Raw genomic sequence first — 139287 nt, forward strand, 5'->3', positions numbered from 1 at the left:
ATTTCATTACCTGGTAGGTCATCAATGTTCCAGAGAAAAGTAAATAATGTTCTCCCATTGTGTTCTATAAAACTTCTTCCTTCCCTGTCTCCACTCCAGAGACAATTTGGCTTTTCCTAAATCTGATTAGACTTAAATCCCCTGTTGGCTCAGTTATGTCTTTCTTTTATCACATATGTTTTCCAGCTGTCAAAAACTGTGGAAGGAAATTTTCTAAAGGAAAATATTCCTTTTCCTTTATCAAACCACTAGGTAGTTTTATTTTCCCCAGGTAGCTTAGCCTCTCACCACTTTATTTTTGTTTTCTTAGTTCAAAATATATTTTGGAAACAAAAATATTTCAAATGAACTTCATGTTCATATATCTTTCTCTACGTGTGCCTTTTATTTTTTTTTCTTTCCTATTTTTGAGTGACAATTGAGGTGTTTGGGGTCTATAAAGAATCGGAAGATTTCTTTGGTACTGCTACTTACCATGCTTTACTCAGCAAGTCTGCTCCTTTGCTCACAGATAGCTAGTATCATTTTGTTATTAATCAATAGATAGAACAGTGGAAATTGATGAGCTTTCTGGTCAATTAAATCAGATCATGTTTTTCATGATTCAAGTCCTTTTTCAGAAGTTCTCACCATAACTCCAGGATGGATTTTCAGTGATAAAAGTCCAAAGAGCAAAACGAGAAACCATCTAACTACCCATCACCCATTAGCATGTATTCAGTAAAGCAGGATATGCGCATATTCACGCTTGCACACATGAGCATATATGCATGCATACACCACTGGTAAGATGTATGCAAACCTACCCAGATCAGCTTTTTTATAACTGGTAAGTGGGACATTATAGAAAATTCAGAGATCAAGTTCTTGCATCTTTACCTTTACCCCCAAAACAAGTCCTTTAAATATAAACATGTTTAAGATAGAGATCATCTCAAAAGGCATTGAGCAATTCATAAAATTTATCCTAGGCATTTTCCACTTTAAATATGGAAATAATATTATTTCCATCTTTGAGTAATACCAAAATATTAAAAAGACCCTTGGATAATGACCTTCTTCTAGGTTGTAATAACCAGCACAATTCTTTATAAGTCATAAGCCAAGATTAGAGCTGCCCAAGCTGTGGGCTGCACTGGGGCATGAAGATGCTTGGCAGGACCTGGGTGTTTGTTCAACCACTTGCTTTGTCTGTGATCTGGAAGGCAGTATCAGCAAATGGCATTTCATTTGTGTAGTCCTTGAAAGTTATATCCCAGCAGGGCTGAACTTGGAATCATGTGAGATAGCCAAGTAAGAGAGGCAAGGGGAAACCCAAATGAGGTACAAAGCCTATGGGTGAACCAGAAAGAACAGGTATCATGGATAGAAAGAAAAAAGATCAGGCCCAGCACAATGCAGAGGAGTCTGCAGAATGGTTTGTTACTCTTTCAACCAAATTTACTGGCCCAGCCATGAGGACAAGGAGATCTCACCCACTGTGGTGCCTCTAAGGCCCTGTCTCATGTGCTACCGCAAAATAAGATAAGCAATTCTTTTATATGGGAGTTACCTTTATGGGAGTTTGAATATCTCCAAAAGCATGATTAACTTATTCATAAACACTTTGAATCTGCAGCTATTTCAGTGACTAAATGGATGCACTGTTAGCTGAAATTTATACTTCTTATCTATACAGCCAAGTCAAGACTGGAGTGCTTGGTATAAAACACTAGAATGGTACAGATACCAGAGCAACCATGAACACTATCTCAAAGTGGTGTGAGTATTGTGGCAGGGTGTTATGTTATTGAGAATAGAACCAGGCTCATTATTGGCCTTGGCCCCCACCTGCCTTCACACTTTTCCCTGTGTGCCTGAAAGAAGTCAGATATGCACGATAAATGGGAGTTGTTTAAGTGGAGGCTTAGCTTGGGAAAGAGTTGGGCCTTCCACAAAGTGACCCAAGCAAAATCAGGCAGGTAGATGTTGAGACCGAACCACTGGACCTAGGCAACTAGGCTTAGGGACAGATGTGGTCTTGATCTGATGTAGGGCAGGGAGTTTGCAGAATGGTGGCAGGAATGGTATGGGAGATGAGAAGCCAGTGTGCACAGTGGCACACAGGTGTGGCCATGAAGCTGGGGTCAGGACTAGGAAACTGTGAGTGGAGGTAGGGCACACTCAGTCCCTCCACTTGCAAGGTGTGGGAACTTCTCTATGTAGGACCTTTAGAGGTCTTCAGGCAACATCTGCTCATGACATAAGGCTTAACCATTTCATGCCCAACAATGTGAATTCATGGGAAATGTTTAAAAACCAACACAAGCCAGATTATAATCAGGGGCTAGCGCATCCCATCAATAGACAAATCTATAAGTTTTTTTTTTTTTCTTGGCAGAAATGCTTTGGATGGCTGCTCACCTTCTTTCCAAAATGCTTCCTTTTCTCAGTTCACTTTACTACAGTAGGGAGAATGTCTCATTTTTTTCTTTAGCACTTGCTAAATCTCTTACATTAGAGAAGTTATGATCCAGGCAAAGCTGGAGTAAGGGAGGGTCAGCCAGAGGACTTTCCTTTGGTGTCCATTTATAAAGGGACATGAAAACACCATAGAAATAAATCAGAAATGTGGCATGGCCTCTTTTATCCAGGACTCCATACGTGACTCCTTACAGAACAGGCAAAATATAAATCAGGCCAATTCCTTCCAATGTAGGCAAAACTTCAAATGAAAAACAAAAAAGGTATCCTTGAGAGCACTGACCCTTCTCTGATGCAAACACACAAATGTATACGAGATAAAAATCATGTGTTTTTTATTCCTCATTCTCATCTGTCTCATTCCCTGGGAGCCAGGAATAGTCTTAGAAAAAGTGGGACAGAAGACTCTACCTTGGAAAGGAACAGGATATAATGTAGAGAAAGTTCTGATTTGAAAGAAAGAGGGTATAGAAATCCTAATTTGTTCAACTTTCAGTTGATTGTCAACAGGAAAACAGAATGTCACTAAACCAAACTTACAAGAAATGTTAAAGATACTTTTTTAAGTGGAAAAGGAAAGGCCATAATTAGACATAAGAAAAATTATGAATAAAAATATGTAAATTATGACAGCATTATTAAGATGTGGAGGAGGGAGTAAAAAAAAGAGTTGTTTTTTGTTTTGTTTTGTTTTAGAATACATTTGAACTTAAATGACCATCAACTTGAAATAGACTGCTATGTGCTTAGGATTTTATATATGAAATTCATGGTGATCAAACCCAAAACCTATAGTAGATACACAAAAAATAAAAAGAAAGCCAAACATAACACTACAGAAACTCATCAATCACAAAGAAAGAGAGAAAGAGAAGAAGAAAGGAACAGAGAACCACAAAAATGACCAGAAAACAAATAACAAAATGACAATAAGTACATACCTATAAATAATTACTTTAAATGTAAATGGTCTAAATGCTCTAATCAAAAGAAATGGGGTGGCAGAATGGATAAAGAAACAAGACCCATCTACATGCTGCCTACAAGAGATTCAGCTCAGACTTACAGACACAAACAGACTGAAGTGAAGGGATGGAAAAACATTTACCAAGCAAAAAAAAAAAAAAAAAAAAAAGGCCAGGGTAGCAATACTTAAATCAAACAAAATAGACTTTAAAACAAACACTGTAACAAGTGACAAAAGTAAGCATAACATAATGATAAAGGGATCAATCCTAAATTGTAAAAATCTTTGCACCCAATACTGGAGCACCTAAATACATAAAGTAAATATTAACAGAGAGAAAATTATGGTAATACAATCATAGTGGGGAACTTTAACAATGTACTTATATCAATGGAAGATCATCTAAGCAGAAAATCAATAAGGAAACTGTGTTGGGACGCCTGGGTGGCTCAGTCGGTTAAGCATCTGCCTTTGGCTCAGTCATGAACCCAGGGGCCTGGGATGGAGTCCCACATTGGGTTCCTTGCTCAGCGGGGAGCCTGTTTGTCCCTCTACCTTCTACAACCCCTGCTTATGCACTCGCTCTTGCTCTCTGACAAATAAAGAAAGAAAGAAAGGAAACGGTGTCTTTGAATCACATATTAGACCAGATGGACATAACATATATACAGAACATTTCATCTGGAAACAACAGAATACACATTCTTTTCAAGGGCACATGGAACATTCTCCAAGATAGATCACATGATAGGCCACAAAACATGGCTCAGTCGTTGGGCATCTGCCTTTGGCTTGGGTCATGATCCCAGGGTCCTGGAATCAAGCCCCGCATCAGGCTCCCTGCTTGGCGGGAAGCCTGCATCTCCCTCTCCCACTCCCCCTGCTTGTGTTCCCTCTCTCGCTGTGTCTCTCTCTGTCAAATAAATAAATAAAAATCTTAAAAAAAATGCCTCATTAAATTTAAGAAGATTGAAATCATACCATGCATCTTTTTACCAGAACTCCATTAAACTAGAAACGAATCTAGAAAAACAACTCTAGAAAAAATCTAGAAAAAACACAAGCACATGGAAGCTAAACAACATGATATTAAACACCAATAGGCCAATGAAATAATCAAAGAAAAAATAAAAGAAAAAAATTAATGGAGACTAATGAAAATGAAAACACAATGTCTAAAATCTTTGGGATTCAGTTAAAGCAGTTCTAAGAGGGAAATATATAGTGATACAGGTCCTACCTCAAGAAACAAACAAAAAATATTTAAATAAACAATCTAACCTTATGCCTAAAAGAACTAGAAAACGAACAACCAAAGCCCAAGGTGAATAGAAGGAAATAATAAAGATCAGAGCAGAAATAAATGACATAGAGACTAAAAAGAGAAAAAAAAAAAGAAAAAAATTAATGAAACCAAGAGCTGGTTCTTTGAAAAGGTAAACAAAATTGATAAACCCTCAGCCAGACTCATCAAGACAAAAGGAGAAAGGACCCAAATAAATAAAATCAGAAACAAGACAGGGGGAAGTAACAACTTACACTTCAGAAATACAAAGGATTAAGGGAATACTACAAAAAATTATATGCCAACAAACTGGACAATGTAGAAGAAATGGAAAAATCCTAGAAACATACTATCTTCCAAGACTGAATCAGGAAGAAATAGAAAATCTGAACAGACCAATTACTACTAACAAAATTTAATCAGTAATCAAAAAATTACCCAAAAATTAAAGTCCAGAACCGATGGATTCACAGGTGAATTCTACCATTTACCTTCAAACTATTCCAAAAAATAGAAGAGAAAAGAAAGCTTCTAAATACATTTTATGAAGTCAGCATTACTCTAATATCAAAACTAGACAAAGATAACACAAAAAATAAAACTAGCCCAGTATCCTTGATGCACATAGATGCAACATTCTCAATAAAATATTAGCAAACCATTCAACAATACATTGAAAGGACCATTCACCATGATCAAGTGGGTTTATTCTGAGGATGTAAGGATGGTTCATATTTGCAAATCAATCAACACAATACACCACATCAACAAAACAAAGGATAAAAATCATATGATCATCTCAATAGATGTAGAAAAAGCATTTGACAAAATGTAACATCGTTCATGATAAAAACTCTCAACAAAGTGGGTTTAGAGAGAACATACCTCAACATAACAAAGGCTATATATGAAAAATCCACAGCTAACATCATACTGAATGGTGAAAACCTGAGAGCTTTCCTTCTAAGATCAGGAACAAGACAAGGATGTCCACTCTCACCATTTTTATTCTACATAGTACTGGAAAACCTAGCCACAGCAATCAGAAAAGAAGAAATAAGAGGCATCCATATTGGTAAAGAAGTTAAACTTAATATTTGCAGATGATGTAATACTATACATAGAAAACCCTACAGACTCCACTAAAAAACTACTAGAAGCAACATATAAATTCACTAAAGTTGCAGGATACAAAATTAATACCCAGAAATTGGTAGTGTTTCTGTACACTAAGTAGCAGAAAGAGAAATTAAGAAAACAATTCCATTTACAATTGCACCAAAAAGAATAAAATACCTGGGAATAAACTAAAACAAGGAGGTGAAAGACCTGTACTCTGAAAACTGTACAAAACTGATAAAAGAAATTGAAGATGACATAAACAAATGAAAAATATTTCATGCTCATGGACTGGAAGAATTAATGTTGTTAAAATGTCCATACTACTCAAAGCAGGCTATAGATTCAATGCAATCCCTATCAAAATGCCAACATCATTTTTCACAAAACTAGAACAAATAATCCCCAAATTTGTATGGAACCACAAAAGACCCTGAAGAGCCAAAGCAATTTAGACAAAGAAAAAGCTGGAGGTATCACAATTCCAGATTTCAAGATATACAACAAAGCTGCAGTAATCAAAACAGTATGGTACTGGCACAGAAATAAACATGTAGATCAATGGAAAGCCCAGAAATAAACCCATGCCTATATAGTCAATTAACCTATGACAAAAGAGGCAATAATATACAATGTGGAAAAGACAGTCTCTTCAATAAATGGTGTTGGGAAAACTGGACAGCTACATGCAAAAGGATGAAATTGGATCACCATCTAACACCATACACAAAAATAAACTCAAAATGGATTAAAGACCTGAAACTATTAAAATCCTAGTAGAGAACACTGGCAGTGATTTCTCTGACATCGGCTATAACACTGTTTTTCTAGATATGCCTTCTAAGGCAAGGGAAACAAAAGCAAAAAATAAACTTGAGACTATGCCAAAATAAAATCTTCTGCACAGCAAAGAAAGCCATCAACAAAACAAAAAGGTAACCTACTGAATGGGAGAAAATATTTGCAAATGATATATCTGATAAGGGGTTAATATCCAAAATATATAAAGAACTTATAAAATTCAATACCAAAAAACCCCAAACAATCCAATTAAAAAAATGGGCAGTAGACTCCAGGAGACCTTTTTTTCCAAAGAAAACATAGAGATGGCAATAGCCACATGAAAACATTGAAAAGATACTCAACATCATTAATCATCAGGGAAATGCAAATCAAAACCACAATGAGATATCACATTACACGTGTCAGAAAAAAGACAAGAAATAAGTGTTGGTGAGGATGTGGAGGAAAAGGAACGCTTGTGCACTCTGGTGGGAATGTGACTTGGTACAACCACTGCAGAAAACAGTATGGAGATTCCCCCAAAAATTAAAAATAGAAATACCATATGATCCAATAATTTTATTACTGGGTATTTACCCAAAGAAAACAAACACTAATTCAAAAAGATACATGTACCCCTAGGTTTATTGCCACATTATTTACAGTAGCCAAGATATGGAAGAAGCCTCTTTCTATATGTACCACATCTTCTTTATCCATTTGTCCATCCATATATATATGTGTATATATATACATACATATATACATGTATATATTCCAATATATATATATTCAAATATATACATGGATATATACACAGAATTCCATGTATATATCCATGTATATATACAATGGAATATTATGCTGCCATAAAATGGAGGAGATCATGCCATTTGCGACAATATAGATGGGCCTAGAGGGTATTATGCTAATGAAATAAATCAGACTGAGAAAGACAAATACCATATGATATCATTCATATGTGGGCTGTAAAAACCCAAACGAATAAACAAACGAATAAACATGAACTGGTCCTCAGTAAAACAGAAAACTGGGAAGTTTGCCATTGATAGATCCCACCGCCCTCATTCCGATACTTCATTTGGGTCCCCATTTGCTCTCAAGAGACTTTTAGTCACTTCTTTCAGCTGTTAATTTGTATGTTAGCCAAACATGTAACACAGAACACAGAAAGTTTTATCTTGGGGATAAGGGGACCATCTTCTTTTATCTCTCATAGACCTATGGGATGTCAAACTCTCAGCCTCACAGTGAGTGGAGTAGTGATGTGGGTGAGGAGGCCCTAGCCAAGTCAAGACTGGGTAGTGAGTGCAAGAAGGGAGGCCCTTCCTTCCCTATCCCATTGCTCAGTGGTCTAGAGGAATAAGCAAGCTGGTTAGAGAGCTATCTTGTTTTTCTATTTAGTCCACTGAGGTTCCTTACTTTATCCACTGCTTCTTCTCTTTCTTACAGCTATCTTCTCTTGATTTGCTATCTTCTGTTTCTTACAGCTTGTTCAGAGATTTTTTTTTTTTTTTTTTTGGGGGAGGGGGATAGAGAAAGCATGAGCGGCGGGGTGGGGGGAGGGAGAGAGTATCTTAAGTAGGCTCCATGTTCAGTGCAGAGCCCCACATGGGGCTCCATCTCACGACCCTGAGATCATGACCTGAGCTAAAATCAAGAGTCAGATGCTTAACCAACTGAGCCACCCAGGCACCCCAGAGATTTTTAATTATAAGGCAAGTAGGAGTAGAGGAATTAGTTTCTTTCTTGAAGTGATCGTTGGTGATCCAGACACTGCTTGACTGCTGCGGTGGGCATCTGTAGTTTTTACCATCCAGTACTTCCTGGTAACAGAATGATTCTCCCTCAGAAAACACTCTGACCCTACTCTCTTCCATGTTTCAGATGGAGTGACTCCTATTGGCTCAGGGTGAGCATGCAACACAGACTAGGTCAATCAGAATATCATAATCTCCTGGCCAGGGTGATTGACTGAAGACTGGTCACATGACCCAGTCAGTGCTAGGCTTGTGCTAGGACCCCTGGGAAAGTTGCATACTTTTTTTTTTCTCCCCTTCTGGGACTTTTTGGCAATAAGGAGGAGTTTGGCCTAGATATCTAGTAATCACCTTGTGGAGCCTGAAGATGAAGCCAATGACCTGGAAAGACAGAGCTGAGAGATAAAAAGAAGCCAAGCCTCGATGACATCTTTTGAGATCTTGCATCCAGTTGTGTCTGAGAGCCTCCTCTACTAGATTTTAGTCATATAAATCAATAGGTGATTTTCATGCTTCAGCCACTTAAAAAAAAATTTCTTTGACTGAGTCCTTACTATCATTTCACCATCTCTCTGTGACTTTGGGAAAACTGTGCAATCTCTCCAGGCCTCAATTTTTTTTATCCATTTATTCAATATATAAAACTTTAGTACACACCAACAAACATCACTCATTCACTATGCTCAGAACATTTATGAACAGAAAAGGGCAGGATGTGTGATTCCCTCCCAGCTTCAGTTTCTATGTGTCACACTGATTTGGGTCATGTGCCCATCCTTGGATCAATCACTATGGCCAGGAGAATCTGATGCTCTGATTGGCCAAGTCAGATTGTGTGATTTCTTTGGGTCTTTTTAATTCTACCCTTTTAAGTTTGTAAATAAACTGACTTTCAAGTTTAACAAGAATCCATTTTAACATCACAAGGAAAGTCTATACAATCTAAAGTGGCCAGGCACTCTCGAGGACTCACATTTCTTTGACACCCTGAAAATACAGATGCCTATGGACAAGGTCTTATTCTGATGAAGTTATTCAATCTTTTGTTGACACTTAGAAAATGTTAAGTAATCATTCACTAACTTTTAGGGACTCTATTGTGGGTGGTGCGGTAATTTTATTGATAACTATCTCCTGTTCCTCATTTCTCCCATAACTTGTTACTTGCAAAAAAAGGAGGCACACAATGTCCTAGTCATATTAAATGTCCTTTTAAAAAATAATATTTTAGTGAGCAGAAGGAGAGAAGTGAGGGGCTTCTTAATTGAAAGCAATTTTACGTTGCTAAATTTCACCAGATAATGGAATATTCTAAATTGGCTACAGTGGTGAAAAGTAGAACAACTCTATGAAAACTTGCATACTGTTTCCAAGCAGATCAGAAATATCTTGGGTGCCTGGGTGGCTCAGTTGGTTAAGCGACTGCCTTCGGCTCAGGTCATGATCCTGGAGTCCCGGGATCGAGTCCCGCATCGGGCTCCCTGCTCGGCGGGGAGTCTGCTTCTCCCTCTGACCCTCCCCCCTCTCATGTGCTTGCTCTCTCTCATTCTCTCTCTCTCAAATAAATAAATAAAATCTTTTAAAAATATAAAAAAAAAAAAAAAGAAATATCTTGAACCTCATAAGACCTTGAAAAGATTTATTTTTTATATAAGAAGTAAAAAAATGTTGAAAGTCATTCCTAATGAAAATCAATCTTTTTTTTCTATTATGCATTGATGAAAGAAGTTCATGATTATTAAAACAACTGAACTCTGAATTCTTTTTAATGAATATTACATTTCTACCCATTAATAGGAGGCACTGCAGCCAGCCAGACTTGAACCCAGTTTTCACTCCCTGTAGGGTTTCCATCAGGGGTTCTAGAAGTCAAGTCCTCTGAGCCTGTCTGTAGTGTTGTAGAATGAGTGCTTCACTAGTCAAATGGAATGCCAGGCAAAATAAAAGCAAGAAATGGGCTTCAGATCCAAATAGACATGCTAAAAGTGAGCAAATAGAGTGATTATTCTAACACAGGGATGATCATGGCTTTAACTAATTGGAAGAAGAGTCATCCTGTGATGGCATTTTCTGCCTCCTTATCTGTTCTCCACATGCAGCATTTGGGCATTCAATTATTGTCTTCATTTTCTCAATTGCTTCCTTACTCATGGTGCTCCCCACCTCAATGAGCAACACGACCTCCTTATTAACTCTTAAACCAGAAGCCAGTTGCCATTTTTGCTTCCTCTTCTCTCTTCTCTTCAACCATCCCCTTCTGCTCTATCTCCAAGACTTGTCTAACTTTCTTCTCAAGTATCTCTTGAATCCTCCCATTTTGAATCCAACCACTTTGCTACTTCCTTGGCTCAGGGAATTAGCCATAGAATACTTCCATAGTTTTGTATACTGTTTTGAGTGATTTTTATTTTTTCATTTTATTACAGAGCAAAGAAAACCCATTAAACACACACACACACAAAAATACACAGAGGAAAAGAAAATTATAATAGCTACAATCTCAACCACATTTCAGTTTCTTATTAAAAAGGAATTAGAAATGAGACTATAAAAAGCAACAAAATTGCATAAAGTTACATCAACTTTGCAATACCATCTCATAGTGTTCCAAAATTTGAAATATTGGGGTATTTATTTTTAACTAAAGAGTAATTTCAGTAATTATCATGCACCACCTTTTAGAGTATTCAGTACATGGCAAGTGCTAAGTCAAAACTTGTTCAACTGAAACTCAAATGATGAAAATATTATCATCAGAAGTGAGCATGTGATGGGAAAGAATACATTGATGGGCCCTTAGGGGTCAGTGGACTCTAATTTAGAGGGTTAAGAGCTACTTCTAACATTTGTGGAGCCCTGGAGAAGAGTACAATGGGGGCCAGGACAACACAAGTCTAAATATTTTAGTTTTAAGTCAAATTAACAAACGTAAAATTTTTTCTTCTTATCCTGAAAAATATTCCTTCATTATAACTTGGAAGGCCAGATTTGAATTTAGAATTCTTGAACTCTTCAGACGTCTGCTCTAGAATATGATGGTGCTGGGAACACCCATGGGTTGCCAGCTTTGTCTCCCCACAGTGGCTGTGGGGCACTTAGTTGCCTAGGGCCGGGCACACTGGCACCGTGGTCTGTCCATGGGGGGATGGGCCCAAAGAAGCTCACACATGCCCTGGAAGTGGATTTACTCTTTTGTTGTGGTGTGGTTTACACATATAATTTTATTAATCACCTCTTCCTCTCAAAAACTAACATATCTGAGATTTTTATCAACTTGTATAGGATTCTTTCACATTTTGTTTCTTTGTTTACTTCTAGGAGAAAACTTTCATGTTCTATTGTTTCCTGCATCTGCACTGGACGATAAAACTGAAATCAGTCAGTGGTTCAGAGACATATCCTCTTATGAGATCTGCATCTATTAACCATTGCTGAGAAACAGTCTGCTACAGACTCTAGTGGCTCAAACAACGATTGATTTTTTTCTCACAATTCTGTGGGTTGGCTGTGTGGTTCCACTGCTGGTTTTGCCTGAGCTTGTTCACATGGCTATATTCACCTGGAGGGCTGACTGAGCTGGATGGTCCAACATGGTGTCACTCTCATGCCTGGCTATTGGTGCTGGCTGCAGACAAAGGCACCCAGTTCTCCTTCCACATGGCCTCTTATCCTCCACTAGGCTGGATGGACTTTCTTCTGTGGCTAGGTCAGGGCAGTAGTCCAAGAGGGCAAAAGCAGAAGCTGCAAAGTATCCTAAACCCAGGCTCTAGAATTCTCATACCATCACTTCTGATGCATTTAATTTATTGATCAAAGTAAGACACAAGGCCAGCCCAGATTTAAGGGGTAGGGAAATATGCTTCACCTTCATATGGGAGTAGTTAGAAAATACCGTGGCCATGTTTTTCCAGTCTGCCATAGGATCTTAGTTTCTTTCTTGTTTACCTGAAGAGTAGGTTATTAAAAATTATCATTTCGATGGTTTTAGCAAATCACCTTCCCATCTTCATTCTATTCTGTCTTCCTAAATTTAAGATAATTCATTCCAGATGTCAATGGTGGATGATGCAGCCAAATTATGATTTTATACTTATAAAACAATAAAGAATTCTAAGTTTCTAAGATTTTTAAATTGGAATTTCACCTATAAAGTTATGCCATGAAAAAAAAGGTAGAAAATAATTTGCAGCAATAAAACAAATATACCTAAAATAAAGAGAGGTTAAGCTGACAACAGAACATCTTATTTCAAGTAATTTCTTGTAAATGATTCCTTGCAGAAGGGGAAACAGAAAAAGGCAGGAACTTGGTTCTCTACAGAAGAAATAGTGGAATTGATAACATATTTAATATTACTACTAATAAAAGAAATGTAAATTAAAATAGGATAGATTTTTTCTTCACTGATTGAAATGGCAAAATTAAATATATAGAAATGCCTAGTATTGGTGGAGTTTGTACTAAAACGGGCACTCTTATGTACTTGCTGGAGGAGAATCTGGCATACGTACCAAGAACTTTAGATTCTATAATCCATTAATTCCAACTCTAGGCGTTTATAAGATCACTATGAGATAAATGCAAAAATACTGATATATGAGGATATTTGGAAGAGAAAAAAAGAAATAATTTATATGCCTCCAATAAATTGTAATATATCCTGTTGATAAAATGTTATGAGGTCATAAAATGTCATGCCACAGGAAAAACTTTAATATGGAAAAATGGTCATTGATAAAATGCTAACTGGAAGTTTAATATAAAAAACTATATATAACTATTTTCCATTTTAATATACATGCTAATTGTTCTCTGCTTGCCAGCTTCCCATGAGATTGATTCTCCATTCTTGACTGTGTGCCCTGAGAGGCTAACTCTTAGGGATAGTATTTGGGGAGCTTCTTCATCAGAGGGCTTAGAATTAGTTTTGGCCAATGGAAGGCACTAGGTATAATACTGGAGGGTTGGCAAAGAAAGTGATCTGGTGTTTGATTTCTTCCCCCTTTGGTACCAAATCTATGGCTCTCCATGACCATAGCTCCTGCCAGGTAGCTGTATTTTTCTCCCGTGGCCTTTGGCTAAGGGATGGTAATAGTTTCCCATTCTTGCTATTCTCTGTGTGCCTCACAATGCCCTGTCTAATCCCTTAACTGTGCCCACACTTCTGAAAGCAGTCTTTTCCTTAAGTCTCTTTATTTCAATCCTCCTTCTTAGAATTCAATTTTCTACCTAGTCTCTGCCTGACACACCATTCATATATAACCATAAAAAATACATAGGTCTTGAAAAAATTAACAGGAGTTTCCGCCCCACCCCGGATGATCATACTTATGGTTGACTTTCATTTTCTTCTATACAATTTTTGTGTTTTTGCATTTTTAAAGATAAGAATACATTATAGTACATTATTAAAAAAACAAGGCAAAGATTATTAAAAAGTGACTCTTTTAGATGAAACTGAGCTAATGTACATTTTAGTATTGTTTATACCACACTAACACTTTGCAGATGTCACCGGAGTTGGAAATACATTGTATCATTTGTTCTTCCTACTCTGTGAGCCGACTGGGGAGCCATTAGCATCCTGATTTTATCTGAGGAAGTGGAGGTTTAGAGAAGGAAAAGGATTTGCCCAAACTTCACAGCTAGTATCAGAAACCCAATCTTCTAACTCATGTTCAGTTCTTTCTACAATGTAGATGTTGTGTAGGTCTAAGTTGTGGGGTGTACCATTATTACAGATGCTGCTGATGTTTGAGCTTATATCTGTTTGATTTCACTTAGAAAGTCATCATGCCTATTTAAATTAAGGCATTTGCCTATCATAAAAATAAACATGCTTGTTTGGAAAATGCAGACATAGTTAATGCATTAAAAGAAGTCTATCCCAAATGATACTATTAGAATATGATTATTCTTATTTCTTTTTGTGTTTTGTAGAGAGAATATTTCTTCCTTATTACCTAGTATATATTTAATAAGGATAGATTTACCAGATCACCACAAAAAGATTGTCCAATTGTTTATGTTCTTTACTTATTTCAAGTCTTTTTTCTGACTCTTTCACAATGCCCTACTCTTCCCTGAAGTTTTATTTCATTTTCTGTCATCACCTACCTTTGATTTTATTTTCCTCATTCATTCCCAGTTGTTTTATGGACCCATCTATATGGGTGCTTTGTCAGTATCTACACTAAAGGAACATAAATAGGGAAGTCCAAATGAGAATATATTAATAAGCCAATAGCAATCTACCCCCACCAAAGAAAAATTACTCAAATCCCAAATCCTACTTTTCCAAGGCTTATAGGGGTCCTCTGATCCATTCTTGAAATTAGCAATTCAAATCTTCATTTCATGTATCCAAACTCCAGGGTCTTTGTGCATGTAAAATTCCAATTAAATTTAATGCTATCTTTGTGTATAAAATATATGGTGTTTGACATTTATGTGCGATTGAGAGTAGTGTCGTGTCTGGAGCTTTATTTCAGTGGCTGAGATTGCTTTATTTCTTTGGATTTCTGGATCATTTTGCTGCATTTCAATAGCCACTATTGTGGCTCTACTTGAAAAATGTTCATTTTGTACTTTTTAAAGTCGATGCAATTCTGCATGGCTGAATGCACACTATTTCCAAGACTAGTGCTTTTTGTGAGTAGCATGGCTTTTGTTTCCTTCTTGGAGTCCTTCACCACTTTCTTCTACTCCACAAATAGTTCTTGCTGCTTGCCTTTAAGTAGGCTATGTTCTTTAAAAAATCTTTTCTGAAATTTTGTTCATCCCATTCAATACCATTTCACTTCAAATATTCAAAACTTTTTCCTTCTGGAAAATAAATAACCTCTAACTTAGGAGTTTTAACCAGTTTCTCCATAAAAGATATATTTTAGGTTAGAGAACATTCTGATCTGAGTACCTTGGATTGTCAAGTACAATGACACAGTGGATGACATTGTTCTGTGATTTTGTGCCCACTTAAGTTCCCTATCAACCGTCTGTGAAGAGTCCATAAGAATGACATGTTGGATCCAACAGTTTGCTCCTTCTGTCCTCTCTATGTGTTTATGAATTAAGGTAAATGGCATAGGACAACTAAATTCTTCTTGCCACAGGACAGCAAGCAGAGGGCCATGTAACACATGATTAATTCAGGGTATCCTTTTCCCCCCATGACAGGAGGTGGGAAACTTCCAAAAGTACATGAAAGAGGCAGATCCCAACTATGGGAGGAAGGTAATAACTAACTACCTGCAGTATTTTCAGAATGAAGCATGTTAAGTTTGTGTGTGCTTAAGTTGTTACAATTTTAGTGCAATGGAGAATTTGAAATTTGTTTCTGAATGATTAGGTTTACCCAAGTAGGAAAGCACAGTATTTAGCGCCACAGTCCTTTCCACAGATTTGCACACGGTGGTTTCATGGAGTCCATATGGAACAATAGAAAGAACACTGATACTGGAATTAGAGGATCTGCACTCTAGGGTGGACTTGTGAATTTGGGCAAGTGTTAACCTCTCTGGTCTTTAGTGTATTCACCTGCAAAATGGGAATAACTGCCTTTGAACTACCTACCTAGATGAGATATTATATGGTAAGTGTGCTTAAAAAATTGCCACATGCTGTACAAATGTAAAGGATAATTATTTCAGTGGGCATCAATGTCATTGCTATTGCTGTAACTAATACACTGTTAATCCTCAAATCTTTATTGCCAACCCCAGCATTTCTCCTAAGCTCAGATCCATATTTTCAAGTATCTGCTGAATATGTTTTTGAATGTAACTAAAGGCACATTCAATTTGATATACTTTAAATGATACTTACCTTTGAAGTTGCTCTTTCTCCTGCATTTTGACACTGCTATATTCCTCATCACTTAAGACAGAAATCTGGGAAGTATCCCCCACTCTTTCATCATTCATTATCTTATAAAGAGTAGGACCCATTTATCTGCCTCTGCAACATCACTTAACTCCACCTGTTCTTCTCCATAACCATCTGAGTCCAAGCTTAGCCCTTTTGTCATTGTGGAAGAAACAGACTTGGTTTAGAATGGAATTATGCATTAAAGTTTTTTTTCTCAAAATATGTCTATAGAGAAAAGCCAACAACAAAGATCAACACTTTAGAATTCACGGCTCTTACGTAGGAGGAGTTTCAGAAAGAAGTCAGTGTACATTACAATTTCAATGAGAAAACTCAGTTTTCTACAACATAATGTAGCAAGTGCAAATTGCTATAAACAAACATATAGTGAGTAAGATACATCTAATCACAAACATGCAAAACCAACTTGTAGTAACAGAATTAAGGATTATATTAAGGAGAAAACTATGAATCTTAGTGACTAGAAAGAAAAATATTAAAGGAAACCCTTGCCCCCTTTTAGCAAACTGGCCAGAATCTCAATTTTATAACAATATATGGAGTACTATAGGTTTAATTTTGTTCACTGCAGCTGACTAATTCTCTTTATTTATTATACTTTTGTGGTAATGGATTTACAAATATTTTTCAACTTTCTTCTATATTTTTAATAACAAATCATGACTAGCTCAGTGCTTTGCAGTCTCAAGGGCTCTTATGCCAAAAATGTTCCTTCCTGTTGAGATTTCTCATAAAATGCCATGATGATATGTGCTCTGTGGTTTCAACTGCAATTTTAATTATGTTTGAATCAAAATTTGGGTTGTCTTATGATTTTCTAATTTCATATGATCTTTCACTGGACTATTTATTTATTTATTTAAAGATTTAATTTATTTATTTGACAGAAAGAGACACAGCAAGAGAAGGAACACAAGCAGGGGGAGTGGGAGAGGGAGAAGCAGGCCTCCTGCAGAGCGGGAAGCCTAATGCGGGGCTCGATCCCAGGACCCTGGGACCATGAAACAAGCCAAAGGCAGATGCTTAACAACTGAGCCACCCAGGCGCCCCTCACTGGTCTATTTAAATAGCCTTCTTACTGGTTTCCTCATCCTTAGCTTCATCTTCCTCCAATTAATTTGCCATATTGACACCAATGATCTTTTAAAAATGCAAATGTAGGGCACCTGGGTGGCTCAGCTGGTTAAGCTTCAGACTCTTGATTTCAGCTCAGGTTATGATCTCAGGGTCGTGAGATGGAGCCCTGTGTTGGGCTCTGCGCTCAGTGTGGAGTCTGCTTGGGATTCTCTCTGCCCCTCCCCCTGCTCATGCACTCTCTCTCTCTCTCTTAAATAAATAAATAAATAAATAAATAAATAAATAAATAAATAAATAAATAAATAAATAAAATCTTTAAAAATGAAAATGTAAGCAAGTACCTTTCCTGTTCCAAAAACTTTATTGGGATTCGGAATCCTACAAAATGCAAATAAAAAACCTCAGCATGGTATACAAGTTCCTTTATGATCTTGCCTCTCTTGTGTCATATTTGTTCATGTTCTTTCCTATCACTTTATGCCTTGGATATCTCATATTCCAGCCTTTAAGCTACATATCTGGATACACCATGTGGATTCATATCTGTACCCTCACCTTGAATTCCCTCTCTCACAACCTTTTCTTCTCTTTCCCATCCTGGAGAAATCCTGCTGCATTCTATTTTCTTTGTTTCCTTTTTTGTATCTTTTTAAACTTCCAATTTGAAATCATTTAAGGTAAATGGCCTAGGCCATTTAAAATAAAAAGTTACAAAATAAAATACTACAAAAAAATCTCCGTACGCTTTTCACCCAGATTCTGCTGGCTTCTAAGTGCTATTCAATTATACTAGGATAAGTATGCTAATAAAGCTTATCCCAACCATTTCCTATCAAAGCATCCAGGTGACACCAATTTCCAAACATCTCTGGTTAAATAAGTACCTCAAGAAGAGGAGTAGGTCTGTTTTTCTGTATTTACTGAAATGGAAGAGCTACTGTTTTGGTTTTGTTTTTTTCCTTTGGGAAGGCAAAAAACCACAAAGGTAATCAGATATGAAACTGGTTCCTCCTGCCTTTTCTTGGTACTTCAAAAAATTGAACTACAGTGAATTCTGAGAATACAGTTACTCATCAAGAGGAGTGAAGAAAATTGCAAAGCTGTGTGCCACAGCTATCATACCAACTGTCTTGTACTCTGACTACCTAAGAAAAAGGGAAAAATAGACTGGGCATTTCCAGGGAGAACCAGGCTGTAATTAACCATAGTGAGTCTTCTCTCCATCAAGACAGACCTATTCCGGTTCTTAAGTTTGGGTTCAGTTACTTCTTTGCCTCTTCTGCTCTTTATATCAAACTACACATCATACTCTCTTCCTATCATTATTTGTCTCCACTAGACTCTGATCTCTTCAGAAAGGAGGGGCAAGTTTTGGTCATTTTTCTTTTTGGCAGCACTTATTATAGTGCCTGGCAAAGAATAGGAATGTGAAGGTATTTGTTGACTGATTGACTGACTGATGAACTAAATTAATGAAGTGCAGCAGAAATTAATAAAGGCGACCTTGAGGTTTGTGAAGTATCTTTAGAAGGGACATCTTGGCATTAAAAAAAAGTACTATTCTTGTGACAACTCTTGGTAGGATACGTTTTATTGTTCTAAATCATCTTAGCTGCCATAACTAATTATAAGACTTTTAAAGAACTACTGAGATGTTTTTGAACTCAGCAAAGTTATGAGAAGAGGTAGCATTCAAGAGACCACCTGCTATCCCTCATGTATCCTGAAATGTTGGTGCTTGTATCTCAAAGACACTGGCAGCATCCTACCCTATGAACTTCAAGACTTGACCTACAGGTGTGTTTTTTCTATGATTCCTAAAGGAGTCTTTCCATTTAAGAGACTGTATTTGTAACTAATCCCAATTTTTTTACCAAAGAAGCAGCCCTAAAACTTTTCATTAAAATAACAACCAGTAAGTCAGAAAGGAGGTGTTTTTGTTTTTGTTTTTTAACAGAGTAAGCTTTAAAAGATGAATGTGAGAAGCAATGTCTTTCCTTCTCCATCAACTCCTTAGGAATCTAAACATCAAGGCAGACATCCTTCTTTTTTTTTTTTTTTTGAAGAATTTTTTATTTATTCATTTGAAACAGAGAGATACAGAGAGAGAGAGCATGATCAGGGAGAGAGGCAGAGGAAGAGGGAGAAGCAGAATCCCCGCTGAGCAGGGAGCCCAATGTGAGGCTTGATCCCAGGACCTGGAGATCATGACCCGAACAGAAGGCAGATGCTCAACCATCTAAGCCACCCAGGCACCCTAGGCAGACACCCTTCTTACTAGGTTGTCCTTTTAAGTGGCTCTTGTCTGAGTCCTCTTAAGTTGCCTAGCTATGTATTGGCCACTGGTGATTTATTCACTCTCCACAGGTTAAGCCTCAGTGTCTCCTGAGGAGCTTGTTAAAAATACAGATGTCAAGGCTCTTGCTTACGATGACAAAGGGATGCCCTGAGATGGACATTTCAATGTTTCTGCACTTCAAACAGAGTTTCTGATTCTTTCCACTATTCTAAAAAGAAAAAGAAAAAAAGTATCTTAGGATGGCTTGCCAAACTAAATCTCTGTGCTTATTATTTCTAATCAATAAAATAAGCTACTTTTCTAATTGAACTTTCTTTTGGCATCTCTTTCCTTTAACTTACTTTCTCAGTAAGAGTGACTCAACTTGTGTTCAGTAAGTGTAACTCAATTTGTGTTGTTTTTGTTTATTTGATTAACACTATGTTGTTATTGACATCTGATTTTTGGTTTTACTATAAGGCCTATGGTCTTTGGAGATAGATAAAACAAAAGAAGAAATAAACTATTGGGACTACACCATACTAAAAAGCTTTTGCATAGCAAAGGAAACCATCAATAAAGTTAAAAGGCAACATATTGAATGGGAGAAGATATTTGCAAATGATATATTCCATAAGGAGTTAATATCCAAAATATACAAAGAACTCAGACAACTCAACACTAAAAATCAAATAATCCAATTAAAAAATGGGCAGAGGGGTGCTTGGGTGGCTCAGTCAGTTAAGCATCTGCCATTGGCTCAGGTCATGATCCTAGAGTCCTGGGATCAAGCCCCAGGTCAGGCTCTAAGCTCAGCGAGGAGCCTGCTTCTCCCACTCCCTCTGTCCCTCCCAACTCATGCTCTCTCTCTCCCACTCTATCTCAAATAAATAAATAAAATCTTTAAAAAACATAAAAATACTAAAAAATTAAAAATGGGCAGAAAGCCTGAATATTTTTCTAAAGAAGAAATACAGATGGCCAACAGAAACATGAAAAGATGCTCAACATCAATAATCATCAGGGAAATGCAAATCAAAACCACAATGAGATATCACCTTATACATGTCAGAATCACTAAAATAAAAAACACAAGAAATAACAAGTGTTGATGAGGATGAAGAGAAAAAGGAACCCTGGTGCACTGTTGGTGGGAATGCAAATTGGTGCAGCCATTCTGGAAAACAGTATGGAGGTTCTTCAAAAAATTAAAAATAGAAATACCATACAATCCAGTAATTCTACTTCCGGTTATTTATCTGAAGAAAATGGAAACACTAGTTCAAAAAGATATGTGCATCCCTATGTTTATTGCAGCAATATTTACAATAGCCAAGATATAGAAGCAACCCAGTGTCCACTGATAGATGAATGGATAAAGAAGATATGGTAGACACACACACTCACAGGATTATTATTCAGCCTTGAAACAGAATGAAATCTTGGCATTCAGGATGGCATGGATGGAACTAGAGGGTATTATGCCAAATAAAATAAGTCAGACAGAGAAAGACAAATACCGTATTATTTCACTTATATGTGGAATCTAAAAGCAAAACAAACAGTAACAACAACAACAGCAAAAACAGAAACAGACTCATAAATACAGAGAACTGGTGACTGCCAGAGAGGAGAGGGATGGAGTGATGGGTGAAAAAGGAATTAAAATGTATAAGCTTTCAGTTATAAAATAAATAAGTCATGGGAATGAAAAGCACAGCATAGGGAATATGGTCAGCAATATTGTAACAATGTATGGTGATTAGCACAGCATAGTATATGGAATTGTCAAATCACTAGGTTGTACACTTGGAAACTAGTATAATATTGTATGTCAACTATACTTCAATAATAAATAGAGTAAGAATAAAACTAATAATGAGGATAACAGTATTTTATTTCATCAACTGCAAGAGTCACAACTCTCATATTTTAAGGTGCCTGAAACTGAGATGCATCTTTCAGCTGATGGCATTTTATAATCTCTCTTAGAGAGACAGCAGCTGTGACATGGTTAGAATTACCTATACATGCTTTCATAGCATCAGGATCAAAACTTGCCGAATGGGTGGCAACAACATGGAAGGAAATCCTGGAGACAGAAGAGAAGTTAACTACGAGAAACCAATTGTTATTCTGAGTATTGGCAATATTTCTAGAGCCAGAGTCAAAGAAAACTAACTACATAATTACAAAGCCATGTTAGTGTGATGCTCGGTAAAGGCTTTTCATGATATTATGGGTTATTTTAGGAAAGGCTTCACCACCAGCACTCTTCCCGGCATGGAGGCTATTATGTGGAGTAACTTGGGTATTGATTGATGACTCTAAGTTGAAAAGTGATGAAGAGTAGGACTTTGGGTTTTGAAGTAGTTGTAGGAATACCTTAACCAATTTATTTCACTTACATTTTCCTTTCTATGTATGCACAGAGTTGATTTATGATAAAAGAATCTATGTTTAATTAAGCCAAAAGCATTCTTCCAATAAATAAAATATAAAATTGTAAGTGATAAGAATGCCTTAGGTTATAGTTTAATCAGAAGCATTTCTTTCTTTCTCTCTTAGTGGTAATAATGGAAAATAATGGAGTTTCTTACCACTGATGGACTCTTAGATTCTATGAAATGAATTTACAACAATGTGAGAGCTTACTGCTTGCTTACTACGTGTCAGGCGCTCTTCCATGCATGTCACATATATGAACTCAAATTAATTCTCACAAAACCCAATGAGATAGGTGTTATAGCTATTCTCATTGTACAGAAAAGGAACGAGTCACAGAGGTGTAGCTCTGACTCTTAACGAGTTTCTCGATATGTGACCCAGGACACTTTTTTCTCTGACACTCAGTTCCTCATGTGCAAAATGGGCATCATAAAGCCCACCTCATGGGGTTGTTGTGAAGATTAAATTAGTTGATTATATTATGATTTTATGTTATATTATGCTACTTAGAGCTTAGGAAGGTCTAAGTAAGACCTCAAGTCCACAAATTATGAATTCCCTTTCTTGGTCATTGTTGGTCACCTCCACAACTTCTATTATCCACTTCCTTCATAACAGAACCCTGATTTTGTCCAGATTATCTACCATCTCCCCCAAGTAGCCCTTATGTCTCAGTGGAACCTAACTTATGTGAACTGTAGTAGCAACATTTGGTTATTTTAAGCTACTCATGGTAGGTACCATTCTCCTTGCTAATGATGGGTTTAGCTAGAACACAGAGCTAAGCCAATCAGATCAGGACATTACCCTAGCAGCAAGGAAATGGCATAGGCATTTGACCCAATGGGGCATGAAGAAAAGTTTATGGGTTCTGAGAAAGGTCTTAGAAAAATACATATCTTTTCTTCTGAACATTGTGGGGCCCACAACTGGGCAGCCATTTAGCTACCAGCTGGAGGATGAAGTTGGCACATGGCAAGGGACAGAATTAAGATATATGCAGAAAAACAGCTGGAGTTACTGGATTAAGTCAACTCTGCGACTCACCTCAATTTTGGATTCCAGTTATTGAGTCAATTCAATTCCTTATTATTTAGACTACCTTGAGTTGAAATTTCTGTTATTTATAGCTAAAAGCATCCTGACAGAATGAATAGCTCCAATTACTTTGCTCTTATTTGTTCCAGGTCCTGTGCTAGGCACTTTGTATACATTATATGCATCCCTGCATCATTATCTTTATTTTAAAGATGACAGAATGGAAGTCAAGGGAACATAAGCAGAAGGTGGCACAGACAAGATGCAAACGCAGCATTCCTTTATCCTTTTGCTTCAAAATCGATGATCTTAACTGCCATATTCTCCTTAAACTTACATCTGATAGAATTTTACAAACTCCGTTAAAATTTTGTTCATGGTACTCTGTTTTGTGTGAGAAATATTTGCCTTTGCAGAAACTGTTTTTAGTTAAATATTTAACCCAGCTTCATTATATCTGCCTTTATATCTTTCCCCAAAGTCACTGTTTTGTTTTTGTTTTTTTTTTAACTGCAGAGCCATCTGCATTTTTTTGTTGGTTGAAGTGATTATATTATGGGCGACAGACTCAAATTCCTCCTGGACCCAGAGAAGTAATGAGTGAAATGATCAGGGATGGCTTGTTTCATTAGCTTCTCCTGCTTTTCACATGCTCTCCCCCCGGCCCCTAGGTACTATTTCAGTGGAAATTCTCATGGAGTGTTTGAGTTGGACTCAAGCAGTTGTCCAGCCCCAGTCATCCATGGGGTTAGAGGTCATTTAGTTGTCATTCACTATTTCTCAACTCCCCGAGACAGAGAGTGGAGTTTCGAGAAGTCAGCTCTTCCTCAACAGGCTTATAAACTATAATTGGTTCCACTAAGATAGAAACATATAGCTATATTTAAAGAATCAATAGTCTCAGTCAATTATTAAAGTAGGTTAATAGCTACCTAGTGTCCAAGGACTAATGCCATGTATGCAGTGATCCTTACCCTGCTTTAATTATAATTGGTCTAGGTCCTTAAAGCACAGAGCACTGTCTAGATGAAGTATGTAATAACTCCATAAGGCTGAAAAGTAATGTGTATATACAAGGAGAGTGAGGAAAAAAATCAAGTGATTAAAAGAGAAAAAAATAGCTGATCACAGAAAATATGCTTTCATAGAATTTTAAGGTTGAGAAAGTATCTATTTCTTTTTGTCCCAGTTTAGTGGTACTGGCTGTGTCCCAAGGTTTCAGGATTTCAGGTACCAGAAATTCAGTCAGGTGGGTGGTTAAGGAGACCAGTCTGAAAGGCCCAACAAGAGGCAATTGGTAGGTGTCCAGGCACAGATGTTTATTATGATGATGTGAAGTATGAGAATATGCAATTTGAAGAGAACCGAATGCCACAGTATAAGACATACTAGAAGAGAGTAGAGTCTAGGAATCTGAATTAATGGAGAAGATTGGTGTGGGGTAATAAAGGCCTAGACCCCTTGCCTTAAGGTGAGACAACTCTAAACAACCATTCCAGCTCCAGAACTCCCATGGGGTTGGCCAACATCTTTGTTGTTACTCCATCATAGTTCAACAGTTCTCTGCCCAACCGACTTCTGCTCCTCTTGTAGATTTCAATTACAAGTTTACTCCCTGATAAGCTTTCTGCACAGAAATCATCTTGATCTGTTTTCCAGGTAGCCCAACCCAAGACACCTCTCTTCTACCATTTAGAGAGACAACTGTTCCAGATTTGGTAGCTACAAAATGGCAAAGCCTGCAGCGATATGTGGTGTGAATGACAAATAAACCTTTATTGTATTAAGCCATTGACATTTGGGGTTAATCTGCCATCATAGCCTATCTTTTTTTTTTTTTTAAAGATTTTATTTATTTATTCATGAGAGACAGAGAGAGAGAGAGACAGAGGCAGAGGGAGAAGCAGGCTCCCCGTGGAGCGGGGAGCCCGATGCGGGACTCGATCCCAGGACTCTGGGATCATGACCTGAGCCGAAGGCAGTCGCTTAACCGACTGAGCCACCCAGGCGTCCCCATCATAGCCTATCTTTGCATATCTTAACTAATAAATACACTCACAGTGTCATCCATGTCCTTGGTGTTCCTGGTGGGCTCCTGCTAGCTTCATCCAAGTCCCTATCTTCAGGACACTTCCAAGATGGCCCCACTGAGCTTTGCCAGTCCCAGAACAAGAACACAAAGATTAAGTAATAGAGCCTTTAAATATGTAACTCTGCCCTGAGACTTAAAATATTTTTGGATGTAAATTTCTCTGAGAGTAAAATCGTTAATCTATTTAATAGATGAGACCACTTCAGGGCAGTGAAATATAGCTGGACTCTCTTTTCCTGTTCTACACCGTGGGGTTCTCCCAAATCTACTGGGGTAGGGGGACAAGTGGGGAAGTGGGGGAAAATAAAGCAATTGGCCTCCTAATGTCTCATTCTTATGGAGTCTGGCAGTCAGAATTTCTTCCCAAGTCATCGACAAGGAGAACTCTGGTGGTCCATTTGCCTGGGTGTGGCAGAAGACTGTGTAACTCTTTCCCAAGTTTTGCAGTAGGGATGAATTATTGAATTTCTGAGCAGTACAGGTGGGACATTATGACTTTATATATCTAATGTGACCCTTGTATCACATAAAAGACAAATGGAGAAGCACCTATAATTTCATTAGGGTGGTCCAAGGGGATGTACCTTCTCTCCTTTGCCCCAATAAGTACATCCTCACACACAGTCTCCCTTGGCCTTGGTCAAGCCAAGATGCATTCTCTAGAATTCCATTCTTCTCCACTTAAGAAGCACTACTTTTTCCAGTGGAAGTTTTGGCTCTTTGATCCTTCTTATGTTTTGTAAATCCCTGCATTTTAGTCTTTTTCTAGGTGTGAATGATTGCTCCAAAGTGGGCATATTGGGAAGTTCAAGCTAATGAGATTCTCTGATTCTCATACAGTCTCTCCACCAGATATATAGCTGGCTTCTATGTGAGTTATTTAAAATCAAGCACATCTTGCCACATGGAGTCATGAAGAAGAGAGTTTTCACATGAATCTGACTTGATTCCTCTCCTTGTGAAATAATAACCAATAAATTATTGGATTATGGGTATTTGACTCCTTCCTGATAACACAGTGAAGGCTCATATTAGGCAAAATGGCCCTGAGTTATGTAAAACAACTGATATAAACCCCAAAGAGATTTGTTATTATTTTTTAATGTTCAAATCTTTCCTTTGATGATATTTTGAGAATTCATTCTGTTTTGAAGCAAATATGTATGCCTGAAAGGAAGAAATGGTATTTAGGCTACAAAATCTTCATTTTTCCTTTGTCTTTTTAGTAAATTTAAAAAATAATTATAACTTCTATTTATTGAGCAGCTGTTATGTGCCAGGAAGTTTGTATACACTCTATTATTAAGAACTCACAACAATTCTGTTTTTACAGATGAGAAACACCAGAGGTTAGTTAAATTTCTTAAGATCACTCTATTATTCATAGTACTCAGCAGAGAGAGGATTTAAACCTATGTCTTTCTGATCCACTAACCAATTCTTCTCGCCATTATACCTACTCACTCTCTGTAATGAATAAAAATTCATAGAAATCACTCATCCTCCAGAGATTTCATTATTGATGTCAACATTAAATGGAATGTGAGAAGTACAATTAGAGTTATTCAAACCTGGAGCAACTTATTTTAAAACTATCTTTGGGATGTCATGAGACTGATGTATATGTACAAAAAGGGGTACAGACAAAAATCTGAGAGTCCTATCTGGACAAATAGCATCAATAGCATAATAATTTTCACTTATTGAGCTCTTCTTATGTGCCCGGCACTGTTTTAAAGGGTCCTTATGAATTGTCTAATTCTCAGGATAACCCTAGCAGATAAAAATTATTATTATCCCCATTTTACAGATGAGAGAACAGAGAGTCAGAGGTTGAATTATTTTGTCCCAAAGTCATATTTTAATAAGTGTTAGATCCAGGAATTGAATTTGAGTGGTCTAACTCCAAGAGTGTACCCTTAGTTAGAAGGAGCTTCTGTATAATAACTGTACAAAGGTGTCAAAGACAATTTAAAAGTTGTTGTGGATACACAAGAAAGAAGATTAAGATATTTGTTGGGCAAGCATAAAGAACAAGTAACACCAAGAGAGTCTGAGGATTTTGGATAAGGGTTGACCAGGGATAAATTCCTGGCCAATCTGGAACTGCTTTCTCTTCCTTATACATGAACTGAGTCAAGTCATAGCTCTTTTGAGAATGTTCCTCATATTTGATGTAAAAAAAATACAGGATTAACTATAATCAGACACTCCATTTCCCAAACCAAGATTTTTTTGGAAGGATACATCTGTTATACTTGGTTCCTGATGGTCTGGCAACCCCAGAGGCCCCAGGATCACCCTTATAAAGCTGTTTTATATCTTCCTGGGAACTCACAACTGTGAGTCAGGAGTCAGGAGGTTTAATCCTGCTAAAAAAGATGAGTGCTCCTACTAGGGCTTCCCTCCAGAAAAGAGCACTCTAGGTCTTGGGAGGAGGGTTAGGGGAAGGAAATAGGAGGGCTGTATCACTTGTAACATTTTGGCCAATACACTCCAATGGTGGGCTCCTGCTTTTAAAGTCCATACTCAGTGCTGCAGCCAGAGTGTTCCCTAAAATACAATTAGGATCACATTCCTTTCCTGTTTCCAACCTCTCAGCAGCTCACATTTCCCTCTGTACAGAGTCCAATACCTGAGATGAAATATAAAGCTCCATCTTACCTGATTCTTGCTGACTTCTGCAGGCACATCTCTCACCTCTCCCCTTCTCACACTCAGCAGTCTGGCCACAGTTCTCTCCCTGGACTTTCCTGGACATGCCTTGCTGCCTTTTGCATCTGGGATTTTGCACTTGTACTTCCTGCATGGAACAATCTTGATAACTCCTAATACATTTTTAAAAGACTAACTTTACCTATGAACTCCTCTGAGAAGCTTTGTCTTCACTTATTCACTCATGCATTCACCAAATATTTATTAAGCACCAACCCCGTGCTAGGAGCTACTGAATGCGGGGGCATGGATTTTGTGCCAGCACCTAAGATGTCTCATAACACCCATACTTAGCTCTATATACTTGTCACATTGTATTGTATTTGCTTTTTATGTAAAATTTCTCCCAATAGGCTGAGAGTAGCATCCGGGAACAATCAATGTCTTATTTATAATTTTGTTTTAATACCCAGCTCAATGCTTGACATATAGAGTAGCTGCTACTCAGAAATATTCTAGGATGAATAGATGAATGAACTATTTCTTTTCAAATCCTTTCTTTACTCCTAGAACACAAAACAGTTAAATTTAGTTCACAATTAATCTGAAAATGTCCTTTCTTTCTTTCTTCTTTTTTTTACTTTTTCTCTTTTTTTTCTTTTTTTTTTTTTTGCAGCTAGGTTGACAGAATCCCTTCACCTCAGCAGAAGCCTGACAAACTGCCCTGAAGGTAAACCATGGCAGTCTGTCCAGAATCTGTAGCCAGCAATTCCTGAGGTAACCTCTCTAGCTTCAATTGGTTCAAGAGAGAGAAAGCCAAAGCTCCTTACCATGTCCTTAGTCCCTTTTCTTACTGTATCTTGAAAGGGTACTGACAAAGCTAATTTCAGGGTGAGGAAGTATGCAATCGTGCACACACTGAACATAGGGACATGGTTTTCTGTATAGAATCTTTTACGTTTCAGAAGCCTTTTACTCCATTTTGCTAAATATCCATGTGGTTCCCAGGGAGAAAATCTTGATTTACAGCTGGCTTTCAGCTTCTGCCCTGCCTCCTTAGCTGGTCTTGGCATTGACACAGCAAGCATATGGTAAAATTCAATAAATATATGTTGAATTGAATTATCTTAGTGGTAGGGGAAATGAACCCCAGAGAACCCTACAAAGCCACAGTAGTTAGGAGGTTTATTTGTGTTTAATCAGTTTAGAACCCTTGGGACTAGAAACATGATGGATAAAAATTGACCACAGAAATATCTTGTTGTGTTATTTCCCTCATTGTCTTTCTCCTCTTTACCTCTAGCCACACAGACAAATTTTACAAGGTAATAAAATAAAGGTATTTCTATAGGCTACGTGAAAACAATTCGGTTGACCTAGATGTGGGTGGTAGTTTGGGGGCTGATCCAATCGCTAATATATTGCGTACATTGTAGAACCTTAGAATGAATGCTCACAGGATCTTCACTCTGATTCTTAGGGACAGGCAATGGTGTTCAAAGAAACATAAAGGACCAAGGAATCCTATTATAGCTTTTCTTGCTTATTTATCTCCCTGTATTAGCCAATCACTTATGCTGAAAATGATAACCTAGAAGGAAAAGGAAAAACAGGACAACCGACTGTTCCTTTTCTTTTCAGTTTCCTTACTCATCCTTAATCATCTATGAGCCTAAAGTAGAGAGTACTGGAAGAATTATAACAAGAAGTGAGATGAAAACAGTTGAGTTAGTTTTGTGCGGCATTTGCACTGTCCTGGTAAGAAAAAATACAATTGCTTGTATGAGCTACGAAGTACAAATTGTGCAATTTCAGTGACTCCATATATGAACTAAATGCTCTTATATTTGCATTTAAAGCTCACTCAATACAGACAGAAAAGTTCATGTTAATAATTTAAATTTTTAATTTTTCTTGCTGAGAACAAATGAAGCACCAAATAAAAACACATCATGACAAGTAGAGAGAGAAGATATAGAAAAAAGGGAAAGCTTTGTACTTGAGTACTTTTAACTACACGTTTTTGCCTGATTTTTTTTTAAAGATCTTATTTATTTCTTTGAGAGAGAGAAGAGAGTGAGAGAGAGAGCGCAAGAGGGGGTAGGGTTAGAGGTAGAAGCAGACTCCCCGCCGAGCAGGGAGCCCGATGTGGGACTCGATCCCGGGACTCCGGGATCATGACCTGAGCCGAAGGCAGTCGCTTAACCAACTGAGCCACCCAGGCGCCCTTTGCCTGATTTTTTTAAAAAATATTTATTTTTATTTATTTTTTTTGAGATGGAGAGAGAGTGTGTGAGCATGGGGGGAGGGGCAGAGGGAGAAGGAGAGAGAGTCTCAAGCACACTCTGCACTGAGCGCAGAGCCCGATGTGGGGCTCGATCCCACAACCCTGAGATCCTGACCTGAGCCGAAGTCAAGAGTTGGACGTTCAATGGACTGAGCCACTCAGGCGCCCCTGCCTGATTTTTAAATAAGACCCCACATTTTCATTTTGCAAATATGTAGTTGGCCCAGATAACTAGAATGACCATTCAACAAATATTTTCTGAGTGCCCGTTTGTGCCTAGACTTAATAAACAGAGAGGCAGAGCTGAGCCTCTGGAGAGGGTAAGAAGCTGAGCCTGGGATGCACAGGTGACTGTGTTTCAGGTGAAACTCTGGTACAAGTTAGAGAGGGTCCTCATGTTGCCCCTAGGAGACAACGAGGTGAGGCCCCCATGGATACAGCCTGAGCTCCATTGTGTTGGTGGAATCTGTGCTGTGTCTCCTAATCTGGGACTGGAATGAAAAACAACTTAGTTGAATAACCAGTGCCTTTCACAGGTTGCCTGGCTTATTATGGGTTCACTCTGCTCCTAGTATTGCTTGCATTCTGCTGGAAGATGTGTCAGATGTCCCTATGTTAGTTAAAGGTATCAAGGACTGGGCTATTAGCTCAGCTCAGTCCTCCCTAACGTATCCTTAACAAGGAGCTGATAGAATTAAGCTCTTAATATCAGGCTCTTAAAAAGGATGGAACTCTGCCTCCTTGAGTTCTTTCTCCTTTAATCTCCCACCCTTGGTCATGAGGTAAAACAGGCCTAGCTATCTTCCTTCTCTTGGAAAGAAAGTAGCTGGTGATGACTATATCTAGAACTCCTTTTAGATCATGGCTTGACAACTTCTAGACCCCCAACTTCAGCAGCTTTAATTTTAAAACAAAATTAAAGGAGTTGAGATGGGGTTTGAATCTTCAACCAAATAAGGTGAATGTGTCCCCATTCTTATCAGTCTGGTCTTGAGACAGCTTTCTTCTAGGCTATTTCTCTCCTATTGCTCCTTGATGGCCCATATCCCTCCAAGTTGTTGTATCAGATGCAGGAACTTACATTATTTTGGCTTATACACTTTTGAAGTTTGGTCATTGATAGTGTGGAGGGGGGGCTACTTTTCATTTGCTCAACTGTTTTGTCCTATTAAAATAACTTTTAGTAACATTAGGGGGTATAACTTTCTTGAGGGCAGGAATTCTTGTTAGAAAAATGCGCCTATGGGGTACCTGGCTGGCTCAGTCGGTTGAGCATCTGACTCTTGATTTCTGCTCAGGTCTTGACCTCAAGGTCGTAAGTTCAAGCTCCGCATTGGGCTCCATCCTGGGCACAGAGCCTACTTAAAAAAAAAAAAAAAGAAAGAAAGAAAAGAAAGAAAAAAAAAGAAAAATGTGCTTATTTTTTCTTAGAATGGTACTTGCCTGATATAAACAAACTTGGCATTCGTTTTTGCTTTCCTCATCTCCCAAACTGAGTTAATTGCAAAATGCACTTAAAAACAATAACAACATTGTACAAATGATGTCCCATGGGAGAGTAAGACAGTCAAAGCCTGTCAATAAGCTTTTCCAAAATTCTATTGCTACATTCATTCATTTAGTCATATATTCAATATTTATTGAGGGCTTGCTGCTTGCTGGAAAGTGAGGTGGATACTGGACTTGAATGATGCAAAACAGAATTTCAGTCCTCATGGAGCTCAGCTCATTGTCCAGTGAGAGGCATGTAAAATTTTCAACTGATCATAAATTTAAGTAATTACAAGATGTGCTTAGTATTACAAAGTAAATATATAAAAACCTGCAGTATCATAGAACAGGAGGTCAGGCCTAGTTGGGAGAAGATTGTTCAAGGAAATTTCTCCTAAGGGTGTGATGAAATGAAACGCTAAGCTGTTACAGAGATAGCAACAGCTCTCAACTCTTTCTTTGCACATTTTTGGGCTCATTCTTTCATCATTTTGTTTTCTTACACCAGTTCTTATGGTTGGAGTTGTGGCCAAGGATTCTGGAAAGGAGAAGGTGCAGTGTTGATATTATAGCCTCTCTTCTATACTGATGGGGTTTGAATTTTGCCCTTTTGCGGGGGTATGACTAGAAGGACCTTGCCTTCTCTGCAGAAGTACTGGGTTTGGTGAATACATTAGGAGGCCTTCTCCCTGGGTGTGGCAGATATTGTTACATCAACAGAGGCACTTCTTGCTAAGCCTAGATGAATAATTCTTACAAAATGTCCAGGGTGTTGCTTCCAAATGATTAGAGCTGCAGTGAGGAATGTGGTCTACTTGCTACCCCACATCTTATACTTCTGCCTTAGTTGTTAAGTGGAAGACAACTGATTCTGTCTAGGCCTGGGGCAACTGGATGCTTCTAATGCCAATGGCCTGCCCCTGACTTCTGATGCATCTAACCTTCAGGTCAAGGAAATTTCTTCTTCCAGGTTTCTGTAAACCACACTCTGACATACTTCCAGCCTCCAGAGAACCCATGCATGAGTTATTAAATTAAAAGTATAAATTTCTTAGAATAGTATTTGGCACCTAGCATTTGAAAAATAGATATAAATAAATACTAACTAACAAGCAATAAATAAATATCAGTTTAAACTCTGATCATCATTAGTACCATTATTATAAGAGAAAGGGCATTACTTTCAGGGAGCAGTGAGCCTGGGGACTAAAGACAGAAATGCACCCAAGGGAGAATGGCATATTGTCACGTGAGCACAGGCAAGTTTTTCTTAGCAGTATTTTAACCTTGCATTCTGCTTGTCCTTGAAGCCCAGACCTCTCCCCACTTCCTGCCCACACACAAAACCATGGTGTCCTGGATCACCTGGCTTCTTTGCTTTCCTAGTGCCACCAGGAGCTGGGGATACTAAGAAAAATTACCATGGTCCCTGTTTTTAAGGAACTCGCATCCTAGTGGAGAGGCAGAGAAGTAAAGAAAGTAAGCGAATAAAGCAGACCCCATTCTTTCCTTCATGGAACTTGCAGTCTGGAAGAGGAACCAGTGTTAAATAATTAAGCACATAATTAAAATTTTACATAAATTCTATGAAGCTAAGTAGCAGGGTTCAAGAGACTGAAATACAGGGAGACCTAATTTAAAACTGGAGCAGCTGGTTAATGAAGACTTCTCTGAGAAACTAGAATTTAAGCTGAAGATGGTCTCATTTTTCCATGAATACATGCTTTGAGGGATGAAGTTTTCTTCATGTATTCAATAGTTTTATCACACATAAAGTCGTGAAAATGCATTCTGACCAACCAGGACAAGTCAGCAGACCCACCTCTTTTTGTCCCTGTCCTGGTGCAAGGATAAAAATGTTAAAAATGCTCAAAAGCTCCAAAAAGTATGAACATTTCTATCCTACTTTAACCTTTGTCTTCACATGGAATCAGATTCTTGGGAAAGAACATGGCTTCCCCCTTGCCCCAAACCTATGTCAGGGGTAAACTGCTACTGAATATATTACGTGGACACTGAATGCTCAGCAATGCTCTTGTGGGCAAGGATGGATGGCATATTGTAATCAAAGACGAAAAGATGTGGATTTTCATTTATATTTGAGATATAATTTGGTTTCATGTCAGAGATGTTTGGGCTATCTTTTGGCATAGATTTATGTTATAGTATAAACTTCTATTGGGAATCTACCCAAATCTCCTTCTCTTGGTGAAGGTCTTGTGACCCCTCTTGATCTTATCAACGTCTGGACATAATAGATCCTCAACTAATGCTAGTTTGCTTCTTCTATCTATCTTTTAGTTCCTCCTTATATTCTTTCTGCACATTCCTTTCCCCTGGGTACAATTTATTACTTATAGACCCAGAGTGGAAAGGGACCTACAGAGTCATTTAGTCCAAGGGTCTGTAAATTGTATTTTGAGGGTTCCCAGGGATCCATGGAAGACTATCAAGGACATGAGAAGGTAGATGGACTGAGAAGGCTCAACTCCAGATTCCAACACTGCCATTTTGTTCCCTGAGTTCAACTGGAGTTACATATAAACGTGCTTTTTAAAAAAAATCTCCAGTGTAAAAAAATGTTTAGAAACCACTAATAGTTCTAGTCTTTATTTTATAAAAGATGAAACAGCACCAGAGAGTGTAAATAGCTGGCTCAAGGTCACATAGAACGTAGAGTGAGACCCAGTTCAAACCTAGGCCTCCAGGCTCATGAGCCAAGGCATTTGGGGCTCTGTTCTCAAATGTTCTGCCTTTGGCCTCCACCCCATCTCAGGTTTTCTAGTGGAAATTTGCCTTGGGAACATCACAATTAAGAATTTCTGATTCTATTCATTTATGATTAAGTGCTCACAGTTGGCTGGATTCCTTAAGACACTGCTGAATACAGAAATAATTGAGAAACGCCTCCAGACATAAAATAGCAGAAAGTATGGGCAGAATTGAAGTTGAGATGCAATGTGAAAAAGGGCAACACCACCTGGGGAGATGATGTCTGAAACATCATCAAGAAAAATCCTAGAAAGCTGGTTGCCAGTATGGCATGGGAGTAACGGGTGGAAAAGCATATTTATGTTTGTAATGGGATTCAGTAACAGGAAATAAACAGACTGTTTGGGATGGGGCACACACACAAAACAACACCAAGTCACAGCATATTGGGGAGATTGTCCCTATGGTTTTTGGTAATACTGTTCTTACAAAAAGGGCTGTTCCATTTTGTTAGCTCCGCGGCAAAGGAGAGAGATGACTTGGAGGAAGTTCTGAGCAGAGCAATGAATGGGAAGGATAATTGACTTTTGGGGTAAAAGGTAAAAATGTATAATGCTTTTGAGGGACTGTCATAATAGTCTTCCATTACACTGCTAGAAACCAGATACACCAAATGGGGAGTGAAATTACTTGGGTATACAGAGATTTAGTGGAAAATGATTGCATATGGTCAGGAATATCAGAAAATAGGTTATACTTGGGGATAAAGTTCTAGTAGAGAGAATCAATTTATCAGCAAACTGAGTCACCATGCTAGAAGTAGGAGCAGCTTAATATAAAGTGTAAGATATGTATCTTTCCTCATAAACTTTTAGGTATGGGATGCCTCCAGCCAAACCATTTTCGTTTTCTTCTTGAACAGTCTTTGTACTCTTAGGAGGGTCTTTGCACCTGCTGACTCCTCTCTCATCCCATTGAGATCACTGAATGGCTGGTTCTTTCTTACTGTTCAAGTCTCAGCTAAAATGTCACATTTCCTTCTTTTAACATGAAGCATTGAGTGGTTAAGTAATGTGACAAGTATCAGAGTGTCCCACTCCAAACCCTAGCTTCCATTTCAGTACTGCTTTACTTAATAAGATATATATATTTCAATTAAAGCAAAATGAGTGTATTGATATCATAGGAGACAGAAAAGTAAGAGCCTCCCATCTTAAGTCTAGGAAAGCTCAACCAAAAAGAAAGAGTACCTGGTGACCACAAGTCATCATTTGGGGTATCTTGAAAAAAGCTTTATGGTAAAAAATGAATGGGACCTTGTGAGAGTCACCAGTTTATACAGAATGTCAAATGGATAGGCTTTCTACAAATTTTACCAAAATAATTACAAACCAGATCCCTGAGGTCTAAATATCATCAGTCTCTGATATAGATTTTGGTACCAGGAAGTGGGTTAGATATTAAATAATCATATACATATGAATATATATTTATGCATGTTTTATTTTAAGGAACAAGTTCATACAATTGTGGCAGCTGGCAAATCTGAAATCTATAGCACAGGAAACAAGAAAGATTTCTATGTCATAGTTTTTTTTTTAAGATTTATTTATTTATTTGAAATAGAGGGAGAGCAAGTGGGGGAGGGGCGGAGGGAGAGAATCTTCAAGCAGACTCCCCGCTGAGTGTGGAGCCCAACTCTGGGCTTTATCCCACAACCCTGAGATCATGACCTGAGCTGAAATCGAGAGTCGATGCACAACGGACTGAACCACCCAGGCCCCCTATATCACAGTTTTAAGGCAAAACTTCTCTGGAAAATCTGTTTTTACTCTAAAGGCCTTTCAACTTGTATAAGGACCATCCATATTACTGAGTGTAATCTCCTTTACTTAACATCCGCTGATTGCAGATGCTAACCACATTTGCAAAATATCCTCAAAGCAACACGTAGAATAGTGTTTGATCAAATAACTGGGTCATACAGGCTAGACAAACTGACACATAAAACTAACCATCACTGGTGCCTGTCTCTATTTGTTTCCATTTCCAGCTTACCTTTCAAATTACAAAGAGCAGAACTATGCGTGGCAGTTCAGGTATGACTTCACCAAGAATGTAAGAACAGAAGTGGGGCTTCTTTTCATTTTCAGTGCACATCATTATTTTTGGATAGTTTTTCAGTGATAGCTCTTTATTAGGCTGGTATTGGTTTTACTTTATTCAGCTCTCATTGTCTCATTTACTTATTCCAAAAATATTTATAGAATATTTATAGAATACCACCAGGTTCTGGGGGATGGAAAACAGTCTTCATAAATCAGTGCTTTCTGCAGTGATGGAAATGTTTCATAATCTGTACTATTTAATACAGTAGCCACTAGCTACATTTAACACTTGAAGTGTAGCTAGTGTGACTGAGGAACTGGATTTTTGTTTTCATTCAATTTTAGTTAACTTATATTTACATTTAAATCCTCAAATGAGGCTACTGTATTAGGTAATGTAGTTCTAAATTGCTGTTTCTTTAACTAAGATTTAGAGATCCATCGGATTTTGATTATTGCTCCAGAAAATGTTAGAATAAAAAGGACTTCAGGGGTCATTTGGCCAACCTTTAATAGATGAGGATACAGAGGTCAAATGAATTCTTGAAGGTTAGAGCTTGTTAGCAACAGCACAGGACCCAGAACTTGAATCGGCTAACTCTCAATCCACTGTTCATTTCTTTAGTCTATACTACCTCTATTAGACCATTTGATTTCCCTTTGGAATCTCCAGCCCATTTAGACACCAGTTAACAAATACCCCTAAAAATGGAACTCAACCATGCATATGGTTTCAGAATGATTACATCTTGCCTGCACCATGGCAGAATGATCTGGCATTTTCTCTTTTGGAAGCCAGTTGGCTTGTGATACATCTATCACTTCTGCAGTGATGCCAATAGGATGTTCTCTCCAGTCATGCATGACCCCCATATGCTTTACTGGAGAAAGAACATCATTTTATCTGCATTAACGCTTAGTCATCAGCATTTTCTTTGGAGGAAAATGCAACTTGGGCCATATGATCCAACTTTCAATACAGTATCTTCTTTGATAAATCTCTAGGTGATAGGAATGGGGTGAGCAGAGTGTCCCAAGACTTTCTCATATGGCCACTGATTGACTTTCTTGTACTATGAGTCTTTCTTTGTTCATTTCCACTGTGTAAAAGAAACAGATTTATAGACAATGTACATTTGCCAGGACATTGTTCTTGTTAAAATGAGCTTGATACCATTTTGCACTATTACCAAAGCAGGATGCCATATTGACTTTGTATTTAATTTAATACCAAAGTATAAAATATAGGCCATGAGGACTCAGAGAAAAGTTTGCTTTTTAAAAATAAAGTAAAAATTAAAAATAATGGCAATCAGTTGTTGCATGAACGAACCTGTGTCTTGTAATGTGCATTGGATTTGAGGAGCAGATGGAAAGTGTCTCTGAGATGAGAACGATTGAATAATATAATTTTAAACATGGTTTGCCAACAACTGATTTTCTGTCATAGTGATCAATTATTGAAGATGAAATTCTTATACCAGCTAGAAATGAGGATTGTTATTTAAGGGAAGGAGACGATAGTATCTCTTGGTGCAGGGTTTTATTATTTGGGGCCAGACATCCAATCCACTATCTGTGATTGACACAACGATCCAAGTTCCATCATTCCTATGAGAGGAGAGTCATCTATCCATTGCTATCAGAGAACCAAATTTAGATTGGATATTTGAGCCATAAATGCAACTGCTCCAAATCTGCTCAGCTAAAAAATAGCAATAACTATCAACGAAAAATCTACAGGATAAGTCAATCAACTTATTAATCAACTACAATTGAAAGACAGTGGTTTGGAGTTGGGATAATAATTTTTATTTTGCTTTTATGGGAACGTTTCAGTAGTTACAGTAAGCGTGGCAAAACCAAGTTCATTCAGATGATCTTTCCTTCGCTCTCATCACCTTTACCATTATGGTATTAATTGGCTCACTCTGAAATATATGATTAGGGATATATAGGGTCTCCAAATTCTTAGGGAAAGAAAAGTTCTAGAGGAATTTATTGTTTAATATTTATCAGCATCATTTTATATTTGTATAATGTTTTATTTTTTTATTTTGATGAGTAAAATTATGTTTCTTCCTTAACCAGCCTTGGGGCATCAGTGGAACAATTAAAACATTCAAAACTATCAGCAGCAGTATGAATAAAATATCAGCCACCTCTTAGCAACATTTCATGTTTAAAACTTTTATTAAAGTTAACAGGAGTTTTGCCTGCACAAGGACTGCTGGATGGGAAATCCACAGAGGAAGCCTACTTTTAAATGAGTAAATTAAAATCAAATGCTCCCAGATGACAAGAATAAGCAGAATCGTGTTTACAGCGATATGTAACAATGGCCACAGCAGGTCTAATATGCTATATTTAGACTTTTCTGGTTTTGTTTGTACAGAAACTCTTTCCACAAATGGCTCCAAAGAGTGAATGGCCAGTGCTACTTTAGCCAGGGAGTGGACAGTGCTCAGAGGAGACACTCTCAGTGCCCAACCTGAACAGAAGAATGGAGAATGATCCCTCTCCTCATGGTGTCATTAGATCCTCACAACTATCCTAAAAAAAAAAAAAAAGTTTAGAGAACCACCATTACCCAACTTTCACAGATGATGAAGCCAAGGTGAAGATCAGGTGTGCAGCCTGCCTCACACGTACTGCTTCATGATGGAAAGAGGATTCCAAAAGTTGCTGAGATTCCTTGAAGTTAAGTGGGTAAGTGTAGAGCTTTGGCCTTTAGTCCTGCTGGCTCAACTCTACAAGTTGAACAACACAAGATCAAAAATGGCCTTATCTGGGGCGCCTGGGTGGCTCAGTCATTAAGCATCTGCCTTTGGCTCAGGTCATGGTCCCAGGGTCCTGGGATCAAGCCCCACATCAGGCTCCCTGCTTGGTGGAAAGCCTGCTTCTCTCTCCCACCGCCACCCCCCCCCCACCCTGCTTGTGTTCCCTCTCTCGCTGTGTCTCTCTCTGTCAAATAAATGAATAAAATTTTAAAAAAGTCCTTATCTACTCCTCTAACAAATTGTTACTGAGCATCTATTGTGATCTTGCCTTGGAGTTCTTGGCTATTTGAGGATTTAATAAACTTACATTCCTGGATTCAGTGTCACCATTTATTTGATAATTTTCTTTCTTCTGTGTCAGTTTTGCTCTCTGGCAGGCTCTCTCCATGAGGTGGCATCCCGTGGCTCTAGCTTTCATTTTCCTAAACCGGATATCCCGTAGAATAAGAATGGTCTTGACTGATGATTCCAACAAAAGTCCTGAGGTTGAGTTTTACTGGATTGTTCTGCATCATGTGCTTCTACTTGAACCAATCATAGTGGCCAGAGGGATTGAACACTGATTGGCCAGGCCTGTGTCATACACCTGATCTTGGTAGAAGAGTGTGTGGGGACAGCCTCATGTAAATTTCATTAGCATGGGGAAGAGATAATTCTCCAAAGAAAACTAAGGTAAGAGGTAAGTTAAAGTGCTGTTCATTCTATAAACAAGAAAACTGTGGCTCAGAGAAATTAAGTAGCTTGACTGAGAAAAAGATGGTGAGGGGCACCTGGGTGGCTCAGTCATTAAGCGTCTGCCTTCGGCTCAGGTCATGGTCCCAGAGTCCTGGGATCGAGCCCCGCATCAGGCTCCCTGCTCTGCGGGAAGCCTGCTTCTCCCTCTCCCACTCCCCCCTGCTTGTGTTCTCTCTCTCGCTGTGTCCCTCTCTGTCAAATAAATAAATAAAATTAAAAAAAAAAAAGAAAAAAAGATGGTGACAAATTTCTTTACTTCTAGCTCCTGAGAAAATCTTCCCATGCATCCATTACATTCCTGATCAATCAGGTCAGAAGAAGTGTTCCGTTCATCTTTTAAATCCATCCACTACAAACAGGAAAAAACAAGAGAAGCTACTAACCAGATTTTATAAACACCCAAGAGCCCTGAGTGTATTTTGGCTGGAAAGTTGTTTGTTCACTTGTGTTTAATGAATGGCCCCTTATGTGACAATGCTGAAACACCCATTTAAACTACAACATCTGTATTTACGTTTACTGAAGACATGCTGTTATTAAGTTGAAAAATTGCTATCTCAACAATCTCATGTGCTTTCCACTTTGTCTACCAAGGTAAAAAGTCTTTAACAAAGAGACTTAGTGCTGTTAAGGACAAATACTGAGAATTCAAGGAAGACATTCTATTGAGGGGATGATCTAAGAGGAATTACCACCCTGGATACCAGTCAGGAAAATGCTTCACAGAAGAGACAGCTCAGCAATTAAAGTGATTAAGATGCTCAGAATTACCCTTTCTTTATTGGCTTTTCCAAGCCCTCTCTGTTTTGAAAAACTGAACTATAGTATAAAGCATTTCTGAATTTTTAAATCCCCATTATCCCTTGTAAGATAGGTATACAGGTATACAGGGCAAGATTATTAGAATAAAAATATGTTGATTAAAAAAACCCCCTTGAAAGAAGATGACAGAAGATGTGGCTGCTCTGGATGTTTGGGGTGGCCCCAGAGAGAGATGCTGAGATTTGTCCAGATTTTTTCCACTTCCCTGAATTTTATAGGAATTCAGTAACATTAGCTTAATAAAAAAGCCATCAAATAGGTGGAAATTGAAGTCTGACACTGTGCATTCTGTCACTTGCTCATTCTGAATGACACAGCTGAGGATTTCTTTCCAGTCCTGTGGGTGTAAGTGCCAAAAAAGATAAAATGAGCAGGAACAATGACATAAGGTTGCCATATGTCATGGTGTAATGTATGGGGATGGTGACGCAGAGAAAGGCAAGAGGTCCTCCCAGGGGTGGCCGTCAGACTTGCAGAGCAGGAATGTAAAAAGCTGAGAGTAAAGGACCTGCAAGAGGTGGTCAGATACCAGGTCACACACTGGGCATACAATGAAGCTTCACCTCTTGGGGGGGGGTGGGGATAAAGTACATGGAGTCTAAGGATCTGAGAAGATCAGGGAACTGGCTGAAAAGGCTGTTCTTGGCAGAGCTAGAAGTGAGTGACTCTGGGAACTGGGTGATGTGTATTTCTATATCCAAATTTATACATGTATCTGCAATTTTGCTTAATTACAGAAGAAATAATCATAATCATAGTGCTACATGTACGTCACCTCATCTAATCCTCACAATAGCCCTGAGAAATGAGATAGGCAGATCAGGGCCAGTATCCTCTTTTTCATTTTACAGATGAGGATACTAACGTCTGAGGATATCAAGTGATTTGCCACAAGACAGGAAAGCATTAATTGTAGACAAGTCCATGAAAATGTAGGCAGGACAGAGTATAGTGATTAATTGCTTAAGACTCTGAAATCAAACAGAACTTTATATCCTGGTTCTCCCATAATTGTCATGTTACCTTGGGAAAGCTCCTTAACTCTGAGCCCCAGCTGTCTCAACTAAACATGGAGTTAAGATAAAACAAATCTTTATAGGTTTTTGGATGATAAAATTAGACACATAATACATTTAGCACAAATTCTGACACAGACTAAGTATTTGATAAATATTACTAGCTAATATTATTGTTGTTTTCAGGCAGGTTACCAAGACAAGATCCAGATACAAAGAAAGATTGGGAGCCAATTATCAGAAATGGTGTTCAAGCTAAGGACTGGGTTTTTGAACCAAGGAGAAATCTAATTATCAGAATTCAGACAAAATCTAAGATCAGACTTAATAGCAGACCTCTCTTGATGGCCTACTCATTATCCCTTCCTTCTTTTTTTAGTAACAGTACCCCAGTTTCCTTTGGGGAACTACTCCTCCCTAACTCTTGGTTACTGTGTTACAGTTGGGGTTCCATCCTCCAGCCCAAGAGGAGGCACTCAACTAGACCTGACTAAATACAATATATCTCTGGCAATGGTGATTGGTTTATTTAGCCTTGGGCAAGTGGACCACGCTCAGCAAACTGGAGTGAATCCTGGGAGTTTCCCATGAACTACTAGTCAAGGAGGCACTTTCTTTCCATTAGGGTTGCTGAGGAGGAGGCCATCTTGCCACCCCAAGGGGACACCTTTCTGATGGTGAAGTCAACCTGGAGGAACACAAAGCTAAGAGATGGAGGGAAACTGAGTCCTAATTACATGGGCTGAGGTAGCTGCACAGCAAACTATCTCTGCTCCTGGTGGAGGGTTTTTTGTTTGTTTGTTTTCCCTTTATTTTGGGGTTCTCAATTCCAAAATGTCTTTCTTGCTCAACATCTGGAAATGTCTAGATAATGGGGCTAATCTGTGCCTTGGGTGGAGCCCAGTAGCCCCAAGTAGGTAAGAGGAAGGCTGCAGAAATTAGGAAACAAGCAGTAGCATTGCTTGTTTTGGATTGCATCTCTCTGTGAAGAACAGCAGGCCATCCCGTTCCTCTCTATTCTGGTTATCATCCCCCCACAACCCCACTTCCTGAAAAACATCCTTCCTGCTAGGAGTTTGTGAAGGTAACACCATTCATAGGCTGTTATACATGACAAGTTTTTTCATGTTTTCCTGAGATAGATTCAAAGTGTCAGAGTGTCTTGAAGCCCAGACTTTGAAACAGGATTCCTAGAAAATGGTTTAATGTATATTTATTGTTCTATCTCACCAACTGTTCAGAGAATTCTAATTAAGTTCTGTCATATTCATCCCTTACTCATAATAAAGCCCTTTATTTCATAAATCAGTTCAGAACAGTTAAATATTTCATTTGAAGTACAAAACCCCATTCAAAGCAGGAATTCTGTGTAGGTAAAGAAGTTGGTATATATGAAAAACCCCTTCAGAATCAGCTGAGTGACAAGATCTGGGCTCTAATTTTAGCTCTGTTGGAAAGACTGGGACAACTCAGACTTCTTTCCCCAGGGCAAAAATGAGAATGCTGAAATTGTTTTACTTTGTTGAACCTTGGCAGAAGTATGAGGGAGACAGTGTCTTCAAAGCACAAAAAGTACTTGGAAAAAAATCATCATATTATGTATAGAGTCAAGACATATTCTGATGGATGCAAATACATAAACAAACTGTGTTATTATGGCCTCAAGAGTGAGCACAGGGCAGCCACTGAGGTGTATCCCAAGAATGCTCCTTCTCTGAAAGTCTTTTTGTTTTACCATCAAGTGATCACATGAAGTTCTTCACAGTCAGCACTTTCTTTGTTTCATTGACTGCTTGATTAATTCATTAATTCACTACTTATTTCCTGAGTATTTTACTATTTGCTCTGCCCTGGTGATACCAAAAGTGGGTCAAGCATGGTTGGTCATTCATTATTTCACTGTCAATAAATACTTGTTGAGTACCTACTATGTGTCAAGCAGTGGAGATATAAAGATGGGATAGCATGGTCACTGCACACTAGAACCTCACTACTCAAATTGTGGCCAGGAGACAAGCATCCTCAGCATCCCTTAGGAGTTTGTCAGAAATCCAAAATTTCAGGTATTGCCCCAGACATACTGAAGCAGAATTTGTGTATTAACAAGATCTTCAGGAGATCTGTATGCACATGAAAGTATGAAAAGTACAGCATTAGGAAGGTGTTTGTCATAGTGCAGTTTAGTGGGAAAAGAATGAATCAGTAGTCTAGAAATTTAGGTGCTAGTGGTTGCCAACTTTCTGCTCTGATGTTTGCCATGCAATGAGAGCAATCACTTATCTATGCGATGACTCAATGCATTACCTTCCAAATGAAGATAATAATATCTGCCCTTCCTCATTTGTGTGCTGTTGTGAAGATCAGATGAGAAAATAGTTGCACAGTGTTAGTGCCATCCAAAAGAAGGCATTGCTATTAAAACATTTAAGGTTTAGAGAGGTTTCTGTATATTATGCCTAGCTGCATTGCCCAGGAACAGGGGTTTGATTCTGATTGAACAATTTCCTGCATTATGATTCTATGTTAAGGCACTCTTACCTCTAGGTCTCAGAGATGTGAATAACAGTTTTGTTAACATGCCACCATGCAGTGAGGTTCTAGTGCTTTTTTAGCTGTATACATACAGAAATGGTTGTAGCAGACATCTTATACATTCAACTCATGTCAATAAAACTTATTGAGGGCTTGACTCCTGGGAAAAACCACGAGGTATGGCAGGTTTGGTTCCCACCTTCACAGAGTGTTTATTTTAGGATGATGATGTAATAGGCAAAATAATTATAATTCATGATACAGTAGGTAGGTGCTCCGAAAGAGGTTCTGACAATAGGCAAAGACATGGGTAGATTTGTAAAACACAAGAGATTTGTAAAACAAGAACATGAGAGATTATTTAGAGATTGCATTTTTATCACCTACTCTTTTAGCAAACTCTCAGGCCATTGGGTCATGAGATATCTACAGGTGTTGTAGAAAACTGTTAATAGATCACTAGAAAGTGATGACCCAGCTCCAGGTGGGAAAAAACACCTTGCTTTATTAGCCATCGAAGTAAAGAATTCAGACCCATATCACTTAGGAACCTGAGCTCTTTTCCCCCCTCTGTGTTTTGGAAAGTTTCTCCAGGAAAATGCTACCATACTGCTTATCTACAGTTTGAAATAATTATTAGAGGAAAACAGACAAGGATTTAGATGAGAGAAACAATGTATAAGAACCATCACTGAAGATAGCAGGAAGGGAAAAATTAAGGGGGGGAGACGGAGGGGGAGACGAACCATGAGAGACTATGGACTCTGAGAAACAAACTGAGGGTTCTAGAGGGGAGGGGGTGGGGGATGGGTTAGCCTGGTGATGGGTATTAAAGAGGGCATGTACTGAATGGAGCACTGGGTGTTATACGCAAACAATGAATCATGGAACACTACATCAAAAACTGATGATGTAATGTATGGTGATTAACATAACATAATAAAAAAAAACATCGCTGAACCCCTACATTTCTATTTCATACCCTCCTCCCATCTTGCTCTCCTGAATTGCTATTTAGATTCCACCACATAGCTTTTGAACAGCAAGGGAGTATACTCAGTAGGGTAGCAAGGATTTGATGATGATGGAAAATGGAAAATCAATCTGGAGGAATTAAGTTTTATTATTGAACACTTAAGCGGTGGGGTAATCACTTAAAGTGAATTCCCCCCTCAAAGCCTAAGCTGACCCCTGCCAACTTTAAATCCCCAGCCTTCCTATTACACAGCACATCATTTTAAAAAGTGAATTAACTGGCTGTTGAGTGAGCCAGAGGTTCAAGGTTCCCACTTCCCCTCATTTAGCAGATTCTCAGCCATATGAGACATGGAGACTGGCTGTATGAAAACGACGAAGTCAGCCCTCCAGAATCACTGCCGGAGAGGCCTGGAGCAGTCTCAGAAATGAGAATAAGGAGGTCTGAAGTCTATTTTAGGCTCTCCAAGATAATCACCTTCTTCGTTTCTCTAAATGGAAAGCCAGCAAGAACTGCTATAGTTAGCACATGATCGGGCAAACTCATGAATAGCTCGAAGTTATCTGCCAAGTATCAACCCTGTCTGCCATTCTGCCTGCCCTGTCTTTTCCCAGCAGTCTTATGTTCCAATTCTCTTCGCTCCTTTTGGGTAATTACTTCTTCCCTGTGCACCTCCCCACTGGATCCCCTTGGCTGCCCCCCAAACCCTTCACCAAGTTTGTACTGTTTTTTTAGTAGCCGTAAGTATTCACATTATGATTATTATTTCATGATTGTAATTTTATTTCACTCCACAAATAGGCACTGAGCACCTACTATGTATCAGGCAAAAGACAAAGTCCTATCTCTCTCTGAGATTCCTTTTGGGCAAGGCAGGCAGATGCCATCCTAACAAATATGTGAAATAGGTTCACTTCATTTAGCAATTAAGAGGAAGAAAAATAGTTCAAAAGTTACATGATGATGAGGGGGTAAGCACAGAGAGCCACATTCTACGGAGTCATGGGGTAAATGCTCATTGAGGCAGTGGGAGATAAGCCAAGACCTCAGTGATGAGAAAGGGCCAGATCTGAGATTTGAGAGGATCATTCTGGACAGAGGAATCACAGGTGCAAAACCATTGGTGGTGCCAGATTTTTAATCCAGCAGGTGGTTGGGTGTAGGCTAATAGGAAGGGGGGATTCAGGATTTATCTGGAAGTTACATTTGCAGAGCAAGCACATTCTTCTTGCTTATACAGTGTGTTGAAAGACTACACTTTCAGGGATTGCTTCTTTTTTTTTAATTTTATTTCAGGGATCATTTCTATAGTTTGTTATTTATATAGTGTGTTGAATGTGTGCTTTTACTGTGAGTGGCTTGGGGAAAGTTTGTAGAGATTTTACGGAGGGGAGAAGAGCTCCTTTGTCAATGGCATATGTGACATCCTGCTCATAAGGGCTATGGCTTAGATATAATACAGGGTAGACTATGGGAAATTCCCAGTGTCCTAGCTGCACATTCACTCTTTTTAGTGCTCCAAAAACATACCAGAATGCAAGAGTGGCATAATTATGGGTATTATTTTCAAGTTTGCTTTGATTTTTATATAAAAATTTAGAATTAAAATTATTAATTTCACACTACTCCCAGAGTACCTCACACACTGTTGGGTAGCCTGGCTGTCCTCTAGGTCACTCTCTTTCTTCTTGTCATCATCAAAATCTCTCCTCACGTAGCTGTTACAGTGAAATTGGAAAAGTCTGATGACTTAGTTTACACGCAGTTGTCCTTGGGAAATAGTGACCTAATATGTCTATTCTCCAAGTATGTGCCTTAGAATAGGGGCAATGATTTCACCAGTAAAAAGTGTTCGGATGTGGGTGAGTGAATTCAAGCCTAAGTCAGGGATATAGGAGACCAATGTTGAGGCAAGAGCCCTTCAGAACTCTTGATTCCACCCCATGTAGCTCTTCTCCACACATACGGTGTTGCCTACGATCCTAATGTTTTAGAATACTGCTCCCTTTCCCTACTACTTTGTGGTTTTTAGGCTCTTGAAAATTAATGCTGTGATGCTCTAGAAATGCATAAGACTCAACAAGTAATGAAAATAATTTGTAGCTACCATCATTTTTATCCTTCTAGAAGGCTCTCTCCTCCAAACAATTTATTTCTGTGAAGCATAAAGGTTCTCCTGAATAACAACACAAAAACGATAATAATAATAGCCAACGCAGGTGGTGTTCTCTGTGTGCCAAGGTTCGTACTGAGTCATACTGACTCACTTAATCCTTGCAACAACCCTGTGTCGTGGGCATTGTTGCCCATCCCCATTTTAAGAACAAGAAAATGGAGACACTTAACGCTAAATTCACACACTTGTAAATGGGTCGATAATTTAGGAACTGAGTATGTAACATCATCTTAGTAAGAGCTTCAACCATGGAGTCACATCCCAGAGGATAGGATTTATTAATCACTAAACTCATCTGTCAGAAAATGCCAACAGCATCCACTGTTTGGGATGAGGGGGCCTTATCAAGAAAATTTATTCTTGTTAGAGAGTGCTATAAAGCTACAGAGAGGTTTTCAACTTTTAATTATTAAACAGTGAAATAGAATTTCAGATGAATCCCTCAGATGTAATTTATATTATAATGTTTTATATTGCTTTATGTACAGATGTCAGGAAAGATGACTCTTAAATGAATTTTATAGGATTAAGGGAGGGCTCATGGTCTCAGCTCCAGAGACGAAGGCCTGAAAGAAATCTTCACTGAAACCTGAAAATGTCAGAGGTAAAAGGCCTTTCAGACTAAATATTTGGCTCCCAAGGTAAAACTGCAAGTTAATGCTAACATCAGGGTCTGTCTCATCTTTTCACTTTCTATTATATTTGCCTTTTTCTTATGAACATGACCAAGAATTCATTGCCTAGAGGTCATCAAAATTATGTAATTGCTCTTAACCTAACTTTTCAAAGACTTTTGGTCCTTGCAAATTTAACTCAGAAAGAGTCTGGGTTATTTTTCTAGTTGATACTATACCATTTCTCTCTCTCTCTCACTCTCAAAAAAAAAAAAAAAAGCCTTACAAAACAACAGTTGCTCACAAATAAAATAAAAGCAACTGCCCATCTGTCATTATTAGTCTTTTAAAACTAAGAGTTGTCTTTCTAATTTCTCTTCAACTTTTGACATACAACTCAAAACACCTTTCCACTGACAGGTTATGCTGTTATTTCAAATACTGTCTAAAAACTCTATAAAGAGATTTGATTAAAATGGAAGCAGAGATGACTGATACTCTTAAAATAATTGCTGTCTTAGTGATTCAACATGAGCCCTGCCATTTATTACACTTTTAAGGGAAATAATCTAAATTAAAATCTTCTAAGATCAATAGCTCATTTTTTTTAAACCACAGCACATTCTTAATGCATTACCAGACTGGATAAGTCATATTTTCAGAACTTCAGTCTACAGCAGCTCAAAACAAATGTAGATTTAGAGTAATATTTTATAGTGGGCCCCTTTTATTTATTTATTTTTTGCACAAATATGTTAAAAAAATCAGCCATCCTAAGTGTAAAATTTCTCTAAACATGTCTAGTTCCTTCTCTCCCTGTACCTCTCCCTGTATAATTTTTTTTTAATGTGTAAAACCACTCATAAGTCTGATCTTTTATCACCTGAACAATAATATGAGACATTTATCTTTGCATTACTGTCAGGCGATAGCAAAATTTTGGTGAATGTATAGAAAGAAAATCGTGCAAATAATTCACTAAAAGTTGAAGCTCACTCCAAGATGTGGTATTGGGAAAAGGCAAATGGCTCTGAGCCTCTGACAGAGGCCTAATGTCCTCGGGGAGTCAGAGTTGATAGAAATCAAATATGGCAGTCCCCTTTTGTGTGGTTTCCAGGCCAAGGAACTCCTAATTTGGAACGGACAGTCCAAGTTTTCATTACCTGTATCAGTAAGAGGGCTCTGGACCAGGTTCCAGGCAAGCTCTGCTGACAGGCTAAGAGAAGCTGGATGTGGAGCTGGTAAACTGGGGGACCAGCAATGGTGGGCTGAGGTCTAAACAGTCTCAGAGTTCTAGCCTGCTCACAAAGAAATTCACAGCTTTTGCTGTTGTCTCTACCACCCGTAGTTCAGCCACTTAGTGTTAGGGAGACATCTGAGACCAACCCTGGGCTACAGTGTTTTGGAAGAGTTGCCTCGTTCCTGTCTTTGTAGCTCAGATTGAGTTTGTAAAGGCGAAAGAAAAGGAGATGCCTGGCCAATGCCAGGGCTCTGCTTGCTAAAGTCTCCCTGCCCATTTGCCACTCCCACCTTAGTCAAAGAGGAAGCTAAGGGGCGTGTGAGAAGAATACATTCTCTTGAGAATTATCCTACTCTCTGACCATGCATTCAGCCATCCTTCCTTCCTCTGTACTGCAACCCTCTGCTCCCCACTCCTGCATCACCTCACGTGGTCACAAGGGTGCTCATTAAGCCTAAGTTCCATTCTGCATGGTTAATACCATGTACAGCCCCTGTCTAAAGTGCTCTCGGGAAGCCTAGCATCTTGAGAGGTGATGCAAGCTACAATACTGGGAAGGTGCAATATTATATTAATATAAAATATAAAGTGCTCCTACAGTATTGTCTCTGGTATGTGGACTTCTACAGAAATAGAAACCAGGGTATTAAAAAGTGGTCATTTACATCTAATGCTGCTTTATTGGGTGTTTATAGTCAAGCTAATTACTTTCTAGTAACCAAGTTTTAGAAGAAGTGGTAAGACTGGCTTTTGTATGGCCTGTAGACTCATCCTCATTGGTTTATGGTTGGATCCTTTGTGGGAAAATGAGATTAAAAGACCTATTTACAGCTGCAGAGTTTAGGCCCTTGCATCCTTGAATAGTAGGTAACATATCTTGAGTTTGAGGAAAGGTAGGCAGTCTTCCAAGTGCTGTTCACACTTTATCTCTTTTAATCATCACGGCAATGCAATAACTTAGATACCAGTCCAATCATGGACCTTTTACAGATAAGAAAACTAATTAAACTACAGGCCCAGTTGCCTAGCTCCTAAATGGCAGAACTGGCATTCAAACCCAGGTTTCTTGCTCCCAGGGTCCCCTCAACCACTGTCCTACAGCCTCTCCTCAACTGTACCCACTGCGGTTTCTAATAGCCGGGCTCACTGTCTACAAGAACTCTTCATCTGAGGACAGACATCCATTGTGGACCCCAGATGAACCCATAGTGGAGGCAGACAATTTTAAACATTCTCATACTCTCATTTAATAAGACTTAGTATTAGCTTCCACACAACATTTGAGCTCTGGGTGTCCACTGAAGAACCCCTGAGCTGCCTGACCCCTCACTGAAGCCCGAGTCTCCTTTTCCACAAGTGAGGACCACAGAGCCTTGCAGTGTCCTCAGCATCCTTGTTGATGACCATACTCTCCCTTTATTCCACAGAGGACCCCAGTCCCCATTCCCCTTCAAGGGCTCTGACATTGAATTGGGCTTTCCTCTTGACCATTAGAATATACACTCCTTAGGAGAGGGACCTGTTAGACTCAGTTACCACTGCAGCATCAGTACTGAGCACACTGCTTGGCACAGAGTAGGCATGCACCACACATTTATTTGTTGAATGAATTAATATGAAGTTTCTCCATCTTCAGTCTCACCTTAAAGGGTGTACCTCAGGCCAGGCTCCATCTCCTCCACCTTCACTATTTATTCCTTACCACTGGGAATTAACCAGCCTTTCGTGGACCTAAGTTTTAATACATGACAACTGATAGAATGTGCCAACACTTAAACCTTCCCATTTACTCAGATGACACAGAGACTAAAGGTCTACTCCCCTGATCAGATGCCTTCATGTTTTAAATATGTGATCTACCTGATTTTATGCAATGCATAAACAGACATCAGAATGACACTAAATGATGGCATTTACATAAACAGGCTATCAATATTAAACTAACACAATGGAACCTTTAAATGTAATATTGATTGGAAACCTGAATTAATTCTGTTATTAGCCATTAATACCCTGAGGGTACCATCATACTTCCTGAAATGCTGAAATGAAAGTCTGTGGTATTTTTTTGTGTGCAGAGTAATATGAAAATTTCATAACATAAGGCAATAGTTGACTTTTGAATTTATGCTTTATTTAAAGCAATCACCCATTTCACTTGGTCATTTTGAATGGCATTTTAAGGTATTATTTACCTAACATAAAATTCACTTGTTTTATGTGTACACCTCAAGGATTTTTAGTAAATTTACAGTTGTGAAATTTCATCACATTCTAATTTCAGAACACAACAAGTCATCCTTAATGTTCTTCACACACAAGGTAGTTGCTTATTTGAATTTCTCAATTCATTCTCAGATGTGGCGGTACGAACCACAAAAAGGACACTGAAGATAGTAAACTATTGATGAAGAAATTGAACAAAGAACCAGCAGTAGGTATTAGCTAATACAACCAACAGATTGACTTGCTGGGGGGAACCTCCCATCTATCATCTTTTTGTTTGCAGTTGGGAAGCAAGTGCCTGTTTAGTTTCATTTGCCAGACCTCGATAGACAATGTCCAAGCAGAGGCAAAGCTGGGGAGAGGAAGGGATGGGCAAATTCTCCAAAAATGGAGCCTTTCCAGGCTTTGAGTCTCACAGAGAACTTTGTCAAAGGGTAGAACCTGTCTTACGTGCTCATTCCCTGATAGTAAAACCTACACTAGGGGAATGCAATCTTTTGCCATAGGGAGCAAAGGGTTGTGCCAGACCTTTGCGATAAGAACTGTGTTAGACAGAAGAAGCTAGATTATGCTACAGAAACAAACAAGCCACAGGTCTCAGATGTTTACAGCAACAAAGCAACATGTTTCTCCTCAGATTACAAATCAAATTACCAGGAAATAATTAATGTGACTTTCCCCCTTAACCCACTGGTAATTAGCAACATGACCTCATGCAATTTCAAGAGGGCAGAGAAATCCTCCCCTTTGTCCAGAAAGAGAGGACAATTGAAAATCAATGAATGGCAGGAAAGATTGTCACGTATATAGTACTATTTCATGAAATGAGGAAAAAGAAGATCAAGAAACTGAAATTGTAGCATCAAAATTCCTTTTAGTGAGAGAACTCTTCTCATTTGGGAAAATATCTTGATAAACGTTTTAATGTGAGGATAGAGAACTACATAATCTGGCAACAGAAGATTATCCTCAAATTACTCTGAAGGTGATAGGTTTAAGCATTTGCTCTGATTCCAAGAGGAAGAAGAGAAAAGAACAGAAAAAGAATGAAGTGACAGAACTCAGCAAGATGGGCAGACTGAGACCAGGTGAGTGAAAGATAGGTGAAAACCTTTAAACCCATTAGTACAGGGAATGAAGTATCTTTTTGGAATGCTGATGCCTATGGTCCCATTACGTAATTTCACATGGATGCAATTTAACTTCCTCCTTCAGCTCTGGCCTCCATCTTCGGTAAATCTTCTATGTTCATTAATGCACTGTGTGCATAGATTTTTTTCTGTGAAAAAATGGAGGAGAGTCTTTTCTGGTTTAATATGTTACTAAGTGAAGATAGTTGACATGAAAGGAGAAGCTGGAGTCAGACATCTTCCTACTCCTTCCATCCTTTCTGTTCCTCAAGAAAACTGCCAAAATAAAGGGAAGACTTTGGATTTCTATAGGCCAAGTACCTCAGGGGCCAGGAGATCCCTCAGTTGGTTATATCAGCATATATGTGGGATTTTTAGCAGATAAGAAATCTGGGTGTTTAAGAAAGGTCTTTGTTACATTTATTGAGATTATTTGAATCTAGCCCTCAAAACTGGAAATGTAACTTTGTGTTATGGGTTTCAGTTCTTTTTAATTTTTCCATTCTCTCATACTTTTTGCATTGTTCCTTCTTCACTTCGCCTGAAGAGACACCAGCTCAGATATGTGTGTGTCCAGTGTGGTCAGTGGAGGGACCAGGAGTTTATACCATCAATTTTCATTCCTACTTCTGGAGCCTTTGGAAACATGAATATTTAGGAATTTCTTTTCAGCTCAAGGAAAAAATTCACCAAATGTTGTTATGAATGGAGATGTGCATGAGAAACCGGTCACGTCAATGGGCAGCATTGTGGAGAGTAGGGGACCTCTCCCAGCAATGGCTCTTAAGGCTTGGGAAACCAATGTGGCTAGGATGCTCAGAAATGCAAAAAACTTGCCAGGTGGTTGTGCCCTCTTCTAATTTCAGCTGCAATTATAAGGCTGATAAAATGGAAAAATAAATATTTGTGCAATGACTGGGAAAAGCCAATTAGTTTTGCACCAATGAGAAATAATGCAGAACTCCTCATGTCCTATAATGAATTGGCTCTCTCCACATATATTTTTAAATGCATATATACTGTCCAAATGTACTTAGAAGCTTAAATAGCACTAGAATAAAGTATATTCTGAAAGTTTAGTAAGAGAAATAAGCAATAAAGCTTCTGCATTTTATGAAGATAAAATTAAAATAGCATCTAGTTGTGTGATATTTTAACTAGTAAGTGTCAGTTGTCTTTTTTGCTTCCATAATGTGTCAGCTTGCGTGATCTCCTCTCTCTTCCTGTCTTTTTTTCCCCCTTCAAGAAAGCATAGATAAAGCTAAGACATGCCAGTTAGCAATGCAATTTCAAGCTTAATGCCCCTGCCAAATCCAGATTTTTTTAAAGGGCAAAAAGTCCAGTCTATTATAGTTTTCCTCCTCCTTATAAGGTGACTTGACAACTAGATCTAAAAGTACTTTGTGATTTTTTTTCATATTTGATCAGGCAGAATTGCCTATCTGATTACAGGCTAGCTTTATATATGGAGTATTAACATGATATCTTTTATTTATTAAGCAGTTACTATTAGGTTTATATGTGAAATGAATCTTACATAAATTACTGCAGTTAATCTTTATAGCTATGAGAAAAATCTAAATACTCCTATTTTACAGGCAAGAAAACAGAAGGTTCAGAAAGGTTCAGCACAGTTATGATGACCCCCTGGCAAATAGAGTGATACCCAATTCTCCATGACTTCAAATGGTTTACCCTGAATCCCTATGCAATATTTCTCACCAGTATTTTCCATCCGTCCATCCATTCAGCCATTCATTCCTTCATTCACTGATTAAGAAATGTGTATTATTCTTTTTTTATTTTTTAAAGATTTTATTTATTTATTTGACAGAGAGAGACACAGCGAGAGAGGGAACACAAGCAGGGGGATTGGGAGAGGGAGAAGCAGGCTTCCCACTGAGCAGGGAGCCCGATGGGGGCCTCGATCCTGGGACCCCCAGGATCATGACCTGAGCCGAAGGCAGACGCTTAACGACTGAGCCACCCAGGCGCCCTGAAAATGTGTATTATTCACCCATGACATACCACACACTCTACACCCAGAACTGAGGATAGAACAGCGTGAAACAGCAGAACTCATTCCCATTAAGAGCTTACATCTCATAGGAGTGGATGAGACCAGAAACAAACACATAGTGCAGGTAACACAGATAGTAATAAGGTCTCTGAAGGAAATGAAGAGTGCAAGGTGGAGGGAAACTGGATGTGGCTGAGATCACACTGCTTTTCACAGGAAGATCTGAGAAGGGCTCCCTGAGGCGGTGATATCTGAGCTGAGACCTTAAGATGAGAAGGTTACACCCGTGTGCTCAGCCAGAGTGAGAGGGAGTGTTCCAGGAAGTCGAGGCAGTACTGGGGAGGTGTCTAGGAGGGGCATTTCCAGGTGGGAGAAGTTTACTTGTTTGAGTGCCAATTTTAAAAACAAGGCAACTAGTTCAGTGGAAACTCCACAATCGCTACTCTCCACAATCGCTACTCTTCACAAACTCTCCATAAACGCTACTCTCCAGAAGAGAGGCCGCTGGACCTGTCCTCTGGTTTTTTGTTGATTACATTAAGGTCACTATTACATTCTCAGGTGTTCAGTTTAGATAAATAACTCTAAAGCCTGTTTATCATCTGTACCACATTTATTTTTGAAACCTAGGAGAAAGAAGTCTCATGTGGAAGTTCTTAGGGAAAATGATGGGCAAGTCACACTTCTAATTAGTCTTTTCACATTACTTAACGTCTTAAATTATTACTTTTTTTTGGTAGCTTTCCCATTTCTTCTCATCTACTGAATAATAAGTTGCTGAGTGTTTGTAAACATTATGCTGAAGAACAAGAACTGAAACTCTCTGTAAAAGAGATATGCAGTATAGAGCGACGAGGATAATTTTGCCCTTAGGGTGTTGGAAGAGATATTATTTCTTGGGCACTGTCATTACTTTCACAATTAGACTAAGCCAGAAAAGATTCACCTTCTTGTGACATTTCCCTGAAAGGCAGGAAAATATTTGGATTCACGTGACAAAGTAAATGTTTCATTTTAAGTTGTCTAACTGCTCAGAACAATGTTAAAATCTTCAGTGTCTGTAATTTCAGGCCCTGGAGAGTGAGATTTTCTTTTTAAGGCCGCAAGAAACTATAAGATAAGGTGTGAAGTGTAATGTTGTTTTTGACTGACGGAGCCAGATCTAATAACTCAAGGGCCTAAGATTGGAGTTTCTAATTTCTAGTGTTGGCATTTGAAGGTAACTGGGCTGGTGATAGTCCCTTTTATCCTCACGCTCTGCTCAGGTTTTGTGAATGAATGTTATACACTTTAAGGATAAATATGTGGGCATTCCTGTGACATGTTTGCTAGTTTGTGATTACTGTGATATGTCACCCAGTACCAAGTGGATTGCTTTTCAAAGGCAGTCCTCCTTTAGATTATAAATTCCCAGACAGCAGGAATTATGTCTGTCCAAATAACTAGAGCTTAGCATACACTTATAGCCTAGCTATTAGAAGTGGGAATTTTATTAAGGCTTGGGAGGAAGAGGAGGATGGGTTGATGTGCCAATTGTTGGGTTGAGCAATGGAGCTGAGTTCTCTCTTAGGCCTTCTTGCTTTCTTCTTCACTTCTTTCCCAGTGAGAGCAACTTCTGTGAATTGTAGCCTGTTTAATTTGCTAGTAAACAAGTCATGAGGTAGACATGGAAGTGTAGTGCTGTTGACTCATGGGGGAGTTATGGACCAGCAGCCACAACCATCAAATCTTCTTGCTCCAGTAGGTAGAGGACAGGCCTGGGAGTCTCCCAGCAAAAGCACAAGTTAAGAAAATAGCTTCATTATCGATGCTTACCTTAACATTCACTAAACAGCAGCCTCATAAAAACTGGACAAATTTGGTTTAAGAAACTGTGCGTGAGTGAATTTTAGGGCAGTGAAACTACTAAGCAGTACGCCATAATGGTAGATACATGTCATTATACACTTAACCAAACCATGGAATATATAGCATCAAGAGTGAACCCTAATGCAAACCATGGACTCTGGGTGATAATGATGTGTCCACGTAGGTTCATCAGTTGTAACAAATGTACCACTCTGGTGCAGGATGTTAGCAACGGAGGTTATGCATGGGTGGGGACATGGGGTATGTGAGAAATCTCTCTACCTTCCACTTAATTTTTCGGTAAACCTGAAACTGTTGTAGAAAATATGGTCTATTAATAATTAAAAATGACATGTAAGTAATTAACTGTTGACAGCCTCATAAATTATTCCTAAATATACATATCTTCAATGAAGATATTCAGGATATTCTTAAAACTGATTTATTCCCTGGATCTTAGCCTAAGATCTTAGGTGGAGGACATATTGCCCATTGTCTATCTTTTTAAATTTTCAGTGTTGTTTTGCTGAAAACTAAAACTTTAAAAACTTTTGTTTTTAAACTAAAAATATGTTTAAAATTTTCTTTATGTGGTATTTACCTCATGGTACATTTTACTTATTTTATGCATAAATGACTTCTCATATTTTAATGTGAGTATTTAACAATATTAAATACTTGGAAGTAGTTTTGTTCCTTTTGAAGGATGAAGGGGATTATTTTTACTCACAAGTCTTCTGAGGTGGCTCAGTACTGTCATTCAAAATTTTCTGGTTAGGAAATTGCGGCAGAAAGAAGCAAACTTATGTATTGACTAACACACTGAAAATCAGCAAAAGGAACAGAATTAGATTCTTACAGCCCCCAAATTTACTAACTGGGTGCATTCAGCATGATAGCATAGTCAACTCAGCAGTAGTATCAGTTAAAATGGGTGGTTGGACTGATTCAGGTGTCAAATATGATAGTTCTGAGGAGAAATATCCCCAGAGGAGAATTTAATATGTGGAAGTATCCCATATTGTCTAAGCCACTGGGTAGAAATTAAATAATTACATCTACCCGGCAAAGACTTTGAATTAGTAGTTAATGATCACAGGGGTTAGAGTGGAATGCTCAAAGGCCCATAATCTGGTCAGTCAACAGTGGAAAGGATATATACAAACAGACAATGAATCCAATGTGTTCAAATCTTAAGCTTAATCAGTATACTGTTCTTCAGTTGGGGGGCTGGTCTTTATTAATAAGTTAAGGTAGAAATGGCTATGTAGTATAAAGCAGATTAAAAAGAACAATTCTTCATTTGCTGACAGCAACATCCATAATAATGATGACTCTAAGAAGTAATGAAGAATTAGTATTCATTGGGACATTACATTAATCATAGAATTGATTTCTCCTTCTGTTTCATTCAGGAGAAAATGGCCAAGGGGCATCTGACATTACTTATTTACCAGCTTTCTTGGAAACTAACTTGTGACTAGGAAATGCAAGTTATGCCAAATCCCACTCTAACGAACTTCTATCAAACATTGTTCATACTGTTTTGTCATATTGATTTTTGTTGCATAAATAACATTTAAAATATGAGGACAATGTCACTGTGCCTTGGATATTATTTTTTGTGGCAGTTTAATCTGGGCATTGATAATGTTTAAAATGAAATTTTTATTCTGTGAATGGTGAATTATCACAATTCTGTTGAAGACTGAGAGAAAAATCTTTGTTTTAAATTCTGAAGGGTAAGGGGGAATATTACCCCAGGTATTTAAAGCTTAAAGTAATCCATTATGAAATGTAATACTTTCAATAATGCATTACATATTCGTCCATGACAATTAAATACATATTTTTGTTCTCTTTTGGAGTTAGCTGCCTTTGAAAGAAATGCAAGCTCCCATTACCTGTCCTTGACCAATATCCGAGTGACTGAGTAGGGAATTTAGGATTGCAAAAGGTAATATGATACCTCACTCACGTGCATTGAATGCAAATTCAATGGTGGATGGTGGCGGAGAGACTTGCTACCATTGGATTGCCTGCATTTTAAAATGTAGACTCACCAGATGCAAATCCGTTAATACCCAAAGAAGAGATGAATTAGTTAGCAGTGCCTTGTGGTTGTGCTTCCAAGCAGAAAACCCACCTGCCGTCCCTTGATGCATTTTGGGTTTGATGTGAAAAACAATGGCTCAGTCTTTCAGGGGAAAGCTTCCAGGTGGCTTTTGTTTTGTCTTCTGGACTATCTCCTGAGAGGCAGTCTTGTCAGCCTTGAGTCAAATAAATCCAGACTTTGAGATTCAGGGGAGAAGATGAGCTATGTCTTCGCTTTCTTGGCATCCATCTGGGGACTTGCTGTGAAAATCCGTCTCCTAAGACAAAAGGCCCCTCAAGGCCTTTCACTAAAGGAAAGTAGACTGTACTCATAAAAATTAAATGGTAGCATTCCAGATAATAATAAGGGGCTCTCTCTCTGTCTCTTTAATTCAGGAATTCAGTGCTTTAGTTTTTAGTGAGGCTCTGTGCATACATAGACTAAGCTGGAATATTAGAAAGTATGTTTTTGTCTACCTTTTTTTAAAAGATTCAAATAGGGAAGTAATTTTCCAGAAAGACCAATACAAGTGTTTGTCAGCCACAATAAAAATGCTCAGATAATAGTATTAAACATCCAAGAAATGTCCAAAAGCAGTAACAACAGAAATAAAGTTCTGGTGATTTGACAAAACAGACCAATGGGATTGTTGTCTTGAAGCCAAAAACAGAATAAAACCTAGCTTGATTGAAATTTTCTATGTAAACTGAGAGATAGACTGACATCCTGAAGTGGTGTCAGAGACAAATACTCATTAGCCACTCTGATGGCTAATGAGCCATCTTCCGTAAGCTCCTTACTTGACAATTAGATACTGTAGTTCCAAGATCTGTGCCTTCACTTCTAACAGAGTAGAGATAGGACCAGGGAAAACAAAATGCAGATGGGTGAGAGATAATCACAAAGTCTCTGAAACACCTTTTGTAAAACTTAATCTGCTAGACATGAGAGCCACGGGCTGGATGGGCAGAAACAACCTCTAGGTGACACTTTGTATACAGTCTGCACTAGATGCAAGAAGCAATCTAGCAAGGGAAAGAAAAACTAATTGGATGAAAAGGACCAGCCGAAATGACAGAGAAGTGACCCTTCTGGAAACGAAGGTCCCTGGCCAGCCATGCACCAGGATCCTCCTCTCAATGCAGAGTTCTTAAGGACCAGCATCCTCAAGATCCTGCAAGCTCACCACCTTGGGGCAGCCTCCCCGGGTAGCCTTGGGTGTTCTCCCTCATGTACCTTCCACTGGGATTAGAGCTGTTAGTCTTGGTCTCCCCACTGGCAGGACAGTTTATTGCAGTGAATTGTTGATCTGTAATCATTCTAGGGAATAGACTGTTGTGTTCATCAATTCTATCAGTGCTTGGCACAGAGCCTAGCTAAATGAATTCACACACACACACACACACACACACACACATTTAAACTTCCTGAGACTGTGCCTTTTATCTTCTGTTCTCCAGAGCTTAGTGAGATGCCTGGCACATAGCAGTCACTTGATAACTTCTAAATAAAATCAAAGTATGAATCATGCTAAAGCTCTAATTTTATTTGTTTGTTTATTTAAAATTTATTTATATCTCTTGCAAAAGGCAGTCAAATGATGTATTTTTTCCCTCTGCTAGCCCCAAAAGAACATAAAAATCTTTTGCCTCACAGAAGTTTGAAATTATTTTTTTTCTCAAGTATTTCAATTACATTTTTTTTCTTTCTTTTTTTTTTCTGGTTAACTTTTTGTCATCCAAGGATGATAACTTCAAGCTGACTGAATAAGGATAGTTACCATTTTTGCCATTAACATCCTAAATTATCTTTAATTCATCTGCAATCTAATTAGACAGCTAATTCCTTGACCTTCTTAAATGGTATCCCTAAATGGTACACATAGGCCAAAATGATTGCTAATGTCATTGCTTTTTCTTTGCCATTTTTCAAAAGAAATTACATGTTTTGTAGTTGCCAAGAAACCAGGTGATAACAATATGGAGGAATATTTAAGGGTGATTTCTTTAAAAAAATTTTTTTAAATTTATTTAAACTAAAAAACAAAAATAGTTCATCCATTTTTCCCACCTCTGGCAACCACCAATCTGTCCTCTGTATCTATGAACCTAGATTTTTGTATATATATAAACTTATATATATACATATTTTAGATTCCACATATGAAATAGATCATATTGTATTTGTCTTTCTCTGTCTGACTTATTTCACTCGGCATAATGCCCTTGAGCACCATCCATGCTGTTACAAATGACAAGATTTCCTTCCTTGTAATGGCTAAGTGATATTTCATTGTATACATATATCACAATTTCTTTATCCATTCTTCCATTGATGGACAGGTATTGTCATATCTTGGCTATCGTAAGCAAGGCTACAATGAACATGGAGCTGCATATATTTTTTTGAATTAATATTCCTGCTTTCTTTAGATAAATACCCAAAAGTAGAATTGCTCAATCATAGGATAGTTCTATTTTAAATTCTTGAGGAACCTCCATACCTTTTTCCATGGTTGCTGCACCAGTTTGCATTCCCACCAACAGTGCTCAAGATTTCCCTTTACTCTACATTCTTGCCAACACTTGATATTTCTAATCTTTTTAATAACAACCATCCTAATGGGTGTGAGGTGATACATCACTGTGGCTTTGACTTGCATTTTCTTGATGATTAATGATGTAGAACATCTTTTCATGTACCTGTTGGCTATCTCTATGTCTTCTATGGAAAAATGCCGTTCAGATCTTCTGCCATTTTTTAATGATTTTTTTTTTTTTTGCTACTGAGTTGCATGATTTCTTTATTCCCTTATCAAATACATATTTGCAAATATCTTCTCCCATTCAGTAGGTTGCTTTTTCATTGTTGATGGTTTTCTTTGCTGTGCAGTAGGTTTTAAGTTTGATGTAGTCTCACTTGTTTATTTTTACTTTTATTACTTTTGTTTTGGTGTCAGATTCAAAAAATCATCACCAATACCTATGGCAAGGAGCTTAAGGGCTCTGTGTTCTTCTAGGAGTTTTATGGCTTTAGGTCTTTTGTGCAAGTTTGTAATCTATTTTGAGTTAATTTTGTGTATCATGTCAGATAGTGGTCCAGTTTCATTCTTTTGCATGTGGCTGTCCAGTTTTCTCTGCACCATTAATTGAAGAGACTGTCTTTTCTCCACTGTATGTTCTTGCCTCCTTTGTTGTAAATTAACTGACATGTATGTGTAGGTTTAATTCTGGACTCTCTATTCTGTTCTAATCATCTATGTGTCTGTTTGTATGCCAATACCACACTGTTTTAATTACTATAGATTTATAATGCAGCTTGAAATCTATATTAGAGTCTAATCTCTATTAGATGAATGTGATGCCTCCAGCTTTGTTCTTCTTTCTCAAGATGGCTTTGGCTACCTGGAGTATTTAATGGTTCCATACAAATTTTAGGATTTTTTGTTCCATTCCTGTGAAAAATGCCATTAGAATTTTGATAGGGATTGTGTTGAATAGATTGCAGTGGGTGGTATGGACATTTTAGCAATATTAACTTTCAAATCCATGAGCATGGAATATTTTTTCATTTATTTGTGTCTTCTTCAATTTCTTTCATTAATGTCTTAGAGTTTTCAATATACTGGCCTTCCACCTCCTTGGTTAAATTTACTTCTAGGTATTTTATTTTTGTTGATGCAATTATAAATAGGATTGTTTTTTAAATTTATTTTTCTGATAGTTCATTATTGGTATATAGGAATCAACAGATTTTTGTGTAGTGATTCTGTATTCTACAACTTTATTGAATTTATTAGTTCTAACAGTTTTTTAAAAAGATTATTTATTTGAGAAAGAGAGAGAGAGCGAGGACAGAGGGAGAGTGAGAGGGAGAAGCAGACTCCCAGCTGAGCAGAGAGCCTGATGCAGGGCTCGATCCCAGGACCCTGAGATCATGACCTGAGCTGAAGGCAGACTCTTTTTTTTTTTTTTTTGAGAGAGAGAGAGATAGAGACAGCGAGAGAGAGCATGAGCGGGAAGGAGAGGAGGAAGTAGACCTCCACTGAGCAGGGAGCCCAATGCAGGGCTCGATCCCAGGACCCTGGGATCATGACCTGAGCCGAAGGCAGATGCTTAACCAACTGAGCCAGCCAGGTGCCCCTGAAGGCAGACTCTTAACCGACTTAGCCACAGAGGTGCCCCAGTTCTAACAGTTTTTTGATGGAGTCTTTAGGATTTTCTATATATAATATCATGTCCTCTGTAAATAGTGACAGTTTTACTTCTTCCTTTATAATGTAAATGCCTTTTATTCCTTTTTCTTGCCTGATTGCTCTGGTGAGGACTTCCAATACTATGTTGAATAAAAGTGGCAACATGAGCATACTTGTCTTGTTCCTGATTTTAAAGGAATCGCTTTCAGGTTTTCACCACTAATGGGCTTATTATATATGGTCTTTATCATGTTGAGATACAGTCTCTCTATGTCCACATTTTTTGAAGTTTTAATCATAAATAGATGTTGTGTTTTATCAAATGCTTTGAAATAATCATGATTTTTCTTTTCTTGTTCTTTCTTATACATTTCTTATTCTAATGCTTTAAAAATCATGGCTTGGGTCCTTAGAACCCTCTCTTGCTTGTCAAAGTAAAAAAAAAGTAAAGAAGAGAGACATATATAGTTGTAAGAATGTGAAGCCAGCAGATAACTACTTTGGAGTTTGTAAGACTAAGTCAACCATATCTTTCTTGGAGAGTGCATTTAAGGGTTAATTAATTTAAGTTCGCAGAGTGCTTGTGAAAGGAATTGTGGGACATAGAGACTAATCAATAAAATATACACTTCGTAAACATTTTAACCACCTAGTCCCCTACCAAAACAGTGCTAGTTTATTTTTGTATTATTTATTTGCATCAATCAGGCTTAATAAAGTATTTTTATTGTTTTAGTATCAATATTTTATCAAGTTTTTTTCAACAAATATAAATTGCATTTGCACTGAAACATTTCTATAGCTCAATCTTTTTAAAAAAAATGGCAAAAGAAAGAGTTATATAGTACCAGTTTATCAAGGAGAAAATAAAACTCAGATAGCTCAGTCCATTCTCACATAAAGTATGAAATATCAGGAAATGGTTTGTGTTTTATACATGTTTACTTTAGATTAAAATGAAATTTTCACAACGTTCTTTAAAATACAATCCAATTAAATTTTCAATGTCTTTGTTTTCACATTCTTGGATGGAACTTTTGAAGAACTCACACTGTAGTAATAACCACAAAACCACCTTACTAAGGAAATGCCACTGAGCTTAGAAATAATATCTTTATAGTCTGTGTGGTACTACAGAAGTCCAGAATCTTCAGCAGGTGATTATACTGATTGAGTTCTCATTTCCTTCCTGTTTTGTCCTCTTTATGGAGGACACATTCTGAATGGCACTCTACTGCTAAGCGAGTAGAATGAGGCAGGCAAAAATCCATTTGAGAAATCACAAATCACAGATTATTTGAGAACATTGGGCCTAGGGAGCTTGAGGGATTTACCTGAAGTCATATAGCTGACTGACGGCGGGTTCAAGTCCCCAGGTCTTCTTTGCAATAACTTCTACTTCCTTGATGGATTCTTCCATCATGGGTAATTCTTAGCCTTCTGCTAAGACTGGGGTCAATTTCTCTGAGATAGCCAGGACATTTTACTTAGACATGGCCAAATCCATAGCAACTCACTTCTATGTAACACTGATTATATGCCAGATGATAGGCTAAAACTTTTATACACATTATCTCTTTTACTCTTCACAAGCACTCTGTAGAGAGGGACTCCATTAATGCACCGTTTTACAGATGAGAAATTGAAAACCACAGAGGCCAGGTTAACTTGTTGAAGGTCACACATGTGAGGAAATGGTCAAACCAGAAACTGAAATTAAGTCTCTCTGATTTGAAAGCCCATGCACTAAACCACTTTACTATACTGCCTCTCCACACAAACAAGAAATAGCCAAACAGAATGAAAATCCACATTATTATTTTAAAACAAGCACACTTTCATGTCTCTTTTTAAAAGACAGTTACCTGCAAACAATGGCAATATGAAGTGTTTCTGAAGTATGAGTTTAAATTTGGGGAATGCAAATCTTGAGAACTCAGTACTTTAGTGTCTAGGGATGATCATGGTGGTTTTCCAAACACACACTTTCTGCAACTAAAATATCAAATGATGTGTAAGACACCTGTGTAAATTATTTTTGCATGAGTATTAGTTAATGTTTGTAAAATCCTATTAAGAAATAGTTGCCAACAACAGCTAGCACTGGGAAGCTGAACCAGTTCTTTGGTCATGTCAGTGATGTTCTTATGGCTGACAGGATATTTATTCCCAGAGGTAACTGTTAATAAATTGCATTTTACCCCTTCAGTTTCTACAAGCTTGTGATGGTGAGTGGGAGGAGAGGACAACCTGTAATTCAGGATGGTTTAGAAGCTGGTTGCCTTGGAAATTGGAAAAAGCAGCATAATGCCCACCAAAACCAACTGTCAAAAAGAGAAAGGATTTTCTTTTTTTGATCTGTGTTGCTTTCCAAATGCATATTTTGTGAATTTTGCCAGTCTGATTAGGGCCATTGGTCCTTGGTGGGCGGTGCAAGCCAGAGTGGGCCAAAGGTTAGTCAGAGAGGATGGGAAATTCTTCATAGACATTGTACTGACAGAATACTGGGGGGAAGGGGATGGTGGTGTAGTTAAAATGAGTTTATAAGTTGACAAAGTTATCAACAGGTGAATATTTCACACAATGTGACATGCAGGCAATTCTTAATCATAATTTATCTACATTTAAATTTATAGCAGCAAAACTTACTTTTTTAACATAAAAGTTTTATTTGCTGTAATCTACTCTTTGCTACTTTTATGCTACTTACACCAGAAGTTTTGGTTTATACTAGAGTAGTTATTTTCAAGAGTAGCACTTGGAAATTCACAAAAATTTGATGAAAGTAATTTCTTAATACTTTTAAAAAATGCATATTTTTTATTTTTAAATGATCACACATGTACACATACACATTTTATAGGTTTGTATATATGCGTGCACATATATTTAAGTAAATCATAGGAAATTGCTGATTTTAGACTATATTAGGTCTATAAAAATGGCAATTTTATATATTTTAACTTATAAATAAATAGCAGAGGTCACAGAATACATGTTTTTCTTCTTCTTTGCTGGGTTCCCCATTCCCTCTTTTCTCATCTCCACCTCACCCTCTTCTGTATCAGTCCTTCCCTACACTTCCCATATATCCTCACTCTCTTCTTGCCTCACAGGCAATTCACATTAACAACCTAGTATGTATCTCTGTGCTCACAGAATCATGAACAGATGTAAATATATCTGCGCATCTATATATGTGTTAGTGACAAAACTCATGATGCAGATCTCAAACTTCCAGGTTGTTTATTTTCCTGTTGATAGCTACAGCTATATATTCTCTTTCCTGCATTTGAATATTGCTTATCTTCTCTTCTTTGCACTTATCCTTAATGGATTTCAGCCTAATTCCCTTTTTGACATTCATTCACTTGAATTCTATTTCTCTCCTATGTACTAGAAACAATTCACAAATGATTCAAGCTGCAAAGTGTTGCAACATGTCACAAAGATGGATTAGTAATTCTTTTCTGGTTTCCTACTTTGCATCCACAGAATAACCTATTATTTTGCAAAGTTAAGAGTAAGGATATATGAGAAGGAAATGCTTTGGATTATTCTAGTAACTCTAGACCCAGAATTTCTCCTGCAAGGAAAAATGGCCTCCCAGAGCCATTTCTCTGATTTCCATCAGTCACAACCAAGTTAACGATTGGTTAGGCAATGGAGTCATATGGAAAGACCTTAGAACTTATGTTATGGATGAGGCTGTTTGAAATCTTAAACATGAGGTACAGCTTCACTGCAGATGTCATAGGACACCTGATGCTCTCACTGTTAGCCAAAGGTGACTTCTCCTCTCACTGCTACTGAAATTGCCATTGAATCCCATTTTCTTCTTCAGATGCAATATCTCTCCTATTAGGCCATTGTGGCAGACTTCGGCTCAGTACTATGGGCAGATTCCCAAGATGCTGGGCAACTGGGCTATTCCAGGACTACACTACTCTGAGTTTTCCCATTAGAAAGTGAATGTTGACAGAGGGAGAAGGAAATGAGTACTCAGTAGTTGGAGATTTATGGCTTCTTCTCCAGTCTGTACCCCCCAATTCCCCATGTGCATCTGTACAGGTCTTGGATGCTCTTTGGCCTCCCCACAAATGCCCACCATAAAGGGCTATAGTCCCTTCTCTTATTTGGAAAGGAAAATGCTTTATAATGAAATAAAATGTGAATTCCTAGGAGTTTGGGGGTTGAATGTCCCTTGGGATCAACTCAGAAGATGCCATTCCTGAATTGTGATTTGTTTTCCTGATAGGGTTTCCTTGGGTGAGTCTTTTATCCTCAGCAGAGGATACCCTAGCCAGGGAGAAGACAAATCATTCCCGTTCTTTTAGGTATGACTGAGGGCTGTAATTTATTTAGAAGCTGAGTCTGCCCTTTTCCTGCCTGTCAAAAGGGCTTCAAAGCTGCCACACCAGGAACTGTTTCAGATTACAGACTTCAGCAACTAATGACCCATGTCCTCCCTTCAGTAGTGAAATCCCAAAATGGCCCTGGGAGAGGAGAAAGTAAATCCTGACAGTGCTTAGAGGTCATCTTAGAACTAAATCTCAGGAGAAATGTTTTTAGGTTGAGAGAGAGATCCCCCCCTCCAAAAAAAATGAAAGGAAAAGAAAGGGAAATCATGAGACTAGTGCCCAGAAGGGTGTCTGCAGCTCACCCAGGTGTGTTCTGAAGACCAAACATCTACATCAGCAATTAGCAGGAAACCTTGAGCTCCTCTACCTCTCAGGAAACAGTGGAATCAGATAGCATCGGAAGCACACACACACACACACTCTCTCTCTCTCTCTCTCTCGCTTCACCTGATCCTTCCTGCAGGTCTCTGTAGGAAAGGAGTTTCTGTGGGTAAGAGAATGAGACCAGGTGATCGTCCAAGGAGGCTGTAATTTTAGCAGACCTACCAAGAACCTTGATGTAGGAGGCTTGTTATTCTAAATCACAGAAGCCTTTTTATTTTTTTCTTTGGAAAGTATGTGAATGATTATAATGCTGCTTTGCTTCCCAAACTGAGCAGTGAGGTAAACAGCAGAAGCCACAACAACCACAAACAACAGCAGAAGCTCTCATCCTGACCACCATGGAGTTTCTCGAAAGAACTTACCTTGTGAATGACAGAGCCACCAAGATGTATGCCTTCACCCTAGACAGGTAACAGACACCTGTTTCTGCTTCACGACTTTCTGTGTCTCGACTATTCAATAAATCCTTAGATCCTACTTCTTCAAAATTGGAAACCTGCTGTGCAACTCAGGGGTATTTTGTAAAATCTGATAAGCTGTTGACTGACCTGTATAATTCATATCCTGGAAAATGCAGGATTTGATTCCTTAAATATCCTAAGTGCACAAAGGATACATTTTATTAATATATTTTTCATCTGTAGTTTATCTTCCAGGAAACAGGCATATATGATCTAATCTGTTTACCTTTCTTTTCCTCAATTATTCCCATTTTTAAAGTTCTAAATACATTTTACTAAATTATATTTAGAAAAAAATTAAGGCTTTTCAACATTGTGACAGAATTGGGGTTACACTGATCTTTAAACCAACTGCTGTTTTCTTAATCATAAAATACCATAGTCAAATGTACACAACTATAATGAATATAGCTGAGTTTAATGTCCTACATAGTTCTAGTCCATTTACTATCTCCACAATACTACATGCACAGTACCGCATTCATTTATCTTCCCCTTATTGAACTACTATTGATTGAACACACTCGGATATATAACAGGAAGAAAACATGCTTACTTTCAGATCTCTGTCCTCTTGAAACTTTGAGTCTAATGTGGAATGCACACAGAAAATAGGCAATTACAAAATAGCATAGAAGTGTCATTCTGGAGGTGTTTAATGAGAAGATCTCAAAGGAACCTAGGCCTTAGCCAGATTTTAGGGGTCAGAGAAAGCATTGCAGAAGTGATAGAATAAGAAGTGAAAAATGAAAAGGAGTTAGAGTAAGGTTAGGAAAATTCCATAGAAAATACAGGTGGGGGACATTTTCCAGACTGAGATAATTGCCTGGTAAAAACAGAGACATATAAGAATAAGAGTTTTGTATGTTTGGGGAATTCAGTCTGAATGAGGAGCAAAGAGAAACATGCTTAGTACGTACAGATGAATGAATGGAAATCTGAAATGATTTCATGTAGGAGCAGAACTTAAGAGAACACATACCCATTAATAGTATGTGTAATGTTTGTTTGTTTCATGGAACCAAATTCATATTCTAAAAGAGTAGCAACATTGTGTTTGATAGCATCAAATGTTTGAACAACTGTAAAGGGACATTTTTAATAGGATCTTTATAATTTTGCTTTAAAAATAGATGATAGAATCTAGCACATCTATTATCTCACATTATAACAATTACTTTTCTTAGAAAATAATATTAGATGTGATTTATTAAGACCATAAATAACAAAACCTCATATTAGGTCAGGCAGAAATTTTAGACAAAGAATTGTTTTTACTATAGACACTCTTAATAGAGCATCTCTACATTATTAAAATAACACTATTTGCCTTCTCATTAAAATAGACCATTAACTCTGTTACACAAATAAAGCTAACCATATAGAGTTATAGGTCTCTTTCACTTCCTAAATGGGTATGGTTTTCAGGATATGGTGATGATAGAAACTATCAAACTCATTTTTATTTTCTTTTCATATAAAAACAGTTAAATCTTGGAGAGATGATTTATGCTGATCCCTCATTTTACCAGTTAGGAACCTGAATGCCAAAGAGAAGTGCCTTTCTTAAGGTCAGCTGTCTAATTATGGCAGAGTTGGGATCTGAACCCATGCCTCCTGTTCGTGAATTTAGTGCCTGCTTCCTCCTCTTCCACCTCTCCTGCACACACACTTTCACCTTGTGGCCTCCTGAATCCTTAATCTATTTCTCCTTGAGGTCACATGGACCTTGATTTCCTCACTTATTTGCTTCCTTTTATCATCTTCTCTGATCTCCTTTCTCATGGATTTTCTTCTGTCTCTCTTTCCCAGACAACTTTGCCCTCTGATAGTCCTTCTCTTTTCTCCTTCCTTCTCTCTTTCTACTTATAATCAGCTTTCAATTTAAATTGTTACTAGCTATTGAGAAATTTACCCTGAAGGAATCTTTATTCTCTAATTCCATGAAAGGAGTATTTCATTTATCTACTGCTGGGCTACAAATTAGTCTCAGAATGTAGTAGCTTAAACAGCAATCATTTTATTATTCACAATTCTTGGGTCAGTGAGGTTTGTTCATGGGGCTGCATTCTGCTGGTGTCTGGGCTGTGCCAAAAGTTCCAAGACGGCTTTACTCACATGTCTGGGGGCTTTGTACTAGCTTTTGGTTAGTCTTCATTCTCCTTCTCATGACCTCAAATATTTTCCCCCTTAAAGGAGCCTGCTATGAACTGAATATTTGTGTCCCCCCCACTCCCAAATTCATATTTGGAAGCCCAAATTCTTATGTGACTGTGCTGGAGATAGGACCTTTAAAAGAGGTGATTAAGGTTAAATGAAGTCATCAGGATGGAGCCCTGATATGGTAGAACTGGTGTCCCCATAGAAGAGGAAGATCTCTCTCCACCGTGTGAGGATATAGAAAAGCAGCCATCTATAGACCAGGAAGAGAGCTTTTGCCAGAAACTGAATTTTCCAGCACCTTAATCATGGACATTCAGCCTCCAGAACCATGAGAAAATAAATTTCTGTTGTTTAAGTTACCCAGTCTATATTTTGTTATAGCAGCTTGAGCAGACTAACACAAGGTCCAGCTTTAATTGGATCAGATTGTGGAGCAATTTATGCCTTAGGGCATTGTTAAGACAGTAGAGTAATCAATAAGTGATTAAATTGGTCAATAGTTGGATGTGATACCCATTTAGGCAGAACAGCCAGAAGCTTAACAGTGAGACCATGGAAAGAGACAATCAAAGCAAACATGATTAAAATGATCAGTATCCCTGGGCTGGGGTGGAGGAGGTAAAGATGACTCTGTGTATACTAAGGCTTCACCCTCTTGGGAATAATAACAGAAGTTGCACACGTAGGGGACATCAGAGGAAAGAGATTCCACTTAATTAGACAAGCCATTCCCAAACAAATAATAGAGCAAACAAGTAAACATCAGTAACAACAGGCCCATAGGGGATCAGTATCCAGAACTGCTACCATGTATTATCTAAAACATCCAATTTTAGGCTAAATATTATAAGACCTGCAAAGGAAGAGCAAAAAATAACCCATACATAGTAAAAAGAGCAGGTAATAGAAACCGCCTTTAAAAGAGCCCAGGTGTTGGACTTAGCATTCAGAGATTTCAGAGTAGTCATTATAAAATATGATTAAAGACTTAAATGAAATCATGTTTAAAAAAATTAAAGAGAGGTATGATGGCAGTGTCTCATCAAATAATGTCAGTAAAGAGATAGAAATTATATAAAAAAGAGATAAATGGAAATTCTGAAGTCGAAAGTACATTAAGTAGAATAAAAAATTTGTTAAAGGAGCTCAGCAGTAGATACGAACCGACAGAAGAATCAGTGAACTTGAAGATGGATCAACAGATATGCAACATAAAGAACACAGAGAAAAAAATGAGGAAAAAGTAACAGAACCTCAAAGAAATGTGGCACATCATTAAATGCCCTAACACACACATAATGGGAGTACCAGAAGGAGAGGAGAAAAAGGAGGAGAGAAATATTCAAAGAAATAATGGTTAGAATTTTCCAAAATTTGGTGACAATATTAATCTACACATCTACAATGGGTCAACAGACTCTAAGAAGAATCAAGGAAAACAGATCTACTCTCTGACATATCATAGTGAAAATACTGAAAGCAAAACAGAAAAAAATCTTGAAAGCATCAAGAGAGAAAAAGATTCATCATGTTCAAGAGCATCTCAGTAAGATTACCACCTGACTTCTAGCAGAATAAAAGGACCTGGAAGGCAGTGGAATGACATATTCAAAGAGCTAAAAGAAAAAAAAAAAAGAACTGTCAACCAATCATCTTATATCCAGCAAAACTATCTTCTAAAATAAAGGTGAAATGAAGACATTCCCAGGTGAGCAAAAACTGAGAAAATTTTTTGCTAGCAGACTCACTTTTCAAGCACTAGCAAAGGAAAATTTTCAGGCTGAAAATAAATGACACCAGACATTAACTTGAATCAAGACACAAAAACCAAATAGCATCAGTAAAGATAAAGGTAATTATAAAAGACAGCATATTTTCTCTCCTTTCTTCTCTTAACTGATGTAAAGATAAACTGCATACATAACATACATACATATATATATATAAATATATATAATATTAGATGAAATACTAAAGTTATAGAAAGATACAAACTACCAAACTAACTCAAGAGAAAACAGAAAATCTTAGTGGATCTATAATAAGTAAAAAGATTGACTTAGTACTAAGGAAACTTCATGCAAAGAAAATCCCAAACCCAGATGTCTTCACTGGTGGTTTTTACCAAACATATAAAGTAGAATTAATACCAGTTCTTCACAAATTTTTCCAAAAAATAAAAAGGATTGAACATTTTCCAACTCAAACTATATTTTAACATTCCACTGATAGCAAAACAAGAAGATATCACAAGAAAATAAAACTATAAGTCAATATGCCTTATATATACAGATTCAAAAATCCCTCCACCCAATACTAACAAACTAAACACAGCAAGATAAAAAAAATTATGAACTACGGTGAAGTCAAATTTATCCCAGTAATGCATACTTCATTTAACATTTAAAATACAATCAAAGGAATACACCACATTAATAAAATAAAGGACAAAACCCACCACATGATTATCTCATTAGATGCAGAAAAGGCATTCAACAAAACAACAGCCTTTCATTATGGTGACATTCACCAAACAAGAAATAGAAGGGAACTTTTTCAACCTGATAAAAAGTTTTCTACGGAAAACATGAAGGTAACATTAAACTTAGTGGTAAAGGCCTGAAAGCTTTCCCTTAATATCAGGAACAAGACAAGGATGCCCATTGTCACCATTTCTACATAGCAGAGCCCTACTGGGGCTCGATCCCAGGACCATGAGATCATGACCTGAGTAGAAACCAAGAGGCCAACACCAAGAGTCCCATGCTTAACTGACTGAGCCACCCAGGTGCCCCTAGCTTTAAGTTATTTCACAGTACAACTTTATTGTTTCTGAAGAACAATGATAATCATGTAATGTGAAAATGGTAGACTAACTTAAAAATTCACACTTTTTGTGTATTTATCTTGTTCCAAACACACTCTGAAGTGTTCATATGAACTAGCTAAAATCTCAAAGCTACCCTGTGAGAGAGGTGTTATCATTATCCCCATTTTGCAGGTGAGGAAATTGAGGCACAGAGTGGTTAAGTTGTTTTCTTACAGTCATACAATTACTGAGTGGTAAAGCTGGGATTTGACTTAGCAATGGGATGTCAGAGCCCAAATTCTCAGCTTCCTCCCTGTACTATCATCTACTCAGCCCATTTCAGAAACTGGCATGACCTCCACCTAGCTGTTGTAACCAGAAATCCATGAGGAATCCTCGAGTCCCAACCTTCCCTCATTCCCCTCTAAATAATGCTATTGGTTAATAAGTCCCATTGATTCTACCTCCCAAACATCCCTCAAATATGGCTACTTCTTCCCCTTTTCCTTGTCACTGCACTGGTCCAAATTGCCAGCATCTCTGCTTCAGCCACCTCCTAAATGGTCTCCATGGTTTGCCTCTTTATGCTCAAGCCTTCCAAGCATCACCTGAAGTGAGCATTTTAGAAATGTGAACCACATTATGTTACTTCCCTGCTTAAAACTTTCCAACTTCCTTCTTGAAGAAAAGGAAACCCTTTTTAATGGTTCACAGAGTTCTGCATGATCTAACTTCTGCCTACTTCTCTGATGTCATCCAATATCACTTTCTTCATCCCACAGTGGCCACCTACGTAGTTCCCTTTCTGTCAAGGCTAGCTTTTGACAGGATAGGCTCTTTCTTGCCTTTTTGCCTTTGCACCAGCAATACCCTCCACTTGTGATGTTTCTCTTTCATGTAGGTCTACTCCCATTATCCTTTAACTCACTGTAGAGATATCTCTACAGAGGTGCCTCCCATTACCGCTCTCTTTGAAGTAGTCCCACCTTTACTCCCTGATCACTGACCATCATACTACACAGCCTCTGTGACTATCGGCTGGCTTACTGTTTGTCTCCCTCTGCTAAGATATAAGCTTCTGAGGTCAGGAACTTAGTCTTAAAGACCATGGATCAATTAGCATCTCTGAAAGTGTAGGCACATTGCAGGGATGCAGTACAAATTTGTTGAATGAATGAATACATGAGGTATTGGGATATGCATAGTGGGACCTAAGCTTTCATCTCCTTTTCTCATAGGAATAGTGATTTGAGGTTCTTGGGAGAAGTGATGTGAAAGCGCAAAATAGAAGCGATTTTATGTAGTCAACATATGAAATAAGAGGGTGAAAGTTTTACCAGCTCTACTTTAGAGACACAGAAACAAAGTGGTTTAACTTCTACCATCAAACAAAAATAAAATACAAAAGAAAAAAAACTTCTCCAAGATCACAAAACAAAGCTCCATTCTCTAATTAGTATTTTAAGAAATAAACTCAAAGTTGTAGGCTATTGCAAGAAAAATTTTGAATATTTCCCTATTTCTCCTGTTATTCCCCCTTTTTTTCTTTGATGCTACAGTAACTTCCTCTGCTCTGGCCTATTATTCCTATTCTTCAGAACTTCAACCATCTTTGAATTCATGGGAATCTATGGAGATTTATTCATAATTCATTTTTTGATGCATCATAGCATTTGCTTTTTATAACCTTCTTAAAATTCTCAGGATTCACATCATTTTTTAGAGTAAGAGCCTATTCTGCATCTATAGGTACCCAGGCCACTTTGCTCTAATGAGGTAATGAGAAATGTACTTTAATTTTGGTTTTTAAGTTTTGGGGGGATTACAGACACTTTTAGGAGCCCAGTGAAGACTGTGGGCTCTTGCATCCCCCCATAAAACACACACAAACACATATATGAACACATTGCATGCAATTTCAATGGAGCCTCTGAAGCCCACCTTTAGATCTCCTGCTTAGTATTTCAAGGAGCAATCTCAGCTCAAAGTATATCCATATTGGTTAATCTTAGAGTCTAGGACAATAAAGCAGTATTCAAAGGTAAAAATTGGCCAGGTTTCTTGCACTTTTCTTCTTGTGGCATTGCCCTGGAGGCTGTGCCCTTAGTAGGATTCCTGCCTTTGACTTCTGCACTGCTTCAGAATAAGTTCTTTCTCCTGGTCACTTACCATCTGGTTTTCTCTGGCCACAAGATTCATGAAAAATATAAAATAAAGCAAATCTTCCTATGACTTCAGCAAATCAGTGGCCAAATGAACAGTGCCAGAATGATCGGTGACTCTGTCTTGCTCATGTTGCCTTCTCAGCACAAAGGAAGAGGAAACCTCTATCATGCTTTATTTTTAGTTCTCAGGCTCCTGAGTTGATGGCCATTGGTGATCCACACTGCTACATGATATATTTTTTATTATCAGGGTATGTTCAAAATCCTGAGTGTTATTAATATCATCAGTACAAACATTCCAAAGTCAATTTGGCGATATATACCAAAATCCTTAAAAATGTAGATACCTCTTGACCAGACAATTCCCCTTTTAGGGTTACATTTTAAGAAGATAATAATATATTGAGTAAAGATTAACTATAAAGATCAACAGCCCCATTTATATGAGCAAATAATTGGAAAAGAATGAATTGTTTAATAATAGGAAATCAGTTCATTATGTATGGCATATTTATATTAAATACAGTGCTCTCTATATGTTAAACATAATAGTGTAGAATATTTAATAAATTGAGAAAACGTCAACAATACATATAGCTAAGAATCAGGTTCCAAAGCTGTATCTTTGGTAGGATCCTATGGTGACATTGTCATTTCATCCATAACCCATTCCAGCCCTTCCCCACAGAGTTGCAGCCATAAGATTTGGGTACCATCTACCCCAATCTCAGCTCCAGGAGTCAGCATGGTAGGGTTTAGCCATTCTGATTATAACAAGGTCTAAGCCAATTAGCCCATCCATATTCCTCTGGCTATAAAGGCTGGTTCTCATTTGGCCAAATCAGCATGCAACTCAGGACTCTTGTTTAGGAGTTGAGAATGGACACTCTCTCTGCCTGTATAAGAAAAGGCAGGTGCACAACTGTGATTACCTTGGGCAACCATTCCACTACCATGAGGGAAACCAGCCTGCAGTTAAAGTGTACTTGAGAATGCAGAGCAATGCCTCTGGTGTCTTCCTAAATCAGGTTAAAGCCTGATACATCTAGATGCTTTCAGTTGCAGAACCAGTAATTCCCATTTCATAGCATGAGCTTTGTTTTCAGTACTTGTAACCAAAAACACCCTAATTAATTATGGACTCTGATTATGTAAAAAAAGTGTGTTTATATATCACAAATCTAAACAACAAAATATCAGTAACAGTTGTCTTTTGGAGGTAAGGTTACCAGTGATTTTTCCCTTTTCTTTGTGCTTTTCTGTAATTCTAGACTTTTTGTAATGAATATATACTTCAGTTTATTCGGGAAAAACCCAAATATAATGATAAGTAGGGTCATAATAATTACCATCATCTAAACCAAAACCTTCAGACCTTTAATTTCAGATGGGGATAAGACAAATGAACTAGCTCTTCAAGTGGAGGTGAATTTATTTTTCTTCTTATACCCTTCAAAGTCATGAATGCTAAGTTCCTAATTCTAAGAATCTTGTTAATGTCTTCTAATAAGTTTATTTAAAAAATGAAAGTCTGATGGGCTCAAGATCCGTGGATATTGATATTGGCATCAGTAGAGATTGGTTTCAGGTGTATCGAAGTTTAGGGAGGGAGGTGGGGTGGAGCCCAGTGGAAAAAACACTAGGTTTAGAATCCCAGTTCCGCTGTTTCCTGGTTATTTGGCCTCAGGCAATTACTTAACCTCTCTGAACCTTGATTACTTCAGCTAAGAAACTATGGGATTGGACTGAATGTTATCTACAATCTTTTCATCTATGAAATTCTAGAGCCCTATACATGGCTCTAAATAATGCTTTATATTTGAGAGGAACTAATAGGTACTGCCTGCTTCAGGAAGTATAAGCAAGTTTGACTCCCAATACAGCTTTGATAGATTGAGACAGATTGTCTGCAAAGCTGTGTTAAGAGGGTTTCTGAGAGTCCACATGGACTCAGCAGGAGAAAGTGCTATGATCTATTAACAGTGTTGCTGTGGAGAAGAAAGGAAGAGTTTTGTCATTTAATAGTGAGTATTTGAATCATCAAGCTGACTCCTACGCACATATCCAACATTGCCCTGCCTCCCCCCCTTTAAATTTGTAACACAGGGTCCAAAATCTTTTCAAAGTGCAGTAATTTGGAAGGAAATGCATCAAAGCGTATCTGCTTCCCTTCTCCTGTTCCTTTGACATCTCTTAATCACTGCTGGTAGAGACTGAATAAGACCTTGACTGAATAAAAGCAAAATCTTTAGTAGTTGAGAATTCAGAAGGAAATTTCTTGCTTGTTCCTTACACTTGATATTTCTTGTGGAAGGAGCTGTGAACAGCAACTTGCCAGCTAGTTAGCAGATGTCCTACTATCAGTTCTGAGAATGGGCAGGGTTGTCAGTGAGGTACTTGCAACCATGTTCACTTCTTGCTTCTGTCAAACTCATCCATAGTGTGGAACTCCAGCAGAAATCCTTGAATAAAGATCAATGTCCTGGAGAGAAGCCAGAGGAGCTGGAGTCAGGAGCCATCTATCACTGCCACAACAACTCCAAGGCCACAGAGAACAGAGCAAACGAGCAAGTCTATGCCAAGTGGAAACTCTGTGCTGCTTCGGGAATATGCTTCGTTTTCATGATTGCAGAGGTCGTGGGTGAGTATTACTTAAAGAGACTTCTCTGATTAAACAAGCAAACAAAACCCCACATCACTGCAGAAGGGTTATAGAAGTTCTCCTTTGAAAGAAATATTTCATATTTTTTGTAAGTACTGAGTAACAATATGCTCATTATAGATAAGGTGGAAAATACTAGGAAACAAAATAAAATTCATCACCATCCCACATTTGAGTAATAACCTCTAATAACATTGTGGAGTATTTTTGTACAATATATTTTTCTATTCATAACTCAATAGTTATTTTTAACATAACTTTTTTAACATAACTGAGAGCATACTGAATGCTTTTGACCATGCCATCAAATACTCTTCAAAAACATTTTTATGCCTAAATAATGTTCTATAATATGCTCCACTGTGATTTACATAACCATCTCCCTATTGTTAGAAATTTAGGGAGGTGTTTTTTTTTTTTTTTTTTTTTTTCCTGCTGTGGACAATGCTGCAGTGAAAACTCATGAATAAGAGTCTCGCTGCCTCTCTGGTTAATCCCTTGAAAGAGATTCCTAACAGTGGAAAAACTGACTGAAGGACATAAATACTTTTATTACTTCTTGATGCATATTGCCAAACTGCTATCCAGAAAGTTTAAAACAATTCATATGTCTGCCTGCTGTATGTAAGAATAATTCTCCAAATCTTTACCAGAACTTATTTTAATCTTTTAAAAATCTTTGTTAATGTATAGATTAATATGCTTTATTTTATTATTCATTTTTTTGTTACTGTTAGAATATTTTTGCATGCTTATTAGTAATCTGTATTTCCCTTTGTTGATGCATTTCCTGCTTGCCTCTTAATGTTTCCTGCTCATTTGTTTTTTAGATAATTTATAATGTTCTATATTGATCTCTGGGAGCTCTTTATATAGTTAGGATATTGAACTTTTTATATTTGTTATAAGTACTTATTCAGTTTATTGTTTACTTTTTAATTTTTGGTTTGATGTAGAAAAGTTTTAAATTTTATATATGTAATTGTACCAAACATTCCATTTTGAGCTAACTTCTTTTATTGCTCTTTCACTATTTTATTTTATTTATTTTTATTTTTTATTTTTTTAAAGATTTTATTTATTTATTTGACAGAGAGAGACAGCGAGAGCAGGAACACAAGCAGGAGGAGTGGGAGAGGGAGAAGCGGGCTTCCTGCCAAGCAGGGAGCCCGATGTGGGACTTGATCCCAGGAACCTGGGATCATGACCTGAGCCAAAGGCAGACGCTTAATGACTGAGCCACCCAGGTGCCCTGCTCTTTCACTATTTTAGTGCTTTGGTCCCTATCTACTGAGAAAATAAATATCATTTTGTTGTTCAATTTTTTTGCATTTAATTTTAAATCATTGTGGGATTAGATATGCTCTAAGGACCACAAATTCTTTTTCTAAGTAACAGTTTTCAGCATTATTTCTGGAATAATTAATTATTCCTTCCATTGATTTTTGATGTTTCTTTAATCATTTATCAATATTTTATAAAAGAATAATGGTTTGGTTCTAAGGTGTTTCATTGATCTGTATTGTTCTTTCTGTTGCTCATTCTGTTACTAGTAACATATTTAATTAACATAGATTTATATGTTATAATATCTGTTGTTCTTTCTCATTATTCCTTGTTTAACAGAAAAAAGGAAAAATCCATTTATTTCTGTTTATTATTCTAATACATGAGAACCATTGTGTTCAGTTCTCTCCAAAATCAGATTATGATTTTACTGGTATGTAAGTTAATTTGGAAACACAAATCTCTTTAAAATACTCAGTTTTCTCCTCTACGAATATGGTATGTCTTTCCATTTATCCAAATACTCTACATCTCTCATTTGTTTTGTGATTTTAGTTAGTTAGCTTATTTGTTTTAATACAGGGGCAGACTATTTCTTGCCAAGGTTATTTAGATGTGTTTGGTTTATTCTTTCCAGAGGTGAGTGGGGTCTTCCTTTTTGCACGTCCTCTTTTCTAGGTGGTTACTTTTGGTATTCTCGAATGTTTTCCATTTTGCATATTCATTTTATACTAATCAGTGTATTTGCAGTATTTTTGTTCTAAATGTATCTCAACCCATTTTCTTTGTTCCTCTCTCACCCATCCTTCCCCCTCCTAGGAGATAACACTCTCGTGCAAAAAACATATTTCTCTTCTTTTTCAATAATTATATCTCTTCTGTATGTTTCATATTTTTATCATGTTAAATAATACTTTATGCTAAATCAAATCTTCTGTTCAACTATTTAAGTGAAATGTTTCCTGAGAGGTAAAGTATTTTCATTCTATGAATGAAGTGGGTTTTTTCCCTAGTTCTTAAATGATTAACAAATAATTAAGGATACTTATTGATTTTTATCAAGTATATTTTCCTTTAAACATACTCCGTTAAAATTTTTTTGACACATTGTTGATGTGTTTCATATTCAGAGATTTCCAAATATAATACAGTCTTTGCATTTCTGGCATTCTGATAATAATAACTGATATCTACTTAATGCTTATTACATGCCAGGAACTGTGAGGAGTGCTTGTCATTATGTTAACTTACTTAATCCTGTCGAAATCCCTGAGAGGTAGGTCCTCTTATAATTAGTTGCACTATATAGATGAGGAACCTGAAATGCAAAAAGTACTTTATTTGAGTACTTTTAAGTGGGCAGGCAGTCTGAATTCAGGGGCTCATGTTCCTAAGCTGTGCCTCTCAAATTCACTGTGGTGGACCATTCTTTAAATGCACTGCTCAATCTGGGTCACTCATATTTTCACTAGGAATTTTTATCTTTATTGATAATTGAAATTGATAGTTTCTGTTTGGAGCTATTTTCCTAAGTTTTTGAATTAGAGTTATGCATATTAAAATGAAAAGTTTAGTCTTAATGATACCTCTTTTTTAATAAAAAAAATGGAAATGATTTATATAACTCTGTAATTATATCTTCCTTTTTTAAAACAGATCCCTGGCAAATTGTCTAGCTTTGGAGACATTCTTGGAAACAATTTAAAAAATATATTTATTAGCTTCTTCCTCATTTTTTGATGTACGCAAAATTTCTACTTCTCTAGTAAATTTTGGTCATATATGTTTTTCCAAAGTCAGCCATCTGATTGAAATTTTCCAATTTATTTTCATACATTGGAACATGACAGTTTCATATTAATATTCTCTTCTTTATTCTAGCTTCTTTCTCATTTTAATATTGTTTATATATTTTCTTTTCCTTCATTTAACTTGGTAGGTGTCTAGTTTATTTACATTATTTATATGTGTGTATATATATACATATTGAATATATTATTATCTAAATTTTTCCTCTGTTTTTAATTCACAGTTTTGGCTTTAAAAATATTTGTTGTTTCCTCCATCTTTCTTCAGGGTTGTAATCTTATTGCATATTTTAATATCTTGAGTTATATCCTTCTCTGATTATTTTTATCCTTTCTTTTTATTAATGATAAAATTACGTTTAACTATGAACTTAGTCTAAAAGTTTTGATATGCAATGTATCTTATTTATTATTTCTACCCCCCAAAATAAAAAAAAGAACACTAGGAACTACCTGGCATACAGTCTCATAAGCTACTATTACTCCATTACCACAATTACCTGTTACACTCTTACCAATATTTTGGCTTCATTTTTTGTTACCCAAAATGTGGGCTAAATTAATAATAATCCAAGACTGGAGGAAGGCAGTCTGAATCCAGGGGCTCATGTTCAGGAAAACAGAACTGCTATGTTTTTGTCTTTGTTTTGTTTTGTTTTGTTTTGGCTTGGTTTGGTTTTGCACTATCAAAGCTAACAATCGGAATTAATTGGTTTCTTAAACCTCTGGAGTCTTGTAGCCTATTTATCCACTCAGACTTTTATACCTTTTGAAAACTGGAAAAGAACTTAGACTCATCCAGTCCAAGAAAAATCCAGGGTTGACAAATAATTTTCCAGTCAAAGATTATAAAAATAACTGATACCATACCAGGGTAAGTCTTTCGAAGGAACTGAATTAATAGCGTGATGAAGTTGCAAGGAATTTACTTTGAGTAGTTCCAATTTGAAAATTCACTTGGAAAATCCACTGACATTTATGCCAGATGTATATGTCTTTTTATTAGTTAAATTCATAAGATCATGGACAGTATTCTATTGCTTATGTAAGAGATGGATAAAATGGAAAATTTAAAAAACAGAACCTATTCAAAATGTGGCGTAAAAAGGTGATGTTCTAGAAATTCATAGCTCTCCAGATAAAGCATTGGCACCACTGCATGCAAACACAGCTCAGCAAGATGTATAAACTGGCTTGTTTTCTCTACTACTTTCTTCCTCTGCTTTCCCCAGAATCCATGTAGATGCTGAGAACAGAGGGCATCTTCTCCCCAGCTGATGTCTAATCATGAGATGGTCTCCCATTCATAAAACTCACTTTTCTCCTTGTACCTTTCCTATGCCCTGTCATGTTGCTTCAAGATAACTTATATTTTTAGGGGAGGGGGGATGAAAAACTATTCACTTGGAGCGAGCCAATCAATCTCCCTCTTCCCTCTCATTCTTAATAATTAATTAGTCTATAAGTTCTAATCTGGCTTCAGTTTAGAGCCAGAAGAAAGTGATGTTGTCAGTACAGGAATTAAATGGATACTGACAGACTCATTTGGAAGTTGAGCTGCATTGATTTTGAACTGATTTCCCTAAAACATTGCTCTCATCATGTTAAATCTGTCTTCAGAATTCTTCAATGGTTCCTCTTTGCCTAGTTCAGTGCTTCACAACATTTCCCCCATCACGGCAAGCATAGGACACTTTACTGAGTACTGGGGTAGACCCACGAGCGTGCTGTAGCAGGGAGAGGGTGGTTCAGGGGCTCCCTCTGTGCTTGGGCTCACTGGGCTACCCCAAGTGAAAAGAGATCAATGTATTTGAATTTTCTGGCATTCTGGAAAATTTGACTTTCAAGTCATTCCATCATCTGGCTGCCAAACCGAGTATCAATCTCTTTCTTTTACTATGTCACAACATGACTCTTCTGTTTCAGCTGTTAATCCATCCTATGCAAAATAACATTGTATCTTAAAGTCTCTGTAGCTTTGCTTATGTCTTTTTATTTGAATGGAAAATGCCTCTCCTCATTCCCTGCACTCATCAAAACCCTGATCATCATTCAAGACCCCAACCAGACCTCACCTAAAGCCATTCTTGACCAGGTCAGAGAAAGCGATTCTTATTCTCAGGTCACTTTTGGGAATCCGGGAGGTCCTCATACAGGGTATGGGATTTGAGACAGGCCTTAAAGTTTGTGTAGAAATCGAAAGATGGCTAAGAGGGAGATGAAAAAGGCCTTCCAGAGGGAGGGCCCTGATGAGCAGCACCTGATAACTACTGTGGTCCAGGAGGTACCAAATATCAGCCTTGCTTGGAAAGATTTTAAGTGGGTGGGTCGGCAATAGGACAGGAAATCTGTATTCTTAGAAAGAAATTCAAGTGATTCTTGATGTGTAGCTACATTTGGGGGCCACTGTTTGTAGTGGTCAAGGATTGCCTGTTCCAGAAGCTTCCTCCTACTCTGTGCTGGCTGCAGTTCTGGTCCTCCTGGACCAAGAAACTCATGCTCAGAGGCAAGGCTGGGCATGAGACGCCAAGCAAGATTATTCAGTTTCTGGGTCTTTTTCACAGAGAGGCTGGGCAGGGTGGGGAGGGGGGAAGCTTGCTATCCTCCACAAATACTCTGCTGAAATGATATAAACCTGGAGCTTCCCAAGTCCAACCCTTCTTGCTAAGGGTGAGGTAGTCTGTCTTCAGTAAGACAATAAATAGCAATAGTTAGAGACAGAGCAGAGCCCCCCAAACGTTTTTTGAACCTTAGGATTAGGCTGCACTTGATCCAATCCCACCCTGGTTTGTTCTCAGTTGTTTGGGCCAATAAATTATCATTTTGTTGTTGTTGTTGAAGCCAGTTTGAGTTAGGCATTTATGACTTACAACTGGACCTCTGAAAGATCTACCAAAGTCAGTGATGTAAGATAAAACAGAACAAGTGCAGAATAGAACTAGAATGGTAGCTGGGGTTCAAGAAAGACCATGAGGCTTGACTGGAGAATCTGGATTAAATCTGGAGGCCTTGCAGAATAACTGACATTTAGAACAGGGGCGAACCAGGTCAAAGGGCTGTGTTTTGAAAGAGAATTGGCCACAGAGCAGATTGGTGGAAGGAATTAAAGAAGGCTATGAGCATTAGTGTGTCTACTGTCAAGGGGCCTTTGAAACTGTTGAATTGGGAGTCTTTCTGATGGCTTGTGAAAATTCCTAATTATGGAAAGGCCTTATCATGCATATGTAAGCGTGTATCCCTATTTAAAAAGACAGACATATAGATACTGAGAGCTCACAAAAATCAGCTCAAGGATGGCCACTGCTGGAAGCAACTGAGAATGGTCAGAGAGAGACATCCTAAAGGAGGACTATTTAGAATGTGAAGCACAGATGGAGGACGCAGGAGGTTGCTAGACAGGAAAACAGGGCTGGGAGCGAGCTGGGGAAGATAGTAAGTACCTCAGAGTACAGAACTTCTCCTAGAGAAGTGTCCAAACACACCTATGCAAACTGGTGTGTTTTAAATACTTGTTAAGTAATAACTCCATGCATTGAGTTTTTGATAGTATAAGTTTGTTTTTATAGTATGCTATTATGATACATTGTTATTATTAATATATTATTATATAGGATTATATAGCATAATAATGCTATTCATAAGATAAAGGATTTTAAAAAATATGAATTAATAGCAGAGAGTGGTGTCATCCAGTAATGGGACACAGGCCAATGTTGTCAGAGAGATATTTGCTTTTTTCATTCCAGTCGGTATGTGTCTGTTCTCCACAGAGCATGTCCCATGTGTACTTAACATCCACTCTCTGAACCTGAGGTGAGTATGACATACAGGCCCAATGGCTCCGCCGATGTCCTCTTACCCCACAAGCCCTCAGAAGAGTGCATTTCCAGAATTTAGTCCTTAGTGCCTCTCCTATCTTGTTATCAGTACACTGCTTTCTCTATCTTGTCAGTAATCCATAAATGAGTGCTCCTGCCTTCCTTCATGCCTTCCTCATATTTCCTTGGCTCTTACTGTTGTGCCTTAACCTCCAGCTTCTCCTCGCTCCAGGTCAGCCTCCACATTGCCAGCAAGGATCTCTCTCTTCAGTACAGATTTGAGTATGTCACAACCTCACCTCAAAATCATAGTAGATTCCCCTATCCCATAGGATAACATTCAAATTCTTTAGCCTGACATAGTTTCCCACAAGTGGGTCCCCAACCCATGTCTCCACTCTTATTTCTGGTTATTCCTCCAACACTCCACTCCTCTCACTTTTCCACAATGGCACCATCTTCTTTCATTTCTGTTTTTGTTCCTGGTGTTGCCTCTTCCTGAAAAACCCTTCCCCTCTAGCTCAGTCTTACCCCTCCCTCTGTGAAAACTTCCTCAATGCTCCCAAGGAGAGTGGTTGTCTGATCCTCTAGCCCACCGCACATGTCTTCAGTACAGTGCATGTTGGACAATGAGATCACTGAAGACAGAGACTGTGATGTGTTTAACTCTGTTTATCTTTGTATACCCCAACCCTGTACCGCACACAGCAAGGGCTCAATAAATACGGGCTGGATGGCTGCGTTCATTGTCAATAATACCCCATGCTTTCAGAAGCAAATGCAAGTTCAGTCAGAAACTACCTCTTGCACACAGTTTTCTCCATAGGATTCAGCATGATTGCTCACAGTTTTCTGGGCTATTCTTATAAGTAGCAATGATGGTTGCAAACTGGTTCTCACTTCCCGGGCCTCCATATAAATATGCTTCTTCCAAAGCAAGTTCTTTTTCTCACTCAGTTGCCTCCTGATTCAGCTGAGCCTGTTGAAGAACCCCTATAGGACTCCATTTCCTTGACTTAGGCTACAATTTGAGCCCAGCACATGGAATTGTCACCATCGTTCTTTGCTGAGATGGTGGACGGCTGCTAATCTGCATGTAGCCATTCTTCATGTAAGAAATAATGCATTATTAACACAGCTTTATTATCAGACCCGAGTTTGGCAGATAGAGCAACATTAGAGGATAACTGGAAGAAAAGCTGATTTGTTAGCAAAATGTTGCTTTTTGGCTAATGAATCATTCTGATTTTTTGCACTGACAGCTCAGTAACAAGCTTGAGACTACTTTGTTTCAGACCATTAAACTTTGACAAACCAGATATTAACTACAGCTAGAGCCAGTGGTCTGTGGGGATTATTGCAATTATGAGCCATATATGTAATTTTTAAAAATCATTAGTTGAGACAAGGTGAGTCTGATGATGGAGGGGCTGGTGACTGATAGTCCCTGTTGCCTCATCGTACACAGGCAATAAACAGCTGCCGGGAGGACAATGGGTCAGCAATACCTCTTTTTGGGGGGGAAGAAGTAGTAAGAGCAATCCAGATTGATCTCCAACAAGGAGCCCTGTTTGGGAAGGAAGAGACAGAAGTTTCTTCTAACTTCTATTTTGGAGGCTGGAGGTCTTTTCTCGAAGGGGAACTAGAAGGAGGTAGAGAAGGCAAACCAAATAGAAAGAAAGGCAAGGCAGGACTGCCATGGTTTGGGTTCTCTTCCTATGCTTTTTTTTTTTAATTTTTAAATTTTTAATTTTTTTATTATGTTGTTAGTCACCATACAGTACTTCATTGGTTTTTGATGTAGTGTTCTATGATTCGTTGTCTTCCTATGCTTTATTGGGTTGTAATTACAGTCAAGGACCCCAGCCCTTTCCTTTACTGCTCCCCACTATTCATAATAGGGGTCTTGAACTCAGGTGGATAATACAAATTAGTAGAGCAGAAGGAAGTGGTGAAGATGATAGTAAAATCACAAGTCAAATGCAGACACAGCTGTGTGCCAGACTGCAACCCCTGGGTTACAGACAGAAGCCCAGGTCCTCAGCCTTAAGAGCAAGATTCTTCAAATCCAGTCCACACCTCTCCAGCCTCATCTTTTCATATTCTTTTTGAACTCTTATGTCCCCATCTAACTGGGATGTTCTCTAGATGTGTCCCACACTTTCCAGTCTCTGCCCCTTTGCTCTTTGAGGAATGGCCGCTCCCCTGAAATCCATTTCTATGTGCTCACATCCTACACACTCTCTGGGTGTCAGTTTCTTGTCAAATTGGGAAGAAGAGGTAGACTGAATCCATGTTAAGACCTTTTATCATAAAGTTTTATGAGTCTGTGGCATCTTTCACCAACTGTGGTTAGTACACGTGTGAAACTAGTTGCATTCTGGGGCCCTAATCCCACGTAATGTTCTGCATCCCCTAGGTGGGCACGTTGCTGGGAGTCTTGCTGTCATCACAGACGCTGCCCATCTCTTAATTGACCTGACCAGTTTCCTGCTCAGTCTCTTCTCCTTGTGGTTGTCATCGAAGCCCCCTTCAAAGCAGCTGACATTTGGATGGCACCGGGCAGGTACAGTTCACCCACTGAGCATTAATGGCAAAATAGCTGTGCAGTCAGACCAAGGATAAAAACAGAAGAAACAAAGCAAAGCCTTGTTCGAAAATCCCTTAGAGGCACATCAGTGCACAGAATATAAAGGATGTGTGCATGGGAACACGTGCTCTCAATGTTGATTTGGCAAAAAGCCAGATTAATTGCGCTACCTCTACTGCAATAGGAAAACAAGAACACCTGTATCGCTTTAGCAACCGCCCCAGCCCAAGGGTCTCAGTGTACAGGAATAGCCACGAGACCATTCATTAAGCTACTCTGCATCTGGGAGGGAGGATGGGATAAAGCTTCTACCATTTTGCAAACTAAGGTACAGAGAGCCCAGGACAGCTGGAGAGATTGAAGAACTTCTCACAGGTAAGTCGAGAATGGAATGGGAAGGAGAATTTAGGGCAGAGCAAGGGTGGACAACACGCTGACATGGTCAGCCTTCATTGAAAGCTGCCTCTAGATACAGACCACAACTTATACACTGACAATGTGGGCTGTGGTTTTTCAAGCTTAACTGGTAGGAAGTTCTAATTTCACACCAAACAATTTATCATCACAAGTGTTTTGAATTGCCTATCCTTTAACATGCAGAGAGAAGGAGAGGGAGAGTGAGAGATGAGGCAATAAACATCAATAAAAAGAATTTGTGACAATGTGATCTGAAGATGCTTTTCAGTCCCTGAACAGTGCTATGCTTGGAAAACACGTATCTTTGGCTGAGCACCTGTCATTTTTCTGTATATATTTTTACATGTACTTTCCCCATTCTGATACTATATATCAAAGCTGTTTTGTAAACACAGAAAGAACTTAGAATACTGCTTGTATTTTCTCATCCCGGTGATGGAAGCCCATGAGCACTGATGCTCTAGAAGACCAGTGCTGTTCACTAGAACTCTCTGCTTCAAGAGAAATGTTCCATAATATAGAGTATAATGTGGCCATAGAGCACTTTATTTTCTTTTTAATTTTATTAATTTTTTAAAGTAGGCTCCACGCCCAGCATGGAGCCCAACGTGGGGCTTGAACTCACGACCCTGAGATCAGAACCTGAGCTGAGATTAAGAGTCGGACGCTCAACTGACTGAACCATGCAGGCGCCCTAATAGAGCACTTTAAATGTGGCTACTGCTACTGAAGAACCGGATTTTTAATTTTACTTAATTTAAATGGAAACAGTCACATGTGATGATGGTTACCATATGAGGCAGCCCTGTTAGAGACATATAGGTGAAAATGAACTAGCTTGTCACACATGTAATTTCATGGATGGCTTTGTTTAGGAAGAAGCTAAGTTATAAAAAATAAATTTATTAAAAAAATATAAGTGGCTAATGAGAAAGGTGGCATGCAGATGTGGTTACAATCATGAAGGCTGTGTGTAAATGACCAAAGTCTGGGAAACAATAGCCCCACACTAGGAAAACAGTATGTTACACTGTTCTGCTTTAAAAGAGGGAAGGCCAGGGTGCCTGGGTGGCTCAGTTGGTTAAGCGACTGCCTTCGGCTCAGGTCATGATCCTGGAGTCCCAGGATCGAGTCCCACATCGGGCTCCCTGCTCGGCAGGGGGTCTGCTTCTCCCTCTGCCCTCTTCCCTCTCGTGCTCTCTGTCTCTCATTCTCTCCTTCTCAAATAAATAAATAAAATCTTTAAAAAATAATAATAAATAAAATAAATAAAATAAAATAAAAGAGGGAAGGCCAAAAGTACCAAATGTGCCTGGCCACTGAGTCCCAGATTTCTAGACCCTCCTAGGCTTTTAGTACCTACCTACAAGGTTAAGTTAAAGATCAGGGTGAGATGTTAAGGAACTCTTAAGTGAGCAAAGGTGCTTTACTCGGCCTGCAGACTGAACACTATCTTATCTTTAAATATTAATGTAAATGTCTCCACTCATACTTATTTTCCATATAGTTGCTCTTAAAATGCCGTCAGAGTGTTGATATACCTCTGAGCTTGCCTCTGTGTTTATAATACACTGGGCTGGCAAGTGAAACTCATTTTCATCAAGTACCCTCTGAAGCCTTCCCTTGTGACTACTTTATTCCACACAAGGTACCAGTACTGACAAATTGTAAATGTTTTGTGACGAAATTAAGAATTTCTAAACACATTTTACTCTCTGTGTCTCATTATTTCATCTCCTAATAAGTTTCAATCATTTTAGCACCTGTTTAAATTAAAATCCCCGAGGAAAACAGCAATGGCAGAGAGCGATTAATATGCTTTAAAAATTTGCTAGAAATTACTTAGTAATATGAAGCATAATGAACTCAGACGCTGGTGTTTTATGAACGCAACATTGAAGTGTCTCATCTTAGTGCTAAAACCCATCCACACTTCTGCTTTGTGAATCACTGAGTGAACTAGTTTAAAGCCTCTTTGAGGGGAGGGGGGTACATCAAGGAACAGGAATGTCTTATGACTCTTGGGAGGTTAAGGCGATTGACAAAGTCTTTGTGTATGGGTGTCTGTGTGCTTGAATCCCTAGAGATCCTTGGTGCCCTGCTGTCCACCTTGTGCGTCTGGGTGCTGACTGGGGTGTTGGTGTACCTGGCATGTGAACGCCTGCTCTACCCTGATTACCAGATCCAGGCGACTGTGATGATCATTGTTTCAGGCTGTGCTGTGGCAGCTAACATTATGTAAGTCACCCCACACACTGCCCATAAAGCTTGTCTTGAACCCTGTGTGGATGCAGGTGGTGGGGTTTCTGTTGATGCTGTTTTTTTTTGTTTAATTTCTCTACTAGTGAAGATGGTAAAGTGAATAAATTGCCAATGAGGTAGTGAAGAGCCAGGATCCGAATCTAGATCCACTAGGCCCAGAATCGAGCTCCTAGCCAGTCTGCTCTCTCATGCATATTGATGGTTCCATATGGGATATGACTTATTCCTACTTAGTTTTTGTTACATGAACACATTATGGGTTCCCAGAGGGCTGGGCTGGAAAGGATCTTAAATTTTATTTACTTCAGTTCCCTTCCTACTTTTGAATTCTCTTTTGCAACATCCCTATAAAATAGTCATTAGTGTCATATATTTTAACAGAACTAATAACAGGGAATTTATTTCTCTCCAAAGCAGCCTATTTTATCTTTGCATCATTGTGACTGCATGAAAAGTCCTTCTTAAGCTGCATTAGCTAAACTCTCTCCTAAACTCTCTCTTTAGTTTCCACCTGTTGGTCCATTCTCTTATCCAGGCAGTCTTAATTCATTCTTATGAGACATGTGATGTCTTGCTGAACACGTGATCATTGCCACATTGCTCTTCTCTTACCCAAATGAGCTGATTGTTTATGACAGGGGGTTCTGAGACCAGGCCTTTGATCTTTTTTGGTTGTTTGGCTCCTTCCCATTTGATAGCTTGATTCTGGGCAACCCTACTTAAAACTGTATTATCTATCTACCTACCTACCTACCTACCTATTAATCATCTATGGTAGACAGAATAATGGTCCCTCAAAGATTTCCACATTCTAATCCTTGGAACTTCTAAGTATGTTAACTTACATAGCAAAAGGAACTTTGCAAATGTGATTAAGTTAAGGATGGGATTTTGAGATGGGGAGATTATCCTGGGTTATCCAGACAGGCCCAATGTGACCAGAAAGGTTCTTGTAAGTAAGAGGGACACTTGAGGTCAGAGTGAAGGGAAGATGTTGTATTGCTGGCTTTGAAGATAGAGAAAGGATCCTGGAGCCAAGGAATGTATGTGACCTCCCGAAGCTGGAAAAGGTAAGACAATGAATTCTCTCCTAGAGTCTCCATAAGAAATGCAGTCCTGCACACCCATTTTAGACTTCTGACCTCCAGAACTATAAGATAATAAATTTATGTTGTTCTAACCACAAAAGCTTTGTGGTAACTTGTTATAGCAGGAAAAAAAAAGACTCATACATACTATGTATTGTCTATCTTGCAATGCAACATGACACATGCTATGAGGTGAGCTTATACATGAAAGTGAAGAAGACAGTGATAGAAGAATCGAATTTTAAAGAGTGTCTTTTAAGAGAGGGCACAGTGGAATCCCTGGTATTAGAGGAAATTCTGAATGTGTATATTTTGAAAAAGCTCCTCAGGTCACTCTAATCTCCTTACCTTATGCCTGCCTCAGTTCCTTACCTCTTAGTGTGCAAATCATTGCTTGAAATCTCTGAGCTAAACAGTTAGAAGAGTGGTATTTTGACTGCTATTACTGAGTAGATTCCTATTTCCATCCAGCTAACTTGAAAATGTGTTTCATATTGGAACCAGGGGAAAAAGTGTGTGGAGATCAATGCAAATCTATCACCACAAGGAGACAAATAAGGCAGAGCACATGTGCTGCTGACTGGGGGGTCAATAACATTGTCTTTGCATAAGGAGAACAATATGTCCAGCAGGGAAAATGAAAATATTAATAATTTCATGAGAGTCATATGTCACATAGGTTTTGTCGATGCTACATGAGTATGAAGGATACACCTAGCTAACTACCCCATACATCTAGAAACTTGATGATCAAGTTTGACTTTCTAAATAGATACCATCCAAATTTTCTTTTTACTGCAACTGCTTTTGAACTTTGACCTTAACGCTGCAGGTGTTTCTCATACTTACAAAGACAAGGGAATTGAAAAGCGGCGACTTCCCTGTGCAAATAGGTAGTCATTTATGGATAAAGATACTGAGTGACTATAATGTTTTCTCCCAGAACCAGGATTATAGGTTTCAAGTGTTGGTAGATGCTGTGTTGTCTGAATACAGAAATATCAGAACTATAGTTTGGGAATAAATCTATTCCTTGGAGACCCAAAATCAGGACAGAAGGTTCTAATAGAAGTTGCAAAGGGATCCTAGGACAAAGATTACTAATAGAGCCTTAAGGCTGTCGCATGCTGTTTTCTCTGCCTGAAACATTCTCTCCCCTCCAGCCTGTAATTTAACTCTACCATAACCTTTTGAATCCAACTCAATTTCTTTGTCTAACGAAATCAGACTTCCCTGTTGTGTTACCCAGAGTACCCAGTTCTTAGTAGACTTACTAAAATTAGAATTTTTATTTATCTGGGTCTTTTTAAAATCTCTGCCATCTCCATCATACTTAAAGCTACTTGGGGGAGGGACCGTGTCTCTTTCACTCACCTTTAATACCCCAAGCATTTAACAGTGCCTGGCACACAAGAGCCCCTATGTAAGTTTTTTTTTTTTTAATAAAATGAGTAAACGAATGAATGACAATATGATAAGCACACATGAATAGACCTAGAAAGAGAGTATGTTTAACTGTGAGCTATATCAGGCTGTCTGAAGATTCTTAAGTGGTAACTATCAATTAGGGGTGAATTTCTGCCCAAGCAGCAACCATCTAAAAGCTGTACATTATGTAATGATCAAATCTTGCTGGATGGCAGTCATTCCACTTTGTGGTGATGACCTTAGATTTAACAGATACTTTACCAACAAATAGACTGGGATATGTGGTACTAAACAATCATTTTTTTAAAACCTTTGTTCCAAAATAAAATCAGGTACATAATTTATAGTGCCTAATACTTATCTCTTTGACTTGGATAGGAGATGTTAAATTTTGCTGTATGTTATATATAGAGAATGAGGCCGCAGCTCATACTCTTAGGACCATATAAGATATACATATGTTTATATATGTACATTTCTATATACATTTGCATGTTAAATTACATACATATTTACACACATATATTTAAAATATATTAATATATTTTAGTTTCTTGTTAATAGCTACATATATACAAACACATGACTATCATCATTGGCCACTAAAAAATTATTCAGATTTTTAAGTTCTCACAGAAATGCACAAAATTGAGTAAAATAAAATATTTTTAAAAATCTGACCTTGGTGATATTTTCTTATTTTGTTTTACCCCTTATGCCGCTTTTTGCATTTGAAACCAGTATGTTTAATTTAGCTCCCACCAAAGCTCAGCTTTAAGCCTAGCTTAGTGCCTAACATTCAGTAGACCCTCAATAAATGGTATTTCCTCTCCTCATTGTCAAATTGTTTCATCTAGGGAGGGATGATTGCCCAGTTTTCATGTGAACCAGAGTAGCACTGGATAGATGGCAGAGAAAACCGAGGTGAACTTTTGTTGTCTGTCCTTGTGTACAAATTTAAAATTCTATGGTACATGTGTTTTCAAAATTAGTCCAAAATAGGACATTTTACAGCCTTAATATTTCAACTCTCTGCGACCCTGCATAATACATGCTCTTGCCAACTCTCCATTATGCTGCATAGGTTTTCAAGGGCTAATCTCATGTGCCAAGAACACCCTTCTCTCTTTCAGGCTAAGTGTGATTTTGCACCAAAGACACTCCAACCACAATCACAAAGACATGCAAGCTAATGCCAGTGTCAGAGCGGCTTTTGTGCACGCCCTTGGAGATCTATTGCAGAGCATCAGTGTGTTAACCAGCGCACTTATTATCTACTTTAAGGTGAGAATGTTTGAGTTTACTCATTGTCATAGTACGTTTATAGATTAGGTAGTACAGAAGCTGACCTGTCAATATTAACTTAAATGAGGGTGGACAGCCTATTTGTCTATACCTTTGCAGGGTTTACACAAGCAAACAAATGTTCAAAGCCTGAAATCTTAGACTTTCCAAATTCCTAAGTGCTCTGTCTTCAACTGTAGGGCTATCAGTCTTTCCAGAAAGTAGTTCCTTTTGTCATGGAGTTAAGGTGAACACCATGGATACCTTAGGTTTCTTGGGTTGTATGCAACAGAAAAGATGTCTAGCTTACTTAAGCAAAAATATATTTATTGGCTGAAATTTACTAGATGTACTCTTGGACAGAAATCAAGGTAGAAATAAGGGCAACATTGGGTATCTTAGATTTTAGAAACTTATCCACATTCTGTCCCAGGTACCAATGCAGAAATGAATGTGATTCAACAATTTTTTTTTTCCCCATTTCTTGTCATTCTGCTGGGGAGTCATATTTCTGGAAAAGAGAGTCCAACAGACCAAGGTTGGGTCTTTTACCTGCTGCTTGGCTGGGGAGGGAGAGCATCTGATTGACTGCCCCACCAATAGCACCCACAATGGGGGAAAGATAATTCTCCTCTCAAAATCAGGGTATTAATAAGAAGTTGGATGGATCCTAGATGAACCTCTGACCCTAAACAAACATTTACTACAGATCTGTTAGACCAAGAACTAACAGAAGTGGGTTGGGATATAGGTGGGGGGTAATGGAGAAGAGCATTTAGCTCTCTCATTTGCATCTTGATCATCCAGTTAGCAGGGATTCCTTATCATTTTTACTAAAAAATGAAAACACATAAATAAAAATTACAAAGATGTATCTGAATTCAATTGAACAAGTATTCATTGAAAGCTTTAAGTTTAAGGCAAAATTGTTCAAACTTGTACTGGTTAGTGGAGTTTGAGAGTTTCTCAGAGGTAATGAGGCATGGACTCTTCTGTGGAACAGAACTTCATCAAGGGCAGAAGACCAGGTACCTCAGCCTGAGGCTAAGGGCGCCGGTGGTGAGACAGTGCAAGAATGAGGCCTCAGCTCATACTCTTAGGACTTAATCAAAGATGCCTGCCTCGAATATGTGTCATCCTGAAAAGGGAAAGAAAGGAACTAACCCCAGTCTGCCAAGACCAAGCTCCAGCTGGACCTTGGTCATATGCAACCTCTGGGCAGGTGATACCCTTTCTTCTCATCATGAGGAAGGCTGAAAAGCCATTGAATATTGTATAAACTTGTGCATATTTTCATCACATACTCTGTGCTTCTATTAATTTGAGAAAAGTCAAATCAGGCCTTTGGAGAGAACACTCAAGGATATTTATCCCTGTACATAGTTTGAAGCTTAAAAGAAGGATTGAGTCTTCAGGAAGTCTTGGCTCTGAGTTGGATGTCAAGTGTCAGGGAGGTGAAAGGGTGACAGTGTGAAAAAGAAGCAGGGACGTTTATTTATTTTATTAATCAGACTTTTTGCATGGAGGGCCCGAATTCAGTTAACTGAAGTCCCTTTATTTTCTAGCCAGACTATAAAATGGCTGACCCAATCTGCACATTTGTCTTTTCCATCTTGGTTCTGGCCAGCACCATCACTGTCTTAAAGGACTTTTCCATCTTACTCATGGAAGGTAGGAGTGACTTTATTATTATTTCCAGGATCAATGTTTTCTCTTCCCTATAATCACAGAAGGGAATGGCATCAAGGCATGTTCACCATTAATTTGCATTCTAAGGAAAATATAAATTTGTAAGGAATTTTTGTGAAAACAAATATGATTTTTATTCGTATGGGAACAAATAAAAAAAAAACTGGCTTCTCTTTTCCTCCAGCAACCATTAAATAATAATATGGCACAGAATAAAAACAATATGTACAAATACTAAGGATAGATATTGAGGGAGATATTGCAAAAACATAAATTCCTCCCTAAATATATGGAAAATACCTAAGAAAAATTGAATGATCTCTCTCTCAGGCAGCATTATAACTCCTATGAAGGGCTTGCCTAAAACCCTTGTTAGACCAGGCCAGCAGTCCTCCAACTTCAGTGCATCAGAATCACTTGGGATCTGCTGGGTCCACCCCCATATTCCTGAACCAGTCTGGAGTGAGGCCCAAGAATTTGAATTTCTAACAAGATGCTGATGCTGCTGGTTCAGGGACCACACTTTGAGAACAACTGGAATAGTCTTTTCATAGCACTTAAAGGGTTACTACATGAGGGCACTGAGAGTGGCACCTAGAAAATTCAATCAGAATTAGAGGGTTGCATCACATCAAGCATTCAGATGATCAAAACTATCCAGACCTTGGCTTGACCTTTTCTTTTTTGTCCAGCACATTTTGACATAAGGCCAACACAGTCTCAGAGTGCAGGTGCTTTGACAAAAGCCCACACTTCCTTAGGATTCACTGCTGAGTACACGTTTAAGGGTTTTGTCCCGTTGGGCACTATAACTGTTAGAGTACTTGTACTTAATGAAGTTTTCTAAAAATATGGAAAGGTATAAAATTATAAAAAGTCTCCCCACTTTTCCACCTTTGAAATCTCAATCCCATTCTTCAAGGGTAACACCTACTAATAAGTTGAAATGTATCTGTCCAAAAATATTTATGCATTTACATATATATGTACCTGAAATATATATGTATCTATAGAGTATATATATCTTTTTTTTACACAAACAGAATTATGCATTGATACATATTTTGTTCTGCACTTTATTTTCTTCACTTGGAGGTCTGTCCATATTAGCACATACAGAGATACACCCTATTCCTTTCCATGGTACAAAGTATTCCACTGCATGCATGTACTTGCTTATTGATGGATATTAGAAATAACAGTGTAATTACCATTCTGCACATATATATTTTTAATGCTTGTATATCTGTAGCGTAACTCCTAGAAGTGGTATTGCTGTTTCAAAAGTTATATGCATTTTAAAATTTGGTAGATACTGCCATTTCTACCAAAGATACCATATCAATTTCTTTCCCACAAACAGCATGCGAGAATGCCCATTTCCTCACATCCTCGCCATCGTTGAGTATTATCAAGATGTTGATTCTTTTCTAATCTGATAGGTGAAATATTATAGGTTTTTGATTCCATATGCAATTCCTTCATTATGAGAGATATTGAGTGATTTTTCATATATTTATTAACCTGAGTATTTTTTAAACACTAATTTGGGAATTTTCCTGGATGCATTGATATGTCTGCAGGCTCTCTCTCAGGAAAAAAATTTCTAGTATATGATGGAGCACTGAAGGCCACTGGGAACATTTCCTCTTGCTTGTCAACATTATTCTAGAGAGTAAAATAAGTAACAGTGGATTTGTGTTCTCCATAAAAGTAAAGAGATAAGTGAGGCAAGAGGGAAGGGGGTAGTGGGCTTGTGATTTCATCTCAAGGGTCCTAGATGAGGACAATAGGTCTTCAGAGGGTCACATGAAACTCCTCAGAGATGACACATTAGGCATAATAATCAATTTTGGGTTGCAAGACTTAGACTCTATTGGTATAACATTTCACACTCAGAGCATGGACTTGAGAATCTGATGTCCCCCTTCTCTATTTGGCCTTAGCAATGGTTCTTAACCTCTCTGACTCCCAATTTCCTCTCTCCCAATTAAATAGGAATTGTGACATTGATAATTAGCTCTTAAAGTTCTTATCTCTATTAAGTAAGCTAATCACTATGAATACAGTACTTAGCATAAACCTTGACATATGGTAGTTTCTCAGTAAAGGTGTGTTATTATCATTACAATATAACAATGTCGACCATGACTCCATACACATTCTATGGCTAATCTAAGAACTCTTTTAATTTGTTCCTAGTGCCCTGAGCTCTGTGCAGCTCACAGAGTAAAAGAACATGCTCTTTGTTACCTCCATGAAACAATATGAACCAGCTCCTTGTTACCTCCATGAAACAATATGAAGTGGGATTAAACTAAACTAAAACTGTAGAGAATTTTAATATTAGCTCCAAGAAGGAAATCCCCATGAGCAAAGTTCTTAAATCCTGGAAAAGGAGGGTTAAGGATTCCCTATTCCTTTAACTAAGTTGTTCTTGACTAACTGCTCATTCTAATCTTTTGGGAAGCTTTTTAAAATACTTATGCCCAGGCCCCATACTCAGAGATTCTGATTAATTGACTCAGGTGGGGGCTGGCTTTGATGTTTTTTTAACATGCAGCCAAGCTTGAGAACTAGAGCTGCCCAGTGGTTTGTAAACGTTAGTGCAGTGGTTCTCAAACTTGGCTGTTAGTCACCAAATGAGCTATAAAAATAGTGATGCTTCATCTTATCCCCAGAGGGTCTGATTTAATTGGTCTTAGATGTAACCTGGCAATCAGGATTCCTAAAATCTCCTCTGATGATACTAACGTGCATTCAAGGTGGAGAGCCACTTCGAAAGCGTGTCAATTTCAGAGCCTCATCCATAGAAATTTTCTTCAGAAGGACTGGAATGGAGCTAAGGCATATTTATTTTTAACAAACACAGCAGGTGTTCATGTTGTGTATATATGATTGAAGTAGAAGTTAAAATGTGGTCATCCTTAGAAATCTCTTCTACAGCATCCTCTTTGGGTCATCGTTAGTTGGCAGGGATTTACTTATTGCATCAAGTGGCTTTATCAGTGTTATGCTGGGTGAGTTGATAAAAAAAAAACTGATATTAAATTGATGTGTTTTACAATTCTAACCCACCATTGGCTTGCTTTCTCTCTAGCCAAAGCAAGGACCCTTACACTTTCATAGCCTCTCATCTTCCAAATGACAATCCTTGCAATGTTTGAGAAAAGTGATCCTTCTGCCCTGAGCTTTCACTTCTTCAGGCTAGAGAAACCCCAGTTCCTTCAGCCCAAAAGAATTGTTGATTGGCTGACAGGGTCCCTACCTTCTTCTGTGCCCCTACACCATTCCTTTAGAAGCAAGGATGATGTCAAACTCTGACATTATATGACCTGAACCAATAAACCCTGACTAATGCACGTAAATCAATAAAAGTTCTATAAACTGAGTAATAAGATGGCATTATAATGTTAGTAGCAACTATTAACACAGTTCAGTAAGTGACCTGTTGGATAACTACTGTTTACATAGCATTGCAAGTGTATAAAGAGCAGATATTTTCCGATTTGCTCCTCAAAGAACTTAGTATACCTATTGCTCTTCCTGTCCCTATTTTAACCACAGATGTGCTGAGGATCAGAGAAGTTCCAAGATTTGGGTAAATTCATGGTAGTTGTGGTCAGAGTGCTAACCCAGAATTACTTGATACCAAGTCCCATGTTTCTTCATTTTGCTTTCTAGAGTGTATGCAAAGATCATTAGAAAAAGCTCAATTGGTTTAATAACACACACCAAAAACAGAGAATGATTACTATTGTTGGTTATTGCATAACATCTGCAAACAGTCTTTGATGTTAAACCCTTTGAAAGAGTCAGGTGAATTTGAATTGTAAACACCTGAAGTCAGAAACCAGAAAGGGGGAGGGCACATTGATATTCCAGAGCAGATTTTGCGGCCCCTTTTAGCCATGTGGATGAGCTGTATTTAGTTAAATAAAAACAACCTCCGTCCCTCCCTTTCCTCTTGTCAGGTGTGCCAAAGAACCTGAATTACAATGATGTGAAAGAGCGCATCTTAGCGGTGGATGGAGTGGTGTCTGTGCACAGCTTGCACATCTGGTCTCTAGCAATGAACCAAGTGATTCTCTCAGCTCATGTTGCTGCAGGTCAGTGTGTTCTGTAAACACTCTGCCAAAATTCAGTCCTTTTCCTGTAAACTCAATAATTTCCCTCCTTTCTGTAGAGCTGCCTATAGTGTCCATTGCCTATCAAAACAACTGTGGAGTGTTTCCTTTTACCAAGGCCTTTGAAAGCACCTCTGGTCAAATTTATCGTAGCAACAATAATACTGAAGGCACCCCTTGAGGCAGACTGCAGAGCGTATCAGGTAGAATAGATGGTTTAAATGCCACCCAGACTTCAAGCTCTTAGACTCTGAAAATCAGACCTCACCTGTTTGAGTTGGTCCCAATCAGTTAAATAATGGGATGAAGTCAACAATAAATCTTCGTTGAATATTTCCTGTGTCTAAGATGCTCTGTGTATCACTGAAGATAAAAAGATGAAGGAGACATAGGTCCCATCTTTAAGGTTCTAATAAGCTAAAAGACGGGCTAGTAGGGTTTAATGGTGGTTCCCTCACTGGATGGTTAGAAATTCTGTAATCATGTGAGATAATTCTTAGGATGTTGGGTTTATTCTAAAAATTACTTTCTCAAGTAGAAGGTGATTTGTCCATTATGTGTCCTTGGGCTGGGGAAATAGGCAGTGGAGAAGGGGAAGGGAGAGGATCCCTCACTGCCTCAGGAAGACAGCTCAGGCGAAATGATACGTCAGGCAGCTAAAAAATAACTCAAGAAGTCACGTAGAGGCAGGCTACAGCAATGACGGTGACAGGCATTTGAGGACTATGCTTTCTTTGACATCATCATCTTTGCTGAGAGGCTCAGATCTGGCTACAGGTAATTTATAGCATCTGCTACACCAATATTTCACTGCAGATGGAAGAATCTAGTAAGCAGTCAGGTTACTATGGAGGGAAACTTACAGTCTCCAGATGCCTTTTGGGACAAGAGAAAAGATGGCGGTGAGATTGCTGCTCTAAGAACAGTTTGTGGGGAGCTCTAAATGTTTCCCTGTTCCTATCACTAGTCTTGATATAAATGCTGATGAGATACAAGGGCTGCAACCCAGAGAGCTCTGGGGACTGGTGGAAAGGGCCATATAAGAAATAAATAGCTGTGTGTTAGCTTCCTTCAGGCCTTATCTCCCCTTCCATGCTCAGCTTCTAAGTGTGCCAGACCCCAGAGAGAACTGTGGGCAGGAAGAGTTCCCACAGTGATGGGTACTTTGCCGCACTCGAATTTCCCTGTTTTGTCTGTGCCAACGGAGCTGTCAGAGGCAACATGGCTTCTTCTGAGTGCCCCACCTATGCCCCTCCCATCAGGTCAAAGACAAAGTACTTGAAGCTGGAAATGTAGCAGTCACCCACGTGTGTGCAATCAGTGCCAATCTTACCATGGTTCTTTCTCAACAGTAACCAGCCGTGACAGCCAGGTTGTTCGGAGAGAGATTGTTAAAGTCCTCAGCAATAGCTTTGCTTTGCACTCACTCACCATTCAGATGGAATCTCCAGCTGACCAGGACCCCGACTGCTTTTTCTGTGAAGACCCCCGGGACTAGTTCAGTCACAACATCGACTTCTCACATTTGACGGGCCACTATATGCTGCTCTGTGGTTTCCAGCACACAAGAAATAAAGAACCAAAGGAAGAAGTTTGAGAAATTCATCACACTGTACAGTGCACCTTTTATCCTTCTTTATTTAGCTCCATCCACCATAGATGAAAATCCATTTAGATTCATCAGCCAATTGGATTATCAACTCATCAGTAGCTGTGTACAATTACAGGAATGTGTGTATAGACTGTTCCTGACTGGGGCTGAAGTAACAGCTGTTTGTAGCCAGAGGCAATAAAAAGTTCATCTCCCTTCAATAATGTATCCTGAGGATGAGTGGGTAAAATTGAACTCGGGAAAGTCTTATTAGAGTCGGCACCTAGGAATTCTCCCAAAACATGAGAAGCAAAAGAAGAACAGCCAAGCCAGGTTAAAAGAGATTCTGGAGACCTAACACCCCACTATAACTTGACTCTCTCCCCATGTTATAATATGATTTTGAGCACTATCTTTTTGCTCCATATCCACATCACTATTCACCAAATGGGGTACAAATATCCTTTTTCCCTCTTGCTTACAAATTATGTTTTAATATGCTGAAACCATTGAATGATATTTTATTTGTCTGTATAAAAGCTCTGGACAAATGAAAAATTATGAAATTGCTGCTTTTTGAGTGTTTTCATGTAGTGTGAACTAATAATAAAATAAGGAGGCACAGAGCATCAGGGTTCTTGTCCCAGGTCACATGGGAAATAATTTAGTCAAAGAATTAAGAACTCCCAGATCTTGAATAATACTGATGGAGTCCCAACTATTGTCTAGGTATTGTACCAGGCTATTTAGATGTGTCACTTCATTTTATTTGAATGTCAACTTTGGAAAGTTGGAATTAATACCATCATTGTAGATAAGGACATAGGCTCACAGAGGTTAAGTAACTTAACCAATGTCATTTATTTATCCATTCATTCAAAAATAATTTGTCAATGCAGGCTATGAACTGAGCATTGGTGAATTATGTCAATGTGGTCTTTATGTTCATGGAGCTCCTTCCCTTTTGTTGGGGAGACAGGCATTCCACCAATAAACACCAGGAATGTACTACAAATAGTGGCAAGTGATGAAAGAAGAGAGCCTGGTTTAGATTGGGGGAAGTCAGTGGAGATCCTCTCTGAAGAAACAGCATCCAAGCTGAGACCTGAACAGATAAGTAGGCGATAGCCAAATGAATTATAGGAGGAAGTACATTCTAGAAGAAGCAAGAGCATGAGTGGCACCAAGAAGAAAGAATTTGGTGCATGGGAGGAAATGAGGAAGGCCCTTGTGGCTGGAGGGTACTAAGTGAGGGGTGAATTAAAAAACATGGAGGACATCAGGGAGGAGAGATGAGCAAGTGCAGTTGGCAAGGCAAGATTTTCTCATTCAGAGTCACTGATTATATAATTCCATGCTTCTAGCACTGATTGTAGCTTAAAGTAAAATAAAGATGTACAGGCCTACATCCTGGAAATTTTGAGTCAATGGGTCTGGTTTGGAATCTAAACGTCTGTATTTTTTTTTTTAACATACCCAGAGATATTCTAAAGAATAGCTGGAATCTAAAAGAACTTCAACCAGGAGCACCTGGGTGGCTCAGTTGTTAAGTGTCTGCCTTTGGCTCAGGTCATGATGCCAGGGTCCTAGGATCGAGCCCCCCATTGGATTCTCTGCTCAGCGGGAAGCCTGCTTCTCCTTCTCCCACTGCCCCTGCTTGTGTTCCCTCTCTTGCTGTCTCTCTCTCAAATAAATAAATAAAATCTTTAAAAAAATTAAAAAAATAAAAGAACTTCAACCAAAGGAGGTCAATGAGTGGGGGATTCAGACACATACCCAGATACCTACAGTAATATCTTGAATTGCAAACATGCAGATGGGTTATAAAGGGGCATTGCTGCGTGGGCATGGCCACTGAGGCTTCATGTCATTGAAGTGACAGTCATGTTGGACTCTGACTTGTGTCTGGAATTTCCCTAGACAGATAAAGAAAAGGGCATTCTAGACAAAGAAAAGACTAGGAAGGTATACTCATGTTTACCTCTTAAGATTAATATTTTAAGATTTATTTATTTGAGAGACAGCACGAGTGGGAGGGGCAGAGGGAGAGGGAAAGAGAAACTCAAGCAGACTCCACACTGAGTGTGGAGCCTGACGCGGGGCTCAATCTCATGGTCCTGAGATCATGACCTGAGGGGAAACCAAGAGTTGGACACTTAACCGGCTATACCACCCAGACTACCTGTTAATTTTTATTGATATGTGGCAAAGGAAACTTTCAACTCTGATTTTTAAAACTATATAATTTTTACTACTTTACCATTGTAGAGAACAAAAGTTATGTCTGATGATTTTTATGTCATTGTCAGCATCTAGCAGCGTGTTGGAAACCTAGCAGGCATTAAATAATTATTGGGGCAATGACTCTGGGGCCAAGTGTGGGCCTTGCCATTATTTTTCATCTACATTTGTATTTTTCTGAAATTCTGAGGGCCAAGAAAACATTGACTTTGACTGAGGAGGTCACATCTGTGCCATCTCTGTGAATCAATCGGCACTGCTGAAATAGCTACTTAGCATTCTGCTGACGATTCACCCTGCTCAGTGGAGACAAATAGACTTGTCCCCCACCTCGGTAAGCACATTTAGGCAACCAGAATTACAGCCACTCGGGTTTCTAATGTGCCCTGCCTCAGCTGGCTCTCAAAATGGAAGGGATAGTTCACACCAAATCATTTCTCCTGTCTCAAAGGCCATTGAATGGTTTTGCTTTTCCTATTTTGTGTAGGACAGAGCCCTTAAGACTTGGCAAATACAAAAGTTCTTGTGTAATTTCTCTGCTTTCTTTTCAAAATCATATTTATCTTTTATTTTATGTCAGGAATACACTGACTGTCAGGTAATCATAAGGTAATCATAAGGGGATTTGTATATCAACCAACGAATTGCCCCATGGCCCCTAACCATTTCTGCTATTTCCCTGAAATTTGACCTCTTTTGTCAGCTAGATTGAAAACTCTGGATGGTAGATGTTTTGGGGTAAAGTGCAAGACAATCTGCAATGGGGATTTTAAGGATTTGAAGATGAAAGAGCAGATGACACCAAGATACTTTAGGTACCATGTATCAATTTTGAAAGTCAGCTTCTCTTTTTGCCTCTTCCCTGGAGTCCAGGATTGTGAACTCCAGGCCACTGACATTCCTGGAATAGCATAGTAGAATTCTTTACTTTGTGGCATTGTATTCTCTCTGGCTATCAAAACATCTTTCACGTCATTCAAAGAAACACACTTTATTCTTCAGAGTATTGAAATCAGGCCAACTTCATTGCCACCCTCCATCCTTAATATGCTTCTCTGTCATCCAGCACCGAGTCAAGATTCATCTAGCACTCTATGGTGATGTTAGGGCCCATAAAAGAAATTGATGCGTTCCATATGTTTGGTTACAGATGGAAGTGGGAACGTTGAAGGACATGAAGGAGAGAATGTTTGCACTTTGAACATCACGTTTGTAGTTAGATTGCCTGAGTTTGAATCTTAGCTCTTGCCTTTATTAGCTCTGTGACCTCGAGCGAGCTACTTAAATGTTCTGTCCCTCTGTTTCCTGATCAGTAAAACCTCCCTATTCAGATATGTGAGAATTTAATACATTAGGACAGTTAAAGATGTCAGACTTGTGCATAGCATGTGGTTAGTTAGCACCCAGTAAATCTTAACTTTCATTGATTATTATATATGAAATGAGTGCATATGTATGTGTACACCATCCCCACTTTTAAAAGGTTTTGAGTCTTCAACACAACTCCTGCAACAGAGTGGCAGAATTATTGGTGAGCACTGAACAGCTCTTTCTCTCATGGAGCGATTGAGGCTTGCTGAGATAAAGACATCAACTGAGAACATTGCCTAGTGTGCGAGGCATGGACTCATTAAAATAGTGAAGTCCCATTCTGACGCACTCTGAACACTCCTACTTTTATCTTTAAAGTAAATGCTGAGTTAGTCACTTCAAGTACATTTAATAACAAAGTACAGCTGTCCAGTTCAAGAGGGCAGAGTCACGGATCTCCCAACCCTTTTCCCCTGCTCCTGTGAAGGATCCCTTCCTTGGTCTCTCTCCTAGCCACAGTTTGTTCTAACCAGGTGCATTTCCTCCTTCTGGTTTCTAAATTGTCATTGGCATGGAGGCACCATTTCCTTATCTGTTAAATTTTGCAGAGCCACCAAAGGCCTTTAGCACTGTCCAAAAAAACACCTGGCATATACATTTTATAGATTCTTGGAGAATATGGCTCTCCAGCTCCAGCTCCACCACTGAACTATGGGCCAGAGACTATTTCAGAGACAAGCCTCATTTTCTGCAATTAGTTTAAAGTACCTTTAGGAAATGATTTTCTCAGCTTGTCTCCCTGCATTCCCTGCATTGGATCACAGGGCAATCTGTTTAAATGACTAATTACAGAAATCATTAAAGGCACCAAGCAAATGTCTTTGAATACCCACATCCCAAGTTTTACAAGTCCTGCTTGATGTGACAATGATGAAACCACTTAATAGTCCAGCACAGGCGGATATTTAAAAAAAAAAAAAAGGTGACCATATGTGGCTCAGTTTCCTAACTTTCAGATTTCACACTTACCATTTGTCATTCTGTTACTGGACACCTGTTTAAATTCTATTTTAAAATGTTAATGTATGTTGTTTAGAACAAAATCAGGAAAAAGAGAGAGTTTGGGTTAAGTCATCATCTTTTTATCACTAAAATCATGGTGGAAAATATTTCTCATAACACCAGTCAGGACTGTAATGAGAATATACTACTCCACTCTCAATCTTTTATTGGAGGAAAGAACCCATTGAGGGAGCAGATTGGGCTAAAGGAGATGGAAGATGATCTAAGAATCAGGGGCACTTCTGAAATCATCTTGGTCATCAGTATGAAACCCCAGTGAGGAAAAGGATGGGGGTCAGAGACAGTGGGAGCCCTTGACAGTTGTAAAAAACAAACACACTTGTGCTTTGTCACCCATGAAGGCCAGGAAGTGAAGAGAGATGCCAAGCTGAATTGCACCCTTTTCAGGTGTGTCAATCAAGCCCTAGGAGACAACGTTTCAGCATAATTGCCCTATATTTCCTTCCTTCAAAGGGATACCCATTTGCTAAAAACATAATTATCCTATTTGAAGCCATGTGGTTGTTGTACACAGTCCAATGGTCCCTTCAAGTGTTATTTCCCTAGATTGTAGAATTTAGGAGGTTTTGGGTTTTGGGGGTATTACGGAAGAAGAAAGGGCACCGGTTGTACTGAAGATATTATAAACCACGGTGAGTTAACCTGTACAAAAGAATCAGGATCAGATGTGACTTTGGGGTCTTGTTTGAAGTTGAACTGCATTCTTCACATGAGACTGTAGGCACTTAATAAGCTAATACCCTGTTTCTTTTCTATCCCCTCTCTTATTTTTTTTCAGAGATGAAGAATGGATTTTATCTGGCATATACATGCAAATGATGAACAAGAATTTCTGTTACTGTCCCATTCTCTACTCCACATTTGTCTTTGACGTGGCAGAAGTCTACAGTCAAAAAAATATGAGTACTCTGTGTTGACATTTCTTCAGAGCAATGCTTTCTATGAATAATTAATGGCCTAGAAAGATGAAGTATCCTTTTCTAGTTTCCACTTTCTCACAGAGTTCAGCACCTTGTATGAATTTGAAATGGGAAGGGACAGTTCAGATTTCCTTGGCTCAGTAAGCTCTGAATTCATAAACAAGAAGCAGATTCTCTTTCCATTCAATCTTTAATCCTTTACAAACACAAAGCTATAAAGGAGATTCTTTAGGGTCTTAGATTAGATCATCTTTAATGTTGGCTAAAGAGAAAATTCTGAGGGAGGCACTATGATCAAGCACAGTTGATGAGGACATATTATTGTTTCCTCCTCCTCCTCTACCTTTCTCCTTCTTTCCTTTCCCTTACCTTCTCATCTCCTCTTCCTTTCCTCCTCCTTCCTCTTATCATAATTATTATTTTGATAGCTTTTAAATACTCTGGAATTTACCCCTTATACTACAACGATGGAGAATGTTTTACCTGGATATAAACATTTGCACAATAGTAGAGACATTTCCATATATAAATTTTGAAGAATACTACTAATCCCCTACCCTGAGACTTTTCATTAATTTGTTAACTCATGTAATTCATTTTTCAACTCATTTTACTAATATTTATTGATCAACTAGATGTTAGACACAAGTTCAGGAAGTACAATATTGCTTTAGGTATGTTTATATTAGTCTAGAAGATTCTATCATGGATTAAGAAATGGCTGCATAACTAAACCCTGGAGGTCCTGAAAAAAATTAATACTCAAATGCTAGGCATCAACTCTGAGAAGTAAACACACCTGCATTGCTTCTCCCTTGAAAAATATATTTCATAAAGGTATTGTTCAGTGCAGTCAAATAATGAAATTAGTCATATTTCCTGATGCAATCTTACTGATTATTCCAGAACTTGAAGTATTTCACTTCACTTCTTTCTCCAATTACTGAGGTATCAGTGTCTCTAATGCAATAGCAAATGTTGGGCAATGACTTGAGGATTAGATGAGCTTGGAATGTTAGTGCTGGAACAGGTAAGATCACATACTTAGGAAAAGAATTAACCAAGAAGGGAAAAAATTTGCACACTGAAAATGATAATAACATTGATGAAAGAATCTGAAGAAGACACACATAAGTGGAAAGATACCAGCTGTTCAGAGATTACAAACATTAATATTGTTAAAATGGGTATACTACCTAACATTATCTACAGAGTCAATGCAATTCCTACCAAATTTCCAATGGCATTTTCCACAGAAATAGAAAAAACAATCCTCAAATTCATATGGAACCACAAAAGAGCCTGAAAAGCCAAAGCAGTCTTGAGCAAGAACAGAGCTGGAGGCATCACACTCCCTGATTTCAAAATGTATCACAAAGCTACAATAATTGAAATAGTATTGGCATAAGACCAGACATACAGACCAATGGAGATCTCAAAAATAAATCCATGAATTTATAACCAACTGATCTTTGACAAGGATGCCAAGAACACACAACTGGAAAAGGACAGTCTCTAAATGGTGTTGGGAAAACTGGAGATCCACATGCAGAAGAATGAAACTGGACCCCTATCCCACACTATGTACAAAAATCAACTCATAATGGATTAAAGACATAAAGGTAAGACCTAAAACACCAAAACTACTCAATGAAAACATAGGGGAAGAGCTTCTTGACATTAGCCTGGGCAATAATTTTTTAGATATTAGCCCCAAAGTACAGGCAGTAACAGCAAAATAGACAAGTGGGATTACATCAAACTAAAAACTCCTGCACATCAAAGAAAACAGTCAGTAGAATGAAGAGATAACCTATGGAATAAAATAAAATATTTGTGGGGCGCCTGGGTGGCTCAGTTGGTTAAGCGACTGCCTTCGGCTCAGGTCATGATCCTGGAGTCCTGGGATCGAGTCCCGCATCGGGCTCCCTGCTCGGCAGGGAGTCTGCTTCTCCCTCTGACCCTCCTCCCTCTCATGCTCTCTGTCTCTCATTCTCTCTCTCTCAAATAAATAAATAAAATCTTTAAAAAAAATAAAAAATAAAAAATAAATAAAATAAAATATTTGCAAATCATACATCTGATAAAGGGTTAATATCTAAAATATATAAGGTACTAAAATAGCTCAAAGCAAAAATCAAATAACGCGATTTAAAAATGACCAAAGGGCCCGAATATTCCTTAAAAGAAGACATATAACTATAGGAAACAAACTGAGGGTTGCTAGAGGGGAGGTGGGGGGGATGGGGTAATTGGGTGATGGGCATTAAGGAGGGCACGTGATGTAATGATATACACTATATGTTAATTAATTGAATTTAAATAAAATAAAATTAAAAAAAAGAAGACACACAAATAGCCAACAGGTATTCAAAAAGGTGCTCAACACCACTAATCATCAGGGAAATGAAATCAAAACCACAATGAAATATCACTTCATACCTGTTTGAATGATTATTATAAAAAAGACAAGAGATAACAAGTGTTGGTGAGGATGTGGAGGAAAGGGAGCCCTTGCACACTGTTGGTAGAAATGCAAACTGGTGCAGCCATTGTGGAAAACAGTATGGAAGATTCTCAAAAAGTTAAAAATAGAATAACTATATTATCCAGGAACCCCGATCCCACTTCTGGATATATATCCAAAGGAAATGAAATCAATATCTTGAAGGGATATCTGCACTCCCATGTTCACTGCAGCACTATCAATAGCCAAGGTATGGAAACAACCTAAGTGGTCTGTTTACAGATAAATGGATAAAGAAAATATAGTGCATGTACACGCACACACAGACACAGGAATATTATTCAACCTTAATAAAAGGAAATCTTGCCTTTTGCAACAAGGATGAACCTTGAGAGCATTATGCTAAGTGAAATAAGCTGGACACAGGACAACTATTGCATGAGGCCACTTACATGTGGGATCTAAAAAAGTTGAACTCATAAAAGCAGAGAGTAGAATGGTGATTGCCAGGAGCTGAGGAGTGGGTCAATGGGGAGATGTTAGTCAAAGGTACAAAGTCCCCGTTTCTGCAGGATAAATAAGTTCTGGAGATCTAATGTACAGCATGGTGACTATGGTTAAAAATATTGTATTATATGGGGCTCCTGGGTGGCTCAGTCGTTAAACATCTGCCTTCGGCTCAGGTCAGGATCCCAGGGTCCTGAGATCGAGCCCTGCATCGGGCTCCCTGCTCTGCAGGAAGACGGCTTCTCCCTCTCCCACTCCCCCTGCTTGTGTTCCCTCTCTCGCTGTCTTTCTATCTCTCTCTGTCAAATAAATAAATAAATAAATAAATAAATCTTTAAAAAAATACTGTATTACATACTTTAAATTTGCTAAGAGAGCAGGCCTGAAGAGTGTTCTCATCACACACACACACACACACACACACACACACACACACACACAGTACCTACGGAAGTGATGGAGACGTTAATTAGCTTGATCATGGTAATTGTTTCACACAGTCAAAAAAAGTCAAATTATACATCTTATAGACAATTATTATTTGTCAATTATACCTCAATAAAGCTGGGAAAAAAAGAAAAAGAGAGTGGGGAAATGTGAGAGGATGGGATGGGGCAGGATTGGGAATCTGGAATTAGACAAGTTATTAAACAAAAAAAAAAAGTAAAGATGTCAAACAGACAGTGTTTATGAGACTACAGTTCAGGAGGGAAATCCGGGCTACAGTTACAAAAGTAGTGGTTTTGTAGACCCCACACAGTTATACAGGCGTCCATGGTAATGAAGGTCATATAATAGCACCGTGTGGAACATTTAGCCTCTGATGTAAAGGGGGAGAGAGAGAGAGGAGAGACATGCTGGTTTTTAACCACTTCTTAAACTTGTCACTTGTAATGCCTTTAAACTGACACATCTCATTTCTGCTCAGAGTCCACTGGCCAGAATTAACCCCAACCTAACTGAAAGGAATCTGGGAAATACAGGTAAGCACATGGATTACTAACTCAGAAAGAGGAGAGAATTTCTAGAGTGGTATACATGGATAAGCAGGAGGGGAATGATTCTATTGTGCAAGTGTTGGGACTGGCTCTAGGGGAGCATGGGTAATTTATCTACAAACCCGAGATTCTACCAGAACAGAACTCTGTGAGTTGGTGGGCAGATGCAATGGAGACAGCCTGTCATGCTCTTCTGGTTGCTTCATTTTTCTAAGTGAAGGAGGAAGCAGGATTATCAACAGAGTATGACAATGGAGGAAGAGGTATTGGGGATTTAAAGCAAGAGGAGAGAGAGTGAAATAGTCATCTAGGAGAGTGAACAATGGAAAGGCAATGATGAGAGGATGACCAGGTGGCTGTGCTAAGCCCTTGTCTCTCAGCTCCCAGCTCTCTATATGGGCATTGGGTGGAATGACTTCATGATGCTGGGGTAGGGATCGTGTTCACCACACTTCTCCTTTGCTGGCTGCTCCCTGGTCGGAGGCCCTGGAGGGAGACCAGAAGCCCACAGGGAGGAAAAGAAGACTTTCTGCTTGTCAGATTCCTGCTTGATCTCCTGATCTGTGTCAACCAGCAATGTTTCTTCAGCCTGGCATTGGAAGTTCATTCCAGTTTCAGCAGTATTTCCAATTTTCAGCTTATCCAGCACTCACAGAACCAGTGTCATCACAAAACTCAGAGCAAAGCACCAGCTTGCTATATTCCCTCCTCACAGGTCTAGATCCCAGCTCCATGGTGGCCACCCTGGGCTAAGAAACCAGCATCAATTGCTCAGTGCCATCTCTTCATGGGACAGAGTTTCAGTTCCATGGGGGTTTACTTCTCCAAGCTTCTGATTTCTATTACCTTCCCAAGTCCTAGGAGTGTCAGCTGCTTTCTGCAGGTCTGTGTTTTATATTTTAATGTTCTCTTTTTGCCTTCCAGTTCTTCAATACCTAGTCAAAATATTTATGTGAAATATAAAATAATAGAGAATAATGAATGTGGTCTCATTGGACCCTGATTGACAAAGTGGCTGTCTGACCATGGGAAGGCTATTCAACTGACCGAAGTCTTTGTTCCATCACTGATAAATGGATTAATAATACCCACTTTATTTTGGCCGTCATGAGGATTAAAGGAGTTGCGAGGATTAAAGCACTTAGCACAAGCCGCTACTCAGAGTAAGTTCTCAGTAAATTTTAGTTACTATTTTTCTCTTTTGAGGCGAACCTGCTCAGATGGTTCCTCATCTGGAAAGCTTTCCTGACATTCCACCCAATGCCCATTATTCCATCTTCAGTGCTACCCTTTCAACCAGATATGTGCTTGTGCTTTTGCTTTTGTCTCTTTGTATTATGTCTGTTTCCCTCCCTATTTATCATATTTATGATGAATAATAACACCTAGCACACGGCCTAGCACAGAACAGTATTCAGCGAATTATCTTATCCAGAGTAACATACTCTTGTCCAGCAGACTTTAATCATCATTAATAAGATGATGAAGCATTTAATTCTTTCATATGTTTTGTTTTAAACACTAGATATGCACATTTAAATTCTAGCCTTGGATTCATTCACCCCTGGTTCTAATCCAGTACATTTTTCTAGTTGCATGGTTTTGGCTACATCATGAAATAAAGTTTCTCATAATAAATGAGGATACTGAATACTGCCACCTATATCACAAGGTTGTTGCGATTGTTAGGTAACTAATGTGACATCCTCATTGCGACCTGCACATAGCATAGACTGAGAACATAAAAAGTTTCCTCTTTCTGTGAACTAGATCTCTGCTTTTGATGCAGTGTCATAGAAGGTATGGGTTCTGTATTTTAAATGAAAGGTTAATGGACTCACTTGGAGTATTCAATGATCAAAATATGCCAGGAAAAGATCTCTGGCCCATATCAGGGGACCTTTAAAAATTAGATTCATTCTGTTGAGTACACAAGTATTTTAAGGAGTTGGTGGAAATAAATAGGAAATGGAAAATAGAAGGGAAAAAGGAGCTTCCAAAAAAAGAGGAGGTTATAATGCAATTTTGTAGGGTCTGACAATATTTGGACGGTATTTAAGCAAATTGCACTGAGATAATGCATATAAAATGCCCAACATAAATAAGGGTACACAAGATAAGTATAAATCCCTCTCCTTTCATGTACCAAACAGACTAGACTGAGAGACTGGAGAGATATGGGGTGGAGGATGGGGTATGGGGTAAGAAAGAAGGGTAAGAGGTTGGGGATAATAAAGGAAAACTGATTTACAAGTTACACACATTCTGGGTGGGGGACATTGAAATAACGTGATGCAAGCATAAGAAGAGATGGCATTTCCCTCTATGCTTAGTGATGTCAAATAGAAATTGGGTATTTGAAATACTAATGCTAATGTAGGGCAGAATTTAAGTCACCCCCAAACTGTCTTTGCTTTTTCATCCACTTGTTTATTTAATGAGCGTTTAGTGGCTGCCGAGTATGTGCTAGGCTCTGTGGTAGGCATGGGCATCCAAGAGTGACCATGACACTCACTCTCTAATGGGGAATATAGGCAACAGACCAATAAATAAAGACTTAAATGAGAAATTTTCAGATATCTATAAATGGTACGAAAATAAATTAAGAATTAAAATGGAGTCAAAAAGTCCTGAAGTGGGAGACCTCATGCACGTGGCCTGCAAAACCAACAGGAAGGAGGAAGATGAGAAATATTTCAACAAGGGAGGGCCCTTTTCACATAGGACTTCCTCTCCTGCCTTTACAAAAAGGCAGAAAGATCCCTCCCTGCCCCAGCAACAATGCAGGACCTGCCACCAGCAGCCAACCAGAAGCCACACAATCTCAAACTCTTGCTCTCTAATAAACTTTTGTTCAGAATAACCCTCCCCAATTTTCTCCTAAAACCTAGTAAAAGCTGACCTTCCCGTTGTCTCTTCGGACTTTCCTATGCTTCACCATAGCTTGCTTTTCCAGAATTACAAGTCCTCTGTTATGCCCAAATAAACTCATTTTTTAACTAAACTAAGATTGCTCTTCATTCTGTTTAAAGTTAGCAGTGGTAAGAATAAAATCAAACCAGAGGATATGGTAATGAGTGGGGCTGCATTAGAGGGAGGTCACAGCGTGGCATACAGCATGGTCACATAGGTCCTTTATGCGTAGATGACTTACAGGCTGAGGCTGAACGTCAAGAAGGAGCCAGCCATGCAAAGGGGCAGAAGTGAAGGGAGGCCAGCATGAGCAAAGGCCCAAGGTAGGAAGAACTTGACATGCTTGAGGAAGAGAAAGGAAGTCGCTGTGCCTGAGCATTGTGAGCAAGCCTGGGGGAAGGGGGACAAGATGGGCTGGAATGGGTCAGTCTTATAGGCCGTGGTGAGGAACTGGAATGTTAGTAAGTGCAAAGCTCTCCACAGGGTAGGAGAAACCGCCGCAGAAGCTTGGCATGCTGCCTTTTGGCAGGTTTGTATGTTTTGGCAAAACACATTTTCAAACAAATTGATCAAAAACTGACCAAGTGCCCCAAAACCCCTTGTGAAGAAATTCTTTGCTTTTAACACACACACACACACACACACACACACACAGTGAAGCACCACTCTCAGGGCAATACAACCCATGATCGATGTCAGAAGAATCACCAGGTGGAGATGGGGGACAAGATAACTAGTTAATCTCATCTTCATGCTCCTGAGATGCATCTCTTCTTTGGAGCCCTTCTCCTATCTGCTATCACCACCATTTAAACAAGATAATAATAAATAAACCCACACTTGGCTATCTTTCCTTTTTGGCTATGATGGCATGTTTTCCTCCAATGGGTCTGCAGAAGCTGTCCTTTTCCTTCAGGCGGCCACCTGGGAAAAGCCATGGTACCCAGACAATCCCCACTATGAACTTCAAGGCCCATTTCCTATCCACACCTGATCTGGGACAATCTTGGCCTCTGTCCAGAGGAGGAATTTTAAAGTTTATTAAGCAAGTACACAGGTATAATACTTGTGCATAAACCTTGTGCCTTTCCAAAAATTTAGTTCTGAGAAAATACATTACACACGGGATTAAAAACCAGACTTCTCAGTATGGGGTCACCTGACTTGATTTCATTTTCCAGTTTCATCCACTATCACTCTTCCCAAGCATTCTATACTCATAGCACACTGAGCTCCTCGTCTGTTCACAGATGGCCATTACTGGTTCATGGCTCTGCACTAGGGCTCACTTCTCCTATCTGAAATACCTTCCTTCTCTTCTCCTCCTCCTTAAAAACTCATATTCTACAAACTCCAAGTTATAAGATAAATACATTCCAGGGATGTGATATACAGCATGGTGACCATAGTTAACAATCCTGTATTGTAAATTTGAAAACTGCTAAGACAGTAGATCTTAAAAGTTCTCATCGTAAGAAAAAAAAAATTTGCGTCTATGTTAACTCACTGTGATGATCATTTCACTATATATATACCAATCATTATGTTATATACCTTAAATTTATACAATATTATATGTCAGTTGTATCTCAACAAAACTAAAAGAAAATACAAACTCCTCTTCATCCTCTAAGGCCTTGCCAAAGATCACCTCTCTCCAAAGCTTCTCTGACTTCCACCCTCAGAAGAGTTAGATCCTCTACCTTCTTTGCTTATTCAACACTTTGTAGGCATTTATCACATTCCACAAAAAAAATATTTATTTACAAATTTGACTTTCCCAGTTAGGTTTCAAGTATCTCAAAAGCAGTGATCTTTCTCTTTTTTAGCTTTTTATCCTCCCCTAGAACCCATCCTTATGCCTAGCATCCAAGTACTCATAGGACTGTTTATTGAACAAATAATTATGGAATATATTAATTTGTTAAAAAAAGATTTATTTATTTGAGAGAGAGAGAACTGGGGAGGGAGGCAGAAGGAGAGATTCTTCAAGCAGGCTCCCCACTGAGCTAAGAGACCAACTCAAGGCTCGACTGCATCCCCTGACCCATGAGATCATAACCTGAGCCAGAACCAAGAGCCAGATGCTCAACCAATTGAGCCACCCAGGCGCCCTGCAATATATTAACATTTAAAATGTAGGAGTGGCTCATGGATCCCTGCCTGAGCCTTTGGGAAGTGGAGTGTGGGGAGCAGATGGGAATAGAGGGTAGCAAGTGTAACAAGACTGGTGTCCACAGAGCCAATTCTGTCATGGTAAATCATGCACAGCCAACTCTGGAGCTGTCTCCCTACAAGTAAAATGGGGATAAGAGTTCTTCTTGACCTTTTTACCCCCCCTGTACTTGTTATGGAGATCAAATGGGAAATCACAGGCAAAGCACTTTGTAGACTGTAAACTATCATATAATCCGTGGCTGTTATTATTATTATTATTATTATTATTATTATTACTATTACTACTAACTGTAATGATTACTGCATGGCGCCATCTTGTAGAAATTGTGTTATATAGATTTGCCTCTTTTCATGGGAGTATAGCTCCCCAACCTTCAACATATCTAAAACACATGCAGTTGTATACACAATGACTATTTGCTTCTCTGAAGTGTGGAGAATTGCTTATTGAGGTCTTCCTGTAAGACCACTTGACCATGAGGTTGCAAATACAAATCCATTTAAACTGAGAAATAATTCTTTAGGTAGCAATTATTGCGCTCTGTTCAGCAGACGTTGACTGAGCAGCTTTTACATGCCTGACACTATACTTGAGGAACTCAAAGTAGTTCAGTGGAAAATGAGGCAGAGGGTCTGATCTGAAGTTTCCCCCGGGCACTGTAAGTCAAACTTATAACACAGGATTTTAATAGGAAGTCTTGCTTAACTTGCTGTGGGAAACTGGACACAGTCAGACTTCCTGGAATGCCATTTACCTGGCTGAAGCAGGTAATAAAGAAAGCAATTACGGGATGCATTTTGTGACTTAGAATAGAATCCTGTTACTATTTAACATGTTGGAGGACACAGCTTCTGCACTGATGTTATGTTGGAATTCAGGACACCCTCGGCCTTCAAACGATTTTTGGAGGCGTTGGACGTCAAGGACTGGGTGGTTCTAGAAGGAACGGTTGGCCAGAGAAAGCCAGCCCACTTTCCTAACAAGAAAGGGAATCTGGCATCTCTTCTAGAAATATTACCTGAGTGGCAAAGCCATAAATCCCAAATGTGTTTAGGCCTCTTAAAGTGAGGGGTTGGCAGTGGTGTTTATTCAAATTAGGATTTTGATTTATTATAAGGCAAAAATCTCTGTTTTCCAGTGGATCAATACAGCGGACAGGAGTGAGACGGGGCAGAAGAAAAAGCAGCAGCTGATGATGCAGGCTCCTATACAGCACAGGCTTCTTTATGAGAAATTAGCATCTTAGACAGGAGGGCTTGGAGAATTTAAATGCTAAATTGATTAGAAGCCAAATTATCTGGTTTAGTCAGAGGCCCACGGGCTTCCTGGGAGCCCTGACTGCACTGGGCCAGATGGTCTTTTTTGGCTGTGCCTATTCCCAGCCACACACCCAGCCAGCTCTCGGCTGCCAGCTCTGAGAGCTGGAGAGGTTGCCCCCATGAATGCTGTACCTTCTCAGTGCTCAGTGAATATTAAATAACCAAAATAGCATTAATAGCTCAAGCTTAGCATATCTCCTCCAAAGTCTTGGACAGGGGTCAGGTACTGTCTTGAACTGGCTGCTAGAGGGAGAGAACAGGGTCTAATCTTTTCCTCATTATAAATGATAATCATGATAGCAATATACTATTGATATAATATCAATAATAATGATAACAGTAGCTAGCCAGGTGTCAGGTACTGGGATAAGAAATTAAATACATTTTCCTATTTAACCCTCAACAAACTTCATGATGTACATATGATATCCTCCATGTTGCAGATGGGAAACAGCTCAGGGGGGTGAAATGACTGGTCCAAAGCTTGTAAGAGATCATAGATTCAAATCCAGGTTTGTGTCATTACCAAACACATGCTCTAAAACTTTATTCTATATTCCTTATTTCTCATCATGGCTACATGCATACCATGAAAATATAACTTGAGGGGCAAGAGGGAAGCTTCGATTCCCTCATCTGGCACCAAAGGGGAAAGACTGCTTGGTAGTCATAGAAGGTGAGGTGGTAAGGTAGAGGCTGGAGTAAGAAGATTCAAAGTAAAATCCTCCTTTTTTTGTGGCGGGGGGGAGAAAGAGAGAGAGAATGAGCACAAGTGAGCAGTGAGGAAGGGCAGAGGGAGAGGGAGAGAGAGAATCTCAAGCAGGCCCCAAAGAAGAAATTCGTTTGTCTTAAATAGGCGTCAATTTATTCTGTTTAAAGAATGGGGACCTAGAATTTTATATGTATGTAAATATGTATATAATTTTTTTAGTAGATTGGGTGGAAAATTGTGTTTGTGTTGTGAATATATTACAATAAAATAATATATTTTACTCTAAAGATTTTATTTATTTATTTTGAGAGCTAGCGAGCTTGAGGGTATGCGAGGGGGGAGGGCAGAGGGGAAGGGGAAAAGTGGGAGGGAGAGGGACAAGCCAACTCCCCACTGAGTGCAGAGCCCAATGCGAGGCTCCATCTCTCTACACTGAGATCATGACCTGAGCTGAAGTCAAGAGTTGGGAGCTCAACCAACTGAGCCACCCAGGAGCCCCTCTATTACTTATTTTATTTTATTTTATTTTATTTTTTTTTAAAAGATTTTATTTATTTATTTGAGAGACAGAGAATGAGAGAGAGCAAGCACATGAGAGGGGGGAGCGTCAGAGGGAGAAGCAGACTCCCTGCCGAGCAGGGAGCCCGATGCGGGACTCGATCCAGGGACTCCAGGATCATGACCTGAGCCGAAGGCAGTCGCTTAACCAACTGAGCCACCCAGGCGCCCCCCTCTATTACTTATTTTAAAAAATAAACTTTGAAAAACAATAACCTTCAATGGTTTAAAATGCTTAATTAATATATACTTAATGTAGAGTTCTACATCTATAGTCTCTGAATTTGCCATATGCAAAAAATACACAAAACAAAATTTATGATTAGCTTTTTCCACTGTATTCCTCTTGTTTCTCATACTGTGGATTTGGGTGAGGCAGACTTTTCTTTAGAACTTCAAAAAAGACACCTTTGCATTTGAAGGTAATCACTGCTCTCTTGTACATGTCATTTGAGGGAAAGAAAAAGTCCAAACTTTTAATACTTTCCAGCCATCATTAAAGGTTGGTTGTAGCTGCTAAATGATTCACAACCACCCAAGAGCCCAAGATCTGGGTTTGACCTTGTGCATCTCACATTAAGGTAATTAGACTGTACCATCAGGAGCAGACTACAGGATGTCTGGGCGGGTGTGGGGGGTGGGGGAAACTTCCACTAAGTAAAGAAGATATTAATCCAAGGCTTGCTATAAGGCCAGAAACGCAGGGAAGGTATATGACAGCTTAATGGAAGTTGCTGAAATATGGACTGCTTCCCATTTTTGCAGAGCCTTGTAAGTGCAAAACGTCTTATAGGTGCAGAAAGTACTTCTGCCAGTGATGTTCACATTTGTCAAAAGGCCTCCTCCAGCAGTACATACCCAAGGCAGATATAGATGACTAGTGATTTCTTCTTGGAATCGTAGTCTACTTTCATTCACTCGTGTAGCCAACTGATATAACTGATGTATGGAACACGCTTATCAATCCACTCTCCTCCAAAACACAAAGCTAATCATTAGAGGCAGCGTCAGGTAACAGTTCTGGGAATCTGGAGCCAGACTGCCCCGGGCTTTAATCCCAGTTCAGCTTTTTGCTGGTTGTCTAACATCAGTTACTGAAATTTTCTAAGGCTGGACTTCCCCATCTATAAAAGAGGGGGAAGACAGAAAACTATCCACCTGGTAGGGTTGTAGAGTTGACACATATAAAGTACTTAGAAGGATTCCTGGCTTGTTGCTATTATGTCACATCCCACCTTAAAATCTGTCACGTAACTTCTAAGTGCTCTTAGAATAAAATCTGAAATGCAAACTACAGTTGACAAGGTCTTCCCTGACCCATCTCTACAGTCTCATGCGGCATCTCTCTTCCTTCTTCCTGTTCTTACTCCAGCCACATTCCCACTCATCAGATGTCCCAACTTTCTCCTTCAGGGACTTGGCATATTCTAATCCTCTGCTTGGAAAATTCCCACCTTCTTCCTTACAGAATAAGGGATAAATTCGCATTCAATCTTGACTTAAATGACATACAATTAGGCCTGGCTTAGATCCCCTACATTGCACTCCCCTATAAGCATCCTGAACCTCCTCCTTTGTAGCACCAATCACATTTATAATTAAACGTAGATTTTCTGCACTTTTAAAATGTCTCTTCCTCCACCCTATATTGACTGTAAGTATTTGCCAGTGATGAACGCAATACTTCAGTGACATCTAATAGAGGCTGAAGAAATATTGGATAAATGAATGAATAAAGGCAAGCCTACCATGGGTAATGGTTGGTGCCTCGTGTTACACAATAATAAACTTGGTTTGCAGTTTATCAATATGGGCCTGATTTCACGAGTCTTTGTAGAAACTTTTTGAGGTAATGGATAAGTTTATGGCGTAGATTGCTGCCATGGTTTCCTGGGTGTTTACTTATCTCCACACTCACTGAGTCATACCCATTAAATATATACAGCTATTTGCATGAAAATCATAACTCAGCAATGTGGTTTTTAAAAAATACTCGATTATGTTACTTCTCCACTATTTTTTAAATAGAGTCCAGTAGCTGTTCATGTGCCTATCTCTCCACGAAATTCTACAATCTTCAAAGACAGAAGCCCGTGGCTGAAACATATTGAATCTAACAGAAAGCATGCAGAAATCATTTAACTGAAAATAATAAAAAAGATCGGTTATTCTGTAAAAGAACAAGGATTCGCTCTTACAAATGTATGTGTAATATGTATGAACTCGACTAGAAGTTGACACTTCAGGGGTGTTGTGACTTATAATTATCAGTGCTGGTAATGCCCAAGGCTAGGAGTGCAGTACCTGACCTCTCTGTGCCACATTCCTGATAAGCAGCTGTGCCAACTGCTGTGTGTCCTCTGTCACTCTGTTCTGCTCCTTTGCCCCGGGAGCTGTTAAAATGCTTTCTGCTCAGGGTCAGCCTATCTCGAGTTACCAGATACACCCGTGTGTCTTTCTGCCGAGAAAGGGACTAGGCTGCATTGTGCTGCTGCAAGTTGGCTGTATGGATCTCCTTTATCAGCGTTTGGCCTGTCCTGTAAACTGTGGGTTCCTTATGAGCTAGGCTTGAGCATCTGTAGGTAAAGCCACCTACCATCTTGGCCCAGTGGCTTCAGCCCAGCACTTGTACAATATGCAAGTCAGCATGATTTCAGTTTCTCTAGGAACAATATAGAGAAGTAGTTAAGAGCAGGAACTTTGGAGTCAGATGGCCCTGAGCTCATTCCTACCTCTGCCATGTGTTAGGTGTGGTTTTGAAAATTGGACTCAGTTTCTTTAGCTTTTAAAAGGACTAACTTACAGATTGTCACAGGATTTAGTGAGACAATGTATATAAAGTGATCAACATGGTGGCTACTATGTACTAGTATTATTACTACTATTGGTACTACTATTCTTATTTCAAGTTAACCCTGAGCTGATTGAATTTCCCCAATCCACACGACATAGGGCAGGTACCAGAGACTGCTGTCCTACAATTAATAGTACATTAAAACATCTGAATAGATGATTCTGTACCCCATAGGGAAGACTTCCGGCAATTCTTTAGCATCTTCATGCTGATGGAACCACGGTGGTTCAAATAACATTGAAGGGAAGAAGGGCAGATGAAAAGTGAGGACCGATGAAAGACTTGTAAATTGAAAATTATACTTGAGAATCACAAAGAAGCCCTTGCTATCCATTTTGCAAATTAGTTTGCTTTTTAAGTTTCCAAAAAGCTCAGCTTCACCAACTAGCAAGTCAGCAGGAAGCAAAAGTTTTGTTTCTCATATTACACTACATGCTCTCAATAATTCATTTCATAAAGTATATAAACACACATATAATAGATCTTTATGAAGAAACATAAAGGCTCCTGTTGGGAGTCTGATTTCCAAAATTACCATTTCTTTGCACGAGGCAATTTTGACTCAGGGCTATTGGGGATAGGGGAGAACAAAGACAGAGGTATGATGAACATTTTTAGAGATGGTTGTTATCCCTGCCCTCTGACAAACCCTACTGGTAGCTATCAAGAGGAGGCCCTTCCTACTGATGACAGGATAGATCAAAGCAGCTTCAGGTTCATAGGAAAAAAGGGTCTTTCTTGTGGAATTTCCAGGTACAGGGACATACACATGTTTTTCATCTTGGATGGCTTGTTTGGAATCTTATTTTATTTTTCACTGTCTGGAATTTTAATCTACTCAACTGGGCATGGGTATGATGATAAAGGGATTGACCCAAGTCTTGAATACCTATTCCAGGTACCAGATTCAGGTTAGGGTCAGAGTTGCCTTATTTGCTTGTAGGGCTTCCCTGCTCACCTTCTCAGGACTTGGGACCCACTGTCATGCTGACTTTTACTTAATCTTACAGATAATCTTTTTTTTTAAGATTTTATTTATTTATTTGAGAGAGAGAGAGAGCAAGAGAAGGGAGGAGAGAGAGAGAGAAGAAGGCTCCCAGATGAGCAGGGACCCCGATGCAGGGCTCGATCCCAGGACTCCGGGATTGTGACTTGAGCTGAAGGCAGGCATCTAACAGACTGAGCCACCCAGGTACCCCCAGATAATCCTTTATCTCAGCAAAATCTCAGCCAAAAACTTATATTTAGCAGTATCTGCCACCATTGTAGGTAATTTACAGAGGTATGTTTATGATACATGTAAATATATATGTGCACGGATATATATACACATACATATATAGCAAATATAACATATATATACAAACAAAACATGTATACATGCATGTGTTGTGTGTGTATATATATACACATGTAGGATGTCTAATATAAATACATTTATATAGTTTTTATAAATTTGCCTTATAAATTTTATAACTCACAAACAATATTTCTACATCTCTTCTCAACTAGGTCAGAGATGGGAGGCAGTCTTCCACAAACACCCCTTTATACTGTACCTAAACATTCAAAATTTACATATATATTTATTGTAAATATTTATAATATAAATATATTTTTATACTTATGTTTATTTTTATATAAATACATTTAAATATATATAATTAAGTATATTTAAATACACTTTATATTTGTATTTTATATATACAAACGTTGAAAGAGAAGACCAAGGACGAAGAAAAGGCCGAGTTAAGTTGTATTGTTTCTTTAAATCACTATGAGCTCAAATGCAGGAGTTGAAGGCTAGAAGCTGTTGGTTGGGTTAGCAGTTATCTCTCTTAAGGCCCTGGCAGTCTGATCCACTGTGCATAATCTGAATCTTATTTAGCAGTGTCAGGATGCTCCACTCTGGGGTCTAACAAACTGTGAGCCTTGGGAATTTGTAAGTCCCATTCTTGAGAGTCACCTTTAAAGTTAAAATAAGCTAAAAGTTCAGTATTGAAAAATATTTTTAACCTCTAAATAAAAGATAATTGTAAAGGCTTCCAGTGCACGAAAGAATAACTTTACCAATAGTAGCATATATGGTTTATGGTAACCACACCCTTTATGATGAATTTGTTCCATATCTTCTATGACAAGGTGGGGTCTTTCCCTCCAACTCTTGAAATTGAACTAATTTGTGGCTTGCCTTAGTCAACAGAATGTAGTGGAAATGAAGGAAGGCTAGCTCAAAGTTTAGGTCTTGTAGATTTCTGCTCTCTTTCTTCCTCCTTTTTGTAGGCTAGTCTTCTTAGAATGAGACACATGGAGCAGAGCAGTCAACCTAGTCATCTCAGATGAAGCACTCACTAGTCATGTGAGAAAGACTATTCTAGACCAGTGTTTCCCAGCCAACCCACCAGCTAACTGCAGAGTCAGCTGTGAGGCCAACCAAGGTCATCCAAACCCAGAGAGGAAAATTTCCCAGATAACCCATAGACTTGTGAGAAATAGCAATGCTTGTTGTTTTGAGGTATTAAGTTTTGCAAAGGTTCTTACATAGCATTATTGTGACAATCTTAATTGGTATAGCCAAGTGTATAGAAATTTAGAGAAGTCTCCCATCCAAGTACGAACCAGGAGAAGGACCTAACCTGAGAGAGAGATAAAATAATTGTCAAGAGGGTAGCTGATCATCAAAACTCAGTTACTTCCTACTGTGCTAAGTGTGAGACAAGAGAGGAATGTGATTACCAATAGCTAAAATTAACTGCTCAGTCCTAAGACCTTTAAAGATGGGCTACTTGAAGGTGTTTGTCTTTCTCTGACCAACTTATTTCACTTAGCATAATATATGTCAGTCAGAGAAAGACAAATACTGTAGGATCTTACTCATATATGGAATTTAAGAAAGAAAAGAGATGAACATATGAGAAGGGGGAAAAGAAAAAAAGGAGAGAGGGAAACAACCATAAGAGATTCTTAACAGTAGAGAACAAATTGAGGGTTGAAGGAGGGAGGTGGGTGGGGGATGAGCTAGGTGGATGATGGGTATTAAGAAGGGCACTTTTTGGGACACCTGGGTGGCTCAGTCCATTAAGTGTCTGCCTTCGGCTCAGGTCATGATCCCAGGGTTCTGGGACTGAGTCCTGTGTCGAGCTCCTTGCTCAGCGGGGAGCCTGTTTCTCCCTCTGCCTGCCACTCCCCCTGCTTGTGCTCTCTCTCTCTCTCTCTCTCTCTCTGAGACAAACAAATAAATATAATCTTTAAAAAAAAAAAAAGAAGGGCACTTGTTATGATAAGCGCTGGGTGTTGTATGTAAATAATGATCCCTAAATTCTACTCCAGAAAACAATATTGCACTGTATGTTAACTACCTAAAATTTAAATTAAAAAAAAATGTTTTGAAAATAATAAATAAATAAATAAATAAATAAATAAATAAATAAATAAATAAAATGGGCTACTGGGAGGAGCAAAGTCTAATATGTGCTTCACCTCCATCTAAGATTCGTCTATGACTTGGTGTGTACTTCTGCCCATGTACAAAACTCGGACACTCTCATAAGTGTGAGTGTTGGGGCACAGGCCAACAGAGTCCCACTGGGGAGTTCAGGCATGTTTGACCAACTGCTCAGAGTGAGACATGATTCCGGTGACTCGAAAGTGAAGTTCTTGGAAGTCAGAGATTTCTTTTTTTTTTTTTTTTTAAGATTTTATTTATTTATTTGAGAGAGAGAGAATGAGAAAGAGAGCACATGAGAGGGGGGAGGGTCTGAGGGAGAAGCAGACTCCCTGCCGAGCAGGGAGCCCGATGCGGGACTCGATCCCGGGACTCCAGGATCATGACCTGAGCCGAAGGCAGTCGCTTAACCAACTGAGCGAGCCACCCAGGCGCCCGGAAGTCAGAGATTTCTGATGCAAAAATGGGACACTGCACATGCACAATAAACAGCAGAAGAGGTTATTTATTTATTAAAAATTCAACTAAATGATGTTTGAAACCATTGCAACCACCCCAAACAGGGAAACAGAGCCTGCTCCAGACTGCTCTAAAGCCAGTGGGCCTCGGAGTTGTTAGAGCCTGACCAGAATCCCCGTGTAAATCCTAGAGGCCTCCCATTTTAACTCTGCAGATTAAGGCCTCCACTTCGCTCCGTGTGGCACAAATCCCACTTGAGGGCTGTCTGTGCAAAGGGTCAGAGGAGAGATGCAGCTTTCCCCCTCCTCACCTAGAGGGCAGGGATTTCTCCTGAGAGGGCAAGCTGTGTTCCCTTCCATTGACTGGGCTTCCCAGACAATCCTAGGACTGTGAGCTGTTTGTGACTCTATTAGGATTCCGCTTTCTCAACCTCAGCAGCCTTTTGTGGATGGACACATAGAAGTTTCCAGCCCACTAAATATGACTTCTGCTGTCTTTGCTCTTTTGACATCAAAGACAATTTGTTTCAGACCAGATGGTGTCAGTTTAATCACTGGCAACTAATGTAGCATGATACACTCTTGTTGACCCAAAGTACATTATGGGTAATTTTCTGAGATTTTGCTTTGGAAAGGAGAATGGAGAAGGGTTTAGAGAAAAAAAAAATATTTGTAGTAGTATGAAAATTTGATCTAAGTTTTTTTTCTAAACCAACATAAAATATACATATATTAACTATTTAATAGTAGTATTCATCTTCTATTAAAAATCTAAAATATGCAATTGGTTGCTTTTTTTAATTAAAATTTTTTATTTTCTTTTTTCAGCCTCATTGATTTTACTTAATATACAAAAATTGCACATATTTAATGTGTTCCTTTTTATTTATATTTGGACATAGGCATATACCTATGATAATATCACAATCAAGATAATAAAGATATTCATCATCTTGAAATGATTTCTTGTGTTCCCTTGTTTTGCTTTTTTTTTTTTTATCCCAGGACCCTGAGATCATGACCCGAGCTGAAGGCAGACTCTTAACCTTGACTGAACCACCCAGGCGCCCTGCTTTATCTTTTTTCAACCAGGGGTCAGGGGCAAGAGCACTTAACACCAGATCTACACTCTTAACAAGGTTTTAAGTGCACAACACCATACTGTTAACTATAGGCAGTATGTTACACAACAGATCTATAGAATTTATGCATCTTGTGTAACTGTGACTTTATACCCATTAAACAGCAACACCCCATCTCCCCCAGCCCCATCCCCTAGAAATCACCATTCTATTCTCTGCTTCTATGAATTTGACTATTTTAGATAACTCAGATACATGGGATCATGCAGTATTTCTGTCTTTCTGCGTCTGGCTAATTTCATTTAGCATAATATCTCCCACCTCCATTCATGTTGCTGTAAATGGTAGGATTTCCCTTTTTTTTTTTTTAAGGCTAAATAATATTTTGTTGTATGTATACACCACATTTTCTTTATCCACTTGTCTATCAATGGACACTTAGATTGTTTCCATATCTTGGCTATTGTAAATAAATGCTACAGCGAACATGGGAGTGCAGGTATCTCTTTGAGATCCTGATTTCAATTCTTTGGGATATATATCCAGAAGTGGGATTTTTGGATCATCTGAGAGTTCTATTTTTAATTTTTTGAGGACCTTTGTACTGTTTTCCAAAGTATCAGTATCAATTTACATTTTTATCAACGGTGTACAAGGGTTCCCTTTTCTCTGCACCCTCACCAACACTACTTATCTTTTGTTATATTGATAATAGCTATCCTAACAGGTTTTGATTTGCATTTCTGATGATTAGTAATATTGAGCACCTTTTCATATACCTGTTGGCCATTTCTATGTCTTCTTTATTTTTTAAAAAAGATTTATTTAGTTATTTGACAGAGAGGCAGACAGCAAGAGAGAGAACACAAGCAGGGGGAGTGGGAGAGAGAGAAGCAGGCTTCCCACAGAGCAGGGAGTCCGATGCGGGGCTCGATCCCAGGACCCTGGGATCATGACCTGAGTCAAAGGCAGACACTTAATGACTGAGCCACCCAGGCGCCCCTCTTTGTCTTCTTTAAAGGAATGTTCGTCTAAGTCCTTTGCCCATTTTTAATCCAGTTATTTGCTTTTTGTTATTGAATGTTAGGAGTTGCATATATATTTTGGAAATAAACTCATTATCAGATACATGGCTTATTTTCTCCCATTCCATAGGTTGCCTTTTCAGTTTGTTGTTTTGTTCTTTGGTGTGCCGAAGCTTTTTAGTTTGATGCAATCCCTCTTGTTGATTTTTGCTTTTGTTGCCTGTGCTTTTGATGTCCTCTCCATGAAATCATTGCCAACACCAATGACAGGAAGACTTTTCCCTTTGTATTGAATCCACGGAATTCCCTAAGTATTGAATCCATTTTGAGTTGATTTTTTGGTACATAGTGTGAGATAGGGGTCCACATTCTCTGGAATGTGGATCTCCAGTTTTGCCAGTACTATTTGTTGAAGAGACTGTCTTTTCCCCATTGGTGTTCTTGGTGCTCTTGTGGAAGATCAGTTGCCCATATATGTGTAAGGTTGATTCTGGGCTTTCTGCTTTGTTCCATTGGTCTATACATTTGGTTTTATGCCAGAACCAAGCTGTTTTGATAACTGTAACTTTGTAATATGTGTTTCTGAAATCAGGAAGTAATGCCTCCAGCTTTGTTCTTCTCTTCAATATTACTTTGGTTATTCTATTGTCTTATATCTTTTGTTATTCCATATAAATTTTAGAATTTTTTTTTCTATTTCTTTAAAAAAATGAAATGTTGATGTGAACAGAATTGAATCTATAGATTGCTTTGGATAGTATGGACATTTTAATAACATTAATTTTTCCAATCCATCAACATGAGATGTCTTTCCATTTACTGTGTCTTCTTTAATTTCTTTCATTAATGTATTACAGTTTTCAATATAAAAATATTTCACCTCCTTGGCCAAGTTTATTCTTAAGTATTTTACTCTCTTTGATGCTATTATAAATGAGACTGTTTTCTTAATTTCCTTTTTGGATAGTTTGCTTTTAGTGTATAGAAATGCCACTAATTTTTGTAGGTTGATTTTGTATCTTGCCAACTTTACTGGATTCATTTATTGGTTCTAACAGGTTGTTTCAGTTTTGTGGAGTCTTCAGAGTTTTCTATGTATAAGATCATGTCATCTGAAAACAAAGGCAATTTCATGCCTTCGTTTCTGATTTGGATACTTTTTATTTCTTTTTCTTGCCTCTGTGCTTAAGCTCTTTAAATTCCAGACTCTACCATGTTCTATAGGGCTCTGTGTGGTCTGACTTCTGTTGACATTTACAACTATATCAATTAGGAAGTATGGTTATATGTTCAGTACAAAAAAAAAAAAACTCAACAAGATGGGTTATTAAAGGAGGGAACCAATTTTTCTCATATAACAACTTTCCAAAAGTAGGGAGTCCAAGCAGCTGATCAAGAGAGCCATCTAAGAGTCCAGGCTCCTTCTATCTTTTTTCTGTACTATTTTTACCATGTGATTTTTGTCCTTATGACTACAAGATGGTTGCTATATCTCCAGGCACTGCATCACTGTTCCAGGGAGAGAGGAACATAAAGGAACAAAAGCAAGAGTCTTATCATTTGAGACCTTGTTAATGTTTTTATTTCATAAAGAAAGACTCTCCACTAAGGAATTGGGTCTTACCCCATCAGCTCCAACAGTGTCAGATGGTCACCCTTACCCAAGGGAATCTGCTATTGCGCCAAACAAAATCAGGGTATTGTGAAGAGTGAACAAAGACAGACTAGGAGATGATTAGTGTCTGCCTCAGTAACTTCATCTTATACTACTCTGCTTCACTTCTCATTTTCCAGCCACACTGGTTTCCTTTGGATTCCTTCAGTGTAGCAAGCTCTTTCTTCCTCAGGGCATTTTTGCAGTTCCTGATTTTTCTGCTTCGCATATGGTTGCCCTCACTCTTTCCCATGATGTGCTTCTTCACAGCTAAGCTTATCCTACGTACAGTGGTGCCCTCACAACCCCTAAGCAGTTACTATTGAGCACATCCTTTTGTTCATGGCTCCAGCTACCACCTGTAATAACAACATTTATTTGCTTGCTTGTGTGGTATCTGATTGAATTGAAATCTCCATAAGCATCTTCTAAAATTTTTCTTTTGTTCCAGGTGCATAGCAGGTACTAAGTAAGTAGAAGTGGACTAAATGAATATTTTACTGTGTTTAATATTCCCAGCAGCCCTGGGAGATAGATAGTCATTTCCTGAGTTATAAAACAATTGAATGTGTCAGAGTCAGCGTTCAAACCCATGTCTGCCTGGCTCTGAAGCCTTTTCTCTTTCCAGAAACACTGCTTCTCATAGAAGAAGTCTCAGCTGCCAATTCTTAGAAGTCTCTCTCTATTTCGAGGCACAGAGGTCATGCTCTATACCAAGCTAATTTGTTTGTTTGCCCCCTCCTCAGCAGCCGGGGGTTCCTGACATTAGCCCTCCCCTAAAAGGCCAGTCTTTTCATTTGATTCTCTCCAGAAGGCCAGAAACCAGAGTTTTCATAGTTCCCCTTGAGTGGCTTCATCTTCCATGATGGAAATTTAACTTCATTCTGCTGACTAGTAAATGGGAAACCCCAGTCCACACTGTATTTATTAACAAAGCGTTTCACTCCAGAGATAAGGGAGTTATTCTCCTCAGAGAGGTGACCCCTCAAACTCAGGTTAGTTGTTTCTAAGCATTATTACTTAATTGCAGTCACAACCTGTTTTGCATATAAATCTTGCTTAAGGACACCTTCTCCTGATACAACTTTTATCAAAGCAACTACTGACCAGGGTCTCTAGTACTTAAAAATGACTCTGACATTGGAAATGGATTAGCTGCCTAGCCCATCTCCTGGGCAATTCAAAATTTCTGCCTCTTGCACACCTGTACATTCTCATTTTGAGTGCTTTGAATGCATTCCTATTCCTATTCAGAAAATTTCACTATACATCTTGAAGATATTTTTTGTTGTTATTGTGTTTCTTTGTTTTCTGTCAACCATACTTCACTCTCTGCTTCTGCCTCAATTACCCAGAAGCTTCCTCCTTTTGCCTTTTTTCTGTGTTAAGTTAATGGGGGTTATGGTTGGTTTGTATCCATGATAAATGCTGTTGGTTTTCTTCCTCAGTTTTTAATCATGGATGCTGAGAGAGGGCTGTGCTCCACAAGAAACATTAATTTTTTGGCCTTAATTGTCATGCCCTTTTAGCCTGGGTCAGATGCACTGCTGTGTGATTTCACCACACTCTTTCCCTCTCTCTCCTCCTCCTCAGATTAAATAAAACCCATATCACACTTGATCCATACCAGACATTGCTCTTTCTTCTGCTTCCTACCTTGATCATATGAATAAATATTAGTGAAAATAATAAATGAATGAATGGACTGCCAGTATTCTTCTCTTGCCCTATAGGAAACTAGAAAAGGAGGACTTGACACAAAAATAGTGTTCAATAAGTATTTAATGAATAGGTGATTGATCATTTGCTTTGCATCATCTCTTGTGAGTGACTGTTACTTTATCCCCAGTTATTTTGTCTGTGGCCTTTATCTTTTCACTCAATGAAATAACTTCAAGGCTAGTGGGCAAATCAAATTTATGTCTCCAATTCAAATATTGAGCACCTATTTTGTTAGGCACTGAAGAGAATACACAGATGAGAAAGACACTGGCCCCTGTCATTTAAAATAAAAAAAACTAGAACTATACAGTCCTGTAGTTGTGCAGGGGGAAATACAGTCAGGGCTAGAAATCAAATAAAAAGGAAATGATATGACAGTCCAATGAAGAAGGTGATAACTTCTGTGTCCTAGGTATGAATTAGGAGAAATTTCTTGGCTAGAAATATAAATAAAATACGATTTCCCTTTTCAGAAAAGTTAAAATGAAAAAGAGTGGGATATGCTTGGCTAGTTTATCAGCTTGCCATGGGTTGACTGGATCTCTCTACTCCACCCCAGGTCCTACTAGGGAAGCCTCTATTATACTCAGCACAGCTAACCAACCCTCACCAATAGGACTGGTAACGGGTCCTTGCTGGGGCTAGCCCTTTGATACTACTCTTCCTCACTAACTCCCTAGACTTTACCCTTCCCTTTAGAAGAGTCCCATGATTAGACAGTCCTCAGTGACTCAGCTTGAATGTCTGTCTACCACCAGGGCAAATCTGGAATAGGTAACTTGCAAAGTGCTAAGCACGGCACACTTTCTGATTTAATTTTCAAAACAAAAAGGAAGTAGGATTACTGCTTTAAACATGAAAGATATTCATTTCTGAAATATTAATTAACTTAGGAAGTAGCAAGGGGACCAGGTAGCCTGAGTCTCTGTTTTCAGTTCTTTAACCTCCCCTTCTTTCTAACTACAGAAACATGACTTCAGCAGATTTTTCTTGCTTCCCTTTATTTTAGTGCTCAAGGCCTATTCATTACTTCCCACCCCTCACCTCCTGTCTTTATATGCTCTACATATGTGCATTTTGAGGGACTTGCCTGCCAACTCTCTTATGGATAGTCTGTGAAAATGAAAGCACAGAGAAGGCCATTTCTCATCCACTCTAGGTACGTAAGAGTGGCAAAGAAAATAAAGTTCAATTCTTGCAAGTGACAACCACAGATAATAGATATGATCAAACCAGGAATTGGAGAGTGGGTTGTAAATCAAAACAACACAATATGCAGTCAAATAGATAGGAATAGGAGTGATCAGGGATCTTTCCATCTATATATTTATCCACTATCAGCAGAAGCCTCTGGCTCTGGGGAATCTGAGCGCCTAGAAATGCCAGTTCTCATTGCCAAGCAAGGTTGGATACTGAAATGTTATTTCACACACCAGGCATCACGCTGCCAGTGTGGTCCCCATGGCAAAATCTACCAAATGCCAGAGAAAGCTGTTATGGAAGGATGCATGTTTTCCATGATGGTAAGAAAAATAATAAGGCCCCCAAATGGAAGCATCCATCAAAGTAGAGGCTAGCTGACGTCTTTGACAGGAAAAGAGTAAAAGCTGCTTCACTGTAATACCATGAGATGCTGTATGGCATTTTAATACCATGATAGTGATAAAGCCATTTTAAATTTATAAAGCCCTTTCTATTCTGAAGGAGACAGACAGCGGGAAAACTACAGAAAGCACTGTACATTTTGCCAATTTGGTGCTAATTGCCCTGCTTCAAGACTGTTTATTGTCTGGAGAATGTAATAGGATTACGTCGGGTATTTATCCTGATTTGAATTAGCACTTTCCTGGTTCAGGAAAGATGGCATCAGGCAGCAAATATTTGTTTCACAGTATTCAGGCACATGAAACATCATGTTGCTTTATTTTTCTAAATCAAATGAAATCTGGTTCTGAGTGCTCCCAGGGCCACTATGGGAGAGCCAGTATCTGTCATGATCAAGGAGCTTTTCTTTTTCATTCTGGTTGTTCTGGGTCCTAAATGGCTTTTGCAATCCAATGAACTTGAGCAAATGTACACACCATGCAACTACTCCCATACTTAAGTCATAGAACATTTCTATCACTCCGACAAGTTCCTGGTACAGATTTATAGGGAATATACTCCCTATACTTATGGCCAAAGGCAACCACTGATCTGCTTTTCTGCTACTATACATTAGTTTTAGATTTTCATATAAATGGAAAGAATATAGAATGTATTCTTTTGTTCTGGCTTCTTTTGCTCAATAGTATGTTTCTTTAGGTTCATACATGTTATTGTGTGTATCTATAGTTTATTCATTTTACTGTTGAGTAGTATGTCATTGAATACTTTTATCACACTTTCTTTATCTCTTTACCTGTTGACAGGCCTTTAGGTTGTTTCTATTGTTTGGATATTCTGAATAAAGCTGCCATCAACATTTGAAATACCAGTTTTTGTGTGGACATGTTCATTTTTTTTTCAGTAAAAATCTAGGAATAGAATTGCCAGATCTTATGGTAGGTATGTTTACTATATACAACACTAATGATCACTTTTCCAAAGTGAGTATACAATTTCACATTTTTATCAGCAATATTTGGGAATTGTAGTTGTTATACAACCTAAGCAAATCATGGTATTTTAAATCTTTTTTATTGTATTCATTTAATCAGTGTATAGTGGTATCTCAATTTGCTTTTAATTAGCATTTTATTGATGACTAAGGATATCAAGCATCTTTTCATTTGCTTATTGTTTATCTTTTTCTAAATCTAAAATTTCTGAATCTAAATCTAAATTTCTGAAATCTAAAACTTGTGCACATTTTTATCTTCTTATTCTTGAGATGTAGGAGTTCTTTATAGATTCTGGATACAAGTTCTTGTCAGATATATATGCACTGCAAATATATTCTTTTTTTTTAAAGATATTTATTTATTTATTTATTTGAGAGACGGAGAGAGAACAAGTAGCGGGGAGGAGCAGAGGGAGAGAGAGAGAAGCAGACTCCCCACTGAGCAGGGAGTCAGACTCAGGGCTGGATCCCAGGACCCTGGGATCATGACCTGAGCCAAAGGCAGATGCATAACCAACTGAGGCACCCAGGTGCCCCTGCAAGTATATTCTTCTAGTCAGTGGCTTGTATTTTCATTTTTGGAATGCTGTCTTTCAAAGACCAGAACTTTCTCCCTATAATGAAGTCTAATTTATTAATTTTTAAATTATTTCTGCTTTTTGTGCTTTATCTGAGAAGACATTGCCTCTTCCAACTTTGTAAAGATTGTTTTCTTTGTTTTAATTTGTACTACCAGAAATTGGCAGCATTTCATCTCCTTACGTCTTTGTTCCTAGTTTAATTGCCTGTTCACTTTCTAATTCTCTTGCCATGAAATTATTTCTTTCCTCTTCCTTTCTTTCTCTTCTCTTCTCCAATTCCTTTCTCTTCCACAATATTTTTAAGTACTAAGTATAGACTTGAAAACAGAACAAAGATTATTGTCTGTCTATGTCTGGTCTACGGTAGGAAAAGATAATTTTAAGATTTATGTCTCATTCAGGTGTGTGTTTTGAACTTGCACTGCCCGTGTTGGGAACCCCAACCCAAAAACTTAACATAAAAATTGGATCCAGAAAGTGCCTACCAAAAACAAATGCAAACTCACTCTTGAAAAATGCTTCCAGAATCTAGGTCACTCAATTAAAACAACAATAACAAAAGAAATCAGCTAGATGAAACTGTTATAAGAGAACATATGAGGAAATAATTCAAGAGCATTAGAGTCAACACACAAAATAACTGCAGAATTACTGTTATTCAAACTTGAAGTATTAAAATGACAATCTGAAAAAAATAAAATAATTATATTTAAGATGAATAAAAGTTGAATAAAGGAATCAAAATCATCAAACACATACAAAATACTACAGAAAAAGAATATGAAGATTTGGAAAAATAAATCAATTAAATAATTAAATAAATTAATAAATTGTACAGACACTGAACCTAACAATTCGATAGATGTGTTTAACATTAGATAAACACATGGAATTAATGAATAGAAACATGTGCCTCAGAAAAAAATCAATAATGCATTGTGAATGATAAGGGATGAAAAATAGGAAAGCACTGTTTAGAAACAAAAGAGATGAGAATGTCCAAAATAGATCTAGTAGGAATTCCAAATGGAAACACTAGAAAGGATGGGACAACGGTAATACTCATAAGAGATAATAGCTGCCAATTTTCCAAAATTAATGAAAAAAAGGAATCTATAAATTCAAAGGTAGAATGAAACTGAAGAACTATTAATAATATTTTTTAAAAATCAGAGAAAAATAGATTACTTCTAATAAACAAAAATAATTACACTGAAATTGTAATTCAGTTGTAATTCTCAGCAGCAATAACAAAGATCAAAAGACCTTAGATGCTGAGGGGAAACAAATGATAATCTAGTTAGATTGAACTATATAAAACTGTGGATGTTAAAGTCTTATGCCTACATGATGGTAACTGCATATAGTTTAACCAAATAATAGATTTTATTCAGGCAACTTCTTATTCAATTGTGATGGCAAAATTCTGATATTTTCAGAAAAAGACTGGGAATTTTTCACCTAAGGATCCTTGCAGAAAAAAATGCAGTTCAAGAGAAAGGAAACTGCAGACAGAGGACAGAGAGGAACGCAGAAGGCAGTCGCACAAAGAATAATTTAACATGGATAGGCTGACATCTAAACAATCATGAGCTTCATTAAGCAATCAAAAATAATGACTAACTGGATTACATAAAACTAAGGGATAACTAAAATACTAGACAACAATTACATTAAGGGACAGGAAATTTGGTTACAAATTTTCTAATAGCCACACATAGTTCAGAGAAGGATAAAGATAGCAGTTTCTTTATATTTTTTCAAACATGAGGGAGTATTAAAATTTTAATAGTAATCTCAGAAGAACAGAAATCAAATGTATAACCTAATGGAATAAAGAAAAAAAAAACCTAGACTAACACATTAGTAAGCAGAAAGGAGAATAAAGGAAATAAAAAGGGAAAAAATTTCACTAATTAAAGAATTAGATAATAAATAAAAATATATCAGTAATAGGAATACATGTTAGTGAATCAAATTTGCTATAAAAGATAGTCACAGCTTCATTAGAGAAAAGAAAAATCTGTTTTGCTTATTGCTTTATCTCCTGAATCCATAATAAGGCCTAGTATTTAGAAGGGGTTAATAATGCTTAATGCTCATTGAAATAATTAAAAATCAGATTGAAATCCTATTATATTCTGTTTACAAGAGACATAGTTAAAGCAAAACAAACAAACAAAATACAAAGCAGGATAAAAGGACAAGTAAAGATTTCACCAAGTTATTTCTAATGAAAGGGAATATGTTATATGAATAACACAAAATACTGTTAAAAATTCATTAGAAATGAAATCATCATTAGGGATAGAGTATCACTACATACATCAGTCAGACAGGATAGGTTTTGCTACAGTAAAAATGAACCCAATCCCAGTTGCTTAATATGACTTGCTCACATTTTATATCCATCACAGGTCAGTGTGGTATTCAATTCCACGTAATCCTCAAGATCCCAGGCTGACAGAGTCTCTATTATTTTGAGGCAGCCCCATCAGAAGTACATAGCCTTTTTTTTTGCCATGAAAGGGTAAGAAAGCACCAGAAGGTCTCATGCAATGAACTAAATGTTTCATCCTGGAAGTGACATTCACTTCTCCGCTAAGCCTCTTTTGTGTAAACTGATTCCTTGGTCTTGCCCTACTGAAAAGGAGCAGGTAGGGCGCCTGGGTGGCTCAGATGGTTAAGCGTCTGCCTTCGGCTCAGGTCATGATCTCAGGGTCCTGGGATCGAGTCCCGCATCGGGCTCCCTGCTCCTTGGGAGCCTGCTTCTCCCTCTGCCTCTCTCTCTCTCTCTCTCTCTCTCTGTCTCTCATGAATAAATAAATAAAATCTTTAAAAAAAAAAAAAAAGAAAAGGAGCAGGTAAGTATAGTATTCTAATGTATCCAGAAGGCAAGGCTAGGAATCACCATCATAATTTGATAAAAGAACACATCTAAATTTTTATACAGCTAACAACATGCCCTCGTATAAGATAATATTTAGCACATTTTTTAAAAAATGTCAAATATACTATCATAGAAGGCAGTTTTAACACACGTTTCTTAGTAATTGATGGGTTAAATAGACAAAAATTAATAAGAATAAAATATTCTTAAAACACAGTAAAATATCTGAATTACTCAATTAACAATTAGATCTAACAGACATATGTGGAATCCAGTACCCAACAATTAGAAAATGCTCATTCTTTGCAAATATACAAGTTTTGAAAAAACTAAATTTTCAAACTAGAATTTTATACCCAGTGGTATCTTTCAAAAAAAAGGTTAATAAAGACTCATCAGATATACAACAACTGAAAAAAATGTATCACTAGCAGACTTTTTCCTCTAATTATTTATAAATGATAGTTTAAACAAAAATAGTAATAATGTAGTATGAAACTTTTAATCTATGTAAAGGTAAAATGCATGACAATAAGAACACAGTAATCTGGAAGGGAGAAATGAAGTGTACTATCCTTCCAGTCTTATACTATACTGTGAAGTCATATAATACCGATTGAAGGTAGACTGTAATATGTTAAAGATGTGTACTAGACACCTAGAAGTTACTAAAATAGTAAAATTAAGAATATGGCTAATAAGTCAAAAAAGAAGATAAAATGGAAGCATAAAAATAACACCTAACCCAAAAAGGGGCAGAAAGAGGGGAAAAGGAAAAAAAAAAACAAAAACAGATGAGACCAATAGAAAAAAAAGAGCAAGATGATAAATGGAAACCTAAGTGTATCAATATTCACATTAAATGTGGTGGTGGGAAAGTAAAGTGGTATAACCACTTTGGAAAACAGTTTGGCAGTTTATTAAAAATTTAAACATACACATACCTCAGGATCCAACAATTTCACTCCTAGCTATTTACCCAAGAGAAATAAAAGCATATATTCATACAAATAATTGTTCACAAATATTTTTTTTTAAAGATTTATTTATTTATTTGAGAGAGCGAGAATGAGAGAGAGTACATGAGAGGGGGGAGGGTCAGAGGGAGAAGCAGGCTCCTCGCTGAGCAGGGAGCCCGATGTGGGACTCGATCCCGGGACTCCAGGATCATGACCTGAGCCAAAGGCAGTTGCTTAACCAACTGAGCCACCCAGGCGCCCTTGTTCACAAATATTTATAGCAGCTTTTTTTGTACTAGGCTTAAATGGAAAATTCCCAAATATCCATTAACAGATGAGTGGATAAACAAACTGTGGCATATTCATACAATGTAATGCTGCTCAGGAATAAAATGGAATGGACTACTGATATGCTCATCAATATAAATAATCTTCAAAATAATTATGTGAGTGAAAAATTCCAGACAAAAAGAATGCTTACTATATGATTTAATTTTTATAAAATTCTGTAAAATGCAAACTAGAGTGACAGCAAGAAGGTAAATGGATGCCTGGAGGTTAGTGGTGGGTGTGAAGAGGTGGGAGGTACAAAGTTGTAGGGTGATAATATATTCATTTTCTTGGTTATGATGATGGTGATGGGTCTGTATATATCAAAACTTAAGAAAGTGTACACTTAAAATATGTGCAGTTTATTCTGTAATAAACCTGTCTTAAAAAAAATCCCATTTTCACTCCTTCAAAAATTATGATGCTACTATATTCTGTATATAAGAAAGTAATTTCAAATATGACATAAGTTAGGGGTCAGTAAACAATGGCCCATGAGCCAGTCACCATTTTAGTAAATAATATTTTATTAGATCATAGTCACTAATACATTCATTTACATATTATTTATGACTACTTTGATGCTGCAATGCCAGAATTGACCAGTTTTGACAAAGACCACGTGGACCACAATATTTTGTGGACCACCAACTGGACCACAAATATTTGCCATCTGACCTTTAAAAAAAAAAGTCTGATGACCAATAATATAGGTAGGTTGAAAGTAAAAATGGAAATAAGATATAATATGCAGATACTATTCTTTTAAAAGCTGGAGAGGTTATATTAATATTAAACAAAATAGATTTTGTACTTAAAACATTATGAGCAATAAAGAGCTATGTTCCATAATGACAAAAGGCTCAATACACCAACAAGACTCTACAATCCTAAATAATTATGCACCTAATAACAATGCTTCAAAATACATGTAGCAAAAAGTGACAAAACTAAAAGGAGAAACTGACAAGTCCCACAATACAGTTGGATATTTCAACACTCCTCTCTTGTAATTGGTAGAACTGGTAGGCAGAAAACAAAACAATTTCTTGAAGTAGTTGACAAATCATTCCAAAAGTGTTTGGTATCTAAAGGTTTCTTTTTACATCATGTTCTGATATCAAGTGACATATTTTGAGAATTATTCAATGATGAGAAACAAAGCTTAACTTGTGTTTGTTTTGTTTTCTTTTGCTTTAAGTGCATG

General features: G+C 38.2%; 1 protein-coding gene across 1 annotated transcript; it reads left to right on the forward strand.

Moving 5' to 3' along the window:
• The first annotated feature begins 67586 nt into the window (after positions 1 to 67586).
• Positions 67587 to 101505, forward strand: SLC30A8 (solute carrier family 30 member 8). Its single transcript, XM_021688627.2, has 8 exons — positions 67587 to 68030; positions 77661 to 77860; positions 87214 to 87360; positions 89886 to 90039; positions 93713 to 93863; positions 95429 to 95534; positions 99527 to 99661; positions 101032 to 101505. The coding sequence occupies exons 1-8, from the start codon at positions 67960 to 67962 to the stop codon at positions 101175 to 101177; spliced, it is 1110 nt and encodes a 369-aa protein (XP_021544302.1). The 5' UTR covers positions 67587 to 67959; the 3' UTR covers positions 101178 to 101505.
• The last annotated feature ends 37782 nt before the right edge of the window (positions 101506 to 139287 follow it).

Source organism: Neomonachus schauinslandi, chromosome 4 (assembly GCF_002201575.2).
Source record: "Neomonachus schauinslandi chromosome 4, ASM220157v2, whole genome shotgun sequence".
Lineage (NCBI taxonomy): Eukaryota > Metazoa > Chordata > Mammalia > Carnivora > Phocidae > Neomonachus > Neomonachus schauinslandi.

Bases quoted from the DNA above. Each gene is read 5' to 3' on its own strand.
- SLC30A8 (XM_021688627.2), top strand. From the start codon at position 67,960: ATGGAGTTTCTCGAAAGAACTTACCTTGTGAATGACAGAGCCACCAAG. The intron at 77,861-87,213 runs GTGAGTATTACT...TGCATCCCCTAG, and splicing joins CATGATTGCAGAGGTCGTGG to GTGGGCACGTTGCTGGGAGT. The intron at 90,040-93,712 runs GTAAGTCACCCC...TCTCTCTTTCAG, and splicing joins GCTGTGGCAGCTAACATTAT to GCTAAGTGTGATTTTGCACC.